Genomic DNA, 105,878 nt, shown 5'->3' with positions numbered 1-105,878 from the left:
TAAATTGGGGGGGAGGGTTTGTTACAATAGCGCTTGATGACTTTGCCTCCAAGCCATCCCACCCCACCAAAAAGAAATTCTGAAATTAGCCTTTCTTTATAGCAAGGTGGAGGAATTGTGGTCCACCAGCTGTCCAGGGCTCCAGCTCATGGGGCTGAACCAGGTCTAGAAATGCTTCCCCTGAAAATGAAGAATCATAGAATCTTAGCGTTGGAAGGGACCCAAGGGTCATCTAGTCCAACCCCCTGCTATGCAAGAATCTCAGCTAAAGCATCCAGAAGACCATTCAGCCTCTGCTTAAGAACCTCCAAGGAAGGAGAGTCCACCTCCCGAGGGAGTCTGCTCTAATGCTGAACAGCTCTTAATGTCAGATTTTCCGCCCTGAATGCTTAGTGGGACTCCTTGAAGCCATTGGTTCGAGTCCTACCTTCCAGAGGAGGAGAAAACAAGCTTGGTCAACCTTCCATGTGACAACCCTTGAGATATTTGAAGATGGCTATCATATCTCCTCTCAGACCCACCTTTCCAGGCTAAAAATACCCAGCTCCTTCAATCATTCCTTATAAGTCTTGTCTTCTAGACCTTTGATCATCTTCGTTGCCCTCCTCTGCACATGATACAACTTGTCAACATCCTTCCTAATTTGTGAGGCCCAGAACTGGACACAGTCTTCCAGGTGTGGTCTGACCAAGGCAAAATAGAGTGGTACTATTACTTCACTTGACCTGGACACTAACCTTCTGTTGATTCAGCCTAAAATATTGTTAGCGTTTTTTGATTCTGCAGCATGACCCTGTTGACTCATGTTAAGCCTGTGGTCCACCAAGACCCCTAGATCTTTTTCACATGTACTGTCAGTAAGCCAGGTTTTCCCCATCCTATATTTTTGCATGTGGTTATTCCTGCCTTATATTTAGCTCTATTGAAATTCATGTTGTTACCTTGCACCCAGTTTTCTAATCTGTTAAGGTCATTTTGAATTTGATTCTGTCTTCTGTGCCATTAGCTACCCCTCCCAGTTTGGTGTCACCTGCAAATTTGATGAGCATCCCCTCAATTCCTTCATCCAAGTTATTTATAAAGACGCTGAACAACAACGGACCCAGGACAGAACCCTGCGGCACCCCTTTTCCCCAGGATGCTGAGAAACCATTAATGAGCATAGTTGTCAACTTTTCCCTTTTCTTGTGAGGAATCCTATTCGGAATAAGGACATTTCCCTTTAAAAAGGGGAAACATTGACAGCTATGTGAATGAGTACTCTTTGGATTCGGTCAGTAAACCAGCTACAAATCCACCTACCAGTTACCTCATTCAACCCACATTTTACCAGCTTCCTCACAAGAATATCATGGGGGACTTTGTCAAAAACCTTACTGAAATCAAGATACACTATGTCCACAGCATTCCCCTGATCCACCAGCCTTGTAACTCTATCAAAAAAAAACACAGAGATTTTTTGGCATGACTTACTTTTTAGAAATCTATGCTGTGTTTTAGTAATCACAACATCCTTTTCTAAATGCTCACAGACCGACTGTTGAATTATCTGCTCTAGGACTTTTCCTGGTATCAATGTCAAGCTCACCGGTTGTTAGTTACCTGGGTCTTCTTTTTCCCCTTTTTGAAGATGGGGACAACATTTGCCCGCCTCCAGTCTGCGGGAATCTCACCTGTTCTCCAAGAATTCTCATAGATAAATGCTCTGAAATTACATCTGCAAGCTCCTTTAGTCTCCTTGTATGCAGCTCATCAGGCCCTGGAGATTTGAATTCATTTAAAGTAGCTAGGTGTTCCCTTACTACCGGCTGCAGCTCGTTCACATTATTTATTCTGTTATCACCAGGTTGGGCATCACTTTCCTTTTTGGTGAAGACAGAGGCAAAGTAGGTGTTGAGAAGTTCTGCCTTCTCTCTGACACACAATACCTTTTCTCTGTCTTCTCCATGCAGAGGACCTACCACTTGCTTATTCTTCCTCTTACTTTGGACATTGCCAAAGAAACCTTTTTTATTTAAAGGTTAGACCGACAACATGACTGGACTAATGAGCCATATTTTAGTTTGTAGGTTAGAGCTAAGTAGGCTTTTTTCTTGCAAATGCCACGATCTCCTCAATTTTGGGTGACACCTGGCTTGAGAGCAGTACATGTGAAAAGGATCTAGGAGTCTTGGTTGACCACAAACTTGACATGAGCCAACAGTGTGACGCGGCAGCCAAAAAAGCCAATGCAATTCTGGGCTGCATCAATAGGAGTATAGCATCTAGATCAAGGGAAGTAATAGTGCCACTGTATTCTGCTCTGGTCAGACCTCACCTGGAGTACTGTGTCCAGTTCTGGGCACCACAGTTCAAGAAGGACACTGACAAACTGGAACGTGTCCAGAGGAGGGCAACCAAAATGGTCAAAGGCCTGGAAACAATGCCTTATGAGGAACGGCTAAGGGAGCTGGGCATGTTTAGCCTGGAGAAGAGGAGGTTAAGGGGTGATATGATAGCCATGTTCAAATATATAAAAGGATGTCACATAGAGGAGGGAGAAAGGTTGTTTTCTGCTGCTCCAGAGAAGCGGACACAGAGCAATGGATCCAAACTACAAGAAAGAAGATTCCACCTAAACATTAGGAAGAACTTCCTGACAGTAAGAGCTGTTCGACAGTGGAATTTGCTGCCAAGGAGTGTGGTGGAGTCTCCTTCTTTGGAGGTCTTTAAGCAGAGGCTTGACAACCATATGTCAGGAGTTGTCTGATGGTGTTTCCTGCTTGGCAGGGGGTTGGACTCGATGGCCCTTGTGGTCTCTTCCAACTCTATGATTCTATGATTCCCTATTGCAGGTTTACTTGGATTTCCAACATGTTGTTTATAATTAGCCATAGCTGAGGTAGCTTACAGTGCAACTGAACTGATTTCTAAATCAACCTCATATGAAGGTCTCTGCTCTCCTATAGCACCAAAACACACATATATACACATTATTGGCCTCGTTTTCCAACACCTCATTATAATATAGCTATGACCATCTGCTCCACTTCACTATGCAGTCTTGAAGGAGAACACTGCATGTACTACTGCCCTCTACTGGAATATATAAACCACAACAGTTCACCTATACAGTATTGTCTGCAAGAACATTGCAAGTACGCAGGCTCAGAAATAAAAAGGCAAAGCACCCATCTTTGCCTTTAAATAAGGATCGGAACTTTGTTTAACTGCATTCAGTGATCTGAAACTGAAGAAGCACATTTAGTTTCTCACAGGGCAGGCAATCCCCTAGCGGAGGCTGCTGAGGCTGCATTTAAAGGCATAGTTTGGCTGTGGCTGAGATGAAATATAAACTGCACAGAAAATCTCCAAGCTGCCAATGGATCCTGCATATATGCTTACCCACACATAAAGAGAAAAAGCAGCTTAAACACTTCGGCTTCTGTTAGTAATTGCAGTATGTAACTCTTGTATTTTTGTTTTTGTGTTTCAGAGATAGTTGGATGAAAGTGTGCAAGCCTACTGGTAAAGAACTACCAGTTAACAACTTCTTTTGTTAAAGATCAAAGCAAGTTTGGTAGCTTGTCAAAAACAAAACAAGAAAGCAGGCTTTCCTGCCCCTGTTGCTTCCACACAGGAGTGGGGCACCTTGCCCAGTCTGAGGAGCACATTCCCTCACTGGGAACTTTCCATGGTCTGTGTGCCAGTGGCCAGAGGCAAACATTGGTGGAGACCTTTGTATTATATAGACTATATTGCAGGGCTGAGGTTTCTACACAACCATGGGCATAGCCAAGGGGCAGCAGGGGGGCAGCTGCCCCCCTAAATTAAGCAAATCAATAAAAATACTTAACCGAGGTTCTGCTCCCCCTCCAACATGAAGCCTGCCCCCTAACATAAATCCTGGCTACACCCATGTACACAATATAGGCAAGCACAGCACATTTCATTAGAGTGTGTACACAGGGACTTTTGTTTATTTGCTTATTTATTTCAATGTGAAGGAAGTTGCAAGGGGAGAAATCAACAAGACAAACAAATAAGGACAAAATAAAAAAATTCCTTCCAGTAGCACCTTAGAGACCAACTAAGTTTGTTATTGGTATGAGCTTTCGTGTGCCAATCTCCCAATCCCACCACCCTTCTGAGTAATACCCCTCCCCGCCCTCTCACTATATATAAGGGTCTGGTGACTTCTGTTTCAGTGTATCTGAAGAAGTGTGCATGCACACGAAAGCTCATACCAATAACAAACTTAGTTGGTCTCTAAGGTGCCATTGGAAGGATTTTGTTTGTTTGTTTTGACTACGGCAGACCAACACGGCTACCTACCTGTAACTAGAAATAAGGACAAGGAAAAGGTAAAGAGACAAAAAGCTAACATACCAACTACAAGTGGTCAGGGATCCAAAGCAAGATATTCTTTCTTACCAATAAAAAGACCTGTGTCCATGGGCATAGCCAGGATTTATTTTAGGGGGGCAGACATTATGTTGGGGGGGGCAGAACCAAGTTATCTGTGACACAACTGGTCAGTTAGTTAATTATTTTTATTTATTTACTTGATCTGGGGGGGGGGGAGCTGCACACACACCCCGGCTATGCCCATGCCTGTGCCAGTGTGCCAAGCTGATGAGACGCAGGGCACATCTGGAGGGGCAAGGGCAGAATGGCTCCCCTTCCTCCTTGCTTGTGCTCCACAAAAGCAGCTCCTGACTGCCACAGATCTTTTCTGCAGAGGATGGCAAGCAGAGATTAGATGAAAACAGCCATGAGACAGAGACAGGTGTGGTCACAATAAAAAGATTGGAATAGATTTGCAAAGGAGGAAGTCCCCCACCTCCTCCCTCACTGCCTCTACATATCTATTCCAGATCAATTCCAGCCTTTTTATTCTGCCTGCATTTCTCTCTGTCTGCTTCCCTCTATCCCCAGGTTTTTTTAACATTCAGGTTTGTCTGGGCACACCTGGTGCACACCCTGCGCACACTTAGGCTATACACAACACACTCATACACACATGTTTCCATCCAGACAAAGAAGACACAATTCAAAGGCATATTCTATCCAGACGAAAGCACCCAAGAAGTGTGAAGAGCAGGGCTAATGAGGGGTGTGGTCTGGGGAGAGTCCTGAGGGCTCTAACCTCAACTTGATCTGCAGAAGTCAGAAGTAAAGCTTTTGGATGAACAATATCGCTTGCTAATGTCTGCAAAGCAAGCTAGTGCAAGCTAGGGCATAGCCTAGGGGCAGCAGGGGGCAGCTGCCCCCCTAAATTAAGTAAATACGTGACTATTATAGTAGTCTATTATTTAAAGGAAACAAAACAGAGTGTGAAGAGTTCATTTGAGGTATATATTGGCAAAAAAAGGCCAAAGTGAAGAAAACATTCCTACTTTTATCTTGTTTAAACACAAGTTCAAACAGAAGTGGACTACTGTCTTCCTCCATAGTTACAAGGTAACCATTTAGAAAATACTTTTCCTTTGTTTTCCATTATATATAATAATGTTCCTCATTTTAGGAATATACTAATGATGGAAATGAATCCAAAGCACCTTAAAATTTCATTTTGTTTGTTTTTTTGTCTATTGCATGTGCTGTACAGAACACTGCAGAACAAAACATCAGGTCCAAGGCTAACAAAGCAGTGACAACAGTTACTCTTTTTTTAAAAAAAGAATTCCTTTTGATAGTTTATGTTATTTTCCAAAATATTGATATTTTAAAGTTTTTTTCAGGTATACAAAATGAAGTGAAAAAAGTGCAGCATATGCTATTATATATATGACTCTTACATATGCTAATACATATGATTATTAACCTACTATATTCTGTATAAACTCATTCCAAATATCAATATATCTACCCAAACAATGTCTAATCTCTAAGCAGGCTGTTCATATGCTGTGAGTGCTGCCATGTCTCCAGTCCATTGATTAAAGGGGAGTATATCTCTGTTCTTCCAGTTCATCCATCACAGTCTTTTGGCCATCATTAGGGCACGTAGAATCCATTATCGCACTGCAGTTGTCGACTTATAAGAGGTAGATGATTCAAAAAATAGTTTCCTCTGAAATTTTTATATTTTCCTGTACAGTCAAGTTTATACAGTTCAACACTTTCTTCCAAAACTTAGTGAGAATAGGACACTGCAAGCATGGGTGTAGCCGGAGGGGGGGGCAGATGGGGGCAGCTGCCCCCATCAAGTAAATAAATAAAAAAACTTAAGTAACTGACCAATTGCGTCACAGATATCTCATCTGATGCATCTGAGAAATTATATGTATCTCCTAAAACACTATACATATAAAATTCATCTTTCTCATCTATCAGTTGATCCAAAGTCAATATGCCGTCTTCCATCCAATTTTTCTAAATTACCATCTTTTTTCCAGTTCATAAAATTGGGTTTCCTCACAAAGTCAATTTACCATGCGAAAATGGATCAAACTGGTTTTTATTAGACGTTGTATTCCATATCTTTCTGGCTTGTCTCAACAGTCTCCCAAATTTTCAAATATCTTGATCCTAGTATTGTCCAACCAACTAAAGGTGCTGTATATGTGTGTTCTAAAGTTGCTGAAGTTGCACAGTTAACACCAGATACAGTGAAACCTCAGCTGTCAAATGCAATCAGTTCCGGAAGACTGTTCGACTTCCGAAATGTTCGACAACCAAGGTGTGGCTTCCGATTGGTTGCAAGAGCTTATTGTACTCAATCAGAAGTTGTGTCGGACATTCAAGTTCTGAAAAACATTCAAAAACTGGAACATTTAATTCCAGGTTTTTTAGCGTTCAGGAGCCTAAATGTACCATAACGAAGGCATTCAGGAACCGAGATTTGACTGTAATAGGTTTCCAATATTTAGTATTTGACAATAAATAAGCAAGATTCGGAATACCAAATCCGCTCCATTAATTTGTACAGTAGTTTCATTTTTTTGCAGGGATATTCTTGGAGTCATGTAAAGCATCCTACTAAAAGAACATATACATTTTTCTCAAGTGTCCATCAAAAAATGTTCTGCTGTCAGGGACCATGCTGAGGAAGGGCGCACTGAGGAAGAATGGTGGGAGCCACCCCCTCCCCCTGATCCTGATCCTGAATTTCTCAGGAGCAGGCAGACAGTATAGATTTGGAACAGTGGTTTGCAGAGGGGCATAGTTCAGAAGGCAGAAGCTGGGAAATACTGGAGGGGGAACAGCTAGGAGAAGAAACACTGGGGGAGAGAGAGAGTTAACAGATTCACAGTCTCTGGACAGCATTCCTCCAGCACCCTCCCCAAGGTCAAGAAGAGCTCAGAAAGTCTCAGAACAGAAAGTGCTGAGATTACAAACTCAGATTGCAAAACGTAGGAGTGACGTAGATTAATAGGGACGGAGGGAGGATGCCTTAATTGGGAGCACCGCCATTCTAGGTAGACTGGTTCTTTGTCTCTCTGTGATTATTAAAGAATCTAACTGGTAAGACATTCCTTTTGTTTGATCTCTTCTTATTTACTGCCACAGGGGAGGAAGCCGATTCCCCAAAGCCTAACATCTGCCTAGATTATTTTCTAACACCATTTTTGCTATATCACCAATATTGTAGCATTGATATTAGTTATGCATCAGATCTTAGTGCAATTATTATTATTTGTAATGCCTAATAAAGGTTTGGTGAAACAAGTAAGCAATTATCTTGAATTGTGTGTTTCATAAATTGGATAAGGCATTGAGAAATTAGTATTTTAGTGTTTCCTTATTTAATAATGAATTTCTACAACAAATGCGGGTAGAGACCCTACAATATTTTGAATTTAATTTCAAGACATCATCTGCCTGGTTATTTGAATGAGAAGCATATAAAACATATACTTGGGGCCAAATAATTGCACACTCATCATATAAAAATAGACTTTAAAACAAGAGAGAAAATATGTTGAGAGATGACTTGAAAGACCTATGGGCGCAAATGGTTAGGAATCCAACTGCTGCATTGTATAATGAAATACAAAAAGGAAATATGAATTAAATAATAGATTATCTCAGCAAATAGAATTTATGCTCAGCTGTGTAAGAAAGACAGAGATATTGGGAGAATAGTGAACAGCCAGGTAAAATTGTGGCTAATTGATTAAAACAAAAGAAAGATAAGGCAATGAACCGGGGTGGGGGGGGGGAGATGAAGTCTATAAAAGCTCAAAAGGTATTAATGATCTTTTTTATGTAAAAATGGAATTACTGGTATATACCATACCAAAAGGGGACGCGGGTGGCGCTGTGGGTTAAACCACAGAGCCTAGGACTTGCCGATCAGAAGGTCAGCAGTTCAAATCCCCGTGACGGGGTGAGCTCCCATTGTTTGGTCCCAGCTCCTGCCCACCTAGCAGTTCGAAAGCACGTCAAAGTGCAAGTAGATAAATAGGTACTGCTCTGGTGAGAAGGTAAATGGCATTACCGTGCACTGCTCTGGTTCGCCAGGAGCGGCTTAGTCCTGCTGGCCACATGACCCAGAAGCTGCCTGCGGACAAACGGCAGCTCCCTCGGCCTATAGAGCAAGATGAGCGCCGCAACCCCAGAGTCGGTCACGACTGGACCTAATGGTCAGGGGTCCCTTTACCTTTACTTTTTACCGTACCAAAAAATGTAGTGGATGATGATATAGAAGCTTTCTAAATTAAATTAATCTACCACATCTTAATAATACACAAAAACAAATGTTAGTTGCACCAATATCAGAAGCAGAGATTAAGCAAATAGTTTTTAAAATGACAAGTGGTTTTGAAATAAATAAAAGAATGACATCAGCAAATAAAATCAATTTATATTCAACTGAATTGTAAATTACTTTGTAGATCTTGCTATGTTGTCTACTAGAACAAGCCAGGGGTTCTAAGCAATTTTTTTAAAAAACAACAACAAGGGCGACAAAGGAAGTTTTCTAAAGCAAGCCAAATTGCCAGAGCACTACACATTTCACACTGTTTCCAGCAAAAGTTTGCTTAAAATACCAGGACCAAGTGCATAAGTTCAAGGTCCCTGAAAATGCAGAAGCCTATCTATTTGCAATCAAATCTACAGAGGGCTAAGCAGGTGGAATGAAGAAACATGAAGGCTTTGAGGAACCTCCCCCACAGCAACCTCTCTCCTCTTTGCTGTTTTGTTGATGTTTTTTTGTTAGCTTGCCTCTGTCACTAAAGCACACTAGCTATTGAGGCATTCGGGGAAGGATGCCAGAAAAACATTCCTTTGCTCCCTCTTGAAGACTCAGTCTGATAAGCTTCTTGATTTACTGTCAGCTAGAGAACTTTTTGCTGTTAAACGCTCAGAAGAAGCGTTCTGAAAACTTTTACAGTGTAGAGAGGACCTTTTTTTGTGTGACGCTGACACATTCGGGAAGTCACATTTTTCCTTTTCTATGGTATTTTGCTTACTATTTTTATTAATTGTTGCACTTTCCTATTTTTTCTAATTTTAGGTATTTTCTATTTTTCTTTATTTTTCTTTTGTTTGCTTTTTATTCTTTTAAGGTTCTTTTTTATATTTCTACTTTCCTTTAGTATTTTTTTATATCACATAATCATGCCCCCCATTGTTGTTTTGGAAATATATGTATGTATGTATGTATGTATGTATTGAATTTACACAATAGGCTAAACATCAATAGAAGACATATATCTATAAGCAGTGTTTTTTTCTGGGGGGATGCAGGAGTACGCATACCCCTAAACATTTTGTGAATCTAAGTTTGGCCTCATTGAGGGCAGTACTTCAATATGAGTAGGAAAATGAGAGCACCCCTAAACATTTTTCTTAGGGAAAAAAAGCACTGTCTACAAGTGATATCATTAAATCCCTCCTTTTTGGCCAAATCATTTTTATTAGTTTTCCCAATTTTACCAAATCAGCCACGAATTAAGACAAATTTAATACAATTTCTCCAAAAACTGGTTTCCTGCACTCCATTCTTGATGTGTCCAAACTTTCCTCTTGATGATGCTTTGTTTTCCTAGTTGTCTCTAACTGACATTACATTCCTTACAGTTAACATTATATTACAATAGTTTTTCGTTGTTTAAGATTTTAGTTATCCTTAACCATCAGTCATCTTTGTGCTCTGCTTCTGCCACCAAAGTAGCAGGTCGGATAGAGATGCTGAGTCTTGAACTCTCCATCGCAGAGACAAGAGCCAGCAATAATCCACTCTGTCCCACTGGTACATCACAGAACTTCCCCCAGCTGAAAAGAAAATGGCAAGGAGTGGGCTGTTTTCAAGCAAAGCACGCAGATGATTAAATGCTCCTTTTCAGCTCACAAGAGCTCTGTGTTTCCTTTTTCCACACCCCAGAATTTCCTTTGATCTTTACATCTAAGATTTATTCAATTTAAATTACATTCTAAGTCCTCTCAGTCTTCTTCCTTTCCCTCTTGTTTTATAGAAAATGGAGAGTAGGGGATTGGCTCTATATTTCCAACATAGTCCATTCAAAAATCAGTGTTTCCCCCCTCCCCCTCCCTTGTTGTTGTTGTTTAGTCATTTAGTCGTGTCCGCCTCTTCGTGACCCCGTGGACCAGAGCACACCAGGCACTTCTGTCTTCCACTGCCTCCCGCAGTTTGGTCAAACTCATGCTGGTAGCTTCGAGAACACTGTCCAACCATCTCGTTCTCTGTCGTTCCCTTCTCCTTGTGCCCTCCATCTTTCCCAACATCAGGGTCTTTTCCAGGGAGTCTTCTCTTCTCATGAGGTGCCCAAAGTATTGGAGTCTCAGCTTCACCATCTGTCCTTCCAGTGAGCACTCAGGGCTGATTTCCTTAAGAATGGAGAGGTTTGATCTTCTTGCAGTCCATGGGACTCTCAAGAGTCTCCTCCAGCACCATAATTCAAAAGCATCCCCCCTTCCCTACTTCATTTCAAATCACACACAGTCTCCATTGTTGTTATTTGTAATCTCATGTTACCCCCACTTCTTCCATCCTCACTCATATCCCTCTCTCTCTCTAACTTCCAATCTGCCAAATAATAAATGTAGAGAGGAAACTTAGTGGGCTTTCCTCTCCCCAACCGACTTTCCCACAGAATGAAATCTTATCTCAGTTCAAACCTTAGATCCATGCAGCTGAATGTCCCGCAGTTTGTAATCGCATCTCCTCCAGCACGTGCCTTTATTTTAATTGCCAAATAAAATCCAGTTAGTAGGATAACCTCTGCTTCCAGAAACAGAGTCAGGAGGTTGCAGCAGACAAAGTCTTCCTGCACCCAGTGCCTTTGCCTGCTCTCACATTCCATAGGGAAGCGAGTGCCAGAGCACATGCGGGTGAAATCCCATTCCTACCATGCCATGAGAAGAATTCAGAGAATGGTTAGGCCCCACCATTCTCTTTATCTGCGTCTCCCTGCAATGTGGAGGGAGTCATCCATTCCTGGCACACACCAGAAATGGAAGCCCAAAGAAAGTTAGTCGTAATGTGAAATGACTGCGAAAACCCAAGAAGCAGAATGTAATCCTAGTATATTTAAAGTCATTGAGAGCAAATATTGATTTTCTCCAGGAAATTCAGCTAATGGATCAAGATAAAACAAGTATCAGAATGAGATAAGTATATGTGACAACTCAATAAATACTTTAAAAATAACACCTTTTTTAAGGGGGGGGGATGCTAATAGAGTGACTTTCTTGGTCAGACCATCACTGATTATTGTTGTTGTTGTTTAGTCGTTTAGTCGTGTCCGACTCTTTGTGACCCCATGGACCAGAGTACGCAAGGCACTCCTGTCTTCCAGTGCCTCCCGCAGTTTGGTCAAACTCATGCTGGTAGCGTCAAGAACACTGTCCAGCCATCTTGTCCTCTGTCGTCCCCTTTTTCTTGTGCCCTCAATCTTTTCCAACATCAGGTTCTTTTCCAGGGAGTCTTCTCTTCTCTTGAGGTGGCCAACTATTTAATTGTTTGTGCTAAAATAGCAGGAAATGTAATGGCTATGGTCAATATTTATTGACCTAATATGGGTTCTCCTGATATGTTTCATGAATGTTTTAGAAATTTGAATGAGTGCCTCCTTCCCTTCAAATTAAAAAATCTTAGAGCAACCCTGAAAATCACACTTTTGAGTCTCATATATCAGTTGTTGCTGGACCAGTATTAGTTTTGAGTTTTCCACACACACCACAAACTTGAGGGGCAAGGCAGAAACATTGTTAGTCCTCATTTTAAAGTAGGAAAGTGTAAGTAATTTTCCGGGGGGGGGGGGGGGCGGGGCGGTTATCTTGGGCCTATTATACGGTCTACATTTGCACATACCTAATTTCTCCTTTTTATACTCTGTCCTTTACCACAGTACTAATATGGACATAATGGGACGCGGGTGACGCTGTGGTCTAAACCATTGAGCATACAGCTTGCCCAACGGAAGGTCGGCAGTTTGGATCTCTGCGATGGGGTGAGCTCCTGTTGCTTGGTCCCAACTCCTGACAACCTAGCAGTTTTGAAAGCACGTCAAAGTGCATGTAGATAAATAGGTACCGCTCCGGCGGGAAGGTAAACGGCATTTCTGTGCGCTGCTCTGGTTTGCCAGAAGCGGCTTAGTCATGCTGGCCACATGACCCAGAAAAACTGTCTGTAGACAAACATTGGCTCCCTCAGCCAGTAAAGCAAGATGAGTGCCGCAACCCCAGAGTCATTCGCGACTGGGCATAACTGTCAGGGGTCCTTTACCTTTACCTTTTTAATGAGGACATACTACTTTCTGACCTCCTTTTTGGGAGTTCTCCAGTGCTCCCTACTGGTAACTTTGCACTTCTTTACAGTATCAACTGCTTTTTAATTAAATTCACAAACTCCTTCTTCTTCTTCTTCTTCTTCTTCTTCTTCTTCTTCTTCTTCTTCTTCTTCTTCTTCCTCTTCTTTGGTGATCACTCTTAGCTGAGTAAGATTGTCTTCCATGAACATGGTCTTAACAGTGAGTCCGTAAGTGACTATGGACGCCAATTCTGGATCCACACATCCTTTGACAGTGGGGACATAGGTTTCCAGGTGGGAGTTGATCACGGTGAGGGTTTGCCAAATGTGCCTTCCTCTTAAGCTCAACTAGAGCCAGTGTGGTGTAGTGGTTAAGAGCGGTAGTCTCGTAATCTGGGGGACCAGGTTCACGTCTCCGCTCCTCCACATGCAGCTGCTGGGTGACCTTGGGACAGTCACACTTCTTTGAAGTCTCTCAGCCCCACTCACCTCACAGAGTATTTGTTGTGGGGGAGGAAGGGAAAGGAGAATGTTAGCCACTTTGAGACTCCTGAAGGGGAGTGAAAGGCGGGATATCAAATCCAAACTACTCTTCTTCTTCTTCTTCTTCTTCTTCTTCTTCTTCTTCTTCTTCTTCTTTACTGTAGTCCACAAACTAGAGGTGTGTGGGTGCTATGACTGGGGCTGCTTTCTATTAATATCATCCATGCTCACTTTTTATTCATCACAGAAACTTGGCAGATGCTATCTGTTCATATCTGAGAAGCAACTTCTGTAGTGAACTCCCTGGAAATAGGACTTGGATTCTGTAGGCTATGGAAGAGAACCTGTTCCATTCTTTCAGCGCATCTTCAACTGCTGGCTTCCAAATTCAATTCAAGGGACTGCTTAGCATCTCTAAAGCCAAGTGCTTCTTGAGCCGGCACGTCTGACATGGGTTGACCCTGGCGGTAGAAGTTCCAAGTTCTGAAAGCAACCTGGTGTGCAGTGGAAGCTTATGCATGTCTACTCAAAGGTAAGCTATACTGAGTTCAATAGGGCTTGCTCCCAGGTAAGTAGGTATAGAATTTTAGCCAAACAGCACAATCCAATCCATCTCTGCCTCTGCTGCAAAGAGATGGCCTATCTCTGCCTTGTTAAGGGAGGGAAGAGCCCAGTGGTTTTTACAAAGTCTTTTTTCTTATTCTTTAAAAATTCTGTTTAAATCATTCTGTTAAAAGCATTATCCTATGCATGTCTACCTGGAATGGGGATTACTCCCAGGTAAGTGGGTATAGGATTTCAGCCTAAGTTCTACACATTAATTTCTAAGAACATCATTGAAGTTATCAGACATGTTCTTTTTCAGAAAGTAGAAGTCTGAGAAAAACAGAAAGGACAGCTTGTAAAAAAAATTATCATTGGTCATAATCATTTTTCTGCATAAGTTACTTCAAGATTATATGGACTGATTGATTTATTCCACTTACTCATCCGTCAGGCCACTTGCTGCTATTGGTAGGTGCAGATCTGTTGAATTCTGAGTAAATGAGCTCCTAAGAGAGAGGAATGTATGTATAATAGAATTATTTCATTTTCCCTCTTGGAGTTTCTGCTGGCTTTGTGTAAAATGTTTTGCTGTTAAGAATGGGTTTCTGATGTTTTCAGATGATATAAGTTAACTGAAATGACATAAGTCATGAGAAAATTTGACATCTTGAACTTGAAAATCAGATCTGCAACTGAACTTTGTTTTTCATGTGGAAAATGTTAAATATTATTCAAGAATGGAAGTTATAAAGTACACCTTGGACAAAATGCAACAAGGTTGTATTTTAAACTATCAAACAAACAGATCACACAACTATGTGAGAGAGGCCAACTGCCTGATCCTATACATCCTTAAACTAAGTCCCACCAAATTCAATGTTCTGAATGAACAGGCCCAGGACTAGATTGAAACATACATGCTTGAAAATAGGGCTCAACGACAGCTAGGCCCAGAATACCTTTTATTAGTGCCAGAATTTAGCAAATTTGTGTGAATAATTAAATGAGTGCTTTTGAACATGCACAGAGTGCATTCATTTATTTTTAATTAACAGGATTTACATACCAGTTAATAACCAAAGATCTGTAAGTAGTTTACATAAAAAGATATAGGATAGTCAATAAAAATGCCAGGTAAAATCAAGTGTTAAAAACAAGTTAGTTGACCTAAAATTCATCAAAATATAAATAAAATCAGTTTGAAGCAATTTTTCATAATATAAAATAAAATAAAATTATATGTTAAAATCCCATGTCTGGGTGGGTTTGCCTAAACAAACAAGGTTGTCACTTTGAATCCACATGAGGGGGTGAGCTCCTACTGCTCTGTCCCAGCTCCTGCCAACCTAGCAGTTCAAAAGCATACCAGCACACGTAGATAAACAGGTACCGCTGTAGCGGGAAGGTAAACGGCGTTTCTGTGCGCTCTGACACTCGTCACAGTCCTCTGTGCACCAGAAGTGGTTTAGTCATGCTGATCACATGACCCTGAAAGCTGTCTGCAGACAAACTCCGCCTCCCTCAGCCTGAGAGCAGTGATGAGCACCACACCCCATAACTGAATTTGACTGGACTTAACCATCTGGGGTTCTTTACATTTACCTTGAACTATTAATGGGCAGGGAGCTCCAGAGAACAGGTCTGCTGCCCCAATGAAGTATTGATTCCTTACAAGTGCAGAATGAAGATTCTTAAATGTCCCAGTTTTGCAGACTGAAGCAGTGAAGTGGGTGCCTATGGGGTTAGGCGATCCTTTAAGCATAAAAAGGTAAAGGTACCCCTGCCCGTACGGGCCAGTCTTGCCAGACTCTAGGGTTGTGCGCTCATCTCACTCTATAGGCCGGGAGCCAGCGCTGTCCGCAGACACTTCTGGGTCACATGGCCAGCGTGACAAAGATGCTCTGGCGAGCCAGAGCCGCACACGGAAACACCGTTTACCTTCCCGCTAGTATGCGGTCCCTATTTATCTACTTGCACCCGGGGGTGCTTTCGAACTGTTAGATTGGCAGGCGCTGGGACCGAACGATGGGAGTGCACCCCGCCGCGGGGATTCGAACCGCCGACCATGCAATCGGCAAGTCCTAGGCGCTGAGGTTTTACCCACAGCGCCACCCGTGTCCCTTCAAGCATACTGACCTCAAATAGTTGGGGCCTTATATACTAATAATAACACCTTCAACTGCACACCACTAACAAATCAGACAGCCACTACAGATCTCAGATCAGGCATGTAACATGCTGACAGGACATCTCTCCTGTCAGCCATCATCCTGTAGTATTCTGCACTAACTGCAGTTTTCAGATCAAGCAAAAGGGAAGCCCCACATAGAGAGCATTGCAGCAACCCAGTCTTAAAGTTGCCAGTGCCTAGACTACTCTAGTCAAACTCTCCAAGAACAGCTGCTGCTGTTGTGGCAGCTGAAGGTAATAAAAGATGCTTCTAGTCACTGAGGCCACCTGGGCCTCCAAGGACAACTCTGGATTCAGAAGCACCCCAGACTGCATACCTGCTCCTTCCAGAGGAGGCAATTGTCCAGGGCAGGCAATTGTTTGATTTCTCAGACATGGAAATGACTCATCTAAAGTGCTTCTGACTTGCCATGATTCCCTCATCCAGTTCAGCACTGCATCCAAGCCCTGACCCAGGGCTTGCACAACCTCTTCTGATTCAGATGTTATAGAGAAATTGATCTGAGCGACCTCAGCATACTAATGACTCCTTGGCCCCGGATCTCCAAATGATCATTCCCAAGGCCGTCATATAGATATGAAATAGCACTAGGGATAGACAGTGCCCTGCGGCAGCCCATATCCCACATTTCTGGGATTACATCGAAATGAGGGCTTTCAGAGTAGAAGCTTTTTTTAAAAGGGGGGGTTGATCCCCAACACCTCTCATTTTAGAAGATAAGGCTTCCTTGGATGTAAGTTGCATTGAAACCAATGAGACAAGGTTCTAGGTTACGAAGTTTAACCCTTTCGACCAGTATTGTCAGTTTCTCTAAGGCAGAGTTTTTCAACCTTTTTGAGTCCATGGCTCCCTTATCCAACTACTTTCTTTCTGTGGCACTCCTGTGGGTCTCAGGAGCCCAGTTATGTCACCCCTTGCCTGCAGAGCTGGCAGCTCCTCACCCCTTTTCGAACACCCTCCCTTGTGGACTGTTCCCTCAGCCTCCTCTCCTCTCCCCTCTCCTTAGGAGTCCTTTGGGCAACTGCTGCTGCTGCCGTCCCTGGTCTCTGAGCTGCCCCTCACTCCCAAAAGAGAGGTGCCTCCCAGAGGCAACATTCACAATAAACAGCTGTGCAAGCCTTTGGGAGGCAGAGACAGGAGAAGGCATCAGAGGAGGGAAGGAAAGACAGACAATGCCGGTGTTGCCCTGACCATCATTCAAGGCATCCCAGGGTCTCAAGGCACACTGGTTGAAAACCACTGCTCTAAGGGTTAGGTTGTGGTTGCAAAATATATACAATCTGTGAGATGATGATTATGTATTTCTAAGAATCACTAAAAAATCTGAAAAATGTTGCTAAATAGGATTCAGTTGTAAAGGATTTGTCAGGTGTTGATTCTGAAAGTAATAAAAAACAAAAGAGAGAAATTCAAGGCATACACAAAATTACAGTGGGGAGGCACTAAGTCAGGCATCCCCAGCCTGCGGCCTCCAGATGTTTTGGCCTACAACTCCCATGATCCCTAGCTAACAGAACCCGTGGTCAGGGATGATGGGAATTGTAGTACAAAACATATGGAGGTCTGAAGGTTGGGGATGCCTGCACTAAGTTTTAAAATTATGGTGCTAACGTTTTATGTGACTACCAGCAGAGGGCGCCGGAATAAATCGTTGAAAAAAGCCAAGAAGACAGCCTAATTCCAACACCTGCCATCCCTCGTTATACAGATACACTTTGGCTTTAGCAGCGCGCGAGTGCACGCACACACAAAGCGTGTGTGAGAGAGACCGAGACTGAGTGACTCCACACAAGTGAATGGGTATGCAACATGTCAACGAGACGTTGCAAGAACAAAGTGTTTTATTATTTATTTATTATTTTTTTAAGTTTTATTTTTTTAAAGCTGATGGAGCAGACGACGGTGAGGACGATGCCTGTAGTTGCGCTGGCCCCATAAGTATTACGGCTGTGTGTGGACCTACCATCAGCTTTGAGTAAAGCCTTCTTTTATACATCAGGCTAGAAACACTTAATCAACATATAAATGAAAACAAGCCTAAATATCTGTATAATATTTGCAAAAGAAATATGTACGACTCCATAGTTGTTCACTTTATTTTCACTTTGGAATTTCTTTGAAGCGATACGTGGGACAACTCTTTATAGCTTACTGCCTATTCATCACAAAGGTCCTCATTCTTTTTTAATAAATTGAAAGACTAATTTTAATTATACTTGTATCATCACTAAAGGGAAGAGCGGTTTCGCTGCGGCGACCGCAAAATATCAGTGTCCTACAGAGGGCGCTGTTACTCTGCTGAACGATCGTTTTCAGCCTTTCTCTTGCAAGCCTTCCATTAATAAGGGTTTTAGGGTCTCTATAAGCTGTCGGAAGGCAGCTCCCCTCGACTGCAGTTCTTCCAAAATGCTGAATGTTCCTGCACGGGCAAGTCAGTTAAAATACGTGCACGCGATCCTAAAACAAAGCTGTCTTATGCGCCAGCCCTAAACACCATTCCTTAAACAGAAGTCTGCAATTTGCCTGGACTCGCTTGCCAAGGCATGGGCTTGAGGCGGGAACTCTTAGGCCTTAAATAACTTGTTCAAATATTTTTCCGTGATATCAAATTTGCGCAGTTTGAGAATCAGTCTTGCCTATAAAAGCGCGGTTCTTTCAAAAGGAAACCTGCTCATTTGCGTGGCGAGGGCTGCCTCCTCGTGCAAAATGTTCAGATCCCTCCACTCGCCAATTAATCATAGAATCATAGAGTTGGAAGAGACCACAAGGGCCATCGAGTCCAACCCCCTGCCAAGCAGGAAACACCATCAGAGCACTCCTGACATATGGTTGTCAAGCCTCTGCTTAAAGACCTCCAAAGAAGGAGACTCCACCACACTCCTTGGCAGCAAATTCCACTGTCGAACAGCTCTTACTGTCAGGAAGTTCTTCCTAATGTTTGGGTGGAATCTTCTTTCTTGTAGTTTGGATCCATTGCTCCGTGTCCGCTTCCCTGGAGCGGCAGAAAACAACCTTTCTCCCTCCTCTATGTGACATCCTTTTATATATTTGAACATGGCTATCATATCACCCCTTAACCTCCTCTTCTCCAGGCTAAACATGCCCAGCTCCCTTAGCCGTTCCTCATAAGGCATCGTTTCCAGGCCTTTGACCATTTTGGTTGCCCTCCTCTGGACACGTTCCAGTTTGTCAGTGTCCTTCTTGAACTGTGGTGCCCAGAAGTGGACACAGTACTCCAGGTGAGGTCTGACCAGAGCAGAATACAGTGGCACTATTACTTCCCTCGATCTAGATGCTATACTCCTATTGATGCAGCCCAGAATTGCATTGGCTTTTTTAGCTGCCGCGTCACACTGTTGGCTCATGTCATTAAAGCCTCAATTTCCAAAGTCTCTATAGCTGTAAAGAGAAAAGATGACGGTGATGTTTTACCAGCAATTGCTCTTCTTGCACGTCTTTAGCTAAAATAATAATAAGACTTTACAGCTTTTAGCTTATTCAATTCAGCGCCACAAGAACTTCGCCAAGTTCACTTGGTGAGTTGTGGATGAAGAGGAAGACTGTTCCTTGGGTTTGATGCGTGACGCTTGTGGTGAGGCTTTATTTTGACATCGCTAAGCGCGCCAGAAGCTCAGGCTCTTTAGTCGCGAAGGGGGGTGGTTCTTTCCTGCCGCTCAAGAGAACGTGGAAAGCCCTTAAGCTGTAGGCATAGAAGTGAGTGAGTTTGTGCGGATAGGCTTCCTTATATATGGTGAAGCCAACTCTACGGCCAACAAGGGGTTGCTGGTGAATCGACCACCGGCCCCTCTTCCCACGCGTGGCATTTCCATCACATCAGAGCCCAAAGTGGCAGCGCGCAAGAGCGCAGCCGAGAGAGGGCGAGGAGTGGAAGCCAGCGGCCAAGCTCCGAGCCCCAGAAACGTGGGCGTCAGATCCACCCCAAGCCCGCCGCGGAACTCGCTTCCCAGTCAGAAGGGCCGGCAATCTTCGGCCCACTTGACTCGGGAGGAGGAGACTCCACTGGGCACACAGCGAAAGGGACCTCCGTCGGATTGAGCTGAGGCTCCATTTGTGTGAAAAGTGCCCCCCCCCCGTCAGATTAAGGAGGAAAGGGTAGGTGGGTGGGTGGAGTGCGCGCGCACCCACACCAATGAATATGCACCGCTCCCAAGAATGCATCCCGTTCTGTTTTGATTTCCCTTCCCTGGGCTCATTCTGCCTTCGCTGCTCTGCCTGTGTAGGAAGGCTCCTTCCTAATGCTCTAAGATGCGGTTGCCCTTTCTTCCTCCTCCTTCTCCTCCTCCTTCTCCTCCTCCTCGTATGCCTCTCCCCCTTGTCCTCCTCCACACACACCCCGCCACCATCACCGCGCAGCAACGCATATAAGGCAACCTTTGCTGCGAAGTCCTCTTACCAGCCATTCTAACTTCCAAGCAAACGCCAACTTGCCTGTCTCCTCTCCTAAGACCAGCCTGCTTCCTGCGCCTTCCCTGGAGGGAGACCCCCGTCTCTCCAGCTCCTGCTGGAAACGGGGGTTAGCGAGGAATGAGGAAGAGGAAAAGTTGGCTGTTCCCCTTTATTTGGTGGCCAAGGAAGCCCAGGGGCAGTTCTCACCTCCCGCCCTGCCTCAGGTCCAAACGATCGATTTATTTCTCGATATTGCAAAGAAACTCTAGGGATATATATATACATATTCTCCTACAAGGTCACATGGAGATGTAGGCAAACATGCGTTGGAGGGGCGGGGGGGTGCGCTTTTAAAGAGGGCCTGAAATTCTAAGGCCTCGAGATTAGAAGCTTTTATAATATCTTTCCAAGGGGGAGAAAAATCGGTCTTGCCTGTTTGATCAAACTTGCTTTGAAATCCTGATTGCAAAATAATATTGAGCAGGGAAGAGCGAAGTCGTAGCTCAAACGGACAGACCGGCGCAAAAAAAGGGGAAAAAAAGAACCAAAACTATTCACAACCAGGGTATTTTAAAGTGTTTGTTGTCTGTTAAATACATCCAAATCGAGATGTTCCTAAATCTTTGGATTGCTTCGGTTTTAGATCCGTGGGGGAGGGGGCCTCGTCTAAAACTGCCGAAATTAAACTCGTATGTTCCAAATGGACATGATCAGGTTTAATATTCTCTAACGTCCTGGTCGCCCTATCTCTGCGTTTATCAATGAATCGGTAGAGGATCTGTAAATCTCTACACGTCCCTCTTCGGGGTGGGAAAGCATCTTCCCTCATCTCTCATTACAAATAATTAATACTCCTAAAGGGTAGGTTGGTTGGTGTATTTCCCCCACTTTTATTGAACCTATTCAGGCACAAATCTGTGTATATCTGCATATAGCAGCATATATTTCTACTAGTGTGTCTATTTTAATAATAGCAGACATGTAAACAAATCAATACCTATAGCTATCTATTTTGCAATGCATGCTCGTCATGATCAAAAAGTCCACATTAACATTCACTCACTTTCTTATATGCATATACGGATGTGTGGCTGTATATTTATATATTTATATTTATCCTGGGTGCGTGCGACTGTGTGTGCCAATATAGAGCTGTGTGTGCACCAGGGGTGTGTAATTATATGCATAATATATGTGTGTTCAATATGTCTATGTGTTCTATATAAACTGTGTAGATGGGGAATGATTTTCCTATCCGGCTGAGGTTTACTTCTCCAGCCTATTGTTTCAGACAACAGATATAAGTTGCGATGGGAGAGGAACGTCGGGTTTGGTGTCTGTCCCCCATTTCCAATTATAGATGGATCATTACAGACAGAGAAGTACTGAGAATCGAGACATCTGCTCTTCACATGAATGCACTCACCTCCTAGAGAACAGCCCGCCATCATGCTCTGGAAACTGGTCGAAAATGTCAAGTATGAAGATATCTACGAGGTAAGTATAGAGATAAGAAGCATGTTTTGGGTGAAAAGAAGGAACCTTAGATTTAGAGAAGCGGGGAAGTGCCCGCTTATACCTTTGGATTTATTTCTGAGAGAGATTCTGATGCAGGCGGGCGCCCAGACGCAGACACATGAGCCGCGTTCAGGGGCGAAAGGACTTGGAGAGGCTTGTTTTACGCCGTGTTTGTTGTCAAAGGGAGCTGCTTTTTTTTCAAAAGAAGAAGCCGAAAAAGAAGAAGCCGAAGAAGAAGCAGACGAAATTTAGACATCAAAGCACGGAATGATCTGGGGGATGACAGAAAGCAACTTAAACGCTGCAGTTTGTTTAGATCTGGAAGTCGGTGTAATTCGATTAGATGCAGCCTAATGCCGTTCATTACATATATAATAGGATAGGCTTTCATTTTCTTCTTTAGTTTTCATCCCATCTTTTCAGTCCCTCAGTGGGGAGACCAGCTAAACTGGCCCCTTCTGTAGGACTCTGCACAAGCCCAGATGCAGAAAGACTCTGGAGAAGAGCAGCGGTGGTGCTGGTGGAAGGTGTTCGCTCTGCTTTGGGGTTTTTTTCTCTCGTGAGAACGGTACACGAGGAAAAAAATATTTCTTTCTTTCTTTCTTTCTTTCTTTCTTTCTTTCTTTCTTTCTCTCTCTTTCTCTCTCTCTCTGTCTCTCTCTGTCTCTCCCTCCCTCTTGCGTCTAGAAACATCGGGGATCCCCTCAGCTTCTCTTAAAATCGATGCTTGGCTCTCTTTTCTAGTTATTGCTTTCCATGGGAGGTGGACTGCCCTCTTTCCGAAATATCCGGGCTCCCTCCTAGCTGAGTTCCGGAGCAGGCTAAGGGAGAATTTAGGGGCGCGCTGGTCTCTTTTTTCCCCCCTGCCAGTGGAAGGAATCTTTCCCTTTCCGCCGTGGAAGTATGGGCTGCAAGCGGGGGTTGTGGAGCAGCGTCTCCCCCCTTTCCCGACCCGGGCAGGGTTACTGGAGTGTGGGCCAGGAGGGCGGGCGAGCAGAGCCGCCGGCCGGTCTGCGGAGTTTCCAACTCGATTAAGAGCCGCGTTTTGCCGGCGATGAGTTAATATTTAAAAGTGCAGCCATCTGCGGAGGAGAAAGGTGGAGGGGAGACGCCAGGGCAGGCGAGGCGGGGGGCTCCTGCCAGATAGGGCGCCGGGGGGATCCCGGTGGGTAGCCTGCGTCCGACGACGAGCAACGTCTTCGGGGCTGTGTAAAGCTCCTGTCGGGGTGATTATCTACTGAGCGCCGGCAAAATCCATCCCGGTGTGGGGATTTGCAGCGCCCTCCTCCTCGGGTCCCATTTCTCCCTTCCAGCTCACAGAGCTCGGTCCTCTCTTGCGCGCCCTACTCTCCCCTTCTCCCCAAACGCGTTTCCAGTGGTTCCCTTCAGGGCGAGCTCAGGGCGCCCTAGGGGGACCGAGACCCGCCTCGGAATCTGGCCCCTCTGAGTGAAAGGGCGGCAGGGTCCCCTCTGTGAAATGGTAACGCTGAGTCTAAGTTGTGGCTCGCAAAGGGGGTCCTCGGTTTCTTACTGCGCTTTGACCGCTGGACTCCGGACAGAAATTCACGCCTTGGGAAATTCGTGGCTAGGAATCGAAATCCCAGGATTTGTCTCCGAATCCTGCGGGAAATATGCGATAGACCCGCTCCCAAGGCAGCTATATAGATCTGCGTGGATTTATACATACATATATATATATCCTTTTCTCTCTTAAAATAAAAATAAAAAGCCTAAAAGGTGAAGGAACACACGTTCACCCATTAGATCGGATCGCTTTTGATAACTGTAAACATATATATATATATATTTAAAAAGCGACCTTTTCCCCCTCAAAGAGACGCCGCTGCGGAGAAGGCAGGGAGCGCAGCGCAGCGCGGCCAAGTGAGAGTGGATTTAAGCAGGAACGTTAAGTTGAACTTTAACTGAAATGGCAGTCAGGCCAGTCGAACGGGTTCTGGGAACATCAAAAAGGTTCTTAATCGCCTCTGGCTTCGCCTAAGAACTATAAATCTAGTATCCTTGCAAATTCATTGCGTAGATTTTACATCTAGGTGGAAATAGAACGCTTTTTTGGCACAGCCAGAGGAAAGCTGTCTATACATTTGAGATGTGTGTGCGCCTGTGTGTGTGTGTCACACACACAAATAATGACAGGCTAAATAGAAGCCAAGTGCTCTGCACCCTCTCTGTATAGCTTTTCAAAACGAGGGCAGTCTGTAATAACTGGTAGTATTTTAAGTGCTTTAATTACTTCTGTAAACAAACAAATCTCGCTGGCTGACTTAAAAAAAAACACGGCAGGATTAGAGAAGCCCTTTTATTATTTGCTTTAAAAATTAGAACAAAAGCACCAAGGGCAATCGATTTTCTTTCGTATTTGGAATGTATAATTAAATGTAAAAGAAGGAAATATGATTTCCCCCTCCCCTCTTTAGCCCCTGGCGCGGCTCCAGATCACTTCCTAGCTCCAAATCAGCAGTGCCTCGTTTACACGTCTTCCTCTGCTCGACTTAATTGAAGTTCTGCCTCTTCCTCGCTCAACTTTTTTTTTTTTTGTCCCTTCCCTCTCCCCCAACTCTGCCTCCGCCAGCCCCCTCGTCTGATTACATCTAGTAATTCTCCACTGAATGAACGTCATTTACAATACTAGGGGAGCTCTCGAGCTGCCTGCAAAGCCTTCACGCTCCATTTGGTCCTGCATTCTCCCTTTAAAGTAGTCGTGTAATATTAATAGTCATGAATATCAATTATTATGAGGCGTTGTAGGGAAGGGAAAGGAGAAAGGGGCGCCGGAGCAGTCTGAACCTCGCCTTGGGTTGAAGAGGATTGCATTTGGAAGCTCAAAGGGCCGGGAGGGGGGACAAGAGAGCGGAGCCTTTTAAATACATACACACACACACACACGCACGCACATACACACACACACACATACACACACACAGCTTTTGGGGCACTGGCTTTTTTTCCTTCTTCGAATTTTTGTTTTGATGGATAGACTCGGAAATACCTCCAGCGACTCTCCTGGGTGCTCCGCGTTCCCTTGCATATCTCCTTGATACGTCCCCTCCCGTTGATACTGTTATTCTATCGCTATTTTATTTTTAGCTGTTTCCAGACTTTTTTTCCCCTCCAGATGTTAGTCCACACCTATTCCGCCATGGTGAGTTGGCTCTGTGTTGTGATTTAAAATTGCCCTGTTCTCTCTCCCTCTCCCTCTCTCTCTCTCTCTCTCAGTCCCTCTCTCTCTTTCTTCCTTTCTCTCTTTGAACGCCTTTGGCTTGGTAATTTAGCACAATAATTGGAGGAAGCTCGCAGCTGCTTCTTCGGTTTTGCATTGTGTTCTCGGTCTGAGCTAGGGGGGTGAGGAGGGGGGCAGAGTGAGGGGAAACTTTTTATAAAAAAAGATTGCTGTCGGGGATTTGAACGACTTTTTTTCTGGAATAGATTTTGTGCGTGTATGTGTGTGTGTGTAAAATCACAGCTTCACTTCGAATATAGAATCCAGGATTCAGAAGAATATTGATTTGGATTGTGACTCTTTTTTTAAAAAAAAATATGTAAATAGTGTTTTGTTTTTTACAAAAACTTTTATTCATTATAACGCCAAAAACATTTTTGTTAATTTTCTTTTTACAGGCGTGAATCAAATATTAGAAAAAATATTAATAAATTATGTTCTGAAGGCCCCCGCTTCACTGGCTTAATCCTAACTTTTTCCCTCCGATTTTGAGATCGATTTTAATAGGGGAAATGTTGTTTCATATTATTTTTCCATACAATCTTCCAGAACGAACCTAGAATCGTATCTTTCCAGTTCTGCCACGGACAAACGAGCGGGCGGCTTGTTCATTTGTTTTCATCAAAAGCTCTTCCTAAAGCGATACAGTGTTGAATAAATGTATATTTGTTCGTGCTCTTGCGAGATTATTCGTTGGGAAGAACCATGGAATGGGTGGAGAAATTCACCCCAGTCCTTCGTGGTAGAGCTAAGGGGTTTTTAATTCCTCCACTCTCTTTTAAAACCAGACTTTTTATTTCATTTATTTTTGCCATTGTCGCTTGCAGTCAAGAAGTTCATGGGAAGTTTGGGAACTTAAGAAAACGAGACAGGAGTTATTCTTCCGTTTTCCTAATTTGTTGATTTTTCATTCTGCTTTCAATTATACACAAACCATACCAGAAGCTTTAAGAAACGCCGGGCAGCCTCTTCGCCGCTGAAAACAAGCGGTGCCGAGGGGTGATTAATCTGAACAGGAGCCGTTTTGATAGGCACCTTTTAAACTGTATTTTTTGAGAATAATAAATTGGGTGTTAAAATCCCTTTCCCAATCTCTCTCTCTCTCCTCTCTCTTTTGTCCTTCCTCTCCCCTCCCTCCGGTTGTCCACCTTCCAGGACCGCCACGATGGCGTGCCCAGTCACAGCTCTCGGCTGTCCCAGCTGGGCTCGGTCTCGCAGGGACCCTACTCGAGCGCCCCTCCGCTGTCTCACACCCCGTCCTCGGACTTCCAGCCGCCCTACTTCCCGCCGCCCTACCAGCCGCTTCCCTATCACCAGAGCCAGGACCCTTACTCCCATGTCAATGACCCCTACTCCCTGAACCCTCTGCACCAGCCCCAGCAGCACCCTTGGGGGCAGAGACAGAGGCAGGAGGTGGGCTCGGAGACCGGCTCGCTGCTGCCCCAGCCGCGGGCGTCGCTGCCTCAGCTCTCGGGACTGGACCCCAGGCGGGACTACCACTCGGTCAGGCGGCCAGACGTCCTGCTCCACTCGGCTCACCACGGCCTGGACTCCGGCATGGGCGACGCGCTTTCTCTCCACGGCATCGGGCACCCGGGGATGGAGGACGTCCAGGTAATGCGCTCGGGAAGGAGCACCCAGCTCCCACGCACACAGGCGGGGGTCGCGGGCGGGGGGCGTTGCGCGGATGCCTTCCAGCGCTGGAGGTTTTGCTGTGCTATAGAACCTTTCCCAGGATCATTGCGAATGTGATCGACCTCTGCTCAAGGTCTGTTTTGGAATAGTGCGCCCCCCCCCCAACCCCAGGAGGCTTGCATTTTAAGCAATCTCTGGGGCTTTTGTTTTCTGGAAGATGGAACACACCCAGAGTTTATTCCACTCCTTTCTATCTCTGGTAATGCGTTCCCGGCTGCTTCAAAGGACTTGAAACAAACTCTATCTTGCAACTACCCTCAGTGTTGCTTGGAAGTCTATGAGTTGTGAGGTGCAGCCATCAGTGATCAGCTGAAGGTTGCAGCCCCAAGCTGCCAGACAGCCAGGGGCAGCGAGAGGCAGACTTCTCTGGGATGAAAGTCCCACCGAAATCAATGGAATTTATTTCCGTGTAGACCGCAAGGGGGGCAGCTAGGGGAGCCCCAAGAACTTCGGTGGAAGTCATGTGAGTTCCCAGGATACGCACCCCGCCCTCCTCGTTGCAAAAGTCTAAGAAAATTTCAGAGACATGTGCTAGGCAGAAAGTTGGAAATAAATCCACGCACACAATGCACTGCTCTAGATTTTATTTTATTTTATTAATAATACTAAATACTAAACGAAAATACTAAACATGTGTTTCAGAGAACTGGATGACGCGCTAAATTTCTTTTCTCCTCCAGTTCGACAGTCAAACGATCAAGGGCTACTCTTTTGTTTAAGACAAAAGCCTCGCACAGTGTCTTGAAAAGAGGTGGCAGTGGCCTATAGGATTAGTTATTTGGGGGGCTACATTCTCTTCCGGCGGGTGGGCGTTCTTTTCTGCAGATGCCATCGTTTCTACTAGTGCGTTTATTTTATTTTGCACTGAAGACAGATCCTCTGAACGCAGAGTTATCTCTGTCGTGAACCTACGTGATTTCTGAATTTATTCCAAGAGAACTTAACTCTAATCAACGATTTTCCATTATAGTAAATAATGACAGTACAGAAATTGCTCCAGAACGAAGTAATTGTTAGTATATAGATTGAACGAAATCCGCTGGGTGTTTCGTTAGGAACTCCCCAATTGCACGAAAGCATGATGGAGCAGAGAGGGTTAAAACGCATCTGATTATTTTGGGCGGTTTGCGTTTATTGACAGCCTTTATGAACTAAGGCAGAGGGGGCGTCAGATTCCGCGCGCATCAAGCGTTTATGTGCATGACGCAAACGATCCGGAGGAGGAGAGGGACTTGGCAGGCCCGATCCTGCGCTTTTCACTTAAGCGACTCTCCCTCCAAATACGGTCACTGAGGGGGCAGAATGTATGAGTTTGTGTCCAGTGACCAATGGAGAGCGAATTAGAGGATCTGGGCTGAATGGAGAAATTTCATAGCGTGATCCGTATTCTGCTTTGAAAATGGGGTGATGATGGGGGCCAAACATGTATTTGAAAATGGCTCCTCTGAATTCGAATGCAAAGGAATGGGAACTCGGGGCAAATCGCTCAGCTATGTGAAAACAAAGGAAAAATGCAGAGCATCAGTCCTAGGAAAGGTTTTAGCTGAAGAAAATGTACTAGGTGTGCGGATTGTTTTGTTCCAAAACAATTCTAGGCTAGGAACCAGCTCCCTTGAAACCGCCTAAGAGGCAACAGCTATTCTGAGTTATGAATCTTGTGAGTAATGTGCAGTTTTGGGGAGACAGAAAAAGGCAGGTGGAGCAGGAGCAAGCGACCCTGATGGGGAGGAACTTTGTGCTATTTGAAATGCATTTGCTTCTAAGGGAGAGAGAGAAGGAGGAATTGTCCAGTCTCCTTCCATTATAACTTACTCTTATTTGGGATGGGGGGGATACACCATAGAATTCATTCTAAACTTTGTAAGAATAATCCAGTTTACCTTGTACACAAATCCAGAAGTTTACAAAAAAATCAGACGCATCGGTTTAATTCAGTTTCTCGAATAACAAGAAAAGGGTTATGCAGAGGGGAAACGGTGCCTGCGTCTCGCCTCCCCATTTCTTAAGCTGTCTGGACAGAAATGTGGTTGACTGTAACAGGGGGGAAATAAGGCAAGTAGAGAAAGAAAGAAATTAGGGAGAAAATATATAATTATGGAAATACAAACCGAAGCCATGTGTAATCCATTGTTCATGGAGAGAATGAAGCGTTTCTTGTAACTGGAGAGTTTTCTGTTGCAGTGCTGTAAACATGTTGCTGTCCTTGGGTGCGTTAAATTCTGCACTTGGTCACGTGCGGCCCGATTCTATGGGTGTTTGCTCTGAAGCAAGTAAATGGTCCTCAAGAGAGGAGCCACGCAAAGGGTAGAGCATGTGGGCGGGCAATTGATGCAGTCCACAACTTTTACATGAACACCTCTCTAGTAAAGGGAGGGAGCGTGCCACCTCCGTCATAAGGAATGACTAACTATATGGGAAGATTTCCAGACTGTCCTTAAAAGTTCAGCCTGCTCATATATTCTGGGAAGTTCTGCTGAAATCAGTAGGGCTTGACTTCTAAGGGGAAGTGTTTAGGATCTAGGGACCAGTGACTGAAGGCAGGGGTGTCAGGGTAGCTGAATAGTGAGTGGATGCTGGTAACCTTTGTCTACTGCAAAGATTTATTTAGGAAGATGGGGGATCCATCAAACTGCGTGGGCGTTCTTCCAAATCGTGGCACAGTTAGGCAGTTTTAAGTCCCTTTGACTTCAGCGCGAGGGGCGAGAGAACATCTTTGCATCAATCCCACTAGAATCAGCAGAAGTTCTGCTTAATTGTAGCTGGATCGTAGATGCATATATTGTTAAAGCGCGTGCTCAATAAATCCATTTCCTCTTAAGTAATCGTATTAGATGTGAATGTTATGGAATAAGTGAAGAACGTTCTGCAACGTATATTCTTAATGGCATGTTTGGAAAGGTTGCACATCTTAGCGTGCGAGTCTACATGAAATTGATATCTGGCTTATTTGAATTAATGGAATCTACTAGAGCTAGATAGATACGTCTACGAAATTTTGATTCTTCGTTTCCTTGGTGGTGTATTTCCTTGATAAATAGCACCATTGAGAAACTATTTCCTCAGGAATACTTTGTGAATTATAAACAGTCATTATCTATTATTAGAGCGAGGATACTTTCATTTTGGTACGTTCTGTGTGCATGTGCAATTAATGTGTACCGCAATGTAACTAAGGTATCAGGTGGGTGATAAGAAATTTGTTTCTTCTTAATGTCCTTAATAAATTAAGATTAGACAGAGAGATCGATGAAGAAATAGTTATGATATATTCACGGCTGTATGCCATTAATATGTCTGCAGTTGCTCCCTATCTTTAATTGAAACTCGAGTATTCGTGATACCAAGTATGATATATTGCAGCGCTTTATTTTTCATCCCCAGTAATATATTACGGGTTAATATTTGATGTAATGTTTTCTTGAAATGCCTTATTGTTCTCTCATTAAGCACATCAGTTCAGGTGTTCGCAGGCGAGCAAACTCACAGTCCAGGGAATCCAAAGTATTCGGATTTATGCAGTTTAAACGCTGCTATCAGAAATCAAACTGAAATCAACCAGAATTGCTTACAAAGTCGTGTTAATCAGAACAGGGGTGCTTCGCTTGGAATTGGTGGCTCTGAAGCCTTTTCAATGAGATTGCTTCGGCTTAACTGGTTTCTATATCAGATTTGCTTCAGGGTTTAAGATTCAAAACTACTCTTCCTCGCAGCAATCTTGAAGGCAATCCTGTATTCTTCTTACGCATCTGTGCGCAGAAGCCAGCCCTTTGAGTTTAGTGGGACTTTTCCAGTTAAGTAAGTGCACGGAGGCAGAGTTACATGGAAACCGGTCCCATTGTTAATGGACAGGACTGACTTCCGAGGCACCTATTAAAGGCAGATCACGGTCTCGCTGAAATCAATGGGCATTCGTTCCCCCTAAATCCCTTTCGAACTGAAGTGAGACCTGCACTGCTAGACTTTTCTTCCTCCCCACCCCCTCCGTTTATTGCTCTCGGTATGTCAGGCGGCGATTGGAAAGTGTTAGCTTTTTAAAAATTAAAAATAAATAAATAAATGCGTGAACTTTATAGCGGAGAATGTCCAAGACTGAATTCCACCCCCACCGTCTCTTCCGAGAGGCCCTGGGGATCCGAAGTTAACTTTGCACCCATGCAAAGTAACCCCTGGTATCACTTTTAACTAAAGAAGTCTAGTAATTAAAAGTCTGAGTTGTGTGTGAGTGTGCGTGTGCGTGTTTCCGCATGCAGTCCTAATTAAATCTTTACGATCCTCTCTGTGACTATTAACTGCCAGCATGCTGCGCGAATATCCTGTACAAAAACCCAGCAGGCGGCCGTAATTAGATCGAAAATCAGACAAGACTCTTCTCATTAACTACAACAGCTCAGGCGCGCTGCTGATGAGGAGGCGAGCAGCGGAGGGTGCGAGGAACAGGTTTCCAGGAGGAGCCCCGCCACCGCCATCACCACCGCCACCACCCACCGCGCCTCCCAGGAACTGCGCCCCTAGAGCACAGGCACGCCCTTCGGGGCCACTTAATCCGGATCAACGCCAAGCCCGCCCCTTTACCTGAGCGAACGAGGATTAGAATCCCCATCCCTTGCAAGAGCTGCAGATGAGCACCAGGGGGTGGGCGCTGCCTCCAATGTTCTGCTCGCGAGCTTCCCGGCGAGACTCAAGCATGGCCACTTTTTGGGGGGGGGGGGGCGGGTGTGTGTTCTTAGACGTCCAGCCGGGGTTGTTCAGGTGGGGGAAGAACCGTTCCGAGCTAATTATTTTTTGTTTAGGGATTAGGGGCTTGTGACACCCTTCCCTTGCCCCCAATAAGGACGGAGAACATGCCCCGGCAGGTATTTATTCCCCCTGGTTGCGTCTGTAAGGTGAGAGACGCGCTCCAGCCGCTCGCTCTTTCACAGAGCCATCCTCGACGCGTTTTACTTTGAAGTAAAGGCACTGAACACGAAGCGAGATTTATGCCCGAGTAAGCGTGCGTGGGCTTGCCGCTTGGAAAGGGGGCGAAAGGAAGAAGCAGGACCCCCCCTCTCCTTTTGTCTAGTGCTCTGCCCTGCGGCTACTTTTGAAGCTGAGGGCTAGCGGACGCTTCTCTGGCAAGCTCTCAGTGCCACGACCATTCGTGAGGACCCTAATTCCAAGTAAACGCGCTTAGCACTAGAGTCAGAGTGGCTGGCAAGAAACCGCTTGACCCAGATACGCAGAAGCCCTTGAATGAAATCCTTCGCTGAGGCCAGAAGAGTCGAAAATGTTTGTTTGTTAGGTCGGTCACTGTTGCTTAGGGATAGAGTGCCCTGTTCGCTCTAGACACCCTAGCCTAGACTCAACAAGGCCTCATTGGGAGAGCAAGTGAAATCATCGAGTTAGGCAGCATCAGCTCCGCTGAATTCAATAGGTCATACATCCGAGTAGACCTGGGCAGGACTGCGCTGCTAAAACTTAGGGGGAAACCACCGGCATTTAAATCCAGGCTCTGTGAAGTGGGAGGGAGAGAATGCAGGGAGGCAACCTCGGCCCAGTTTGGCTATACGTTTTATATGAAATGATGCAAATTTATTTTCTTTCATTTGTCTTGGAAACCTAATGGTTTTTGTTCGTCTGAGTAACGGTGAAGGAGGGGAGGAATCCTCTTCCTTCATAAGGAGTTTGAAAGGCCTTATAGGGCTCCCTTTATTCCACGGACTGACTTGTAGGTGCTCATAACGGTAGCTGTGATGAGGAGGAACTGCTCTGCTTCTTTGAAGATTATGGCAATATTTCCACTTACTAAGACTTACTGGGGTTGGGCAACAGGTGAAATTATCTTTAGTGGGGTGGGCTAATAAAGGCTGCACCTCCATGCATGCTAACTGGGAAGGAGATCCCATTAAACTGAGGCCCATCTTTCATAATACAGAGGACAAAGTCGGAGACCTGGTCGTGTCTTGGACCGTACCACTTCAGGCTGCCGGGGTGGGGGTGGGGGTGGCGGTGTTCCTATCCTGAAGAGCGATTCCCGCAGATAAATCTGTGCAGTGGAGAAGGATTCCAAGCTAGTCGTCTCCCTGATGTGCTAGTTTTCTACGTCCGGGGACTTTTTCTAATGAAGGGACTTTAACCATGCGGCACACCGCTACCACCTGTTGCCCTAAAGAGGTATGGTCCAAACACGGATTTGGCACTCTTACTCCAGAGAACCAGGCTTCCGAGCAAGCAGTGAGCAAAACCCAAGCTTTTCTCCCCTTTGAGACCTAATCGGATCATACAAGAGCCTTCTGCAGTACCTCCTCCGTGTCCAACCATGCTCGCTCCCGGGCCAAAAGATTGTTTTTTTAGTTGAAGACAGACGTGCCATGATTACAGGTGTGGCTCCTAGATCATAGCGGGAAGGAGAAGGCTAGAGGGCCATAAAAAAATTTGGCTTCGGTAGACAATCTATTTTAATCGCTTATCAGAGTATCAGTAAGTTGTTGTTCCCCGCCCCATCTTCGTTTCCTCCCCCCCCCCCCCCAATATATGGAAATAAATGCGAGTTGCCCTTCTCCCCCTGCACAGGTAAGGAAGTTGTTCCAACGGAAGATATTGAAAGCGAAGATATTAACAGCGTGGGCTTTAAATTAAACTTACTATGTGCTTTACTGATGGCGCTCATCCTTTACTTAAACAGGCAACCTAAAGCACGCTTACTCGGAAGTAAGCCCGATTGGGTTCAATAACATTTACTTATAAGTAAACATCTAAGATCGGGTTGTTTCGAGATCGTCGACTTGGCTAAGAGAGTGTGTATTCCTAAATTCCAAGCAAACTCGCACAGAATTATTATATCGTGAATGTGCCCTATTTCAAATGGTCTTATTGTCTAACTAGGGCAAATAAAGGAATTTTTAAAAGCTTAAAGGAATAAAGTCGGTGTATTATTTAGCTCTCTCTTTTTTTTTTAAGCGATAAAGAAGAAAAAGAAGCCCAGGTGTTTTGCACCTCTTTCTATTAGATCCTCTAATCTGGGAGCGCTTCGTTGCCCTGTCGATTTAATAAGGAAGCCTCTCTTTCCCTAGTGAATTAATATAAATGGTAATAACAGGAATTCCAGATCCTGGGCTGACGTGATGTCGTGCGCGCGCACGAGTGCCTATGTTTATACCTACGTGTACGTTGTACTCTGCCGGCCAGTCAATTTGAATAGTGATACCCCCCTCCCCTTCTTTTTTGTATTCATAGTCAGTAGAAGATGCCAATAACAGCGGCATGAACTTGTTGGACCAGTCTGTCATCAAAAAAGGTATGGAAAACATTTCAATACTGTGTGTACGCGCGCGTATGTGTGGCATTTGTTTCACAGTTTGGGGACAATCGATAGTCCTTCCAAGTAATGAATATCCTTTTTCTACCTACTTGGAAGTACTTATTCCACTGGGGCTTACTCCCGAGTAAACGTGGATAGGATTGAATTGCACGTTTCACGTGGAAGAGACAAGACCACGTCAGTAGAAACAAAGAGAGAGAACGGAGGGATTAATAAAGGCAGATTTTTATAAGGAGGGAGGGTAACGGAAGCAAAACTCCCTACTGATCATGTGGACCACACTTGTAATCAATGAAATTTGCTTCCTGGGAACCACAGCTGTGATCCTAAGAACACGTCATGAGCCTAGGAATGTGCCTGGGAAGCAACCAGTTTAATTGCGCAATGGGGCTTGTTCTCCAGTATGTCTACGAAGAATCCTAGCCTCGAGCTCTGTGCACATTAAGTTGGGAGTGAGCCCCATTGTAGCCATCGAAACTTCCGTCCCGGTAAGCATTCATAAGACCTGACTGTTGATTGGCTGTATCTCTGAAATTTCATGGAACCATTTTGTAGGCAAACGTTTTGAGGATTGTGATGTAAAAGCGGAATGAACGGATCTTGCACCTAAGTGAGGTTACTTCCCTCGGTGTGGGAATGAAAGGTTTCCTAATTCTGGAATGTATCTCCCCTGCTCCACTCAGAAAGGGAAAGTCCAGTTGTGAAGCGGCCGCAAATCATTTCATAGCTTCCACCCCCCACGTCAATTCTCGTTTTGCGTAGAACAATGGCTCTGCCTAAATAACAAATTTCCCATGATCCTTGGCGGTTGCGAATCGGGCCCCTTGTTTATATTGCCTCCATGCTGCTTGCCCAATGGCAGCCTTGATTTTTAGGCTGAGCCTTATGCACAATTCACTTGGGAGTAAGTCTCATTGAACCCAGCGGACAACTCCTGAGTAAACGTGCACGGGTGTGGCAAGAGCTTGGTTGTAAGGGGTTTTCCCAGCCTGTGGACACACACACACACACACGCACGCCTGTCCTTCGGGAAAACATGGGATGGGGAGGGTTACGAATCGCACATGCTCCATTAAAAAACAAATCTACACATGCATACATGATTTAGTGTAAGTGTAGCTTCGCCCCATACTGTTAGAGGGAATGTGATATTAACAAATGTTTGCAATCTCTTGTACAGCTGTAAGCAAAATAATTAACTAATTAAACTAATTAAATGTAATTACAATAACTCATTTTGGGCGTATTGCAGCTGCTTCCCCCTTTCCCCAGCTTCCCCCGCCCCCCGTTTGAATTTCCCTGACAGACTCTTGAAAACGTGGGACGATTACGGCGATAAGGCAATAGACATGGAGCAGACCCTACTCAACGAAGAGAGGGGTGCTAGATTTAACGATCTCCGGAATTACTATTGCTAGATCTAGTTCTGAACTGCGCAGGATGGGCGTGGTAGCACTGGCTCTTCGGTGTCCTAAACGGCAGCCCCAATTGCCGGGGCTCGCCTTACCGTTAAGAACCACTCCGGCGAGCTCCCTAACAAAGCTCCCCCAGCCCTGAGCGGAAAGGAAAACAAAAAGCTGTCTTTAGACCCCGATTTTGAGAGTTCCTCTGAAACTCAAGGCTCCCGTCCCAAAATCTGCTTCTATATAATCAAGGGAAAGGCGGCTTAAGGAACTAAGTTTAGGAGGAAGTATTTACATGTGCTGAACGTGGTATCCCACTGAAGAAAGCTGAATGGAAAGGACGTGATTTGTTTCCTTAAAATCAAATCTGTGTGGCTGCAAGGTAGAGGTGGATTAGCGGCGGAGAGAAGAGCTTCGGGCCCTGTAATTTCTGCTGCCTTCATCATGATGCAAGGCTGCGTGTGGGCGCAGTCTCCCTGGCATAGGAACCAACTCTGAGGGGCCTCGGCCCCTACAATAAAATATTTGAGGGGCCCGGGCCCCCACAAAGTTGATGGACATTTTCATTCAAATGGTGTGCGCGCATTATATGATCGATTATGTGCGGCGAGGCTTAGCTGGGCCCCCACAATATTTTATTCAAGTTTGCACCCCTGCTCCCCAGTAAGTCAAAATCCCGATGGGACGGGATCCTACTGGTTTTAGTGCAGGTGACATAGAACTCAGCCCCACAGATGCGGGCGGGACCTGCTCCCGAGTAAACGTCCATAGAATTACTGCTGCCTTTATGGGAAATCCTAAACTGGAATGAAGCGAAAAGGAAGGGCACAGTTCATGATTTCAGGTGGCACTTGGAAGCAGAGCAGGCAGCCCCCTTCAGCTGAGAGGCTTGGGCAGGAAAGGTAGATTGCAGGTAGATTGGTCTGCCACCACGGAGCTCATAAGCGCGTTGCTTTTTCTCGGCTCCTCTTCGTTAACTGATAGCCCAGCTTCGAAAACGTGGCCTCAGCCTTGGCGCACTTTGCTTGCGGGAGCAGGGTACTTGCTTCCATCAGCCCGTGCGCTCTTCCATTGCCTTGAATGGCAGTAGGATCTCTCCTGGGCTGCACCGTTACAGGCCAGTCTTATAGCATAAGTCTCCTCCGAAGTCAGAGTACTTATTAATAACTTGTTCGGGAGGGAAGTAACTGCATATTTTATAGAACGGCGTCGTATAAATTTCGATAATGAGCAAGCCAATCAATTTAAGGCCGCGGCGCTAAACAACCGAAGCCAATGAAACAACTAAGTAAATGTGATTGAGGTTGAGGGATGAGGGTGAGACTATGTATCTTCCAAATGTTGTTGGATTCCCTCTCGCATCGGCCCCAGCCAGCATAGCCAATGTCTAGAGATGATCATCATCATTTATGACTTGTACCGCTGCGAACTGGAGTGCGACGGCATCCGCGGACACCACGTTGACAACCCCGGCTACTGTCGCCTTTTGCTAGCGAAGTCAGTCCAGTCGAACTTAGTCCTAAGGAGTCCTTCCCTCCTGCCCCGGTGTGTGTGTGTGTGTGTGTGTGTGTGTGTGTGTGTGTGTGCTGCATAATATTGTCTAACAAATCTCTCTACATAGGAGCCAACTCCTAGAGGTCAAGGAGTATTTGCCCCCTGCCCCCCAAGTTGATTGGCATTGCTTTTCAAATGGTGTGGTGCACCGCGTCATGTGATCGATTATGCAGGGCGGGGCTTACCTGCCCGCCCCATATATTTTATTCAAGTTGATTACTCGTAGCACGATCTTAAGTATTTTTGGTTATATTGCCTTCCTTGTCACCTCTACTGAGAAGTGAGCTTCTTGAGTTCAATGGGGCTTACTCTCAGGTAAGTTATATAGGATTGCAAGCATAGATGCCAATTGTATAGTATGCAGACTCCGCTGACCCAGAAATATCACCTCTGGTTAAGAACTTTGGTTCAGGATGAGAACAGAAATCCTGCTCTGGCGGCGCAGCTGCAGCAGGAGGCCCCATTAGCTAAAGTGGTGCTTCAGGTTAAGAACAGTTTCAGGTTAAGAACAGACCTCCAGAACGAATTAAGTTCTTAACCAGAGGTACAACTGTATAAAGGAGTGGGGTATCTGTTCCATTGGAAGCCATAGTAACTGCGTTAGAATCACTGCCCAGAATCGCATTCACTACTCTTAGAGGAGCGTCCTGTTTTTAAAATCAGATGTGTGGACGACTCCCCACACCTTCTGCACACACAATTCAAAAGTCTTGGGAATTCAATGCTTTCCTTCCAGTGAGCCTTGTCTGAAATCCCTTCCGAGAAATATGGCTGGACAGGTTTCTAGTAGCAAAACAACGAGAGGCCTAGGGGCATCTGTGGCTGCCTGTCCTTAAGCAGATCCTGGGAAGAGGGAAGCTGCAGGGGCCGCGAGGTGTTCGCGCAGATAGTTGCAGGATCTGTGGCAGGGAGAAGGCCGCTCTCTTTCTTCTGGCTGGAACCTAATGCCAAAGGGATCGTTGCAGCTGCAACCCTCTCTGCTACGTGTGAACGGATAGAAAAGTGGAGTGACGCTTCCTATTTCACACAGAGCGGTGCCCATTTTTCTAGGCAAAAATATCCCAGTGACAAAGGAGATGCGATATGGAGATAAATTATTAACACGTTCAGCTCATCCCTTAGCGCCCATGTCTTACGATCTTTGAGGCCTATGAAAGTAATGGCGATATCTGTCATCTTTTATTGCCACGCTGGTCCCAGTGTGTGACACTCCCCCCCCCTTTTTTTTCTCTTAGCGTGAGAGGGAGGAGAGGAAAGACTACACGGTAACCCTCTTCATTCCCTCTAGTCGTCTGTTCAAAACCTTGGTACCAACCAGAATAAAATTCAGTTCCTATCTCCATCTTGCACACATCCGGCTGGTGGCCAGCTCCACTGGAACTGGGTGGCTGAGAGAGGAGGTTCGCATGTGCGTGTTTGATTCTGAACTGCTGGGAGGCCTGGTGGAAGAAGCCCCTGCAGACAAATGGCGCATCTCTCCCGCAAACACGCAGTTCCGTTTCAATTCAGACAGTTCACACGTGCAGCTGCAACAATAATAATTTATTATTTCTATGCCGCCCATCTGACTGGGTTGCCTCAGCCACTCTGGGCAGTTCCCAACAACAAACAGTAAAAGCTCAATACAACACACAAGGCAAAAAGCGTGGCGTGAATAATCAAGCAATATATTTGAACGAATGAATCAGTCCTCAATACCCAATAAACCTGTTTTCGGATCTGGGTGCGAAACTCTCTGCCTGCCTGGCTGTCTAGTTTATTTTGAGGCAGTAGCAGCGGCAGCAAAAACCAAACCTGACCTGCGTGTGCCGTCGAGCCTCTGTTGTATCACGTACTTCAGAGTCCGATGGCTGGTTCTGCTGAAGGCCCCATGAATTTAATTTAATTTGCAATCCTAACCCCGTTTGCCCGGCTGAATTCAGTAGGAAGTAGTAGACATCCTCGCTTCCATAGGGACTTCAGCCTTAAGCAAACTTACTAGAGCGCGAATCCCACTGAGTTTAGTAGGAGCTTACTTTGTAGTAAAAGTGCGTTGGGTCGAATTGTTAATTTAATCTAGGACTACTTTTCATAGTCAAGTTCTGTCTTCCTCGCGTGTCGTCTTTTAATTGTTTATTTTTATTTCGTCCTTGCTTCCTTCTCCATCTACTAATCTTGAACTGAAGTAAACAGATGGGCTGTCTATACTCCTCTCTCTCCCCCCGACCTCGCTGTTTCCTGGCTGAGGCGCTTGACTCCGTCGCAGAAACACAATATGTTGTGAGCTGCACACTGTCTCCCTCCCTCCCTCCCTCCCTCTTCTCTCGTTATGTTTGCGATCTGGGCTTCCTTGACATTTCTGAGGTAATTTAGTTAAGAGGAAATGAGTTGTTCCCAGTAGAGAGAGCAAACGAGTGGAGTGGAGGTAGCCAGCGTGATAAATGGCTCTTTCATTTGGAGATCTCCAGAGCTCGTTTAAGGCTAATTTTCTGTATTAGCCCCCTTTGAGCTATTAATGCAATAGGCAGGGACCGTGGCCCCTTGTCTCTGAGCTGCCCCATTAGAGCCAGCATTAAGCTGCCAAGCCGGATCTCCGTTGCTGGGGTGCTGGTGAGGCTATAATGAAAGGTGCTTTTTGCAAAAAAAGGAAAAGAAAAGAAAGACAAAAATGAAGAAAACGGGGGGAGGGAGAAGCAGTTCCTAATCTAAAGTGGCAGAGGGTGGTTAATACGATTTGAAGGGGGCTGGTCAATGAGCAATCAATAAAGTAATAATGAGAGGGATGCGCTACATTAACAGGCTAAAAATCCAACGAGACATTAAAAAATCATTCGTAACTCTTATTTCCATTAAGGCAGGCGGAGGGAGGCGGCGGCGGCGGCGGCAGTCCCAGCTTTAGAGAGCAGTAAGCGCAAAGGGTGACAACGCCGAATCCCCTCCACGAAAGTGGAGTTTGGGATTCCGTCGCGCCCTGCGATGTTCTGCAGTCAAATCCTCAGCAGAAAACCCTGTTGCTAACGAAGGGAGGCCCTCCCAAGTCACACACTTCGGGACTGCAGCTTTTGCGACCGGGGCGTTTGCACATTGAGCGAATTGATTGATGGCAGTCAATTGATGGGGGTGCAGGGGGGGGGGCGGCCGCACCGGGCGCAACATCTGGGGGTTAGCGTTAGGGGGCGCAAATCCACGGGTTAGGGAGCGCAAATTACTTGCCTTGCCCCGGGTGCTGACAACCCACGCTATGCCACTGCTCCCACCCTCAGAGGTGAAATGCGAATTGGAGGCCATTCAAGTCCAACTCTAGAACAAGCAACCCTGGAACACCCCTGAGCAAACTTCACCACGTCTTTTAACTTGTTTTACTTTATAGCGAACCTAATTGTTTCTCGGTAGAGCTTACTTCTGATTTGGAGACTACTTCCATAAGGTTAAGAGTAACTAAGCATTGCAGTGGGTTGGACTAAATGACCCTTGGGAGTCCCTTCCAAACGCTTATGATTCGATAATCCGGGTTACCTGAGTTGCCAGATCGCACGCTTTCCTGGGGCGGGGAGATGTATGAACCCTTCGCCCGGGCAGACATTAAATATTAGCAACGGCCAACGCGGAGCAGGATCCCCCAGCGGCTCGAATGGCTTTTCAAACACCGGCATTGAGGGTGGGGCACGTTGGCTAAAAGGCTGGATGGAGCGATGTTTTGATTCTGCACGGAGCGGTAAAGCGGGGGCGAGGAGACTCCCTGTCCCCGAAGCCTCTGGGTGGAGTCTGTCGGAAGTGCGGAGCCGCGTTGAGGGAGTCTCGCTGCAAGGCTTTCCTAAAGGAACGCGTCGTGATATGGATTCTCTCCCATCTCTGCAGACTTCATGGCTGGTGGCTGGTCCACCCTCATGAACCCTTTGCTGAACCCGAGGGCTTGGTAGTTTATTAGGCTGTTTTGGATGTGGCTAGTAGGAAGCCCTCTCCCACTTGAAATTGTCACTGGCGGTTACTTCGGGATCAATATGTAGATAATTGGACCTCAAAGCGGCAAACGCATCCCAGCAGCAAATGCGTGGGATCGTATCCTGACTCCCCACGGTGGGCAAACCCCTGGGAATCCAACGGGGAACCGTCCGCCACCCCGCTCGCATTTTCTTCCTCTGCGTGGCGAGCGCAATTGTAGTTTTGAACACACAGACACATATAATCAACGTACATTCAATGCACGCAAGAGTCCTGGCAACCTTAGACTTACAATTCCCGGTACCTATAGCAAACCATAGTCCCCAGGATTCTTTGAGGAAAGTCGTGCCCTTTAAATATGCGTTGGCTGTGCTTGATCTATGGTGGAAGTGGCCAAGAAGAGGGACCTGAGCAGTTGGAAGCCATTCTAAGAAGCAGCGTGCAGGGATGGACCCTGTGGTTGGTTCAGCAGTGGTCAAGACTCTCACGAAAGAAGTCCACACATTATATGTATAGATAAGATTAGATACCATTTTGCAAGGAACGGTGAAGGGAAAATCCCGTTCTGGGCCACCGGCTAGTATTAATTCTCCTTGGAGAAAAAGCGCTTTTGAATGCAGCGGGGCAGGTACGGCGGGTCAAAGCTTAACTCTTTTTGCCCGGGAGACATTCCAAGGCTGCCTTTTGGGATCCAGTTGAATGCAGCGCTTTATGTTGACGCCCTTGTCCAACCCGTGTGAAAAGGGCAAGGGGCGTCTTGAACTTGCCGATTGTAGCGATTTATGACTTGATATCCCCCACGAGAGGGGAGGAGGGTTTGTAGGCCTGCCTGAAACCTGTTTGCAGGAGTAGCACCACGCCTGCCCAAAGCCCAGAGCTAAAGGAACTCGCTGCCAGCTAAAGAGAAGGGACAGGGAAATCTGGAGTACAGTAGAGAGAGAGGGGGACCGCATCGGGCAAATATTTGCTAAAATCGCTTGAGCTTTTTGCCAGTCATTTCAAAGAAACTCAGAACATGCAAAAACTGAGCTGAGTCGAGAAGGAACTTCTCCCTTTTTCTTCCAGCTGTTGAGTAGTGCGGTTTAAGGCTGCGTGAGATCCTCGGCAGGTCTTTACAGGGGGCTGAATCCCATTGCGATATTCTAGCCAAGTCTTTTAGGATGGCACTATAAACTGCTTAAATCGAAATAACTGGAAAGAGGAATTCGAGAGCGTGTAGAATTCCATTCAGTGAAAACGGGTTTAACATTAAAGTTTTCCGGAGCTGAAGCTTTGTAGCCTCCCACGACTGGACACATACTTTTTTGGGGTCCTAGAAGAGACACAATAATGTAAAATAGGGAAATAAAGCTCTCCGTGTCCTTAGCGGTTGGTGTGAGGAAGCCTGCCAGCAGATTTACAAAGCGAAGCGGGGTCGTCGGGTATGGTTTCAGATTGGATGGGGAACCGTGTGTGGATGTTCTTGCACCACAGGGGTTGGGCCAGATGACCTCTGGAGTCCCTTCCAACGCTGTGATTCTATAGTTATGTGTTTTTGCAGCTTGGCTTGGAAGTAAATGTTTATTTACACCGAAGAAATGCTTTCCATCAGGGCTGTTTAGCACGTGCCCTCCAGAGGCTCCCAGCACCCTCAGACGTGGTGGCCCGTGGTCGGGTCTGCAGGGAGTTGAAGCCCACAGCCTTTGGAGGGCACAGCCTTGGTTTCCTTGGGCCTTGCTGGAATAGTTTCTTCCGAGAAATGTGTGCGCCACGTGGGATTGAAGGCCAAGTCGTTGCTGCACCTTTGAACACTTAACTGGCCGTTGAAACCCGCGGGACTCACTTCTCAGCAAGTATACGAAGGACCGACCTCCAAGAACACTTGTCTATTCAAAAGAGGGAAACTTTCGAATTATTGCGCGCTCATTACTCGACACAAACAGATTTTAAAGAGACTTCCAGATAAATTAGCACAATCCGCTTGCTGGCTACTGGCCCGATTTATTTTAAGAGGATTCCTCGGGAGCAAATGGGTCGTGGCTTGGGGTGTTGCTGCAGAAAACACCCACATTACATAAGAACAATTCCACGATTCCAAACCCTAATTAAGTGCGGTTGTTTTTTTTTTTTAACGTATGATTAATATATAAAACGAAAATAAACAGAAACTCAGAAGCGCCATAAATCTAGCCTTGTGATCCTATCACAAGGTATTCCGGAGCCCCGTTGCTCCGGAATCGCCCCCTTTTAGTTTGTTTGTCTGTTTGCTCTCTGTTGTGTGGGAGCAACCCAATGGAGAACCGATTTTCTTTTCTCCCTGCCCGCCCAGCCTTAATATATGCGTGGAAAATGGTAAACATGTAAAGAAGCGAAAGTTTCACGCTGGGTTGCTGCACGCTCCATTTCCTTGCCGTTTCCTGCTGTCGTTTCAAAGCGATCTTGCTCGACTAAGAGCTCCCGTTTTCGGGAACAGGATTGTCGTTCATAATTACTAGCAAACCAAGCGGCTACTGCGGCTCCCTCGCTCCTATTGATAAGCTCAAGAGAAAGCGAGGAGGGGAGGGAGGAAGAGGGAGAGCGAAGCGGGGAGGGGGGGGGTCCCTTCCTACCGTTAGAAATTAAAACAAAAGCAACCACCTCGGTTATAATATTACCCCGGAGTGGCAGCGGGTGCGGGAGGAAGCGCTCTTAAGGAGACGAGATAGGAAAAGGCTCTTGGGTTTGAGAGAGGAGCTGCGGGGGGGGGGTGTCCCTTGCCCGGTACAGCAGCCCAAGCAAAGGATGTAGTGGCTCAAGGGCGGGGGGCGGGTCGCTGTAAATCGCCTTGAGACCTTGTCAGGGAAAAAGGCGGGGTATAAATAAATACGTGATAATGATAATACGTGGAAGAAAAGTTGCAATTACTTAACTCCCCTCCCCGACCCGCTCCCCAATCCTAGTGACTTTTACCTGGGAGTAAATTCCATTGACTTATAAAGAAAGTAGATGACTAGCCGGGAACATGGATTTGCTCTGACGGAAAGACCCCTCTGAGTTCTGTGGGGGCTGTTGCAAAGTGTTTCTGGGTTGACGGCCTTACGGAATGGGGTGGCGGATTCAACTGGGGAGTTGCAGGTTAGGGTCACGTTTCTGGACGCCGCTCTGGTGGCCGGCACAGTTCCGTGCCGCTAATAATGTTGGCGCTGAGGAAAGAGGCTGTGCAAAACCTTCTCTCTCTCTCGTGTGCTAGTTTACCCAGTGCAGAGCGATGGGGTTACTTTGGGGAGCATTCAGAAACGGCACACCCAGCCACACTTCGGCAATTGAAATGATTCTAGTTCTTCCCTCCGTATAAAGTGAAGAACGATCCTTAATATTTTATGGGAAGTAAATTCTATTGCATTCAATGGCTACAGAGAAGTAAAACAGATATTAATAGTACTTCAGACCCAGCGAGGAGCCAATTGAGCTCTGTCCATGCTCAGAGTCACTCTGCCTCTGAAAAGTTTCAGGGCTGAGCGCTAGCATCAGAAACAAGTAGTTTGAGCTAACAGAAGAGCCCTGCTGGATCGGGCCCAAGGCCTATCTAGTCCGTTATCCTGTTCTCATACTAGCCAACCAGATGTCTATGGGAAGGCGGCAAGGAGGGCCAGAGCACAACAGATCCTCCCCATTTGTGGTTCCCTGCAACTGGTGTTCAGGGACAGTGGAAGTACCATGGCTGGGAGCGTAAAATCGTTGCTACGCTGAACTCAAGAACAAAATAAAGCTCTTCTGGATCATCGTAATCACCAATAACAACAAAAAGTGGAGGAGGCATTTAGGTTAAAATTCATCATGAGCTGTGTGCTTTCGCTGTTCGTTGTGCCGCAGAGGCCCCCGAATCTTGTGCACCTAATGGGGTATATCTTGAGTAACCGTAATCTCCAAATTGCATTACATTTGGCAATAGCTTTAATATAAAAGTAATTATACAGATCTGGATAACTCGAGCCCTATAGTTTCTTCCATGGGAGGCTCGCTTTTCCCTTTCCTTTCCTTTTTCCCCTTCAAAAAGAAAGAGAAGAATTAGGTAATTTACAAAAGATGGACTGGAGATTAGAGCGCACATCTCCGGAGCTATGAAATTGCAATGGATACGGTTATGTAGAGGTTTGCAGGAGCTCTCCGTGTATTTGGAAACGTTTGCCCATGTCATCTCGCCCTTTACTAAAGGGCTGCTTCTTTCAAAGGGACTGTAGCAACAACAACAAGAAGAAGCAGGAGGCAAGCGCCATAATACCTGTTAGACGGTACCTACATGGGAAAATGCTATGAAATGCATTCGCTTCAGTTATATAAGCGGGCAAAGCGACAAGTGCAAAATCTGTTTAAACTCCCCTTGCACTCCAGTCCCGATCAGATCTACTTAGAGGCAAGTTCCGTTCATTTTAATGAGTGTCCCTCTTGTGACTTAGGATCGCAGCCTCTGACTCAGATGAATATTTTATTTACATCAAGTAGAGTGTGTGTGTTCTTGTTTTGTTTTTTCCCCCTCATGTCCAGCCCGATCCTATGTATGTTTACTCGGAAGTAAGTCCCAGTGTGTTCAACGGCGCTTACTCCCAGGTAAGTATGCACAGGGTTGCAGCCTGAATGGTCTACTTACTTGGAGGATGGGTTTGATGAGACACTGGCATCCAGATCCACCGCCCAGTTGGCTGCAGGACTCGCGCTCCGACCTCAACACATTTAATTGGAAGCACATCCCCACGTAAGGAAAGGGTGAAAAGGATCCTGGACGTGAGAATGGTCCCAACCAAATTAAGCAACTGGGGAGAAAGTGCGGTTGGGGTTAGGGTGGGGTTAGGGCGCCTTTTGGAGCCCTTGCTCCTCGGAGACAACTTTAGGATGCAGGCTGCTGGACCCTTGGATCTGGTCACGTATTTTAATTTAACCGCCCCCACCCCGCAAAGTAAGTCCCGTTGTCTTGGACTGACTTCCAGGTAAGGCTGCAATCCTGTGCATGCTTCTCTGGTAGCAAGTCCTATCGAACGTGGTGGGACTTGCTTCCGAGTAAATATGTATAGGGATCAGGCTTCGTAAGAGTACTCAGTTCCAACGCAAGTCCTCTAAAGCTGAAAAAAAAACCTGTTTCCTTCAGCCACAACCCAAGAAATATAGGATACCTGCTGCTAACAGTTATGGCAAGATGCTTCCAGGAAAGATGAGCAGCGTTAGGAATAGGGCATCTTTCTAGTTTTGCTATGGTCTTATTGTAAACCGCCCTGTGATCCTCGGATGAAGGGCGGTACAGAAATTTAACAAACCAACGAACCCTACCAGCAGCGTCCTCGTAGTAGTGGCAATCCTGGAGACAGGCAGCCTCTTTCTGCTGAAGACAAGGGGGCAGAACTGCATCTCAGGCTCTTTCATTTACATCCCTGTCCTTCTAAAACTCTTCGGGGCAGACGAATGGTTTGTTGGCAAGCGCGTCTGAGAACATTGCGGCCCGAAATGACTCAGACCTATGGAGTTGGCTGCGATTCCAGCTGTAAATATTTTTCAGCGCCTATTAAAAATGCTTCTCGATCGATAAAAGGGAGGGGGCGCTGCCACTTGTAGAATAAGGTTGAGGACCCCCCCCCCCCCGCCGCCGCAGTAAACTAGTGAGGCTTGCTTCGGAGTAAATCTGTGTAGACCTGCCCTGTAAGGGTGCGGTTTCCTCGTGTGAGGATGCAACTAAAAAGCAAGTGGTGTGTAAGGGGGTCGTCTTCGTTTTAAAAATGGGGCCCCTTTCTCTTGGCGTGACCATGTTGTTGCGTTGCCAGTGAGAGCTGCTATGACTTCCTCGCTAAGCCAGTTAAGCGGCCGGGGGCGACGGAGGCTGAAGGCGGTTAGGGTGGGGGTCTTTGCAGCAAAACTCACCCCCCAGACTTGTTTTTAGGCCTGGTCAGCCGAGATCTCAAGGCTGCTGCTCCCACTCTGTTTGATGAGATTGGACCTTTTTCGTTTCTTTCTAATTAAATACCTTCTGTGATTTTGATATTTTATTTTCTGGTCATGGAAGGCGTTCAGGAGCCCTGATAGACTGAGGAGCTAATATAAAAACTTCTAAAATGCAGAGTAGGGGAGGTTAAAGGGAGGGGAGGGAGATTCATTCTAAATACATCTCTCGGAAGGAAGTTCTGGTGAGAACTTAAAGAATCCTAGTAAAAATCAAGTTTAGGATCCAGCTGAAAGATTTATGAGACCCCTAGGACAAAGCCGATAATAAGGTCTAGAAGATGCAGATTAATAATGAAGATAGTCCCTTTGAGCATGTGCAGAGTGCATTCCCCTTATCCACAGGGCGCAGTTAAGCCACAACTGAGTCACTCAGTTGGGATTGATTTCACAGATAAGCCCCTGTTCCACCTTGCCCTAGACGAGTCATAGATCGATTAGATAGATAAATAAATAAATATCTATGGACTTTTAAATGGGGGCGGGGCGGTTTACTGCTTTAGTTTGTTACTATGTTATGTATTTTTGTGTTTTTATATTGTAAACCGCCCTGTGAATCTCGGAAGAAGGGCGATAAAGATATGTATTTTTAAAAAATAATATAAATAATAAATCGAACTGCGTGAAATAAGGAAGATAAAATATATGAGCGAGAAGACCAAACGGAAGCCGAGCCAGCTTTCGCTTCCCATGAGGCAAAACCACTCAGTCGTTTACTTTGAAACCTCCGCCCAGTCCGCACCAAGCAGCACGGATCTATGAAATCTAACACGGGCTTGGGACTTCTGTAGTTGTTACAGCGCTTTAGTGTGGGATTCTGGTGTGGTGGAAGGAAATATTTTGTAATAAAACCTGGACGAAGGCTTGTTCTCTCTACTCCTTCCCTTGAGGTTATTGACTTGCTAATTTCCTTGGTAAGCCTAGCCTGTTAAGACACTCGATCTTACACGTTTGGGAAGCTCGGGAGATGATGTGTATATAATCAATATATATGCAACGCGCCCGCACCATACTCCCGCCCCCTTTGCCACTAAGAGTATTTTCATGAATGGGACAACAATCCTTTTCCTAGGGATACGAAGCTGGAAATAAAGAGTCCCGTTGAAATAGCTCAGATTGTACTTCACACCTGGCTGAAACTCTAGCGCCAGGATATGATGATATTAAGAATCCTTAAGGAGTTCTTAAAAGTTGGCTTTCCTCTCTGCTAACCAATTATAGATGCGATTCATTTTGAGGCATGAAAGTGTCATAGAAAGCTGCGACCTGGTTCTCACAACCAGGTAGCCTCCTTACAGGAGTGTACCACTTCAGATTGCAGGCGGGCGGCTCAAGCGGTGCAGTGTTTTGCCTTTGGATAACATTCCTAAGTGTAAGAAATCTAGCATATCAGGAAAATGGCTAGGTTATAACCCTTTCCTCTGACATTTAGTTTTCTATATCCAGAAATCCTCCCCCCCCCCCAAAGAAAGCATTCACCTACAATCTGAAGTGGGACAGTCCGGACACAGGTTTACCATTTCATCTGCTCTATATAAGAAGGAGTGTCAAGTACAGAATCTGGACTTGCCATATATTTGGCTTCCTGCAGAGCATGTTTGCAGAATCCAAATGTCTCCTTCTCTCCCTTTTGGAACATGAGAACTGGCTTTGTCTATTAAGGTAACACCAGCCTGCAGTGATCTCAAGGAAGCAGCAAATAGCAGCAGCTGTCAGCCCTTATTAACTCTTGCATGAAGCGTACCTTAAGTATGGTTTGTTCTCAATTACAGCCAGCAAATGAAACAACTGGGGGAGGGATGCAGTAAGTCTCTGTATAAATTACAGTGATTGGTTGATTGATCAGAGCACCTGCTGCAAATCATAGGGATTTTTTAAAAAGTTTAGTAGCAAGCAAAATACATCATTAATAATTTCCTTCTATTTGTTTTTGTTTTTTTTGGGAGGTGCGCCCTGTTTAATAACTTTATACCCAAGTCTACTTATAGTTGGTGAATTTGCTCTAATTCTCTTAAAACAGCACTCATTCTTGAAATAAATTGTTTGAGCAACTTGGATTCTTAGGGAAAAGCAGCTTTTCAGTAGTGAGCTCCACTGTCATTTGGAATTATAATGATTTCCTTTTTTTTTTAACACCCAGCCCCCCCCAGTCTGTTAAATAAAAAAATAATGTTTTCATCAATTCCAAGCCAGGATAAAGGGTTAAAAACCCCCAAATATACAAGTGCAAAAATGATCCAGCTGCTAAGCTTACCAGTTTATAAATTAATTGGATTCCTTTCCTTTTTATATTTGTGAATCAGTACTAAAAAATAATGAAACAAATATTTACCAGTAATAACTGTTTATTTATACAGTGCACAAAGTGTCTTACAGTTTATACGTAGAGAGAGAAGTTACTGACCAATCTAAACTGTGAGTGCCCATTCTAGCAAACAGGAAATGCTGGATTTGACTGTTCTTTCTGCATATCCCACAAATATGAAGAACACTGATATTTTTTTTTCTTTGGCTTGTCCATTATAATATACAGAGCTACACTGAACAGCTCAAAGCTTACTTCCCTCTTTTTAAAAACTGTATTTATAGATGTGATCCAGGAACAAGTTAAACCAAAATGGTTTTTTTGAATGTGATGTCCCAATCACTTCACGGTGCCTAAATGAGCTTTCCATACAAGTTTCTCTGGCTCAATGGGTTAGTGGGTCAGGCTGTGGATTTCTAATTGCCCTTGTTACATATTCTGTTTTACCATGTGGTTGTAGTAAAGGCTGCCTGCTGTCTCTAACTTCTACATAATTACAAATATACTTAGAAACACCAGGGCAACTTCCCTAGAGATAAGGAAGAATCTATGAAGGGTTAATTGGAGTATTGTTGCAACTACCCTGGGGTTAAACTAATAGATTCATGGGTTGGTGTTCTAAATATCTAATCTGTGAAAAAGCTTGAAACAGTCACTGGCCCAGAGAAAGATATACAATTGTTGGTTTGAGATTTGGAGAGACAACTGGGTGACTAAATACAACAGGGATAGTCTTCCCCACCCTAAATATCGCGCAGAAAATTAGCTTCAGCAGGTGTGGCCTAACATGCTATTTAGCCAGGAAAAGACAATTAAGAGGTGGTGATATGACAAGCATCTTAAAACATGGAGCTAATTTATTTTCTGATGCTTTAGGAAAGAACCTGAAACAGTGGGTTGAAATTACAATATTGGTGATTTTGACAAAGTGTTAGGGAAACTCCCTTGGAAGATGGAGGCCTCTCCTTCACTGGAGGTTTTCAAAGCTTAATTGCCACCTATCCAAGATGCTGTAGTAACAGCAGCAAAACAGATGACCCTTCAGGTCCCTCCAACTCTATAAATCTTGTGAAATGCCCTTCCCACTCCATGTAAGGGTTTAGGGCATAGGCTCCATGTCACCCTAAAAGAGAGAGTGGAAACTCAGAGTTCATGAACTAATTAAGATGAACACAGATTTAAAAAATAATGAAATTGGGACACAACAGCTGTACTCTGCTGAACTCAAGTTGACCAATAGAAGCTGGCTCCCTTCATAGACATCCACCTGTTAAACCTGGCTTCTCAGTGACGAGAGGGGTTCCTCATCCCCCTCCACCACTGCCATTCCTGTGCCTATTGTGTTTTTATGTTGTACCCTGCCACACACACACACATGGTGGATTATGAATAATTAAGCAAATAAGTAAGTAAAACTAGCACCCAATAGGTAGATATAAAATGGGGCAGCGTGGGGGGGGCACCCTTAATCTATTGCATTTCTGACTATTACGTAGATATTTACTAGGAGTTGTACAAGAAAACTAGTTGGCAGCTTCTGCTGGTGGAGAAGGCTTTCCAGCCCAACCCCATGGCAGCCGAATGTTTTCTGATAGACATATAAAGGCAGTATGCACTTTTCAGTGCACCCCTTTCTTCTGAGTTTTTAGGTGATTCCTTTTGGAGAGCTTAGAATAACCCATCTTTGCATTATACTGGAGACTTAGTACCCAGGAGCACAAAATATGTGAGCTATTAATTGCATAGGAAACAGTGATGTTAAGTCTGGTAGTATTATTGTAGGTATTGACTTATTCCATATAGGTTCACCTTGTTGTCCTGGGACCATTGCAGCATGTCTCCTTTCACTACTTCCATGGAAAGAATTTGCCATGTGGTCCTTTTCCATGGAGCCTGAGGCAATATGGGACTCTTGCCAACATCACCTTCAGCAACTTGGCTTCTTTCTGTGTTGTAGGAAATGCCTAATGTCCGAGACTGACTCCTCATTATTATGCCACAGTTGCTCCTTCCTGAAAGAAGAGTCTCACTGTCCTGGAAAGGAGCTCCTCTGCCCACAGCTTAGTCTTAGGGTGACTTCCAAGCATTACTGTGAGCTGTAAAGGATGGAGTCAGGCTGCATGGCAGCTGCTCCCACTCTGTTCACTGTCATTCTGGATGGGGTCCTTTGGCCCCTCTCAGTTTAGCAGCTCTCATGTTCTGAGGATAATGCCCAAAGGGTCTTTCTATGTGAAACACTGCTAATGTGGCATTGGGGTCTGTCATGGCAGCTCTATAAGAACCATCCCTGTGATGGGACCCCCCATATGACTCTGAGCAGTAAGCCATCCAAACAAAAGGTGCTGAATCAATGGGATTGACTTCTGGTTGAGCAAATGTGGTCTTATGACTGAGCTGGTCCCTGAAGTGTGCTGTTTCCCACACCTACTTTTCTGTCTCCCCAGTTCCAGTTCCTCCAAAATCTGTAACTTCCCTGATGATGAACAAAGACGGCTTCCTTGGTGGCATGTCTGTGAACACAGGCGAAGTATTTTGTTCAGTACCTGGGCGGCTCTCCTTGCTCAGCTCAACTTCCAAGTACAAAGTAACTGTTGGAGAAGTTCAAAGGCGCCTCTCACCCCCAGAATGTTTGAATGCCTCGCTTCTTGGAGGAGTACTTAGAAGGTAAGGCCTTGGGATAGGTATATGTGTGCTTATGTGTGAGGTTTATTACGTGTTGTTACAGGGATCAGCTACGTGTGTATCTGTTGGTGTTGATGCATGTAGAAGACCTCATAGGACATATACTTAACAGTCTGGCTACCACTATGCATGCATGGGCCTCTGATGACTTCTTGGAAAAAACCAGTTGGCTGCAAGGCTTTTGACTGGGACTGGTCATGTGCAACACATCTCACCAGTAATTAAAGGACTACATTGGCACTGCTTTTCAGAGCACAATTCAAAGTTCAGGAGCGTATCCTTTAAAGCAATATACAGCTTGAGACTCAGGTACTTAAAATGCTCCCAAATGAAGCTACCCAAATGTTAAGATCATCTTCTGGGCCTGGGTGGCTGTGCCTTTGGAGATGAGGTACGTAGCAACTGAGAAAAACTCTTTTCAGCTGTGGCACCCCACCTTTGGTGTTCCCCCAGTGAGGCTTGCCTACGGCCGAGTCTCTCATGTCCTTTTGGGACCTTGTCCTGCTCAGGTGCCCTTTGATTTTTCTTTCCTGTGATATGTTAATTTGTTGTTGTTGTTGTTGTTGTTGTTGTTGTTGTTGTTGTTGTTATCATTGTCGTCAATAACCATGAATCATAGAATCATTGGGTTGGACAGGGTACCAAGGGTCATGTAGCCATTTCCCGTGCAATGCTGAAAACTCAAATGCCCTATTTTTGCTTTGATCTATTTTTTAAACATTGTTTTAAGTAAGTTTTACTTGAAGGGTAGGGATGATATGATAATGTATGCATATTCAGCACTTTAGCTGTTGTACTGTAATAGCCTGGAGTTAAGTTCTAGTTACAGGTAGGTAGCCGTGGTGGTCTGCCGTAGTCGAAACAAAATAAAAAAAATTCCTTCCAGTAGCACCTTAGAGACCAACTAAGTTTGTTATTGGTATGACCTTTCGTGTGCATGCACACTTCTTCAGATACACTGAAAAAGAAGTCACCAGACCCTTATATATAGTGAGAAGGTGGGGGGGGGGGTCTGTTGACTTCTGTTTCAGTGTATCTGAAGAAGTGTGCATGTACACGAAAGATCATACCAATAACAAACTTAGTTGGTCTCTAAGGTGCTACTGGAAGGAATTTTTTTATGGAGTTAAGTTGTGAGCCAGGTATTCTAGGGGTCAAAATACATTAGGTGGCTTTGGGCCAGGAGTGGCTAGCCTGGGCTCTTCCAGATGTTGCTGAGCTATGAGCATAGCTGTCAACGTTTCCCTTTTTAAAGGGAAATTCCCTTATTCCGAATAGGATTCCTCGCAAGAAAAGGGAAAAGTTGACCAGCCATGGCTATGAGTTCTATCATCCTTGAACACTGGCTATGTTGGCAAGGGCTGATGGGAGTTGGAGTACAACAACATGTTGAGTGCTGTAGGTTTAGGCAAAGCACTCACTTTCAACCTTAACTTCCCCCTCCATGAATTCATAATGCTGGCTTATTTTAAAAGGTTGTTGTAAGAATTGCTAAGGCACATGGCTGGCCCAAGACATTTTGTCACATGAGGCAACCACAAAATGCTGCTTCCTCCCTCCTGCCAGGGAAGAAGGAATGAGTGATGATCTCCCAGTGGTGAAGGGTGCTCCCACTGCTCCTGGGGCGGACACATGTCCCCTTGGGGGGGGATGCAGGGGGGCATGGAGCCCTCTGGCCATCCCTCACTCCCAAAGCAACACCAGCCATTGGAATGACACCGCTTGGGGCTGGTATCACTTCAGTGGTGAGGGCTGGCCTGCCACAGCTGGCTCCGTTCACCCTCCACGCCCCTCCATGGAAATACACCAAAGCTGCTTGAGGAGTGTTTTCATGGTGGAGTGTGTTGCTCCAGTGGCAAGGGCTGGCCTGGTGCAGGGGCTCCGTTTGCTCTTCACACCCCACCATAGAAACACTCCTTACTTTCAGTTAATGTGGTACATCTCTTCAGTGAGGGCTTCATTTGAGCCTGAACTCTGGTTCTTTGAGAATTCCATTGAATAAGTGTACAGTGGTGACCTGGTAGATATTGCGTAACTCTAGCAGTCATGGAATCGGAGGATGGGTCCTCTGGTTAGAGAACAGGAAGCAGAGAGTAAGAATAAATAGACAGTCCTCATAGCAGATGTGCCAGGTGTATAAGACCTCACAGGTATCTGCATAGGGACTGGATTACTTTTTTTTAATGGTTCATAAATGATTTGGAGTTAGAAGTGAGCAGTGAGGTGACCATGTTTGCTGATGGCAATGAGATTGCAAGGAAAGAGCAACCCAAATGATCACTGGGTCACAGCAACCCACCTGGGAGGAAATGATACCGTGTTTGGGGCTTTTTAGCTTAGAAAAGTGGATAGAGAGATGTGTTTTCCCCTCTCCCATGGTACTCAAACAATATGAAGCAAGGTTCAGGCAGACAAAAGGAAGTCATTCTTAACACAGGGCATACTGAAGCTATGGAATTCACTGCCACAATATGTGGTGATAATTTTAAAAGGGGATGAGACCAATTCATGGAGGGCAGGCTTGTCAGTGACTACAATACATGATGCCTCTAAAGAACAGTTATGGGAAAACAACCAGAGGGAGAGGGCTATTGGCCTTGTCTGCTGCTTATGTACTTTCGATTGGCATCTGGTTCACCACTTTGTGAAATGGGGTGCCTAAGTGTATAGGCCAGGGGTCAGCAAAGTGGTGGGCCGTAGTGTGTGTGCATGCGCACACATGCATGCGCAAACACTATTTCCGGGGCTCCTTCCTGCGCGGAGGAGGCATGTGCAGCTTCCCATTGGCTGCAGGAGTTTCCTGTAGCCAATGGGAAGCCGGCCAGCGTCACTGAAGGTGGTCCCTGCTCTGCTTTGCGCCGGTTTAGCGCGGGGCACTGGAGCCAACCAAGCAGGCGGCGGGGGTCCATGGGCCAGTTAAACGACCCCCATGGGCCACTTGTGGCCCACGGGCCTTAGGTTGCCGACCCCTGATATAGGCCTTTGGCCAGACTCCACAGTACTGCTTTTGCAACTGAAGCCTAACATGGTGCCATCTGGATGTTGCTAGACTACAGCACCCATCATCCCTGACACATCATGCTGGCTGGGACTGATCGAAGTTATAGTCCAACATCTGGAGGGCACCACAGCAGCTAATATTAAAACCTAATTTGACTTCAGGAAAAGGAATAAGTACCCATGAGTTGAGTATGCAGACAACCTTCTAGCTTTTCTGATAGATCTTCTCAAGCTGGCCTAGGATCCTAACATCTCTTTCTTTACATGTAAAGAAAGGGTGTGAAGCTCTGTTCTACAGGGTGGCTGGCATGTCTTTCAGAAGAGAGGGTGGGAAACAGTGAAGAAATCACATCTCTAATGTAAGATCTTCACATTTATAGAGTAAGCCCTTTCCTTCTATCCCCCCCTCCAACTTTCCCCCCTGTAGTATGAGACAATGTGCCATTTCTAGGTGGGTTAATAGCCATGGATATTAAAGGTAAAACTGGGGCCTCCTCAGCCTGTGTGAAGCTTGGGCATGTGGTCTTCAGCATGCATCCATCTATGTTCATACGCACACATGCATCCTGGCCAATGGTTGCCATTTGCTTGATGAAGAAGTGAAGTCCAGAAGTAGAGGTGGGGTCTTCCTCTGCCATTGCAAGTCGAGTCTGTGGCTATTGTCAAATGAATGGAAAGCAGCAATACTTTAATTGCTAGATCAACTGGTGAAAGCTTCCATTCCTTCAATGGGGCCCACTTCTAATTGGAGAGGACTCGTTTTTAAAAAGCAGGGCTGCCAGTTCTGTGGGCTTTTTTGATTTGTGGTATGTTGCGGAAATGGATAAGAGGTCTTTTTCTATAAGGAATGGTAGATGTTGTTACAATGTGCCTGCAATACCGAGATTTCAATAATAGGCAAATATATTTAAGTTGGTCAAAATGTTGCCAGCTGCAATTAAAAGGCACACACTCAGAACCAATACTAAACTCTTCGCGTTGCTGAGGGCAGTTGTACAAGCGGCCACTCCCCTCTCCACAGCCACCTGTATCCCGGAAGTCTTGATCTCCTACTTCTCTGACCTTTCCACCTTTCCAGTTTTATGGTGTTTTTCAAGGCTAGACATTTGCTTTTCGTCAAAACTAATAATCTATCCCACGGGCGTAGCTAGGATTTTTGTTAAGGGGGGAGGGAGGCCTTTTGCTGGGGTGGAGCAGAACCGCAATTAGCTATATGTGTTATTGATTTTTATTGATTGGGGGGCAGCTGCCCACCAGCCCCCTGCCTCCCTTGGCTATGCACATGATCTACCCATTTACTAGGAGCAAGCCACAATGAAACCAGTGCTCAAATAACAACTCATGGAATCGGGCTGTTGCTGCCTTGGTTGGGCGCTACCAGCCCATCTCCTTTTGCTTTGCTGGTGCAGGGTCCAACCAGTACCAGTGAGTCATGTGTTGCGGGGGGCTGGACTAGATGACCCTTTGGGACACCTCCCTACTCAACAATTCTGTGATCCCTCAGCATAACTCTTCCTCGAGAATCATTACAGTATTTCTCCCTCCTCTCCAGTGGCGTAGCGTGGGGGGGGGGGGCAGGCCGCACCGGGCGCAACACCGGGTAGGGTTAGGGGGCGCAAATCCACAGGTTAGGGGGCGCAAATTACTTGCCTTGCCCCGGGTGCTGACAACCCACGCTACGCCACTGCTCCTCTCCCCTCTCCTTTCTTCCCCTCCCCAAAGCCCATCTCTCGATCTGTCTGTCTCATTGCTTCTCTCCCTCCCCCACTCTCCCCTCCTTCTCTCTCACTCTCCTTCTACATTACCTGTCTGTCTCTCATTACTTCTCTCTCTCTCCCTCCCCCCCTCCCCGTTTCTCAATTTTGTCTGCTAGAACTTCCTCAGTCAGCTGCAATTCAGACACAGTCACGCGCGCTAAAGCCCCTTCCAGCTCCGGGGATCTGCCTCATAGTCGCTTTCCCCTCCTCCCCCCCACCCCCCCAAAAAGTTTCTTTCCTGGGAACATTCCTTCAGCTTCGAATCAGCACCTTCTTTCCCCCCCATTTTGCCATTGCAGAGCCAAATCGAAAAACGGGGGCAGATCGTTGCGAGAGAGGCTAGAAAAAATCGGCTTGAATTTGCCAGCCGGCCGGCGCAAAGCGGCAAATGTCACCTTACTCACCTCCCTGGTGGAAGGTAAGCAGACGCGGCCCGCGCGGATTCCCCCCGCGGCGCCCCCGGGCGGCTCTCGAGGGCGGGGGAGCGGGGACATTTCGCACGCGGCTCGTGCATTGAGTGGAAATCGTTGCCGGGGTAGCACCGAAGCTCCGGCACGCAGGAAGCAGGAGTGCTTAATAAAGAACAAAGACCTCAAGCATCATGAAGCTCGGCCCATAGCTCCACTCTGGGGCGCGTGTAGACCTCGCCATCCGAAATGGCTTGACTTCAGCCTGCGCTTCGGAGTGAGTCCCACTGAGGGCAGCGAGATGTGCTTTGGAATCGGCACGCCTCTGATCGGACCAGCCTAGGGGTCACAACCGAATTCATCCCAAGAGGTGTTGGGAACTGGCATTGAGATGCTTCTGAAAAGCAACTGTGCAGACCCGAGAACAGTAAATTAATATACCAAAAGGTGCTGTGTGAACGTTTGAGTTAAGCAGCAACTCTTCCTTGGGATGGAGGATAATATAAAAACAGAAATTTTAAACATGGGTGGATTTTTTTTGGGAGGGGATGGTGGGGGAAGGTTGGCTGCTTGCATTGTCTTATTATGAAGGTAATACCAATGGAACTCCATTGGTGCTAGTGGGGGCTTTCTATTGCAATTGTGCTCGCTCTCTCTGAGTATTTTTCCAGGGTTGCAGAGGAGAAAGGGGAGTTGCTGCTAGATTCCAAACTAAGCTCCCAATCCTATGCATATTTACTTGCAAGTAATCCCTTCAGTGTTCAGCAGCTGGGCCCCAGTCAATATGGATAGAACTGTGCTTTGTGGAAAATTTAGTTCTGGGTTATAGAGAGGCATGCTGGCTCAGAGAAGAATTGGAGGCTTCCCCTTGACAAATACTTGTATCTGACACTAATAAGGATTCACAGAATTCTTTCAAAAGCAGAATTAAAAAAACACCACTGGGTATCATTAGTATACTATATGTAATTATTGACATGAGGGTTCCAAAATCTGGTTATTTGAATGTGATTAAGCTGTAAACCTGAATGAAGCCATTAGAAAAGTCAGCATACCTACTTCAGGAATAAAGGTATTGGTACCAGAGGCCTTTGCTAGGTACTTGACAAAATTCTGCTTCTGTTTGGATCTGCAAGATATCACTCAATTTCCTGGTTCCTAAGTTGTTGTTAAAATAATGATGATGATGAAGGTCCATTTCAGGAGAGACATTTAATGAGAAGTGAAGATATTTTGAAGTTTATAAAGTAAATAGGAAATGATCACAGAAAATGGAGAGGAGAGGGATGAGCTGGTTGCTGAGGAAAGCAGCCCAAAGGTCCCTTAAAACTGAGATGGACAGCAAACTTGCACATAATAAACTGCTGATAGTGTATGATTACAGTTCATCATGCGTTACTCAGGTGTCATTTCTGTGTTGAACCATGATGTAAGAGTATAACTCCACCCAAACCCTATTCAAGTGCTTCAGGAATTCTCTCTTTTTTTATTAAAAATAATTTTTATTAAATTTTCCATTTTAACAATCCAATCAGATCACATTAAGTATTCAAAATTATACAAATACATATCATATAATCCAAATTATAAATTTTTGTTGGGGCTTCCCATGCTTCAGTGGGGCTCTAATCATCTTATGTCTCCACTGCCTTGAGTTTCCAATAGTTCCTTCTTTAAATCTTCCTGTTATTATCCTTCCTTCTGTGCTTCAGGAATTCTCAAAGTTAACAGGGAACTAGAATTGTGCATGCAACTATTAGAGTGAGATGCATTACAAAATACACAAAATTGTTGCTGAGCAAGCCAAACAGTTTCCCTTAAAGAACTATATCTTGGCCTATCCTACTGAATTAGCAGCTGCTTCAGCAATATCCCACTCTCTTCCACGGCTCTTCCATTTTATTGCCTGTGGCAAAAATGTTTCATTCATCACTGTTCAGGATTCACAAGGGGCAGGGAGTCTGGTCTTTATCTTGTAAGTTTCATAAGGAGAATTAAACATCCACGGTGAATGGAGATTTGATGAAGGTCATCTTTCTCTCCCACTTCCTTTGCTTTTCAAAATAATGTGTCATTAGGATTATTAGACATATTTGTTTTTATAGGTAACAGTCTCTGGGGTTGCCTTGATCCTCCTCCTCCTCCTCCTCCTCCTCCTCCTCCACTAGGTTTAAACTACAGTGTGGTATCAGTAATCAGAAAAGGGACAGGTATTTAAATTTTACAATAACTTATTTTATAATATTATAATTACCCCCAGTACCATAGCTATAATCCACACTGACTGTGGTTGGACTTAAGGATTGTTTGTAAACATTCCCAATTAAATGATGGTATTTTGATTAGGACAGCATTGTGCAGATGTTGTAAAGCTTGCATCCACAAGCAGCAACAAATCCACTATAAATTCCCATGTCAACAAGCCCTTACTGTTCCTGAATACATGTACACAGAATTTAATCCTACATGCTACATTTTGAGGGAGATGTAGTGAGTGAACGTATCTATTTTTTTTATTTTTCACTGGCAAAGGGATAAATTTCAGTGGGATGCAAGCACCAATTGATGAGGTACATGATGTTTTACACTGGAACACAGTCAAAAATATCAAAATACAAAATGAGAACACAAAATACATAACAAGCAACAACAACAGAATGTATACAAGTGTTGACTGTCTGCTGTTGTATTCTTTGGTAGCTTGTTTAGGGGTTCAGTTCTGTTTAGGAACCCTGCCTGAGACTTGCACTCTGCTTCCTTAGGGTAGGGCTCACTCATGTCAACAGGGTGCTTTTGGACTTCGGTTGTGCATAAAAAGAATTGATGGTCCTCCACAGCCACATTTGAATGTAAATGCAGCCTTCACATCTCCCTCACCTAGGAGATATGGAGACTCTTGATGGACAATTTTGGCATCCAGTTGAGCAAGGGAGTTGTGCAGGGAATTTTTCTCATATAACACTAGAGGAACAGGAGGTTTGGAGAACTTTGTACTATCCATTCCTGCATATCAACAGAATGCCCAAGTTCACTTGCAACAAGGGAGGAAAAATGCATGCTACAAATGTCAGAGGTACAGTCTTGTCCATTTTTCATGTAGTTCAGGACTGAGCATTTGTGTTTGGAGGCTAGACAAGACTTAGCTCAACTTGGAGCCCTAATATAATGCTAGCATCCAATGATCTAAAGCTCCTGAGTCCTTATTCTTTCTAACTGCAACTCAGTCTGTAACTTCTTACAATAGCATTACATTGCTTTGTATTTATGACAGGCGGGTGTCTTGAATGTTCTCCAAGTTGTGAATGTTAAGTGAGGATTTGCTCAATCAGTATCCAAGCCTTCTACCACAGGGGAAGAAGGAACTCCTTGCTTTGCTTGAATTTCTCTTCCAGCTCTACTTATTAGAGAACCTACAATGCTATGAGAGTCTAGAACACTGTTTTTCGCTTCCTGGACTCTGGCCTATTAAAAGAAGGTGTTACAACAAGTGTGCAAGCCTGTTTGTTTTTAATTGTTTGCCAATTAATTTTATGGGAAGGAGGGCAACGAAGGTAGAGAAAGCAGTCTGAAGAAAGTGTACATGAAGAGCTCAAAAATAACTCTTGGGAAAGAGAACAATAAAACCCAGCATTGCACTCCAAAGGTACAATTCAGTCAAAAGTAAGCGCTATAAAATTGGACTGCTCTCAATAGAAGAAATAAGTGGGCATGTCAATCTCTCCCATTGAAATAAATGGGGCTTCAAAGTGCTTAGCTGAACAGCTCTTTCCACAGTATTGCCAGCACAACCTTGGGGAGTACAACTACTTCTTATCTCAGTCTTAGTGTAAGGCTGACCCCACTACTAAGTGATATCATTATTATGGCACTTAACAGTCACAGCTTTCTTCAAAGAATTCTGGGAACTGTAGATTTATTAGGAATCTTTAGATTCCCATCATAGAACACCTTTCAGGGGATGGAATTATTGGGTTGGCCAGGGGCATGGACAACCCCCAGGCAAACGACAGGGATGTTTCCAGCCTGTCCCTCCCATCAGCGTGCAGCTCTAGGGAGTTCCGACAGCCTTCCCCGACGATTTATAGTGACTCAAGTCTTGGAGACATTGAGCACACATCCAGAGTCCAGCAGAGATAAAATGCAGTCAGAGCTAGGCTGAGGTTGTGAGCACGAAGCTGCTTTATTAAGCATAAGGCAGAACAAAATTAAACATGTCTCCTCTCTCTGGTCTTCCTCGGAGAGAAGGCAGAAGTGAAAGCAAAAACAAATGGAAACAGAGTACAATACAGTAAAACATCCGCTCCCGTGATTCCAACAGTCGATGCTGGAATGCATAACACAGACATGTGATGAACCAATCCTAAACAATATCTGCACAGTGAGAGGAATAGAAACCCAACAGGAATAACTAATTCAGGTTTGCTGTGTAGACATGCACAATGTGCATTTCCCTGTTTGTGTGATTCAACCTGCTTGCTAACAGCTTCAGCCAGCATCTAGTTGAGCTGATGTGGTTATATTGGTTACCCTTTCATAGCCCAGGTCGCAGACATTTAATGCTCTAGAACTCTACTACGTTCAGTATGACCAATGGCTTAATGCAATGCTAGGGATGAAGGTGCAGGACATCTGCAAATGACTGAAGAAGAAGATCGTGAAAACTGAAAAGTTTGTTTTTGGTCTGACAGATCTAAGGATCTGACTATATGCCAGTCTCATTCAGTTAGTATTCACTTGGCTAAGAAGGATTGTGTCAATGTGGTCGACCTGTGATGATCAAAGCTGCTCCTCTTTCCCCAGGAGAAGCTGTACATTTAGCTCGGGATTTTGGATACATCTGTGAAACTGAGTTCCCAGCCAAAGCTGTTTCTGAGTACCTGAACAGACAGCATACAGACCCTACTGATCTCCACTCCAGGAAGAATATGCTGCTTGCCACAAAGTGAGTAGGAATAACCCTATAATATACTTTGCTTTCAACATTCTGGCCCTGAAACTGATAGTTTCATGTTGATACTTTAGCAGGTTGTTTTTGTGGGATCAGTAGATCTTAAATTACAAAACAGATCACACTGTCACAACTTTTGCTCCCTGTGGATTTTATCCCCTTGGTATAATTTTCAGATTAACAGATACGTTGTGGTAGTGTTCACATATCAAGCTCAGTTCAGATTTGTCTACTGCTGGGTTATTTATTAAAGGTAAAGGTAAAGGTACCCCTGCCCGTACGGGCCAGTCTTGACAGACTCTAGGGTTGTGCGCCCATCTCACTTAAGAGGCTGGGGGCCAGCGCTGTCCGGAGACACTTCCGGGTCACATGGCCAGCATGACATTGCTGCTCTGGTGAGCCAGAGCCGCACACGGAACGCCGTTTACCTTCCCGCTAGTAAGCGGTCCCTATTTATCTACTTGCACCCGGGAGTGCTTTCGAACTGCTAGGTTGGCAGGCGCTGGGACCGAGCAATGGGAGCGCACCCCGCCGCAGGGATTCGAACCGCCGACCTTTCGATCGGCAAGCCCTAGGCGCTGAGGCTTTTACCCACAGCGCCACCCGCGTCCCGGGTTATTTATTACATTTGATATATTGCTTTCCCTCCAAAGAGCTCCAAGTGGCTTATATATGGTATCCAGGAGGTCTCTCGTTCAGGAAGCACCCAAGGTGGAACAATATTTTATGCTACAGCAAACTAGTAGCGAAGTATCAGCATGAAGGCATCCCCCCCAAAACATGAAAGGTGGTGTGGCCAGGACTCTGGGAACATGGTCTCCCTTTCATTATCAGAATCCTACTGGGGTTGAAGGCTTGAATAGGAAGGCTCTTGTGACTTAATGAGCACGTGTATTGTATACAGTACCATGTGGGCTCATGAAGACATCTGAAGGCAGCCCAGTATTGGGAAGCTTTTAAAGTCTGCTGTTTTTTCGTGTTCATTTATATTCTGTTGGAAGTCACTCAGAGTGGCTGGGGCGACCCGGTCAGATGAGCGGGATACAATCAACAAACACAAACAAACAAACATTTTTCTGTAATACAATCCAAATGTATTGTAGGGTTTTGTTTGCTTAGACATTCTTTTCCATTCTAAAGTGGTTGGCTGAGGTGCTCTAGTGTTGGCCGGGGGTGGAGGTGGAAGGAAGGCACAAAACCAGTCAGAAGGGTCTCTATAGTAGCAATTGACTGACTTTCTCCGGTTCTAGATACTAGCAGGGTTTTCACAAACCTGAGGAATTAAGGGAGAGTCAGAATGAACAAAAAGGTAAAACCGGAAAAGCAAAAAGCTGCAGAAGAGAGGTTCCTAAGACCAGGAGCACCCTATTAATGTGAAATAACCAGCAACATCTCTGCCTTCAGGTTTATAGGTTTATAGTATATTTGCATTATGGAAGCTATCAACATTCAAAACAGTTGGCCACAGGCTCATTGCAATGCATCAGACAACTTTTTCTGTGTGTGTTTTGTTTAAGAAGGTTGTGTGGATTGATTAAGGTGGCGTGGATAAAATTGTACATAGTGAGTTGCTGCATGCAGATGTGTCTCTCTTGAAGGCAGCTTCTGTGATTTGAAAAGATCTTTTCGTGTGGAAGCCATATTTTGGTTTTGGTTAGTGTTGTCTGCGGCTGTTAGAACTGACATTAAATCCAGCGTGTTTTTCCTTGACACCCCCCCCTCTCCCCAGTTCTGATCTTTAGCGTATTTACTTAGAAACAAGCCCCTTTGACTTCAGGGGAGATAATATATGATATACACAAAACTTGAAAGGTCCAGATGTGAAGCCCTTTCAACTGGGTAGCTCAGTTGGTTAGATGGTGGTGCAGGTTCAATCCCCATATGGGACAGCTGCATATTCCTGCATTGCAGGGGGTTGGACTAGATGATCCTCAGGGTCCCTACCAACTCAACAATTCTATGATTCTACCCCCAAGTGCTGTATAAATGTTTACCTTCTGAGGACTTGACTTTGTGAATCGACACAGTTGGTCTTCCATATTTAACAATCAATTTCAGGCAACACAACATTTTGACAGATGGTATCATTTCCCATTCATCCCACCCCCAGAAATACATGGAAAACCAATTCCAGTGGGCCTTCCCCACACATGCTTATGAAATCACTTCCAAAAGTCATACTATTTACCCCTGAATTCTCAATGGGTGTTAAATACAGTATTCTCTGTGCTAATTTGCAATTTCTTTAACAACCCACCTGTACTTCCGTATTCCTTGGGCTCTAATAATTTGAATCTTCAATTCTGTGAGTGGATTTATCTCTACAGTGGTTGTGTAGCTGTTGCTTTGCTTAATTTCCCCCTCCTGATGTGGTCCAAAATAACAAAATAATAATAATAATCAATTAATATTTTTGCAATAGCTTCAATGAGATTTGATTCCTGTGCTTCCAAATTTCTTCCGAGCCACTCTGCTGTTATCTGCATGTGTGCATTTTCCCATTTCATCTGTGTTCAGATATAGCTATTTCAGGATGGTGTTGCACATTCTTGCTGTTTCATCCTGTTCTGTTTGGTTGCACAGATCTGTCCACCTGGAGATGTGTGTCACTTGCTTCTTTGGAATTGTGATACTGTTAACTGGGTGGGCCTAGTAGTTGTGTGTTGTTGTTTAGTCGTTTAGTCGTGTCCGACTCTTTGTGGCCCCATGGACCAGAGCACGCCAGGCACTTCTGTCTTCCACTGCCTCCCGCAGTGGAAGACAGTAGTTGTGTAGCCATGGTGAAAGCGATTGTGTGAGGGCTAGACACAGTCCTTTTCCTGTGGTGAAAAAACTAAGGACTGACTGTTTCTGTATCAATGCATTAGTCACTTGCTAGTGGCCTCTTCTCTTGCTGTTCTAGAAATATGTGTGGGCAAGAAGAAAGATGCCAAAATGTTGCTTTCTTGTCTGATTGATATTTGGGTTAAAGGTAAAGGTACCCCTGCCCGTACGGGCCAGTCTTGACAGACTCTAGGGTTGTGCGCCCATCTCACTCAAAGAGGCCGGGGGCCAGCGCTGTCCGGAGACACTTCCAGGTCACGTGGCCAGCGTGACATCGCTGCTCTGGTGAGCCAGAGCCGCACATGGAAACGCCGTTTACCTTCCCGCTAGTAAGCGGTCCCTATTTATCTACTTGCACCCGAGAGTGCTTTCGAACTGCTAGGTTGACAGGCGCGGGGACCGAACGACGGGAGCGCACCTCGCCACGGGGATTCGAACCACCGACCTTGCGATCGGCAAGCCCTAGGCGCTGAGGCTTTAACCCACAGCGCCACCCGCGTCCCAGGAAACAAATAATTGGCCAGACACAGTTCCTGAATCCAGGCATTGTCAGATCCATGTGGATGGGGGATAAAAGTTGAAGATGGTGCCAGCCATGAGTTTTGTGTATAGGGTTCCTACAGTGGTTACTTCCTACAATGGTGGGGAAGCTGTGGCCCTCCAAATGTTGGACTCAAGTTTCCATGAGTCCCTGCTAGCATGGCCAATGGTTGGGGATCATGGGAGACATAGTCCAGCAACATCTAGAGGGTTACAAGTTCCCCAGCTGTGCTCTAGAAGCTATGCTGCACTCAGAGCAACTGCTCTAGAAAACCCATGGCAATGCGTATGCCAGGGACATCCCTTCTCGTCACTGTAAGAGGCTGAGGTGATGACATTAAGGTCCAGGTGCAGTATAGTGTGGACAAGGATGTGTCCTAAGCTTGCCTTCTGGGGTTTTGGCCTTGATGAAGGAGCTGGCATTGGATTGTGCCGTCACTTCAACCTGAGTGAAATACACCATTCAGCTCACACTTATTGCATGGCTGCAAGGTTGCTTAATGGTGTGGGAGGAAATGTCAGTTTAGAAATGTCAGTTGTGATGGATCAAATGGTAAAACTGCATTACCATTCTCATGCCAACAGATGAAATGCACTTGTTGCATTAATTTTTGCAAAATTGGTTTGCCAAAATTGGCATAACATGACTCCCTTCTTTGTCAACCCATCTTTCCCTATGAAGGGTGACCTTGGGCCTAACCCCCTGTCAGCAGAAAATTCTTAAGTTGATTTCCATAGGATTCTTGGCTATCCATCCAAGATGACAAAAAATAAATTTCACCCCACGCCTTCCAATGTTTACTGTTAATCATCCATATATCTGACGCTTTTACAGCAGCAGCTTGGGGGGGCAGCAGGGGGGTGGAATATTAAATCTGCTGCTATATTTAGATGTCTCTCTCTAGCTCATTGAAACTTTTACAATAGCTTTTCTATTTGTTTGATTTATGCCTCCCTTTGGCTCCTGTGCCATATTGTTTGGTGTTTTATGGCAGGCTTAGGCCTTTGGTAGTGTAGGGCTGCCTGTTTCCCCCCCACACGTTCTTTCTTGCAGGCAGGCCTCAAACAGATCTCATTTATTTCGTGCCCTAGGATGTGGCTTTCTCCGTTGACAGCGTAATTTAAAGAAATATATGGATGGCTGAAAAATCATTTGCTCAAATTTGTCCAGATGTTTTTTAGACGTGATTGGAATTTGATTGCCCTTTTCCGCAGGGTCAAAAGATATTAATGTCCCAGAACTTTAATTGCTCACAGAGCCTTTGCTCTTTGAAGATGGAAAAATATTTGGCCTGCAAATTTGACATTTCTACTTTTTTCTCCTTTTGTTTCCTAATGGATAAGATGCACATACAATAACTTTTTCCATCATCTGAAACATTTGATCTGCTTTCAGTTTCAGGACTGCACAGCTGGACCATCCTATTACAATATGGCTCTGTGCCTAACATAACTACCTGACTACTTCGCACCATTTATGCCTCATTGTGAACTCTTATCTCATTTGTCATGAATTGGGGCAAATGTTTTTTGTTTAATCATACAACATTTCTTGGCTTAGCAACGCTAAGAAATTTGTGTTAGCAACAGACTTTTTTGTGAATGGCTGCTGTCAATTACCACAATCTGTATTTTCTGCAGTTCCCCCCTTTTGACATGAATGTTTACAGTTCCACTCCACCACCCCACTTGTGTATGTATACTTCAGGGTAACCCTTCATGCATTTGGTGAAGTGGACTGGTGCCCATAAAACCTTTTCCCATGATGAATTTATTAGTGCCACCAGACTTGCTGCTCATCTTGTTCTGTTTAGAAGGTCAACATGTATTCAGCACTCTTGCACCTTATTTCTAACCATTTGTATGATAAATAGATTTGGGTGAAATCCATGGGCTTTAAAGGATCATGGTGTGGGAATGTTAAGGAAGGTAGGAGAGGATATATTGTTTTGATATTATCCCTCCTCACTCACACTAGTGAGTAAACAGCAGAGCACATTCCCTTTGCAACTTATTGGAAGCAAATTGATGATTCGTTAGAATCCTTTAATGAAGCAATCCAGTCTGGTTTGTCCAGTCTGGATTGTTCCTGGTAAGTTTCTCCTCTTAAAATAATAATAACACATCACAATCTTCTTTAAAAGTAAGAATAAAGTGTTACTCACATTCAGTTCACAGCAGTAATCCAAAGGCAGACTTTATCATGTGGTTACAGTGAAAAGAAGTCTGAGCTGCATATCAGACTTTCTGCTTGTGGGCTCCATCCTATGTGAAGGTTGAGCCATGCACTGGCTAAGAGCCAGAAGAGCGAAAGTCCAAGAGTAAGAGAGTACAAGTCCAAGAGAGAGATGGTTGCGTAGCCAGCCCTTTTATCTGGTCAGCTAGGGCCCTGCCTACCTGCCTGGTCACACACAGGGGAGGAGAATCCAGAGCAGGTATGACAGGAAGTCCTTCTTGTCTGGGGCCACATTCCCCTGTGTGTCCATTCTAGGCAACAGGAAAATGTGGAACTTGACTGCTCTAGCCATAATACATCCCACACATGGTACCCTGCCTCAGTAAATAAGTTAGATGGGCTTTCATTCCAGATTGTAGATTGCATCCATTTGTCTGCTTTAATCAAACATGTGTCATATATTCGCTAGCTGCATTGCATTTAGAGAAAGGGTTTAACTTTACTTGTCACACACTTTGCTACTGTACCTGAAGTGGAGCTTTGTCAGTGGAATGTTAATGAGCAAAAAGGGCTGGTATTCATCCTCCAGGCCCCAATGGGGCCAAATAGTGGTGTATAGAAAGACAAGGTTGTAAACATCTGTGTGCCTACCTATCTGCTAGTGGAGCCTTAGAAACAGGGGATGGAAAGTAGCGTTGTAATTTCCGCAGAGGTGAGGGTTTTTTTCTCCTATATAACAAATAAATTAATAAATAAAATGTGCCCACCTTTCCATTAAAGGTATGGAAACGTAGCACTATAAATAATGTTTTTTCTTGAATGTTCTTTGGTGGTTTTGGCTTTGGAACAGCAAAATGATGACGGTTTTCAGAACATATATTACTATGGCAAATGCAGCAGACAGTCCAATTTGATGAGGGATTTGTATTTTTGCCCCCCGCCTTGTCACCCCACATTTGCCATATTTTTATGGGGCTGCTTCCTATTATACCATAGAAGTCTTATACAATAGAAGAGCTTACCGTTCTGAACACGTTTAATTATCTTCCCATCATCTTGCCCATAACTGAACAATGAATAAAATATCCCCATGGTTTTAAAATCTTTTTTTCATCATGTGCTAAAGCATTCTTCCTGGTTTATCCTGGTGTGGTTTTTGCTTTCATGCTCTATAGTGGTCTGTGTAGTAGCACATAATGTTCACCACATTGGACTTCAACTGTGTCCTGAGCAGTGTTGGGCATTGAACCGCATCAGAGTTAGCACTGCTGTTTTACTTATTTGTGTGTGTTTAGTTTGTCAGAGACAGAAGAAAAATAGTTGGAGTAGGGAAGAGAGGGAAAGTAATGAAAGATAGACATGTAGTGGTACAAATGTAAAAGCAAAATGTAAATGTAAAAAGGAAATGTAAAAGTGTTTCCTGTCAACAGACTGTAACTGAAGCTCACCAGGGATCTCAGGTTGATGTACAGTGATGTTGGATATAAAACACCTGTCCCAAGACTCGGGGTCCTGGGATGGACCCTTAAAATAAAGTCTGAGCAAAGTTGGTGAAGCAGCAAAGGTTCATTAATTACTTGCAAGGATGGGTATCCAAAGCAGACACACCCAAATTCAGCAAAACACAAGTTTATATCGCCTTCCTTTGAGTGAAAACTTCCCTCCCCTGTCCTCCACTGGGTTACAGCCTATCACAACCTCCTAATTAAAATACTAAAATCTCCTCCCCTGTTGATGTCTCCCATTCCCCTGAATTCAGGGACCATTACCCTTAATTACTTTTGCCAAAATAAGGAAGCGTGTTCCTATGCTCTCACACATCTACCCAAGCAATAAAGCCACATCCCGACCACCCCTTAGGCGTACACGAGTCCTACCCTGCGGAAGTGTCTAGGTAAACCACATTCTAGCAGCAAGCCACCATGTTTTCTGGCATTCTAACCCCAAGCCAGTAAAGATAAGCACCCAAGCGAGTCTGCGGTTTTTTTTAGCTGTTGCAACCTTCTACCCAGGTGTTGCAACTGTTTGAGGCCTTCTGACCTTTTATGAAAAAGTGACATTTTCCTTTTCTTACAATTGACAATCTTATTTTCCTCTTCCGACAACCCTATGAGGTAGATTATTAGGCTGAGAAGTAGTGAATTGTTCAGAAGAATTCATGGCTGAACAACATTTTGAATGAGGGTTCTTCACATGGCAAATCAATACTCCAGCAGCAGCAGTGCCACATTGTCTCTCCTAGCAAGACATCCTAGAGTACACCACTTGCATCACGTCCCTCAAGAATACTTGCACCACTTGCGCTGCTTATTCATAAAACGTGGTCACAGGCCCACTGTGAAGTGTGGGCTTGACGGAATGGGTACTGGTTATTTCTGCATTTGTCAAGGCCTTTGAAGATGTGCCCCCAAAGGCTAGGGCTCTTAATGTATTTATTTTTATGTGTTCATATAGACTCTAGACTGTAGGTTGTAACAACGATGGTGAAGAATGACTACAATTGTAAAACTAAACAAAATTTTCAGATTTCTACTGTGTGTGCACACACAGAAGACCTTTGGGGCTTGCCCTGGCAGGTGGCTTATTTGCGTGTTCAGACCCAGAGATGTCTCCCCTAAATAAAGTCACACTTGACTCAAATTTTAGTTTTGGTTTTTGGCAGAATTTAGGCCACAACTTTATTGATTACAGAAGGTGAGTGGTTGCATAGGCTCTGGTTCGACTAGCTCCCTGCACACTTGCAGGCAGCGCTGACCCAGGGCACCAGCATAGGTCAGCCAAGGGTGAACACCTGGGTAGGCGAAAAGTTGGGAACAGACTATGTCCACCACCCAGATGCCCCCCTGGACTCAGGCACGGGCACAACCCCCTCTCAGGGGTTGACCAAACCAGCTGAGTCCCTGGATTCCTTTAACGGAATACCCTTCACATAGGGATGGCGAGACCATTCCCACATCCCTATCACCTGAACCAGAGCCCTATCCAGAACCTTACAAGTTGTGACGATTTGCTACGCGGCAGGTGAAAACCCAAATAGCAACAGCCAATCAGCCAAGTGGGAAAAATTCCTGCTGTGCCCCTGTCCCAACAACAGACGACACACAACGGCATAGCAAGGTCAATCGCAAAATTGCCCTAAAGGTAGGGAGAGGTGGACAGGTGTTCTGAATGCACAAGCTGAAAGAGGAAGCTCTGGGTCACATGCATAGGTATATATAGGTCCCTCAATCTGTTTGGACTGTGCCCCATTGGCCAGATTGAACCCAACATCGAGGGACCTACCAATCAGGTGTTGTGGCTGTCCAATCTCACCCACCCACAACACAGGACTTTGGTCTCCAGGTCTCACTGCAACACATGTCCTCTTTTAGGGAGGACACGATTTATTGATTTTATACCACTTAATATATAAGAATATCTCTATGTGGTGTACAGAAAATCAAAGCAACAACATACAACTTAAGCATCAACAAATTTTACAATATAGTGATTAAAAGTGGTAGTCACGTAATCTGGGGAACCGGGTTCGCGTCTCCGCTCTTCCACCTGCAGCTGCTGGGTGACCTTGGGCTAGTCACACTTCTGTGACGTCTCTCAGCCCCACTCGCCTCACAGAGTGTTTGTTGTGGGGGAGGAAGGGAAAGGAGAATGTTAGCCGCTTTGAGACTCCTTAAAGGGAGTGAAAGGCGGGATATCAAGTCCAAACTCTTCTTCTCTTCTTCTTCAACCTTGATACAAAATTACTAATATTATAAACCAATGTCATCTCCTCTCTCAGATTCCTGGCTCTCACCCAGGGCCCAAACAAACTCATATCTCTCCCTCAAAAATCTCACAAAGGGAAGGTTCCTAGAAACTGCTGCTGACATTGCCTGGTCTTTTAGGCTTGTTTTTTTTGGGCAGACCCAAGGTGGATGAAGCATCCTCAGGCTGCCCACAACTGTATCCTTTTCAGCAGCCAGCTGTCCTCTCCACACCCAGTTACAAGTACAGCAGCTTGATGAGTTTCCAAGGGTGGGAAAAGGATGCTTTCCTACTCACCGTTCTTTTTCCAGCCTTTCCCCTCTTCTCCTTCAGCTGATTTTTAAACTAAGCTTATAAACTATGCAAATTACAATGCTTCTGAGTTCAATGGGAGATGAATAGCAACCTGTGATTGCAGTTCTGAGGTTACAGGGAACCAGGCCTTCTCGGTAGTGGCAGCCGTCCTGTGGAACACCCTCCCACCAAATGTCAAAGAGAACAACAACTACCAGACCTTTAGAAAACATCTGAAGGCAGCCCTGTTTAGGGAAGCTTTTAATGTTTGATGCATTACTGTATTTTAATATTTTGTTGGAAGCCACCCAGAGTGGCTGGGGAAGCCCAGCCAGATGGGCGGGGTATAAATAATAAATTATTATTATTATTATTATTATTATTATTATTATTATTATTACTATGTATGGCAGCATGAGTCAGGGTATGGAGTCAAAAGAGAGTGTCAAAAGAGGTACATTGATTTAAATATACCTGAGTGTACTGAAAGCTTCTTAGACTTTGAAGTTTCAGTTCTAAAAATGAGAGAGGGTGCACACACACACACACACACACACACACACTCCAAGTGTATATCTGTTTGCTGCTTGCCTCCTTTTTTTCTCCTGGCATCACAGCAGATAATCATAAAGGGCCAACCAATAAACAGAACCATATAAAGGTCTGGTGAGACAGAATGGATCCCTGTGGGTTAGACCTGCTAGTGTTCAGCTTCTGTAACCTGTCACCCTCATGTGCTTCCTTGACTGTATGCCCAGAATGCCACACCTGGAGGCATGTCTGTGACAATTCTCCCCTCCCCTTTGAACTCTGTCTACCCCTAGAAGATATTTCATGTTAGGTCTTGCACTACTGGGTTGCTATGGAAGTAATTATAAATTACTACCTCCCATTATATTAGATCAGGCATGTCCAAAGTCCATTTTGGGGGCCTAATCCGGCCCACTGGTCAGTTTAATCTGGCTCCCACAGGCAGTTCCTTTCTGGGGCTCTAAAAAAAAAAGTCAACAACTTTGGAGTAACATCTGTGTGGAGAGGGTAACAACGTTCAGATTTTTGGGCATTGAATTACAAGAGGATCTGTCCTGGAGTGTCAACACAAGGGGGCTTGTGAATACAAGGGGGCTTAGTATACTTTTTGAGAATACTAAGGAAAAACCATCTTCTGCAGAAACTGCTGCTTGCCTTCTATCACTGTGCCATTGAGAGCGTGCTCACTTATGGGTTATGTGTGTGGTACGGAAGCTCTACTACCCAGGACAGGATGAGGTTGTGCAGGGTTGTTAAGGCAGCAGAGAGCATTGTTGGCTGCCCACTCTCCACCTTAGAGCAGATTTATGCCACAAGGTGCCATAGGAAGGCACTGGACATAGTAAAAGATCCATCGCATCCTGGTCACTGTCTCTGCGAGCTCTTGCCGTCGGGACGGAGATACAGGACGATGAAGACAAGAACGAGCCATCTTAAGAACAGCTTCTTCTCCAGAGCGATCTCGGCCCTGAATGGGAAGCCCGGACTTTGAAAGTCATCAAATCTCCTTTGCTGTATTTTACTATATTTTTTAATTAGTGTTTTTATGGAGCAGCCAAGTAATTTCGTTGTCCCCGAAGGGGGCAATGACAATAAAGATATTATTATTATTATTATTATTATTATTATTATTATTATTATTATCCTAAAAAGGTCAACAACTTCAATCCTACTTCTTTGGTCGGCCCTCATGCATGTTCACTTCATCAAATCTGGCCCTCTTTGAAAAAAGTTTTGGCACCCCTGTGTTAGATTAACACAGAGAGAGCAACAAATCCCAAGCTCAGTGTGTGGATAAGCCCTGTTGTCCCACACAACAAACGTGGTAATGAGCCCATGTTTGGGTTTTACCACTTCTGACTGCAGGCCTAGGCTTCCTTCACCTTGGGCATTTCTGCTCACAAAGGGTTAGCTTGTCAGAAAGAAGGCTAAGTAGAATGGTTTGCTCCCTAGTTTCCGCACCACCAACAAATGCACAGAAGACAGTGGGATTCTGCAACTTGTTGCACTTAATGTGTAGTCCATGACCCTTGTGCTAATTTGATAATGCATTTTTGAAAAGAATGGGTTGGGAACAGCAATTAAAACAATTTGACTTGCTAAGACTTCTCTGCTGGCATGGTAACTCCAGCTGAGCAGAATGGATCAGGTATGTGATGTCATGCGAAGGAAGCATTGTGAGCTACTGCTCTGCTTCCCTAAGGTTGGTGTTTATTTCAGAGATATGTGGCTAGCTGCTTGGGTTCATTCCCTGGTCCTTCCCAGTTCAGCTGTGTGTGTGATATTTTGACTGGGACAGATTTGACCAGGAGACAGACTCCTTGCTTACTCCATTCTATGAGTCAGTTGATCTATAATGCCTATGTGGCAACCATTATACTTTTTTTTGCAGACTTTGAATTTATTTGGGGCACCTCACCTCCTACCATGTGGTAGGTTAGTCTTCTTTTGCTCTGACTGCCCTGAAATTTGAATGAGAGATACCACTCAAGCAGTTTAGGAATGTTTTTATTGAATTAGGAAGGTTCACCATTGCAGACTTTGAGAATCCATTGCATTTTATGTTGTGAACCGCCCTGAGATCTATGGAGGAAGGGAGGTATACAAAATTAAATAATAATCATTGTAATAGATAAGAGTAGCTGCTGTAGTCAAACTACTGCTCAGCCATGGGCATCTTGGGTAAGCTTGCACAAATCTGTGTTCCTGATCTGTAAAATAAAAACTATAGTGACTTGCCTCCCTGAGGGTTTGTTTCGATGATCAATCACCCTGAAAATTCTTCCACTTCCACTTCCACTTCTTCTTCTTCTTCTTCTTCTTCTTCTTCTTCGTCTTCTTCATCTTCTTCGTCTTCTTCTTCTTCTTCTTTGTAGCTTAGTACCATAACCACTGCTCAGCATGTGTGTGCATGGCTTGCTTTCTCAATAAGTTTAAGAATTTTGAGGAGGGGAGGGATTATGTGTAAGGAACATAGCAGTTCCAGTGCATGGCTTGATTTTTCTCACTAATGTTATCTTCAGATGCCTTTCCCTGCAGTGCACTGCTGTTCTGCTGGTGGCACACTGGAGATCAGATTGAACAGGCTGTTTGAGGAGGGGAGGACTGGTGTGCGAGTGGTGTTGCCTTGAGGAAACTATTTGACGAAGTTTATTTCATTTAAACCATTTCATCCCACACCCACACATTCAGTCTTTTGCTCTGGGGGCTTTTGGCCCCTTCTAGCAATGGATTCCCCTTCTAGCAGAAGCTCTGTGAAATGTACTGGAGTTGACATAGAGCTCTGGATCAAATGGTATAACTCCAGCACCTGCGAGAAAATGCTGCACATTTGCAAGTTCAGGTGAAATATTGGCAATGACACTTGTAATGATCATGTACAACGCAAAAATGGAAAAAAAAGAACAAGTCAATGTTTTGAAATGACTATAAAATGCAGGTGTGTAAATCCTTCAGGATATGTCAGACAGAGGATAACTGCTGCAAGCAGAAAGCTAGCTCTTTCCCCTTAGAACAAACAAGCCCCCTGAGGACTGGTCTAGCAGAGTGGACTGCGTGTGGGCAGAGGGCCTGGTTCAGATCCCACAAGGAATCTTGGGCTTAGCAATTTCACTTGTTTGTTTGTTGATATTATTGTATGGTTGGATGTTTAAGATGTAAGGCACCTTGGCAGAGTATCACTTGGAAGGGCAGCTTATACATGTTTCTTTAAACCCCATCAGTTCCCTGGTATACATGAGGCTCACTGTGGGTGGTGGACAGTCCTGGATCTCCTGCATTTTAATCTGCCTATAAAGCCATTGAGTCTCCCACAATCTTAATTTGCCCAAAGAACCTTGGTTGAATATAAGCAGCAGTTTTTGCTAACAAACTGCAGGTGGGGTGTACCAGGCCCAGGACATCCTGTCTTCACCCCACGGTTTACAGTAAGCCCTGACAGCAAGTTTTTGCGTGTCGAGGTCCCCAAGACACCCCCCCCAAAGAAAAACACAATTGACACTTAATTTTTGTTTAAGGTTTTTGGCATAATTTTGGCCACAACTTTATTCAAATTACAGCAATGTGAGTGGTTGCTTAGGCATTGGTAGCACTAACTGCCCCCGCACGGGGACAGCTCTGACATTCGCATCCCCTGCGAATTCAGCAAGGGTAAGTCACCTGGGGAGAGAGATGGGACTGGGAACCATGCCTCACCTCTCCCCAGCATGCTCCCAGGGGCTTGCGTGGCCCTAGCCCCTTGCCAGGGGGTTTCGGACAAAAGCATGGGGAGCCCCTGGGTTCCTTTAACGGAAAACCCTTGAAGCAGCAGCAGCAGCATTTTGGAGGGGCAGGCACAGCCAAATCCATACCCCTCCATCAACCAATTCCAAGACCAATGCCTAACCGCAAACCTTACAAGTTGTGACGATTTGCTACGCAGTAGGCAAAAACCAAGTGGCACACACTAATCAGCCAAATGGACAAAATTCCTACCAGGCCCCTGCCTCAAAGCAGACGACCCCATGAAAGGCAATAGCAAGGTCAAGCAAACAGCCTAAAATTAGGGAAGGGAGGGCAGGTGATCCGAAGTAAGCTGCAAAAAGAGGAAGTTCCTCACTGCGAGCATTGTATTTAACAAATAGGGCTATCAATCAACAAATGGCAACATCTAGATTTCCCCAGTAACAGCCCGCCCCTGCTTAAAGGATGGCTAAACCATTTGCCTAGTAACAGTGAGGTGTCTTGTCAGCCCCGCCCGCAACCTGTGCTCTCCATGAGGGAGAACACACCTTATTGTACTTTTATTTAATCTTTATTTGTATTAATAAGCTGTTTGCTTCTTTGGTGGACTTTGGACCAAAATGTGGCCCTCTGCCTATATGTACCTCTGCCTATATGTACCTCTATAGTATACATATAAATACATATGTAGGTGTTATGTATATGCCACTGAATGCCAGTAGCCAGAAAACACAGGTGGAGAGAGTACTGTTGTGCTGAGGTCCTACTTTTAGTCTTCCCAGGGACATCTGGCTGACCATGGTAAGAACAGGATGCTGGGCTAGATGGACTTTTGCCTGGTCCAGGAGGGCTTTTTCTTGTATATTCTATGGCAGGGGTGTCCAACAGGTCGACTGCAATCTACCTGTTGATGGTGTGATGTACCTGGTCGATTCTGGTCGATCGCAGGACCCTGATTGTCCCCCAAAGAAAGCTCAACAACTCCAGTCAATCCAATGGGTAGATCACTGCCAGTTTATTTATAGTGGGAGTAGATCACAGTCTCTTGGAAGTTGGACACGCCTGTTCTATGGAGTCTAAATATATAAATGATAAATATATAAATTAATGCTTGCTGTTTGCATCATGGGCCTCTGCCCAGAGCCATATTTTAAGCAGCTAATAAGGCCCCTGTCAGTCTCTCAACCTGGATTGTTTGAGGTTAAAATAGGACTCTCCAGCTCTTGAGCTGCTTGGTGGAAGAACATTTCCCTTACATGCTGAGAATTATTTTTATAATTGTAAGGTTGTGCTAAACGTGTCTTACAAAGTGTTGAAAATGAAATGGTCTGATCCTGATCAACCTTGGCTCTTGCCATCTACTCTTTGTCTTCTTCCTCTGCAGGCAACTTTGTAAAGAATTTACGGATCTCTTGGCCCAGGACAGGACACCCATTGGCAATAGCAGGCCCAGCCCCATTTTGGAACCTGGGATTCAGAGCTGCTTGACTCACTTCAGCCTCATCACTCACGGCTTTGGGTCCCCAGCCATATGCGCTGCCCTGACTGCTCTCCAGAACTACCTGACTGAAGCTCTCAAAGGCATGGACAAGATGTTCTTGAACAACAACTCTGCTAACAGGCACACTTCTGGGGAAGGACCAGGTAGTAAAACTGGAGACAAGGAAGAGAAGCACAGAAAATGAAAAAACAAGGAAGCTAATGAAATTAGGGGAAAAATAAATAAAAGGAAAAGCAGAGAGAGAAATCTTTTTAAACAAACATTTTAATTTTAGCTTTAAAATATTGGATTGGGCTTTGGAAGAATTATACTAGGTAGGTCACACCCACATTTTATTTTATTTTAAAGGAAGTAAGGTCAGAGACGCACAATGGAAACAGGAACACAGAGGCTCAGTGGCTTTTGCAAAGGAACTTTTGAAGACAACTTCAAGGAATTTCCACTTCTGTTCTCCTGCAATCTTTTTGTGATAATTGGGGAGGGTGTGTGTGAAAAATGTCAATAATAGGTAAAAACAATCAATAACTTATTGGAAGAATCTTTTTGATAATGTTGATATGTTGGCCGAGATACATAGTCTGTTTCTGTATAATTGTTATTTTTCAAAAAAGAAAAAAAAGTCTATCTAAAGTAGAAAAATCAAGAAAACTAAGGGATAGATTTATTTTATATGGGACTGTCCCATTCAGAGCAAAGTGTCCTGTTTTCAGCTCAGACCAACTGTAGCCCCCTGACTTGGGTGATGTTTTGCCATTGCCACTCTGTGCCATCAGAATACCCAGGCTTAAGCTCTACCAATAGTCTCTGGCTTGCAGATTTCTTCACAGTGGGTTAAGGTAGCAGGAAATGAGAGCTCTGGGTCTGTTTAGACTAGAAACCATTATGGGGAAACCTAAAGCAGTGCATTTGCATCTAACAAGTTCACATTCTGATGAAGTTAAAACGATACTTACTTGGAAGAGTATTTCAAATAATGTTAGCTAAAAAGACAGTTATCGAGTGTCCCTATTTCAATACAAACTACCTAAATTTCTGGGTTTACTGAAAACTTGATACTTTACATATTGATTCCTAAAATTCTGAAGCTGCAACTTTGCAAGTTTCACTGGCTGTTAGGATGTGTAAAGTTTGCATACAGGATCCAATGAGATTTTGATAACAAGGCAGTGAACTAACTTGGAATTAGGTGGTAACCTCCAGCATAACATTTTTTTTAAAAATGGAGATGTACATGTGGAAAAACGTTATACAGGAATGCAAAAGCTCTGAACAGAAGAGGGGAAGCATACGACATTCTCCTGCTTCTGGATGATTCTTTTTAAAACCAATATGCACATTTTGCATTCATATATAACTTTTTTATGTATTTCTTCTCCATGAAGGTCAAATGCTACATCAGAACTGATCCTTTCTTTGAAATCAATATGACCTATTTCCAAGTCCAGTTGCTGCAGTCTGCCAATCCCTTGTAGATGCAGGACTTCGGATGTACACACAAATCTCTCCTGTTTGCAAGAGTTTCCTTTGCAGTGCAATGAAACCACCTATCTCCTTTGAGCAGATAGCTCAGTGGGCCCCACGAGAATTGTACATGGAGGTGCGCCACTGAAGTGAACAGGAGCTTCTTGTGTGCATGCAAGTGCAGAGAACTGGCTGTTCTAAGACTGGGAACAATATGCTTAAGACAGAGGTGCCAGTCTGCTAATTGCTACTCTGAATGGATATTGGCTAATTCTCAACAATTCAGTTTGCTCTTTTTAATATGTCTCAGACTGCTCTCTCTCTCTCTCTCTCTCTTTTAAAAGAAGTATTAGTAACAGGAATGTCTTGATGAGTATGTGATTTCCTTCTCAGGAGTATGTACCCTTTTTATTTTCTTCTGTTTCCCAAAGCTTTGCCCGCTTGGCTTATGAGCTTCTTCAAAGAGGACTAGAACTCCCTACACATTTCATCAGGTACAGAGATGAAAATCCACAATTCTGACACTTTTCTTTTCAAATCAAAGCCAGTTGTTTTGGAATTCTGCAGGTATACTTCTTTAAAGAAGCTCAAAGGGAATAGATTAAGCAAGGCAAAGGCAACTGAATGGGCAATGTCATATTGATAGGCAAATGCTAATTTATCCAATATATAGAAAAGATTTGGGGAGGGCCAATAATATTTGATGCACAGAATAACACAGGTTTGCTAAGTGTCTTTAGAGGAGAAGGAGGGGACTGAAGGTAAAGAGGATTCTTGAGCATTTCCAGTAGCTTTGTTTAAGGAAGTCTCTTTTCCCCAGGTTATTAAATGAGTTTTGCAGTTCTTGGTTTAGAAAAAACAACATGTCTTGGGATGAGGGAAATCAACCAAATTCCAAGCATTTGCAGAAATTTAAGTGCATTACAGTATATTTTATAAATGAGATTTTAAAAAGCTCCCCCCTCCCTTGTTTGGCATACCTACTAAAGTTATACTTCAGTGAAAGAAGATGAATTTTACCTTGCATGTTATCAGCTTGGAAATACCTTGTTGACTTGATAATGGCTATGGTGTTTCATGCATTTTGAAAAATCATTTCCCTTTTGTCACAACAGCTTATGTCTATGCATCATTTTGACTTAACATACTGAATTCATACTAGGAGATGAGAATAGGATAAACACATTACCATGGCTGTAACTTCCATTATTTTTGGTAGAACTTTGTTCTCCTTAAGCGAACACTTATGGATGGGGTCCATCTGTTTCACAGGGTAGTGTTTTACATTTGGAATTCAGTTTTCAAAAGCAATTTGGGTCCATGCAGTTTCTAATTTTAAAAATATGAAGGGTTATTTCTCACAATGTAAACTTCAAGAGTACAAGAAGTGACCAGTGCCCCAATTGAAATGGCTGCACATGTCTGTTTCACCATGTGTATAAATATTCAACACATATTCAGCATATAGCAGAATGATGCAGCCAACTGGAATTCTGTACGGCATATACACACAGTGAAATATGCATGTGTAGTTGCTTGACACATGAAGACGTACATTCTGAATTCATCACCTACTGTGTTCCAAACAGTATCATGCACAATGCAACTGCTGAATTACATACACTGTGTTTTAGAACTGGTCCCTAAGATCTCATTTCCAACTTTTATAAACCATAAAGTACTTGAAATTAAGCCAATACTTTCCCGTTGGATATTTCTGCCTGCACCGTGAAGTAAACTGTGTGTTGTTATTTGTAATCAGACATATTCAGAAGGTGATTAACTTGGAGTACCTGTATATTGGATGTGATCAATTATCTAGGAAGCAAGTTTAATCAAAATGAGTAGAACTTCCAATGGGCCTTGGTCTAAATCTAAGTATTTAAATTCAGCTGTGAGTGGACTGATCCTAAATGCACACCTGTATGCATGTGAATTTGCAATATTGCCAAGTTATGGTGCTGGTCCTCAAGTTGCTAATTTTAGAATGTCACTAGAATAAATTATGTAGGAGAGACTGGGCATAGTACTCTACAGCAGTATTGTAACCCAGACTGTCATACAATTCATGAAATGAGTTGATTAATCATATGAGTTTTAGTTGATTCATTGATTAAATGTTGGCCAAAACAATTGCTATGAAGCAAGAAGCATAAGTTTGCTTTTAGACAGTGGACACCATCTTATCTGATGCATTTTCTCCTATTTGAGAGAAAAGCAAGAATTAAGATGATGTTTAATATGGTGTATTGTTTTAATACTTTCCAAAGAATCAGGAAACATTTAAAATATTAATTGATTAAATTCAGGCCCCCTAGTTGGAACTACTATCAGTGGGGCTGCTTTAGTTCAGTAACTTCAGGCACATCCAACCAAAGTTGGTCCCATTTAGTTTTGGGGAGAATCAAGCATATGTTTAACTTGTTCCTATTGAAATCAATGGGACTGTAATGTGCTTAACGTTGACTAAACCTCACCCCATATTTTTGCTTCCTATATTTCTGAAATCTACATTCTGTCTTGTGTCTTTTGTATACTGTACCATCTCAAAAGAGGAAGGAAGAAAGTAAACACACCTTTATTTGCAGTTGTTACCCTAAAAGACACTTTTGAGGAGCTGAAGACAGCTGTGATAGTAATTAATGCTTTCCTGTTCTCATACTTGTTAGCTCTGACTCCGTACACTATCTTGGACAATTTATAAATGTAACAAAATCACCTTTATGCATCACAAGAATAATTTACTATGTTTCAGTCCACTGATCTGAACATGCCTTGCACAAGAAAGAACCCAAACTTAATATCTTTTAAAAGGCCACCTGAAGAAATGTTTCAGTGACTAAAAATAAAATAAAATCTAGGATAACTATTAACACTGAACTGAGGGAAACATTGTGGCACAAAAAGCAGAAAATCTACAAAGTTAAATGAGGAGATGTCTTGTCCTAATTGTAAATAGGGAGCAAAATCTTTCTAGTTTATACCGCAGACATGTTCACCCTCCAACTTAAACTTGCAAACTTTGTGGACAACAATGCAAAGAACCCTAAGAGAGATATTATACAGAAGTCTTAGCTCTCTTCAAAACCGTATCGACCAAATATATTTTTTTCTTTTTGTTAATCAGCAGCCAATTGTAGTCAAACTGTCCTTAGGATGTAGGTACTGAGGCGGCCCCTGTGGTGTCCCCTCCAGATGCTGTTGGACTGCAACTCCCATCAGTCCTGATCATTGGCCATGTGGAGTAGGGCTGGTTGGTTTAGTAGTCTAGCCACAGCTGGGAGGCACCATGTTGGCTGCTCATTGGTTACATCACAAGACGGAAGCAAATCTCAGGGTTCTCCTGCCTCCTTTCATTTGTCATTTTTCCCCAGTTAAAGCATCTGTGTTTACAAATTCTTCCTTGGCATTGACACTAGAATGGAGCTTAGAATCCTAAAATCATGGAACAGTGTGCACATGCTGACTGAAAACCATAGGGCTGGGGTTGCCAACATGGCACAGAAGTGCCCTTAAGAACAGCCAGTGGCACTCACAAAGCCTCTGAGACCCCTCCCCCACTGACTGTCCTCTTTGTCATGAGGCGGCATAGCTTATTACCTCCCCCCCCCCCCCGCCACTTGAAAAGCATACAGAGGAAGGAGGATGTCGGAAGAGCCTTAGCTCTTTCCTATTTCTGTTTCAGCTCCATGTGCTTCTTAAGGCTCAGGTCAACATGTGAACAAAAAGTCGAGCAACCAAGAAGGCAGGAGGGAAAGGAGAGCCATCTAGGAGACGGGGGCAGGAAAGGAGAATAGCCAGAGGGGATAAAGTGGTGCACCACAGGAGCTGGGAGAGAAAATGCCACAGCATGAAAGCATGGACCCTAGGCATGGATACTCATATTTTTACACCTTTCAGAATGTGTCCACAGCTGTGTTATGTGATTTGGGTGTGTTTGTTGGCATCCTGTGTAAAAACCGTGAAGATCTGTGCCTTCGATGTTTTTGTAGTGCTGGAAAGTACCGGATCTGTAATTTTTTTTACTGTGTAGTCTACCACTGTAAGCTTTCACTTTTTGACTGTGCTTTTTGTTGGGAGGGGGTACGCAGGGTAAATTCATGGAAATTCAAGAGGCTCTTTAAAAATTCTGCTGGAACCAACTTTAACTCTGACCTGGAGAGACTGACCCAGGGAGGGAAGGAGAGAAGCAGCTGCAGAGGATGTTGCCCACAGAACTCTCTCAAAATCCCCAATATGCCTGTGGACCCAAAAAGCTTGGTGATGCCTGCCCATAGGGACATATACCAATTCTGAGCATTGCTCCATTTAACTCACTACTGTCTACAGCAGCATTCCCCAAACTGGTGCCCTCCAGCTGTTGTTGAACTATAATTCACATCAGTCCTCATCGTCGGCCATACTGGCTGGGGCTGATGGAGAGTGGAGTCCCACAACATTTGAAGGACACTAGGTGAGGCAATATTGAACTGTATGGACTGGCAGTCTCCAGGGTTTCAGACAGGATTCTTTCCCAGCCTTCCTGAAGATGACTGGGATGGAACCTGGGACTTTTTGCGTGCACCCAGCATGCACTACCAGTGAGCTACATCTCTTCCCTATACTTATGATAGTTTTATTCCTTATTTCCCAGTGTGCACTCAGTTATCTCTGCTGCTAAAAGCTGATAATCTGACTCCTCTTTCTCTAAAAGTTATGTATGTTGTTTTTACTCAAAGAAAGCATATTTATCCAGTTTCATAGATACCTTGAGTATGTGGAAAGTCTATATAGTACCAGAAATTTAAAGGGTCACATTATATATACCCTGGCCTGGCTTGCTGCAACAGCAGCATTTTAAAATAATGATTATCTACATACCTGGGGTAAATGGCTGCCATCTTAAAGTCATTCATGAATAAATTCCATTGGTCTAAATGAGATTTATTCATGGATAAATGATAACTCTTAGTACTTTTTTATTAAAAAAACAAGCAAAAAAAAACCAACAACCCATGAAGTGAATTAAGCATCTCCAGTCTCTGCAAACAACTTGGCACCTAAGCACAGCCTTTCCAGTTCTGCTGACCACCTAAAAGGATTTACATAGCACCATCAATTCTTGGGTCTTGCTTCCTACATTTCAAGGGATGTTGCTAAAGCATTCATTTGGGTACCTCCATAAATTGCATTTATGGCATCTAGTGGTGGTGGAGGAGGAGCATAAGAAGTTGCCTCTTCCACTATTGTCCAGGCAGCTAGCAAAACTTGAACATTTTCATTTTAGAGTGGAGAACCTAACTTTGATTGCCAGCAATGTCGGCCAAAACATTAAGTTCTAGACAGGGATGCCAACTGAGCAGAACCCCCCCCCCCCCCAAAAAAAACCCTACTCTGGCCTGATTGTGAACCCGTAACAGTCACCTGGTATGCAGGAATGAGTAGAAGTGTGAGAAGATGAAACATATCGCTTATTAATTCTCACATATTAAGTTGCTACTAAAGGCACAAGGGCTGGTACAAAAGCTGGCAACCCTAATCCCAGATAATGATTTCTACTTAAAAGTAATGGAATTAAAAGCTATGATTTACACACACACACACACACACACACACACACACACACACACACTGTGGGGATGGCTGGTAGTAGCAGATAGCAACTGAAAACCTTGCTGAATTTGTATACAACCTTTTTAATGGCAGAGCTCCTGTGCCTGTTGATTAATGGAAATCCAGAATGGGAAGTTTTCCCTATGCTGCAGCTGCCTGCTGGGGGTACTTTACCTGCTCAATTTCTACCTGCCTCTATCATTAATGGGGCTATTAAAGGAAGGGGTGGGGAGAGCTGACCAGGTAAGCTTCTTATAAATTTTCATATTTATTAAGGGCCTGTAGACACCTACATTTCTCATGAAGTGTACACCTAAGAAACAGGTTTTGCCCCTCACTGGAGAGCCAGAGTTAATCTCGGTGGCAAAATTGATTTTATTGTTGAGTAACAGGTAAAATGGCTCCTAGTTTCCAAAACTTGAAAGTGCTGCATAACTATTAGTAGTGCAATCTTACACGTGTCTACTAAGAAGTAAGTTGCACCAAGCTCAGTGGGACTTGATCCCAGCTACACATGTATAGGATTGCAGCCAAAATTACCATGCATTTCCAATGTCCTTTTTACACTCCCCCCCCAAACTCCTGGTACACAATTTCCACTGTCCCTTCTTCATTTCATTATCCTCTGACTTCCCTATTCATTCCATATATATGACATTTTAGGGTTATGCTCCATGCATTTGACAAATTTAGCCCATGAAAGCTCATGCCATTAAAAGAAAGTTGGCCTTTAGGATGCCACAAGATCCTTCATTGTTTTTGCAACTCAATAGAGGACACTTTTGCTATCACTGCTGGGAAAAGCTGTGCTGGTTAGGTTTTTGCCAGTTATACAACTGTCAAATGTACAAAGACTCCATACTATGGGAAAACCCTAGTGATCAAGATTGCCCTGCTGTCATATTGGAAGCAAATGGATAAATTGTGCCTTTTAAAACAATGAGAAGTAAGGTTGTACTGTTCCTTTGGCATCCAGTCCTAAACACCTTTCACCTGGGAGGGATTTGGTTTAAATAAAAATTCATTTCATGGCTATGCATTTAGGATCATGATGTGGCCAATCATGGACAATAGTGCAATGATCCTGATCTTAGTAACCTATTATATGCAGGCAGTATGATTTCTTACCCCCCACCCCAAACTTTAAAAAGAGAGAAAGAAAAGGGAAATCAGTAATCTTATGGGGAGGGGGTGAATAGAAAAGGGACTATTTAACCCTTTGCTCTCATGACAATTTTCCATTCAAAATTGCCCCACTCAAGTGTCCCTCCAGCGTTAATTAGGTAGTCTCCATTCTTCACTAGGGAAAGAAGTCAGAGAGGTAATTGCTTGCCCCAAGGCCAGAATGAAGGAAGTTGAACTTGCACCTCTCACCTTTTCTGCTTTCCTGCTCAGCCCTTTTCTCCTGCTCCTCTTGGCACCTTCCATTAATAGATCTCTCTAGTGCCATCTTTGCCAATCTGGTGTTCTCCAGATGTTTTGAACTACAGATCTGGGCCACCACAGCCTGGGGCAGATGGAAGCCGAAGCCTGAATTATCTGGAGAGCACCAGTTGGGGAAGGGTGCTCTAGGAGGAGAGGCCTTGGAAATAGTTGGAGAAACAAAGAACTCTTGAAGAAGAAGTGCATATGCCCTTGGCAATGCCGTTTGCCCCTTTAGGAACAGAAGCAAGAACAGCCAAGCGCCAGTGTCCATTCAACTTTCCTTTTTGCTAGATTATCAGTTAGGCTGCAGTCTTATGCCTGCTTTCACTGGGAGTGATCTACTTGCATTTAACTGAATAGGATTTACTTCTGGCCTAGGCATGTATACAATTAGAGCACCAGTTCAGGGCTGAGCATTACCAATCCTGTGTCAGGTTGCTAAGTGAGTGTGCAGGATTGCAGCTAAACATCTGAATAAACACACTTTTAGTTGATTGCCTAAGGTGCTTTCATGACTGTTTGGCCAACGTCCACCACCAGCCTCCCTCTGAGAACAATGCAGGCCTCCCTATGTCTCTAATAAAATGCAATTTTTCTCTTCTGAGTCATGATGAAAATAATTTCTATTCCTCTTTTTTGGAGAGAGGTTGTTCTTAAAACCCGTCTTGTTTAATCAATGCATGTACATAGAGTTTGTTTTGGGATTTTTTATTTTTATTTTGAGGCCATCAGCACTGAATACCCTTTTCTGAAGGACAGCTCTGATTAAAATCAATCTTCTACTCTTAACATTTCAATATATGCAATTAATGAATTAATGTTTTAATTGCACTGATGAATGTTCTTGGCCATGTTTATAAAATATTCTTTCTCCTGGTTGACGTTTATTCCAATATTATATCATGCTCATGTGTTGTTGTTTTTTTTAAAAAAAGTTTAAAACAATCATGTGACTTACAGAACTGCAGATGGCTAAAGTCAACATTCATAGTGTAACCCTTTGTGTGCCAGCGTGTCTATCACCACTCTATTAAGCTCATTTATGTGACAGTAAATCACGTTGCATTCAGTGGGTTGCGCGTTCCAGCAATGAGTTTTAGGAAGCAAGGTTTGAAGCTGAAATTATAAGACAAATAGATATACCGAATATAGGAGTGTGAAATCTACAGTCTCTCCTTTCTATGCCAAAATCGAGTCCTTTATTTAAATCAAAGCAAAACCAACATCTACTCTTCTTGAATAGTCTTTCCATAAAAATGAAAAAATGTCATCGGTTTTAGCGACTCTCAGAAAAGAAGGGGGGCAAACGCGGAGAGGCATTCAATGATGAGTTTGTATATATTTATTTATGCTTAATTTAACGGGATTGTGTAAATATGGCGAGCAAGTAGTTTTGGGGTTATTTATCTGTGACTATACCTCTGTGAATGGGTGGGGAATTTAAACCAAGAAGAAGAAAAACGATCAAAAAGACAAAAAAAATTACAAACGCTTGACTCTAGATAGTACCCAATCTGATCTTTTTTTCTGTTCTTTATAGACAAGCTGTTATGGTAATGGGTAGAAATTGGTTTCTTGTCCAGTGATGACCTGATTTACATAAATAATAATAATACGAATTTAAAAAAAAAAAGATTGTTGTGTTTTGTTGTATTTTCCTCTTCAGATATTTTTTTCCCTTTTTTAAAAACTATGTTGGTGCTGCTTCATTTCTGAAGATGGATTTACTTCCGCAGCCAAGACAAAATCTTTTCTTTCCCAATCTGGACTTTGGGAAATTCAGGACCCGGTTCTACAGTGGAAAGAAATAAACGTTGCTTCTCAGAAGTGCTGCCCCGTTGACTGTGTCTGATTCCTCTCCCAATTCGCCTGCGACCCTAGGCCGCTGCCCCCCGCCTGCCCTCCTCCCGCCTCGCCCCACACCTCGGCTTTCCTGTCGCCTCCGCAGCGCAGACTTGCCTGGAAGGCGGCTCTTCGCGAGCGCGTGGCCTTCCAGGGATCCCGGGGAACTCCGGTCCTCGCTCGCTCCAGGCTCGGGGCGCGGCGGACGCCAGCTGCGCTTTGGACGCGCGCTGGGCAGAAGCCGGCGGCGCCCGCGAACTCCTTTGGCAAAGGAGCAGGCCGGCTCGCTCCCGCCCAAAGAGCTGCTTCCAGTCTAATGGACACATGGCCGGCCTCTTCATCCTCACCAGCCAACGAAAGCACCGCAGATTAGGAAGGCAAGCCTTCAAACACACACAGCCGGCCCACCCCGAGGCAAGGTGAGGCAACCGCCTTAGGCGGCAGCAGTTTGAGCCTCCAATGAATGCTTGGCCTGCTACCACTGCCCTTAGGGCAGCAACAGCTGAGGGGGGCTTCTTGGAGGCCGGATTCCTTCGCAGCCCCTCATCCCCCTGCTGCCTCTACAGCGCCTCTTGGCGAAGAGGAGCCACTGCCGGTCTCCTCCCACCCTGGTTCCAGATGTGGATCTTCACTCCTTCTTCCCTGCTAGGGGAGAAGCGCACCATTTTGCGGTTTGCCACACGGCCACGCCCCCCTCTCTCCCCCTCTCTCCCCTCCCTCCCCCCTCCACGCACAGAATAAAGCCTACTCCGAAGCAAGTACCATTGAGTTCAATGGAATTTACCCCAAGTCAGAGTTTCTGCATTGCCACATTAGTTTCCTAAACGCTCCAACAAACTGTAAACACAAACTCACAAAGATACCTATAACCATACAAACAGCACCCCCACTCCCAGTCCAGTGTGAAAGGATTTGTCAATCCAAACAGAAATATCCTCGGACCTCCACTCCAGACCCTAAAAATTATGAAATAGAGGTCCAATAGTCCTATATTGTTTCAAAGTACGCTACTCAGTTCAGATTGATGGCCTGATGGCACAATCGACTGAGCAGCTGATCCCTCTTTTTCCCCGTTGAAGTAGCTTGAAGATACCGCATTCTGGAAAACGTTCACACGGTCGGTCTGGATTCAGCGAAGCCTGCTCACCCCTCATTCGGTCCCGTTCAGTTTTAGAGCCAGTCAAGTTAAGGGAAGGTTAGAGAATTGATTCAAAGCGTTACCATTTTCCAGCCCACGAAGAAACTCTCCCCCTTCCTCCCCTTAATACTCTCCATTATTCTGTAGGATGACTTTATTGCTCAATATTCAAAATATCACGCAGAGAGAGGGGGGTCTGGGGGATTCTCTCCAGTTTTATGAGCCTGAATCCGAGCAACGGTTTTTTGTTGTTGTTTTGTCCCCGCCAAACATCCCCGCGGCTGGTGTCACGATGTGACCTACTTTGAAGCCTCTGGAAAGGGCCACGTTTGCATTTTACAGCTGCAATAATGAAGGCATATATTGGGAAGAATCCTGTATAGTAGACAGTGGAAGGGAGCGATTGCTAGGCGAAGGTAACCAGGTGAAGCCCAATATTTGGACTTAAATCCATGTGCCTCCCGATTCTAAACACATTTGCCAGGAAATGCGATCGATTTCCAAGTCAATGCTTAGAATCAGAGAGAGGGAAAGGCGTCTAGTCTAACCCGATGCAGGAAATCCGCTCTGAAAGATGTTGACCACCCAACCCCCGAAGCAGAGTTCTTCAGCGTCCGAGGCAGTTTGGCCCACAAACACGAATACCCGCCTAGGAAAGGCTAACGCAGGTTCCTGAATCTTTCTGATTTCTGTTACACTGTAAATGCGTTTCCTCTTTGCTAGTCTCCGCAGAGCGTCCTTCCAAATACGGTTGGTTTCCTAGGCAGCGGCCTGGAAAGGCTGAGATGGATCCTTGCCCTGCCCTGCCGGCCTCTACTATCGGCGCGAGACTTGCTGCCAAGGGGTTCAGGCGCCCCAATTTAGGTGCAAGGGATGCGCTTGCCGTTTTAGGCTGAGCTGTAAGGGCTGGGTACACACGACCTTCAGAACACATTCCAAGCACACTGGAAGAGTTCTGGGCACTGTAGTTTAGCCTGCACAGAGTTCCAATTCGAACAACCCTTAACAGGCTACAGTGCGCAGAATTCTCTGATGGGCTCCGAAAGCGCTTTAAAGGCACCGTGTGTCCGCAGCAAGGAAAACAGCTGATGGCGTCGCCCGCGAAAGCGAGAGACCCGGGCGTCCTTTCTCATTCCTGTTTCCCGCCTCGCAGCAGGAATGGTTCTGAAGGGAACTTTCTGAATGGAACGCCCCCAAAGCCCCCAAAGGATGCCGCGCTCCGATTGGCTGGCAAGCACGAAGGGAAGTTTGGTTTGCGAGCGAGGGAAGGGGTAAAAAGCGAAAGCAATGAATGAGCTGCCCAGTCCACTGTCGTCCCTCCACGTCTGAAAGAAAAAGGGCGCAGCCGATTCAGAGAGTAGACCCATAGAAACCCATAGGCTTAAGTTGGTCGCGATAAAGCGACTCGCCTTAGATTGCATCGCAATAACAATTTAATGGCGTCGGCACGGAGAGGGGAATATTCTTCCTCGGGGTTTTGTCCCCCACACTGCCCCACGGTTAGACTAGAGTTGGTGGGAACCTGAGCCTCGGCACCACCATCAGAAGCAGCTCATAAATGCGCAGATCTGCGCATCAGTAAACGCCTCTCATTTTAGAGTGACTAGCCCAGCCGCCTAGACTGGTGGGCGGGTAATAAGTCTGAAATAATAATTGAATCAATAAGAAACTAATTTTGAGGGATCTGGGCCACCAGTGTTCGACAGTTAGGAGAACTGGGTTTTCAGCTCTTTCTTTCTTTCTTTCTTTCTTTCTTTCTTTCTTTCTTTCTTCTTTTCTTTTTTAAAAAAAGTTATTGAAAAAGTATGAAGGTATTTTCTTATTTTAACCTGGCAGTACGTTCCACTGAAATAAAACAAAAGGCCCCGATCTAGTCATTATTTGTGACCCGAGTCCTATCGGAAGCAATGGAGAGCAGCAAGTTCCTGGCAGCCGACTTTGTCGCATTGTTTTCTATGGGACGGTCACGACTAACTTAAGTGGATTGGACCTACGTGTTTATGATCCGGATGTAGGATCAACGTTGGAATGAAACGTAGAGGTGAGCCGCCCTTCTCTTAATAGGAAATCCAATCTTCCTTTTCATCCTTACGGCTCTATCCCGTTTCGTTTTATGTTATGTTGATAGAACCCCACCAATAACTTACCTTTGTCCGGAATTGTTTTCGGGACTGTACTAAATTTCTATTTTCCACACTGTCCCCATAAAAGATCATTTACTTTCTCTATTCTGAATTAGCAACTGGCAGCGCAGGCCTGACCACGTCTACTCAGAGGTAAGTCCTACTGAATTCAACGGGGCTTTACTCCCAGGGTAAACGGGTTTAGGACTGCCGCCTCAGACGTTTTCCTATAGCGAGCCTTCATCTTGATTCGTGCGGTATAAACAACGTATTGTGTCGCCGGTTTGAAATACATCTGGCGTTCTGCTTCTCTCTGAATTTCTGACTCTGTCTATTTGCATGCTCTTTGACTGAGTGGCCCATCCTCGGGAACTGAGAAGCCAGCCGAGTAGCAGTGAAATCGACAGCAATGTTGATGCGTTTGGGAGGCGGGTGAGAGATCCCAAGCCTGTCTTCATAGTCATTTTATTAAAGAATTCTCCGAAGAGCCATCGCCTCATTATTGATTAAGCTGGCTTTTAAAACCGATTAATAGGTTCAGTTGAAATGCACCTGCCTATTAGGAAAACCTAAATTTATGTTTTCTTCATTTTCCCCCAAAGGTATGAAAGTAACACCTTTTTGAGAGAATGAAGAAAATGTACTCCTAGGAGTAAAAGGGTTTCACTCATTGAAATTGCCCTCCACGGATTAATCAACCAAAATGTATCCATAATTTCGAACATATAACTCTCCCTTCCTCCCCAAGAGGAGCCCATGGCGGTTCACAACAGACACATTAAAACAATTTAAAACGACACTATGACGTAATGATTACAGACAGCAGTGAAAACCAGCAGTATAAAAACACTAGTTGCCTATTACCCTCCCAAATGAAAGGACTCAAGCTTGCACCTGTAAAACAACAACAACAACAACAACACCCCTTCAGGTGTAAATCAGCCGTGAGCTTCACACTCGAATATCCTTGTGGCCACTAAGACACTTCTAAAAGGTAGATTGGCCCCATTAATGCTTTTCAGATGCAACTACCCCACAGCCCCGGAACGCATTGGCTTCATTCAGGCAGCGATAGGTGCAAGAAGGGGCTGGTGGATCTCGAGGCTCCATCCCAGCCCACGATAGACTGTGGGCGGACACCTCTGCTCCGTCTCCGGTCTCTGTGGTAGACACAGTATGCTTCAAAGCGCACTTCGTAGCACATTCTTTCCCTAGAATTCTGGTCGCTGTAGTCTACCCTCCACAGAGTTACCCTTCCCAGAAGCCCTCAACAAACTGCAGTGCCCAGAATTCTTTGGGGGAGAGAAAGCGCGTCGAATGTGCCTTATAAAAGGCATAGTGTGTACGCAGCCTTCATTACTGGATCTGGGTGACTATTTAAAACTAGCTGAAAACAAAGAGACCTTCAGGATCCCATGCGAGGTGCCTGGGAAGCTAGAATCATCACTTCCACTTTCGTGTGGAACAAAGCCAAACAATGAGAACAGAAATCAGCCATAAACAAGCTTGCTAGTAGCTGGCCCCTTTGGAGCAGATGGGGCCCCACTGGCCGTGTTGGTTGGGGCTGATAGTTGGTTGGGGCCGTAGTTCTGTCCTCCTGCAACGACCGATGCATGTTTCCTGCATTGCAGAGGGTTGGACTAGATGACCCTCAGGGTATCATCTAACTTTACGATTCTATGATCTTGCTGCCCGCTCGCTCCAGGTTAAGCTCCTGGTCTGCAGGGACAGCCTGGAAAGTGTCGCACTTCCGGGTAATGCTCCCTGCATGCCAGTTCAGCAACTCCCATAATTGCGAGCGAGAGAAATTAATCTATCTGGAAATTCTATTTGATTTCCACGGAGAGAGAGAGAAAGACGTAACACCCTTTAGAGATCTAGCATCCCAGGTAAAATCTGTTTTTTGGGGGGACTCGCAGACGATTCTTTTAACGAATGCAAGCGAACGTCGGGAACTGCGGAGTAATTACCGTTGAGGTTTCTAATTGCAGCGGATAATACACTCTTTAAATGCTCCAGGCACTAATAAAACGGCCTGCAAGACAATTAAGCCGGTCCTTGGATTTTTTAAACCTAAATCCCATTTGATTTCCCGAAAAGCCTGCTTCACGCTAAGCAGCTGGGTATACTTCACGTCAGCGTGTTTAGGGTCTAGGTGCAAATCCAGTTAAAATAATCTCCACATCCGAAACTCACAAGGTAGTGGGATTTGCTTCTAACTAATGCGATAAGGAGGAGGAGGCGCGTATTAGTTGAAATCGAGATGAAGAAGCTTAAGTGGCTGGAGGATCCATGCAGATTTCAACTCCCCACCCCCCCTTCAGCTAAGATCTGCTTTGGATGAAACCGAATTTAGGATCCAAACTTTTAAGTGGCGGCAGCAGCATCCATGGATATGCTCGTTATTATATTCGCGCATTCTATCCAGGTCAGCAATAAAGTGGCCTGGATAGGAGGGAGTCCCGCTTACGCCTTGATCCTGAATATGCCACACCGATCCTAAACTCACAGAGTTCGCCACTTCGCGCTGGCAAGAGATCTGCCGTTTCCACTGAATGGAAAACTATAGCAAATTACGAGTGGAAGTGCTAATGGTAAATAGCAATAATGACGCAACCAATAAATCTCTATAAATTGCTAACGTTACCAGTGGAAAGACATTTAGGATTCCGGGTAAGAGATCTCCACCTGAGCAAAAGATGGAAGAATACTACTCCTGCTCCAGTGACACGACAGGGACATTCAACTAAGTCAGACTCCGAGGAAGCCCACTGAAATGAGTGTACTTAAGCCTACTGGTTTCAATGGGTCTGCTCCGAGTGTGACTTGGTTGGACTTCGCCCAATGGTCTAGGCGAGAGTGATCGGCTTTGTAGATCTCACCTCTGGCGAATGAGGCACTGTCGTAAGAATACTACATATACGCTTGGTCATTGTCTTGACTAACGGTATGAGGCGAGAAGTCCCTGGTTCGAATCTCACTGAGCGACCGCCTCTGAATTGCAGACCACCCTGCTCCCCTCCTCCATTTCCAGCTTGGGGAGGATGCTAAATTAACCACACCACAGAAGCCCTCCTAAAGTTCCCTAGATACTATACAAACACTCTTGTAATTGTAGCCCTGGTGAATGTACAGGAAATGCCGGCCCTTGCCTCCCGCATGATTAGACTTGCAGGAGTGTGAAACTGAGGCGCTTTTGCTGTTATTTCGGGTCATGAAGAGTTGCCTGTACTCAGCTTATCAGCTGACTTCTAAACCCAACCGCCCGCCTCCCTTGAAGAAGAAAAAACACATCACCGAGTGTACGTGAACACTAGATCGCTGCCGCCTTTTCGTGTAGGCGTTTGTGTTTACAACAAATGCGTTTTTCTGTAGCTTCCGGAACTTCTTTTTCTTACGCTTTGCTCCCATGAAATGCTTCCCCCGCCCCCATCTGCGGCCAAGTGGTTCCAACCTTTTCTTCTTGAAGGAATCCCCTTGAAAGAATGATCGGACGTATTAGCTGGAACAAGGTGGATTTCCCTGGAAACCCACACAGGACACAGTTATTACTCCACGGCGGGTGGGAGGAGATGATGCAGGAAGACTGCAGCCTAAGCCTCCAGGCTAAATCTATCCCGAGCCGGGACGGCTATTGCTTTGCCGGCGCCAGTTAAGGTGTGAGCACTACCTGCCTGCCTGCAGACATTCTTCTGACTTTTGGGCAGCTCATGCATTCCAACCTGCGAGCGCCTGCTTGGAAGTCAGTTGTGATCAGTGGACGCGGTTGGGTGCTTTAAGTAAAATCTCTCAGGGGGTGGCGAGGGGCGCACACACTCTTCCCCAATCGACGCCCCTCTGCTGACTTTCCACAGGCAGGGTTTGTGGGTGAAGGAATGCGCGCAAGCGCCACATAACTTCGCCATATCAAAGCGCACCCAAGCCAAATAATTCTGTGCGTAATAGAGGCAGTTCCCCGCTTTTTATTAAATGGAGTCAGGATCAAGTCCCAACGAGAAGCGTTGCTTTGTACCTAGGCACTCATTCGTGCATTCAGCAGCCACATATAGCCCATAGCACTTTCGCATATAACCCAAGCCGGATTTACTGGAAGTGAGCGTCAAAAGTCGTTTGGAGTCTCAGAGAGAGCTAAAGTCCGGGACGGATCCCGCCTCCCCCACGCCCTCCGCTTCCCTGCACCAAGGCTGGCGGTTTAGGCGCGATCTGGCCAAAAGTGAAGCCCGGCGGAGTCTCCTTGATCTGAGAGCGAGGGGCGAAGCGCGCTTCCTCCCAACCCAGCGAAGAGTGCCCAAAGGCTGTCTCTTTTGCGCAGTGTCTCGGGTGGAGGGTGCAGCCTGAAGACTTCCAGAACGGATTTGTGGGGAGGGAAATGCAGGGCGTAATGCACGGAACTTGGCGGTTGGTTGGCTTTTTAAAAAATTGCTCCTAGCCTCTCTGTATCTTTTCAACGCTAACTTGCAAAAAAAGAGGAGAAATGGGGTGTGAGAATAAAACTAAACATTAAAAAAGAAAGAAAAAGCGGGGAAGGGAGGAGAAAAGAAACTCTGCGGATATGCATTTTGGGCTCTCTGGTTCCTTTTCTTTCCCTGCTTTCTCAGCCTTCCAACTCTTTGGACTTTCCATCCTTAATGTTTGCATTCCATCCCCCTGTCTATTATTCAGCAGCCCACAAGGTGATAACTAGATTGTCCTGCCGACTCCCCCTCCCCCCCTCCCTTGCCAGCTTTCTTGGGCTCCCCCCGTCCCTCCCCCCCCAGTCCATTCTGTCAGGCAATAGGCTGTATAATAGTTATCCAGCCCAGCAGACAGGCAAGCGCCGTTTGAGAGTAATATTTGCCCCCAGCGTTCCGCCCGGGGCAAAGCAAGCGTGCTCTCTAACTGATCAACCTGGATATTTCATTATTCATTAATTTACTGTTTAACCAAATCCCACTCATTATCAGAGGCAACGCTTGGCAGAGCCCAGCGAACAGTAGCAGTTGGTGTCAGGCGTGGAGAATTGGCCCATTTGATCCTGGGCTGTTTTATTATTCAACACCACCGACTGAGAAAAAGGCCCATGAATAATAAAGAGCCCGAGCGTGTTTGAACTGAGAAGCATGACACAGCCTTACAAAACAGCACTTAGGAAACGAAAGGCGAGGTGGCCCGGGCTTTTGCATATTGTGATCTGGCTGTGGGCACATTCAGGGCCCAGGCAGGGTGGGGGGTGTGTGTGGCCAGGAGCACGAGACTTTTGAGAAGAACTGAGAGCAAAAGGACCATCACTGATCCTAAAATTGATAAGCCCAAAGCTAATATCAGTCTAATGGAATGACTGCATCATCCTAGCTTCGGCTTTTTCCTTCTTCCGTTATACTGAATCCAACTTTACAACACAAACTACTATTACATTCTCATCTCACTTCTCCCCTGACTACTTTTGTTACTACCATATCAGCCCAAGTTTTGATTCTGCTTGTTTTACCTCCACCTCTTTGACTACTGCTATAATGACTCCTGGGACTACAACTACAATAAATCCGGCTATTGCTTCTACTATGATCATATCCTCCCCCTATGACAGCTCCATATCCAATTACTGCACAATCTACAACTGCAACAAACTATCATCCTGTTCTTAATGCCACACTGCTCTTTGGGCTCCTACTATAACAGTTACATGCTGCAACCATGGTTACTTTAACGAATCACCACCATCACTCTGCTGCTAGTATTTGTCACAATCAGTGTGCTTGGTGCTGTATATAACATGGAACAGTCTCTCTACCCAGAGGACCTACAGCCTAAGTGAGTCAGGGGGAAATGTCAGTATTGCCCAGTCTCAGTACTACCGTATTTTTCGCTCTGTAAGATGCACCAGACCACAAGATGCACCTAGTTTTTGGAGGAGGAAAACAAGAAAAAAATATTCTGAATCTCAGAAGCCAGAACAGCAAGAGGGATCGCTGTGCAGTGAAAGCAGCAATCCCTCTTGCTGTTCTGGCTTCTGGGATAGCTGCGCAGCCTGCATTTGCTCCATAAGACGCACACACATTTCCCCTTACTTTTTAAGAGGGAAAAAGTGAGTCTTATAGAGCAAAAAATACGGTAATTTTCTAGAGAAAGAGGTGCCATGAACACCTCCCTTGTTCTCTTATAATGGCAATGGCGCCCACCTGAGAGGTGCCTGTGAGTTACTGCTGAAAAAAGGCTCACCTGTTCTTAAAAAATAAACAAACAAACCCACTACTTCTCTCTAATTGATAATCTCAGTAATCCTTAAAATAATTTTGTAAAACATCTCCAGCTTTTTATAAAAGTCACCCATAACTTAGTGTGTGTGTACATACAAATCTGTTATAGCAAATAAAATATAAGAGGAGGTGTATTGATGCTAAGTGTACTGAAGCAGTCACGAAGTGTCAGGAAAGGACTGAGGAGTTTAAATCACCACTCAGCATATGAAGTTCGCTAGATAACCTTGGTCCAGCCACGTTTACAGAGTTGGTGTGAGGACAAAATGAGGGTGTGTGTATGTAAGTGCTACGTTATACCAGAACTTGAGAGGGTTTGGAGGTGAGGGAGGGATTGATCAAAAGCCAATGGGGAATGGATTAGGAGGGAAATCAGGTGGCAGTGAAAAAGGCGGTTCTTAACCCGAGGTACCACTGTACTAGTTTTCTAGAGAAAGAGGTTGGGCTTGGCCTAGGGTGTGCTTGCTTGTTTGTGATTGGCTGTGGTGAACTTTGTTTTTGTGTGTGAGTGGGGTGGGCGGGTGCTTGGATCAGGTTAGCCATATTGATTCATCTGCTGTTGGTGGATTTTTGTTGCTTTCTTGTTGGGCTGTGTATGTGATAAAGGGGAGCCATACCGGGGTGAAGGTGACTTCTTCTATTTGTCCCCATGTCAGTTTCAGTTTATTGGTTAATTTTCCTAGTAGGGCTGTTTCCCATACTATTTGGTACCATTGGCCCATGCTTATTCCGGACAGGTCTCTCCAGTGTCTGGTTATGATGTTTCTGGCTGCTGAGAGTAGGTGGGTTATGAGTTCTTTGTGATGTAAATGGGCGTTATTGTCTTGGAAGATGTTTAATAGGGCCAGTTCTGGGGTGATTTCTAGTACTTGCTTAGTTATTTTACTTATTTCTTGTATGGTTGTTGTCCAGAATAGTGTTCAGGGATTGATCTGAAGACTTTTACCTCCAACAGCAGTTAACAGACTGCCGCAGATTACAACACTGAGATCAGCCTACCAATATGCAGTATACCACTAAATCTCAAAATAACACAAGACCCTAGTGAGAGGTGCACACTCACAATGCACCATAACAGTAGAACAAGAACATAAAATATCCAAGATGTCCATCACTATAGAATGGTAACAATAGCCAGAAAACAAATAAAAACAGACTCTGGAGAAATAGACTGGACAACCAGCATGCATCAAAATCAGAACGACTACCATCCAATAAGTTTAAAGTTAAGCTAAATGGGAACCTGACCAGTGGGAAAAAAAGAAAGAATAAACGTACGTAGCATGTACTTGTCATTTTTTTACAGGTGGCATTATTTATTCCCCCCATCATTTATGAAGAAAGCATGGAATGCAGCCATAAAAAAAAGCAGCCGCCGTCAAAACCTCACTATTCTCATGTCTAGGAATGTGACAAGCAACCCGATATATGTTGACTGTGTGTGTATGTGAGCACGAGAGATGGACAGTTCTGGAGGTGTAGTGTTACTGTTTTTTGAATTGAATGTGAATAGGAGAGAGTGATTGTAATTGTGTGTGGGTTGCTAATGCAGCATTAACGGGAGTGTGACAATGCAGTTGTTGTTAAAGGTGGGTGTTGTATTGTGAGCATAACAAGATGTGAGTGCTGCAGAGAGTATATGTAACTGAATGTGAAATTGTCCGAGAGAGTATATGTTAGTTATGGCGAGAGGGGGTGACAGTAACTGAGTGGGAATGTAATATTTATTGGGAGTGTGCTTGACTTATATGTGACTCCCAATGGGCTTGTGATAGAACACCAGCAATGAATGGAGGTATGGAACTGTAGTTGTGAGAGAGCATCTGGAGCTGATTATGTGTGCAAAACGTGTACTTATGTAACATAATCTAAACATTAGTGTGATTACTGAGACTGAGGATTTGTCTGTGTATACTACCACTAAGTTAGCTAGTTAGTGGAATTTATCCAGCAAAAGCTTCTATTGCAGAGTAAAATCCCCCCCACTCTTCTTTTATATAAACAACTCTGAGATCTTTTGCGATGGAGAGTAGCACATAAATTTTGGAGAGAAAGTCTAAAGGCAAGTAAGTGATGGGGCTAACAAGCAAACTAAAATGTTCTTGAAGGACTCAAAGTAGGCCTTATGGAAATTTATGGACCTAACGTATGTCCATTAGTTTCAGTGAGTCTCCTCTGAGCAAAACTTAGCTGAATACCACTCATACAATCAAAGATGACAGTGGTCACTTGGAATTACTGTCTCTGATATCTTGTGTACTGAAGTCATTTTGACTCCTAAGTATCCTTAACAGTTAATTGCTGTAAGATTGCAAAGGAAAAGAAAGGAAATGCTTAAATAGCTTTTTCCTTCTGACATGGACTGGTAATTTGAAATTTAAATTATTTTTACACTTACACTGTCTTCTGGAACCTCAAAAGCTAGCTTCACTGAGGTTTTGAAATATGTGCATTCATTTGGACATATTAGTTAAAAAAGCACTTCACAAATCTTCCTCTGATTCATACTCTTATCACTTTCTATTAGGGTCTTAACATGCTGGATTTATGTTTGGTTCAGAATTTAGCTGCAAATAAGGGGTGATATCCCCCGTTAGTTATACTCAGAGTAAAGACATTAAATAAACTGACATAGTAACTTAAACTCATCAGAAGTGAGTTCCATTGCTATTCATAAGACTTACTTCCAATGCTCAGGATTGCAGGCTTAGGTCAGGATCCAAAGAGTTCAATGTACATATTCAAAGTACATCTAGTCTGCATTCTGAACTAGCCCATTTGTGCATTTGGCAACCATAGGTACTGCATTATCAAACAGATATGATGTTCATATCCATCATGCTTTGCTTCTTGATGTCTGTATGTCAAGATGCTTTCAAAAGCACAAGAGCCGGTCAGACACCTTCTCCCCACCCCCACCCCCATCAGTTGGCAATCTAAACAGCAGCCCTTTGTTGGTTAATCCAAACAGCAGCCCTTTGTATCTCCACAGTACCTGAGGGGAGAAGCTTTCTGGGGAGGGCAGACAAACAGCTTTATTCTCCAACAGTAGTAAAATGGGCCTGGATTCTGGAGGAATAGCAACAGGGGTGCCAACTTGAATAAAATTGGGGGGGGGGGCACAGACAAGCCCCATCCTGCATAATCGATCACGCGACACAGTGTACGCACACCATTTGAATGGTAATGCCCATCAACTTCGGGGGCCCCTGACCCACTCAAATATTTTATGGGGGGCCTGAAACCCCCTCAGCCCCTATGGGGCAGGAAGGTGGGTGGGAGTTGCTGCTGTTTCCCCTCACACTTTCCAGCATCTGCCACCTGTGGCAGCTGCCTTACTCTACCTAATGCTGGGGCACTTTGGAGCCCAGGCTTAGAGCATATACATAATCAAGCACTGACTGCATCCCTTTAGTACTTTCCTGGGAGCAAATCCCATTCAGCTCATTGGGTCTATCTTACTTCCGAGTAAGTATGCACTTGATCTGACTGTCAACCTAATAAGCCATGGTTTGAGTGCGGGTTCATTTGTGGTCCGCATAAAATAGATTTGGGAAAATATATTACTGCATGAAACAGTAATCCTGGTTGTGGCCAATGTGATGAGAGGTTTATATTTCCTGACCATGAAGGCCCTTCCACAAAATGAAAAGGATATCCCAAAGTTATGCCAGCTAGTGGTTCCAAGTGTTTATTTAAAGGTTTTTAAAAAGGCCCGGGGAGCCTTTTCCTTCCTTCCTAGTGGTAAGGTTAAAAAATAAATAAATACAACTCTTCTCTGATTTTGATATAGTATCAGATATAGTATGAGAAAGGACATACATATTGTTTGTAAAACAATGCATTTTGAGACCAAATTATTTATTCAAAACATTTATACCCCCTTCCTAGTGCTTGCGGCAGATTACAAAACTACTTTAAAATATCAACAGCAGAAAATGAGAAAAACCCAAATAAAAACAAACACAAATAATAAACTGATAATCAACAGCAGCAGCAGCAGCAGCAAAACCCAACAAATTCCACTCCCAAGCACCTGGGTTGAACTAAGCCCCCCCCCCCCTGACTATTTTCCATGTCTTGCCATCCATACAGTTTTCTGCAGCAGAGTGGCATTAGGTGTTGCCATTCCTCCTTCTAAGCCTGATACAATTCATGGAATATCACTTGTTCATCCCAAAGCATTCTTTCTCGTTGAAGCCATATAAGCCTTTTTAAAAATCCTGATTAAGAACTTCAGAAAAGCAAAGCTTGTGTGGTCCATTTTATGGTGAAAGTAATTTAGAAAAGCAGGGTGGGGTGGGCTGGGGGGTGGCTGAAGCAAATTTTACCCTTAGCAAAATTACGCCAGAGGTGAATCCTAAATTTAGTGGTACGCTAATAACTTCCACACTGACATCAGTTTCCTTTTTCTTTAGGTGTCAGCCTGACTGCATCTGTTTATTTGAAACATAAATGAAAGAGAAAGGATGTTGTTAAAATAGTGAACCTTTAAATACCCCTGTTACCAGAAGCACACTGGTAGCTGTTAACAGTAATCCAAGCTGTTACAGCATCTGATCCTGCTGCTGTTATTATCTGCAGGAAAACTTAAATTATTTCAGTGGGAGTCAGATCAGTCCATAAATTCATTTAGTGCCATGCCCCATCAAAGAGTGATTTGTTTCCTGTTCTCCTGCAGCACTGTAATGCTTCAGATTCCTGTGATTTCACTGGTAGGACTTCGTTTCACTAAGACACTCTTCCCCTCCCTCCCCGAATTAAAATGGAAGGCATACTTCACTGTTACACCCCAAAAGCAGGGCTTCGTGTCCTGTTTCTGGACTTTGCATAGGCATCGGTTTTCTCACAGCTGGGTACTGGAAGGGTTGGGCCTTTGGTCTGATTCAACAGAGCTTTTCTTGTGTTCTCATGGTCACACACCTACAGTGTAAGGACACAGCATGAATTCAGAGATACCCACTCCTGTGTTTCTGAGTCCTGAAAGGAGACAAATCACTCAATCATTCCCAGCAAAGAGACACATAGGAGCTGAGGTCCCTTCAACCCCACCCCCTATAAAATATTTGAGGGGGCTTCCCCCAAAGTTGATGGGCATGCACCATGTCATGTGATGCGCTCAATTATGAGGGTTGGAGCTTATTTGGGCACGTCTGACCTAGACTGAAGGGAAGAAGACACTGGCAGAACAGTGAGGCCAGGGCACAAACATTCAGAGACAAAACATGTAGCCTCTAATGTGGGTAGTGAGCTGGGAGCTTTTAATTACATAATGAATTTATTTCCATAGCAATTACGCTATGGAGTCTCAAAGAGTTCTGTTCTTTCTCCCATGTTGCTTAGGATTTAACATTGCTGGGAGAGGTCATCCAGGGATATGAACTGAGGATACCCAGTTTAATCTCTCTTTTCCATCAGATTAGGAGGGGTAGTGGCCACAGTAATGAACTGGATGAGGGCCAATAAATGACTAAAGCTCACCCCAGACATGACACAGGTACGTGTATTGGGTGGTTTGTCTGCTCAGGTGTTCTACTGGTACTGGGGGGGGGAGGGTTGCACTCCCCTTAAATAATCAGGTTTTGCAGTTTTTGGGTGTTGATTGATCCACCATTGTCATTAAAGGCACAAGTGACCTCAGGGGGTATGGGGTTCATTTTATAGCTTTGGCTACCGCAGATAGTTCTGATGGTGGTTCTGGGAGGTTAGGGAATGCCCTCTGCTTAATTTTAGATCTGCTCTGAGTGATGCTGTATTTCTTTCCGCTGCTCCTATTTTTTCCTTTCCTTTTTTTCCTTTATTGGTAGTTACTGTATTTTAATGTTTTACTGTTGCCAGAGATGCTGTTGCTGGATGGCACATTACACATACTGTAAATGAAATAAAGACATGGAAATGGATCCTTGTGGATTTCTACTTGACTCTTTGACAGGTGTGCTCTGGGTTCACTTTTTAAATATGTATATGAACCACTGGAGAGTTCACTCAGGGATTTGAGTGGAGTGTCATCAGTATTCTCTTTCCCAATCTCATGCTTTTTGCCATCTAAATCAGGTGGCATGGTAGAAGTGCCAAATCAGTGCCTGGACTTGGTAATGGGCTAGAACAGGGGTCACCAACCTAAGGCCCATGGGCCAGAAGCGGCCCGTGGAGGTTGTCTGACCAGCCCACAAGCCGCCCCCAAACTGAGCCACCCACTCACTTGCTGCGCTAAACCTGCGCAGCGCAGTGCAGGGACTTGCTTCCGTGGCACTGGAAATTGTGTCCCCTGGAAATCCATGGGACCAATCTGGCCCAGGCAAGATAAACCTTGCTGACCCCTGGGCTAGATGATGACTAATAATTATGAACTGCAGCTCAGTCCCGACAAGACAGACGTTCAGTGGGCAGATGCTTCCTGTGATTAAAGAGATGGTGTACAACCTGCTGTAGATGGAAGAATCAGGCTCGCTGTGGGGGTTGTTCCTTGATCCAGCTTTGGAGGTTCAGTTGTTTTCAGTGACATGATGAGCCTTATCAGCTGAGACGGGTACACCAACTATGGCATTGCCTGGGGAGGGCTAGCCTGCCTATAGTCATCATGCTCCGGCAACTTCTCAGGCTACTGCAATTTGTTGCATGGAAAGATGGTTTGGAACCTGCAGCTAGTACAGAATATGGACACAAAACTTTTAACCTTTATTAAAGGTTTCACACCATTCATATGAAAGGTTATAGTGACAATCTTTATATCTGTAGTTACAGTTTGTAATTGCAAAGGTTCTAATATACTATTAATATTGTATTGCATGACAAGCTATCCTGCTGATAGTCTCGCTTCTGCACAACTATCAGTGGTACATGAGCCGCTCTCCTCTTCCACATCTGGCTACCTTATGGACAAATATTGGAATGGCAATTGTTTCAGGCATACACCTGCAACAATGTTGTGTGCGAAGAGACCCACAGGCTCAAACTTTACTCCAGAGGCAGTAGTCAAAATTGCTCTCTTAGAAAAAGACATATTAACTGGATGGAACTGTTTCACAAGTTGTGACTGTTTTGGTCCAGTATGCTGAAATTCAGTACTGAGTCTTAGGCCACTTCATACCAGTCCTGGTATTAAAAAGAAAAAGAAAACACAATAGTAATTTATCAGATATGACTAATATTTTTGAAGCATTGTTTACCCCAGGGCAGTTGACATACACAGCCTGGTTTTGTGTCTACTCAGAAGTAAAATTTGCTGTGTTCAGTATGACTTATTTCCCAATAATTCTGTTTAGACAGAATTGCAATCTTAATCACAACATGAATGTCCCATTTTTCTTGAATTCTTTGGAGAATGCTGTCATAGACGAGAAGTTAGAAGGAATGCTTGTTGGTTTTGCTGTTAGCACAGAAAATCAGCCATGGGGGACATGCTGTGTTTCAGGGAAGCTTGCCCACTATCACTGAACTTTGTATTTCACCAGCACCACTGCTTGGAAGCCACTAACTTAAGGAAAAAATTGATGTTTCTGAGGAGGCTGCCCCAAATGGGACATTCCAGTATTTGGGCAACACTGATTTAAATGTTTATACCTCTTGCCATTCTCGCTACTAACCAAATTTGATAATGCCACATTATTCAGCCTATCTCTTACTATGCTCATGGGGTCAGCTCTGTAATTGCCAGGAGAAATGCTCCATGAAAAATATCTGAATCTGGATTTGAAATATAGTTTTGCCTCCTTTTGCCCAAGGGGCTTATGCTAAATGGTTTAAAAGGTACCATAAGTTAGAAGACTCTCTGGTCTTATCCACCTTGCATAGGACTTTATGAGCAGGAAGGAAGGTTAGGGCAGCTTTTCATTTCCTACGAGAATGTCTGAGCATGGAACATAATAGAGTCTGGAATTGCTCTTCATAAAAAAATGTTGAAATTATCAGCAGAATAGAAGGGGAGAAAACAGCAAGTGAGATCAGAGATATAAAAATAATTTTCCTATTACAAAATAGTTTTCTTTCTTTAAATGGCTGGAGAGAGCTAATCCAGTGAATAGCCGAGCAATGTATTTTTCTAGTAATATATTTCTTGCAAATAATTGCATCCTATATTATTCTGGTGATGCTTTTAGGGGAGTTACCCAGCCTCAGTATGGTTTACAATGCTAAGGGAAATGGTTTGCTCCATGCATGTGTCTGATAGTGCATTGAACTTAGAGGGCAGAGGTCACTGGCTAAAGGAGGGCATTTTGAATTTGGGGATATTCCCAGGGCTAATTAGAGCTGGAAACTTTTTGCACCTCTTTTGAGAGGGAAAAAGGACAGGTTAAAGGGAAAATGCAATTCTAGCATTCCTGGATGACTCAGCCCCACTGCCCACAAAAACTTGGCTCTAAAATAAGAATCATCTGGTAGATTTTAAAGCCTCGGCAGATGCCTAAGGTCAATGGTTAATTCACACTATACCAAAAAAAGCAGTCTATTTTGCTTGAAACATGGTCAGAGGAACACACAGACTTCTCAAGTCTGACAAAATCTTTCTTTGAGGGGAAATTTATTCTGTTAGAAACATGTCTGATCATCATATACAAACACACTGGGGGAAGGGCAGTTACCGTATTTTAAAAAAATGAAAACTACTATGAAGCTGCCTTCTACTGAGTCAGACTATGATTCTTCCTACTCAATATTATCAATTTAGATAGGCAGTGGCACAGTGGCAAGTTTCCCCCCTGAGCTTTTTACTACCTGGGACTCTGAGCCTACA

General features: G+C 44.6%; 1 protein-coding gene across 11 annotated transcripts; it reads left to right on the top strand.

The window, feature by feature from the left end:
• Positions 1-20,170: 20,170 nt before the first annotated feature.
• TFAP2B (transcription factor AP-2 beta) lies at positions 20,171-87,632 on the top strand. Of its 11 annotated transcripts, XM_083435390.1 has the most exons (10): positions 20,594-21,827; positions 26,242-26,700; positions 33,994-34,054; positions 45,460-45,522; positions 51,649-51,868; positions 56,943-57,061; positions 61,851-61,992; positions 77,211-77,470; positions 79,220-79,282; positions 87,472-87,632. In XM_083435390.1, the coding sequence occupies exons 1-9, from the start codon at positions 21,747-21,749 to the stop codon at positions 79,258-79,260; spliced, it is 1,446 nt and encodes a 481-aa protein (XP_083291516.1). In that variant the 5' UTR covers positions 20,594-21,746; the 3' UTR covers positions 79,261-79,282; positions 87,472-87,632. The 11 variants fall into 11 exon arrangements, 10 of the variants coding, with proteins under 10 accessions (XP_083291514.1, XP_083291513.1, XP_083291512.1 ...); XM_083435388.1 differs by lacking the exon at positions 87,472-87,632 and adding an exon at positions 20,171-20,554 and having other exon boundaries at positions 21,705-21,827; positions 77,211-84,141; XM_083435387.1 differs by lacking the exon at positions 87,472-87,632 and adding an exon at positions 20,171-20,554 and having other exon boundaries at positions 21,691-21,827; positions 77,211-84,141.
• Positions 87,633-105,878: the final 18,246 nt, after the last annotated feature.

The sequence above is a fragment of the Podarcis tiliguerta genome (assembly GCF_965153285.1).
Source record: "Podarcis tiliguerta genome assembly, chromosome: 3".
NCBI lineage: Eukaryota > Metazoa > Chordata > Lepidosauria > Squamata > Lacertidae > Podarcis > Podarcis tiliguerta.
The sequence above is the reverse complement of the archived record's forward strand: the minus strand, read 5'-3'. Positions and strand labels throughout refer to the sequence as shown.

Bases quoted from the DNA above. Each gene is read 5' to 3' on its own strand.
- TFAP2B (XM_083435390.1), top strand. From the start codon at position 21,747: ATGCACTCACCTCCTAGAGAACAGCCCGCCATCATGCTCTGGAAACTG. The intron at 61,993-77,210 runs GTGAGTAGGAAT...CTTCCTCTGCAG, and splicing joins AATATGCTGCTTGCCACAAA to GCAACTTTGTAAAGAATTTA. The intron at 77,471-79,219 runs GTAGTAAAACTG...TGTTTCCCAAAG, and splicing joins CACTTCTGGGGAAGGACCAG to CTTTGCCCGCTTGGCTTATG.